The sequence below is a fragment of the Lygodium microphyllum genome, chromosome 13 (genome assembly GCF_053477565.2).
Source record: "Lygodium microphyllum isolate KBCC chromosome 13, Lygodium_microphyllum_v1.1.10, whole genome shotgun sequence".
Classification (NCBI taxonomy): Eukaryota; Viridiplantae; Streptophyta; class Polypodiopsida; order Schizaeales; family Lygodiaceae; genus Lygodium; species Lygodium microphyllum.
In genome coordinates this window covers 123,257,243-123,401,421 of record NC_141147.1, presented here as the reverse complement: position 1 = coordinate 123,401,421, position 144,179 = coordinate 123,257,243, and the positions used below count along the sequence as shown (strand labels likewise).

Sequence of the window (144,179 nt, the reverse complement as noted above, 5' to 3'; positions counted from 1 at the left end):
CTCTTTCTTGATACTTATGACTGAGTTGGATAAGTAGTCCTTCAAATTTTCACCTCCTGAAGTGCTTGTAGTAGGGTTTTGGGAAGCTTCTATAATTACTATATACACTAGTTGGGTTGATCCAAAGGGTCCTCTGTTCTAGTTCTAATTCAAAGCTCCTGTTGAGACTTGGGTTTATTGATTCCAGTTTGGTAGGGTTCCACTATTGTTGAGTCACCATTGGAGGAACTGTTTGAGGCCACTATTGTTGTTGTTGAACCATCATTTGAGGCACTGTCGTCTGCGGTGACCATTATGGATTAGGTGCACCGTACTACGACACTGTTTGCATCTGGGGATAGGGGTAGGAAACTATCCCTAGGACTGCATTTGATGGGTATACCATTCCTAGCATGGGAGGAGGTAAAACTCCTCTTCCCGGAGTCATTGACAGCCTTGCTTCAACTTTGTCATGCAATCTTGCACCTTCTACTATAGCAGCTCTTGCAGATTGACTAGTCTTCTCAATTCCACGAACTTGCGAACTTCCGGTTGTAGGCCTCTGAGGAACGCTCCTTTCTGGATACCTTCGTCCAAATGATGGTTAGTCCATCTCTTCAGGATGGATTCCATTCGTGAGACATAAGCTTCTACTCTTTCTCTAGAGGACTGACTTAGATTTATGAACTCCTCTCGCATCCGCTCTTCAAAACCTTCACGCCTGAATTTAGTAAGGAAGGCCAACTTCAGGTCATCCCATGTGCCAAAATTTCCTGTTGCTTCTCTTATACCATTGAAACGCCGCACCCTTGAAAGTGGCGGGAAATATTGCTAACTAATGCTCAGGGGTTCTGGCATTGTTAGCCACACATGCTACCATAAATTCTGCTACATGAAGATCGGGGTCTTCATTGTACTCTCCCTTAAAAATTGGCAATGGGACTACATTTGCTGGCATGTCATCAATATTTCCAGGAAAAATCTGACTAGGAAGGGGACCTTGAGTCGCCATGGGGACTTCTGTAAAGAGTGCTTTTAGGGCGTCAAAAGAGGCTTCTACTGCGAGCTCGTTCTCAGCCTTGATTCTTGCCTTCTCTCTTCTCACGTACCTCTGGACTCGTTCTAGTACTTGCCTCTTGATTGCGTCATTTATCAAGGGGTTGGCTCCAGGTCTGTACTCAACAGAATAGAATCAGAGAGGGGCTTCAATCTCTGGAGGATTCTTTGGCCAACATCTTCTCTACTTCCTTCTTTTCAACATCTCTGAATTTAGCTTTCAAACCACTATAGAGGGGGAGATATTCCGTTCTGAAAGTATTAAAACTCATTCTTCTTAGGATCGTTGTTGTGCCATCATCATAATAATGCCAGCTTCTGATGGTTTCAATAGTGTATGTTGTGAAAAACACTCTGTCTACCAACTTCCAATGGGTTGCTAATTGAACAAACAGGAGGTTGTCAGTGCACCAAGCATCCCATGTATCTTGTTGTTGAGCATCCATGAATAAATTCCAACTCTTTTCCTTCTTGTTTTTGTGAACCTCCATTGACCATGACTCCTGAAGCTTCTTCACAATCTCCCACTTGATGATGTCTGGAAAATTCTCAATGAATGCCAAATCTTCCATGGATGGTCATTCTCTCTGTTTCTACCCTTCAGTTTGTTCCCAAATAATTTGCCACCAAGATGCAAGTTTCTACTCCTTCAACAGGAAGAGGAAATAGTCCACTACATAGAGCTTGCATCATAATGGTAATATGTCTTCGCCATTGTGGGATGAACTTCTTATGGAAAGTGGCTTTGGCAATAAGAATCTCCAACTCTTCAATGGAAGAAGGAACTTTGCAAGCATCCATTGAATTCTCCTCTTGGCAATGCCATTTCCTTCATTTTCAGCCTCTTCTGATACTTATTGATGGCAAGTTTCCACAGCTGCGCACTAAAAACATGGAGCCCCAAGAGAGACACCAAGGAAAAGGAGATTCTACTACAAGAAAATATATATTGTAACATTAACAAGCTTTTATTTCATTCTTTTAAGAACCACAACAAGGAAAAGAACAAATCTTCACGCAGCATCATAGTAGATATCTCCCGCGGATTTGATAGAATCAACCATAATCTTTAACATCTTCAAAGAATCCATCAATAAAACAAGGAACACAAAAGAATACACCACTTTTGAATGGAAATAAATCACATAGTATTCATCTTCATTGTCTTCATTGTTATCTCTCTATCTCTCATAATAAATACATCACAAGCACTTGATACGCAAACCCATTTCCAGTTTTGTTTAATCTTTCAAAATTGAAAAAACTTTAAAAATACATGAAAACTTATAAAAACCAATAAAAATACAAAAATCCCAATTAAATGAAAAATTCTTTAAAATTTTTTTAAAAATTCAATACTTTTTGGAAATTTTCCAAATTTTTCTTAGTTGAAAATACCTGTATAAAATTTAAATTTTTTAAAAAAATATAGAAAAACCTCCTTAAACCATTAAAACTTCATGAAAAATCCTTTAAAAATCATCAAAATCAGGAAAAAAAATCCTAGAAATTACCCTAAATTTCAAAAGATTTCCTCCATCATTTGGCCAAATTGCCATATAATCCCATTTTGTATACACATTCAAAATAGTTGGCCAATTTCTCAAAATTATGGAATATAAAGTGGATTCCTTGTTCAATTTTTAGACACAATTTTGCTGATTAAAATGAATGAAAAATCCAACTTTAATATAAAAACATTGAACACGATAAATAACACCACAAATAAAAACACAACCAACCACATCAACTTTAAAACAATAATACTAAACCCTCAAAACCCTTTTATAAAATAAATAAAATACAAAAACAACAATGAACTATACACCTATTCACATATGTTAATTTTCTTTTTAAAAACAAAAAACAAAAAACCCAAATCTAAGCCAATACATTTCATACAACATAAATGAATAAGCAGACGAAAATTTCAACACTAGTATATTGAAATTTTTTCTATGGTGTTTTGTTCTTTTTCGCTTATGTCCTAAATTTTTCCAACTAGCTGGATTTCTTGTTGGCTTCCTTAGTGATTGTATCACGTCAATGGGACGAGTGCACATTCAGCTTTTAGTTGTATACACACCCCTCCCATGTATTTCTTTTCTTTTTTTAAAAAAAATTCCTACCCCAAAATCCACAATTATTTATTAAAAGGAATCATGATCACCACATTTTTCACTCATGTCCCTGCTGCACACATACACACACAAATTTTTTAAATTAAAATCAACCCGCCGTTCACTTAGCACACACTTTGTACACCACATACACGTTTAATTTTAATAAAAAATGAACCATTACCAAAAAGTACGTGCTGGTAAAAAAGTGCCTAACACACAATTGATTTTTAATAAATAAATTTGCATTTAGAGACCCTCAGTCAAGGTTTGAAGTCTAGGTTATGCTAAAAGCATCGTGTCAAACTTAATAATTTTTAAATAAATAATAATAAGGCACCACCATTTTCTTTTTAAGGTTTATTACCTAATAAAATTTCATCAATTATTAATAATTTATTAAAATAAATCATTCATTAAATTTCTTTTTTTCACACTACACATTTCCCTTTCTAATGAACGCGCTTCGTGGGGTTGGAAACAGTGGAGTCTTATCTACTCCCTCTTGTCGTGATGATGGTCAAATAGTTCGTGTGTCATGTCAGTATGATCAATTCTTATATGATTCTATCTTTTTGTTTTGCTCATGTGACGAGTCAGAGTACGATATATATTTCTCTTTTTCTTTTATTCCTCCTTCTTTGAAGCTTATAATCATAGATTTGCCTTAGGTCCATCAGTACCTTGTCTATCTCATTATCAACAGATGGCCCATAGGTATGATACTTATCTTTCCCTTTATCAATCTAACCCCCAAGTCATTTTACCCCTTCTCTTTCAACCCCAAGGTGCTCCTCAAATTCTTATCTTTACTCATTGTTCTTTTATTGAGGATTAAGTATTTTCCCCTCCTCCTTCTTGTCCTTCCACATCTACCATGTTTCTCTCCACTTTTCCTGCCTATCTATTAACACCTTTCTTAACATATTCTCCTAAATTTTCAGCTAGTCCCTTTTTAGCTCATTCTTCATTTTATGATTTTTCTTATCCATCTCTTCATCCTCTTTTACTAGTTCCTCTTCCATCTCCTACCACTTCTATTCCTCATCCCCCTCAGTTGGTTAGTAGATATGCAAGTTTTGATCAAAAGATTCCTAGAAGACAGGGGTGGAGTTCAGCAAATTCTCTTACTGGACCTCAGATTGATTGGCTATTGATTCTAGGGGAGTGGACAATTGCTAGTTAAACATCAGAATTATCTACATTTTTCTCAACAACATTCTCAATCTACAAATCCTTCAGTGAGATTGACAGCTCACTTTGCTTAGTACCTAGCGTATATGCACAAGCATTCACATAATGATATGAAGTCCATTCCAAAGTTGTGTATGAATGTGCATGTGAACATTGATTCCCAACAACTGAATCTATTGTACTTTAGCCTAGCAGATATCTTGTCTTGCTAGAGAGGATGTGTTGCCTTCAGTTTTTCCAAAATCCTCCAAAGACTTTTGTGGATAAATCCTTATCCATGGACCGTTTTCACAATCGCCAAGCTTTTAAGAGGGATCATCTTTATTGATACCTCTAGATGTATCTTTCATGATTCATAATGATATATCTCTCTTTTGGAGGTGCCATAAATATGGTTGTTTTGTGTTTAGTGTTTGTGTTGTGTGTTAATTTATATGTGATGGGTTCATGGTGGTTGTTAACCTCAGCACAAGAAGAAAGCGGAAAAAAGTGAAAAAGTGTAAGTCATGACCTAAAAGAGGTGGCCCAGGAGGAAATCAGACACAATAGAAGAGACAGGAGGAAGAACGACTAAAAGAACATGGGCGGCCTCAAAAATCAAGTCAAAGGCAAAATTGAATTTTTAAATGCAAGGCACCCCTAAAACTGTTGTAAAAGAGCGCTAGTCTCCCTCCTCCTATGCAAATTGTAAAGGTAGATGAGCGATAGAAAGGAAGCTAGGATGATAGGAGAACAATGGGAAAGAGGGCCTACCATGTAAAAAAGGGGATAAGGAGATGACCGCCCAAAAGGGATTTAGGGTTTTGTATATAAAGTTGAAAAGTGAATGAAGAGCTCATTCTTTGCTGTGTGGCAAAAGTGGACTCCTCTTCTTCTCTCCTTCTCTTCTCTTTGCTTGCTTGTGAGTGCTTGAGGGAGGGAGTGTGTGAGGTGAGGGATCTTGGAGGTGAAGCCCTCCATCATCTCCTCTCTTTTTCTTCTCTTCTCTTCCCTTCTCTCATCTCATGCGTGGCTATGGAGGATGGAGCTTGGAGGAGGAGGCTTGAGGATGCTTGAGCTTGCATCATGAATCGTGGGGCTACCAGAGTGCTTGAGGGAGGAGGCAACTCGTTTGGGAATCAAGGTAAGCTCACTACACCCCGGTAGAATCAAAGGCACATCGACTAAGTGAGAAATAGCCATAGGTGCTCGCTTGAAACGATTGAAACAATAAGCAATCCATGGGTCTTGGCGGTTGAGCATGAGCTCACATTACATTCTGGTTCCGTTGTTGGGACCAATGGATTCAAGCTTGAGCGCTTGTGCACCCTTAAATCAAGCATCGAAGTAAGGGTTTCATCCCCCAACCAGAGCTTGAGTTAGATAGGAGGTTTTGGGTTTTTAATCCATGCTACAAGTATTTTTGGTTTTTGATGATTAGTCGAGTGCGAGAAATCATTTCAACACTTTGCTTTTGATTTTTGTTGCACTTAGAGTAGGTTAGGATCGAGAAATCAGAGTGGAAAGCTTAGGGTTTATTGATGTAAAACATGCCCAAATAGGGCATAAACGTGGAAAAATAGAGCAAAATGAGTGCTTAGATATGTTGGAATCACAAGAGGAGTAATCGGGAAGATTGAGATTGTGCCCACCATCAAGGGTTTAAGACCCTGGGGGGCAAGGGAAAGCCTCATTTGCAATCTTAGCTTTATGTGTGTATGTGTGTGTATGTGAGAGAGAGAGAGAGAGAGAGTGAGCGAGAGAGAGAGAGAGCTTGCAGGCCACGAGCTTATGTGGGATCAATCAAAGCGTGCCGGAGTTTTTTGTGAGATTCAAGTATATGAGGCCCTTGCCCTACACCCACATTTAATTTCTTAAAAGTCTTGCCAGTGATCATAGCTTAAACTTGTAGATTTTGATCAAACCATAGTCGAATGTGCGTTTCGGCCAGTGGAATCGGATAGGCTTACTAGTGTCCAATTCCGCAAAATCGGACACTCGAACCAAAGGCCTTATCCGATTTGGAAAATTGGACTATTAAAGTTGGACCCTACCACATCACCACTCAGACCACCTCGTCATGTCTGATTTTGAGAATCGGAGAGGTGAGATGGTGAGAATCGGACTCACTGCCTAGCTGACCTGTTCGATCCCAAAAATTGGACATATCCAAATCGGACCAGCCACCCCTTTCGATTGGACACAACCTATCTAATTTTGACAATTGGACACACTTGAATCAGACCACTAGTAAATCAGACGTCTAATTTTCAGAATCAAACCCTGCACAATCGGACACACATTGACAGACAAATTTGGGAATCTGACACATCCCAGACGACGTAAAGTGCAACCCACACCAGGAGAATTCACCAAATGCCTTATAGGCAATCCTAGACCTAGAAATCATAGTCGAACGGCCGAGAACAGTGCTGATGTACTTAGCAATAAATTCGACATGCTTAGACCCGTAGGTTGACCAACAGAACCCGAATTGACCCCCAACGACACGGCGTAGATCCTAGCAATTAGCAAAAAGGGCCAGAAATCGAGCTTAGAGCCCTATCAAGCCACAAACACAATCAAGAGGGCAGAAGCTAAATAGTCATCTTGTCTTCGCACTTGTACTATTTTCCAGCACTTAAAGTGCACTTAAGAAAAGCTAAAAGCCTGATTGCGCATAGTGCATGGAAAAGAGTACACACACACACACACACAAACACACACACACACACACACAGTGATTGTAAATTTAAAATTGCTTCTAATTAACAAGGAACTCACTTAGATGTAATAACTTGAAGGAACCCACTAGTAGGAGAAGACCATGAGACATAGTTGGGTGATTGAAATCCCAAGTGTAGGACCAAGCTGAAAGCACAATAGAGAAGCCAGGCGCACAGCAAGGACAGACACCATCGAAGAAGTGGATCTACCCGACCTAATCAATCTCATTGACAACCTTTGGTAGAGCGCGAGACCACAATATGGGAGAGACTAGCTCAAATGGTAGATGCAACTACGAGCTTGATCTGAGAGGCTTCCCAAATAAGATCTAGCAAATGGTGAACAATTGTGATGCTCAAACTCGGCTAGATCACCATGGAAGACCTGTGGAGACTGTCATAGCGTATCTCGACGAAGAGAAAAGAAAGCTAGCATGTAAGGCTTTGTAGGGCATAGTGGCTTATAACCATGATTAACAGACTAGGAGCATACGCTAGAACATGGAAATGTGAGAGATCAAGCAAATGCTAGCCTAGCAAGCAGAAATCAGACAGGACCAAACGTAGAGAGAGAGAGAGCGCGCTAAAAGGAGACCTCACACTGAGCGAGCTTCTGACAAAGTGATTGCTAAATAACAGGACAGCAGAGTAGAGTGATGCAACACTAACAACATCACTACTTGCAAGACTAGGAGCTAATCAAGGCTCCAAAACCCAACCAAAAATCCCCATTGTCACGAAATAGCTAGATAAATACGAGTCGAATCTGTACAACTTCATGGAGCAGTTCTTCGAGTAGGTTTGCAAGGCTAACTGCCTCACCGACCCTACTCAACGCTCGCAAGCGTTTGGTCTATGCTTAGGCGATGAGGGAAGGACTTGGTACACAAGTCTAGATGTTACTGAGCAAGCCAACTTCAATAGCCTTAAAAATCTCTTCATTAAGAGATTCTCCGAGCCAAGGTACTCCGATAACCTGCTAGTGCAGCTAATGAATGTCAAGTAGAGGGACAAGGAAGATAATCCAAAATTACATGATCCACATGTGCGAAGTCTCTTCAAGAGAATGCCACTCCCTACTTCACGACCTCTACCTCCTCCTCACCTCTTTTTCTTGTGGCCTCCTTGTGATCCTCCTTGCGGGGCCCCTCGCCAGCCGCCTGTGCCACCCCCCACGTGGCTACCTTGCCTCCTTCTTCACCTGTCCATGCAGCCACCCCCTTGCCTTGGGTGCCTCCACCCCACACGCCATCCACGTCCACCTCCGTCCTCACATTCCAGCATCATCACCCCTCGTAGCTTCCTTGGCCCCTCAGGGGCTCTCGCAAGGAAAGCATGAAGTGCAATGTAATTCATTTTATAAGAGTGCCAGGTTTCCTCCTATGTGAATGGTAAATTCTTAACATACATAAGGCAAAAGGATCAAGCAGCTTGAAGGGAGTCCAAAAAAGCTACACCTAGAAGAGCAAGGGGAAGAACTTGTCCAATAGCATATTTAATTTCAAGGATCTAGGATCCGCCCACCCTCTATTTCCCAAGAAGGATCCGCCATCCAATACCATATTTAATTTCAAGGATGGATGCGTCCATCTAGGATCCGTCCACCTGCTATTTCCCAAGAAGAATCCATCCAACGCCATATTCAATTTCAAAGGACAGATCCACTCAAGGCCAATGTCAAAGAGGGACCCGCCCCAACTACATCTTCAATTTCAAGGGCCAGTCCATCCAACACCATCCCTCACAAGGGCTTGTATACAAAATCAAAAAAGCTATCTGGCTACACCCATCCCACCTTCCAATTACTACACATCAATGCCATGGGACTAGCACTAAGCTAGGAGGGGGGTAAAATGTTAACCTCAGCACAAGAAGAAAGTGGAAAAAAGTGGAAAAGCGCAAGTCGGGACCTAAAAGAGGTGGCCCAAGAGGAAATCGGACACAACGGAAGAGACAAGAGGGACGATTACTAAAAGTGCAAGGGTGGCCTCAAAAATCAAGTCAAAGGAAAAAGTGCATTTTTAAATGCAAGGTGTCCCTAAAATTGTTGTAAAAGGGCGCCAGTGTGCAAATTGTAAAGGTAGATGGCCTATAGAAAGGAAGCTAGGAAGATAGGAGGACAATGGGAAAGAGGGCCTAGGCCATGGCCAGCCATGTTAAAAAGGGAATAAGGGGATGACCACCCAAAAGAGATTTAGGGTTTTGTATATAAAGTTGAAAGTTGAACGAAGAACTCATTCTTTGGTGTGTGGCAAAAGTGGACTCATCTTCTTCTCTCCTTCTCTTATCTTTGAAAGGTGAGAAGGATCGAAGCTTGCTTGGAAGAGCTATGGCAGGAGAGCAAGAGCAAGAAAGAGAGAGAGAGACCAAATGGGAACTCCAACTGTCACAATGTGTGACCGTTCCTTTATTCAAACTATCACTAAAAGAATAAAGAATAAAGTGACGGTGACGAGCGCCCGCCACCTACAATGTGCAGTAGTGGGTACTATCAGTGTAGTAATACATGGGCGGCTAGGAGGAGGCACCTTTACCCCCAACAACCTCCCACTTAAAGGCAAATCTACCCCAATGAGGAGTGAAGATCTGTAGGATTTTTGCCAGTGAGGCTTTTCGTGAGCAAATCTACAGGATTTTTGTCAGTGGAGATCTTATCAAGGTCAGCAGACTTGTCCTCCATGACCCCACATATGAAGTGTTACCTCACCTCATGTGTTTCCTCTTCACATGGAAGACCGGATTCTTGGCTAACTGAATAACACTCATAGAATCCAAATGCAGCATAGGTATAGTATTAATCCCAAGGTCATGAACCAAATGGCTCAACCATATGGCCTCCTTGCAAGCCTCAGTGGTAGAGAGAGTCATACACTTCTAAACCCAGGACATCCAAGAGACAACACCTCCAGCATAGGTGAATACATAGCCAGAAGTGGACTTCCTACTATATGCATGTCCTGCATAATCAGAGTTTATGTATCCCACAACTTCTCTGTCCTGGCTGCCATAGCAAATATACATATCTACTATACCCTTCAGGTATCTCATGATACCCTTCACGGTATCCCAATGCTTCTTGCTAGGTGTAACCATATAGCATGCCACAACACTAACTACAAAGGCAATATCTAGACGAGTGGCTATCATGGCATACATTAAATTGCCCATGGCTGATGCATAAGGGATCTTGGCCATCTCAACCCTCTGCTCATCTGTTTGCGAACAATCGACCTGTGAGACCTTCACATAAGAAGGTAATGGACAGCCAATAGGCTTCACGTTTTGCATGCGAAAATGCTCAAGGACTTTATGAATGTACTCCCTCTATGAGAGATAGAGTAGTCCCAAATGCTTATCGCGCTTAATGCGCATACCAAGAATGTGAGAGGCATGTCCCAAATCCTTCATCTCAAAGCTCTTCTTTAGCTGATATTTAAGAGCATCCAGCTCATCATGAGCTTTCCCTGCTATCAGCATATCATCCACATAAAGTACCAAAATAAGCAATGAGCCATCATGGGCTTTCTTCGTGTAAAGACACGGATCCATAGCACTCATGCTATAGCCCTATGACTGCATAAAGGCATCAAACTTATGATACCACTCCCTAGGTGCCTACTTCAAGCCATGAGGCTTTTCTTCAACTTGCACACTAGGTGCTCCCTGCCAGGTTCTGCAAAGCCCTTAGGTTGCTCCATGTAAATCTCATCATGAAAATCCCCACGCAAGAATGCAGTCTTGAGATCCATCTGATACATGTCCAAGTCAAGTTGCGTGACTAAGGCCAAAACCAAGCATAGGGTGGTCATCTTGACCACATGAGAAAAGACTTCATCAAAGTCAACTCCATGCTCCTATTTAAAACCCTTAGCAACAAGTCTTGCCTTATAAGCTGGCTTCGGTGTCCAGGGGTACTTTTCAGCTTGTACACCCATTTCCATAGCAAAGTCTTATTGCCAACATGCAAGGAACCAAATCCCAAGTCATATTCTTATGCAAGGAGTCTATCTCAGACTGTATACCCCTATCCCAAGAGTGGCTGTCACCCTTGGGCATAGCCTCATCATAGGTGTGAGAGGCTCTCCTACATCTGTAACCAAGACATAATGCATCAAGGGCTCAAATCTATCAGGTGGACGTCTATCTCTAGTAGACCGTCTTACAGCAGGCTCTGTTGCCTGTCCAACAACCACGTGGCTCCTCCTAGAATATAACCCTGTGTATCTCAACCATCTTCTCAGGCTGCCTATGCATATTGTCTTCATGGAAAACTACATCATGGCTATGGATGACTTTTCGCACCTGCAGATCCCATAGGTGGTAACCGATTTCACCTGCATCTCCATAGCCAAAAGGAAAATCCATTTGACACTCTTAGGATCCAGCTTACTACGCTTGTCCTTGGGCACATGACAGAATGCCTCACATCTAAAGACACGTAGATGCTCATAAGACGGAGGTTTCCCAGTCCATATCTCCTCTGCAACCTGGAAATCCAAACAACTAGAAGGTGATCTATTTATGATATGCACAACTGTATGCTCCTGGATGGTTCTATTCATATGCTCAGTCAAACCATTCTAGGGTGAGGTATAAGGGGCAGTCAACTGATGCTTAATACCCCTCTCATCACATAGCTGCTCAAAGGTACGTGACACATATTCTCCCCCATTATTAGTCCTAAGGCATTTTAGCCTATGCCTAGTCTGGTTCTCAGCCACACTAATGCAAGCCATCTCTGAAACACAACCAAGACATCTGACTTAAGCTTAATGGGGTAAGCCCAGACTTTACACAAAAAATCGTCAATGAATGTCACAAAATACTTTGCACCACCCATAGACTGATAGAGCATGGGCCCATAGACCTCCGAATATACCAATGCCAGGGGCTCGCCCATGCGTATCTGACCAAACTTCTTATGCATATTCCTAGTTTGTCTGCCATAAAGGCAATGCTTACATGAATCAAAACATGGATGGTCAAGGGGTGGTAAGTACTGCAAACTAGAAAGCATTTTCATTCCCTTCAAAGACATATGGCCCAAACGGACCTACCAAAGAGATACATGTGGGATGGAACCCATTGGCAAAACATGGTCGACAGAGGACCCATCAACGTCAAGAGGACCCATCAACGTCAAGAGGACCCATCAACTACAAGAGGATGCTTGTTGTTTTATGCTGTAAAGAGCCAAAATATCACCAAAACCAAGGCAAAATGACCACGAATAGATAGCTAATGATGTTGCCCACCAAGTACCATCAAAAGTACATAAAATCAGAATGATTTAGCATGAAAATTCCACATCAATACATGCATAACTACTTGCTGTAAGAAATTATAGCCAAGTACAATGAGAGTAAACTGTAGGCAAAATGAATGCACCAAATCAACCACTAACTGTCAAAGCATAACCATCATTAAGCGGGCATAAATTAGCATGTGACAATCATATAGACATCGAACAAACACCCAAGCATGTCAAATGAATCCGTTAGTAAGTCGGCACATCCCCTGTGTAATAGGGCAAAGTGTACACGACATTGGCAAGACCTGACACAAAAAGGTGTATGCTCAAGGAGTGAAAATCCCAAATTAGCCCAAGACCACATATCAACCATGCAACATCCAAGTGAAGATCCCAATCTCAATTATCCGAATGCTCAAGTAGCATAAACCATGTGCTCAATGTCTGTCAAGCATATCAAGATGCTCCGACTGGCACAAAAACTGTAAATATTAAGCAAAGAAGCTCAACAAGGGCATATGATAGCAGGAGTGCCAAAAGATCCAAGATCAAGCATCAATAAAACCTCATGAGCATATAGGCCCTATAGCATCTGTAGATAGCATCCATAGACATCAAGTACATCCAAACTATAACTCTGGCAAGCCGAGAAATAGTCAAAGTAAGCTTTCGGCAATCAAATATCAAGCGAAAGCAAGGCTTAGTAGCATCCAACTCCAAACAATGTAACGGGCATGCAGTAGTGGCATAGGCCAAGCATGTCAAGACCGGTCAGACATAAGCAAAGTACATGCCATAAGTACATCAGAGATGAAGATCCCAATGCTATGCGAAGTGAGCTCAAGCTCAACCAATGATTCGAGAGCAAATCCAAGCTCTATGTCGATCACCGAGAGTCACTATATCAATGTATAGACATAGCCTGTGAATCCAACAGGCATATCCAAACATAAGCAAATAAGCTTCAGCCCTGAATATTCCAACATCAAATAAACATCCAAAACTAAGCAAACAGTGGCTCAATCCAAGCTCAAAACCATAGACAAACCATAGGCATACTTTCCCATATGTATAGGCACCAATCAGTGTCAGAGGGGTTTTTGTCGAAAGGTTAAATCCACTGGGGATCAAAGGTAGAAGGAAGTAGAGATAGGAGATGGAAGAGAAGATAAAGAATACACAAGAGGTAAACACAATAATGATGAAGCACAATGAATTAAATCAATATGTATTGACAGAACCTGAAATCCTTTGTCTGGCACTACTCAAAAGCACTCTCTAGGCATTAGATCTCCTGGAGCTCCCTTGTAGAACAAAAAGGTGGATCAGAAATAACAGCTCCTTCTCTGCTGCTCCGAACCCAAATCTGATGGCTCCATTGGCTTCGAAAGGGGGATAAAATGCAAGACACCTGCTCACAGATCTCCCAGATCGCTCCTTCTTCTTCTTCCTGTTCAAACTGCAGTTCTCAGCTTATCAACAGCGATTGCGACGTGCACGATTTCGTCAATTTGTCTTTTTTATGGAAAATCCAATAACTAGCTGAAAAAGAAACTTGTTTTTTGCATGCCATCCTAATCTAGAAGCTTTTTTAACTTTTTCATATTTTTACAATAAATAATATAAAAAATAAGCTAAAATTATCTAAAAATCTAGTATTTTTGGATAATCCATGCCACTCACACTAGTACTAATGACTCAGATCACATTGACTCTCTTGATCAATAAGAAAGTCGGATGATGATGCATTCCAAAATTTTTCACACTGTGCCCGCATAGTGCCACAACATCCACCCCCTCTAAATCTACACATCCTCCGGTATGTGCCAAAATCCCAGTTGTCACGAGATTCTGAGTCCTCATCCTCTGTAACCATATCCTTTGCTTCTTCATCTTCCATATCTTCCTGGCTAGCCCCTGTATAATGGCCACTATTTTCTTCCAATTCTAGCAACTCATAGGTATTAGATTCCCGCCTCTTGAATAATTTGATTCTTTTCCCTGCTACCGAAAGTTTTATGGGTGTCCCATCCAGTTCATTTAATGCATAAGTAGCATTATTAAGCACCTGTCTTACCACATAGGGTCCAAACCATCTTTTGGAAACTTTACGCATGGCACTATGCTGGTTGTCTAAACTGCTATCATAAACCAATACCCAATCCCCATCTTGTATGGTTCTTGGCCTCAATCTATGTCTTTTGTCAAACCGTTTCTTCTGACTCTCTTTCCAACTATCTAATGTGTAAGGCCAACAACTCCTCTCGATTCAATTCCTCTTCCCAAGGTAGCATACTTCATGTGAGTGTCATCTCTTCTATCGGTATGATAGGATTTTGACCATACATCAATTTAGTAGGCATATATCCTGTAACAGCACTATGAGTTGTTTTGTCGGCCCACAAGGCATAAGAGAGCAATCGTGGCCACTCTTTTACCTTCTCTCCACATGCTTTTGCCAATGCTTTCACAATAGGTGGATGACCTCTTTCACTTTTTCCATTTCCTTCAGGGTTATAGGGTGAAGTTAAAGCAAGCTTTATCCCCAACCTTGCAAAGAAATCATGAGCTTCATCTGCATCCAGCTCACCCCTATCTGCTATAATTTTTCCCACACAACCATACTGACAAAAGATCTCTTCTAAGAGAAAAGTACACGCAACATTTGTTATCTTAGTACATAGAGCTCTCCCTTCCATTTGATTAGTCAAGTCTTCACAAGCAAGGACAAGATATCTCATTTGCCAAAGACTTGTAGGTATGGTGACTAAATCCACCACCCACTTAAAATGAAGAGACAATTGGATATGTGGGCTGTAATCCATCCCGATGTCTCACAGATGAACATATTTGGCATGTCATACATGTTTCCACAAAGTGAGAAACATCCTTATACATACCCTGCCACCAATATCTTTCTCTGATCTTTGCAAAGTACCCCAACACCTCTACGGCCAGCCCACAAGCTTTCATGAAATTCTTGCATAACATTTACTTGTGAAGCTTTATCACCCAAAACTCACAATGGCATACCTTACTTCTTTTTTAGCATGTTTCCATAAGTATCCATCTTTTAAGAAAAACCCATAGGCTTTCCTCTTGATCTTCTTAAACTCCTCATCTAACCATTCATCTCTCTTTGTTAATGTACTAAGGTATTGACCAATTCTCAGCCACTCTCCTGCATATTCGTCTTCTAGAAATACTTCTACACAAGATGCAAAATATCTAAACTGTCTTCTCGTTGTTGTCCAAGTTTCTATTAATGCTGTAGCAACACCTTGCATTGCTAAATTCACTCTTGCAACATAATTTTCTGCGACAAGAAAGTCATCTTTTTTCTCCTCATCCATCATCCCATCTTCATTCTCATAGCATGCCTGAGATAACATGTCTTGCCACTGGGCTATCTCTTCCTGCAATATGCTGAAATTTAGGGTTTAAAGATTTGATGTATGCAATCCACTGGAGCATAGCAATGTCTAGAGTAGCACAACTAGTAATCATACCCAATACCACCAAACAATCAGTCTCAATGACTACATGAGCACCCATAAAATACTCCTTATCACATTTAAGAGCTATCACAATTCCCCATAATTCTCTTTTAACCTGTGGATACCTTCTCTATTGTTCAGTAATACTTTAGCACCAAAGCGTATTGCATATCTTTGTCCTTCCTCATCATCTTGCCCAATTGCCCATCCAATCCCGATTGGGCTTGTATCAACAGTAATGATAGACTTTACATGTGAATAGTCAGCCTTTTTCAATATAGGAGCATATATTTAAGAGTTGCTTCACTTTCTTCATTGCTTTCTAATGCTTCCTTTTCCAATGAAATCTCTGACCTTTCCTCAAAAGCTAATATAGAGCATCGACTGCATGTGCAAAGTGAGGAATCCATATCAAATAGAACACACATACTCCCAAGAATCTATGCACCTCTGATACATTCGTGCATGCATCTTGTATTCTATCAATCCCATCAATTTTTGTTGGTGATGGTCTTTGACCATAGGGCCCACACATATGCCCAGCAATCAAAACCTCTTCCACTCCAAAGACATTTGTTCGAAAAGAGTTAAATGCACCTCTTCTAGACGCGTCAAAATCCTCTCACAATTCACAATATGGTCTGAAATAAACTGTATGCATCCATGAGCATCCATCTCTTCATTATTTTCATCCACTGCACACCCTTTGATTGGAACATCATCCAAGAAGGGCATTGTCAATTGTGGTATAAAATCCTTGAGTACCCTATTCATAGCATTTGTCATGTGTGCCACAGAGTTTGTTGCACCCTGTGGAAGAGTACACATCCGTACTAACCCCAAGGGAGTCTTCATGGTTGTGATATCCCTACTTTCAATTGCAACCTGAAACTGATCATACCCCGAGTAAAGATCACCCAAAGAATAGATCGCTTTGCCTGCAAAAGCCTTTGCAAATTCATCAACCACTGGACCTACACCCACATTTCTTATGGTCACTTTATTGATCGGTTGCATGTCTTGAATAAATCTCAAAGCCCCATTCTTTTTGGGCACAGTAAACCAATGATTTGAGTATGGGGCTTAAGAGGGATCCAATATCTTCTTGCGAATCTTTTCATTTAGCAAATCCATCAGCTTTGGCAAGTAAGCTTTAGGCACTGGAATAGGCCTCAAGTTCCATGGTACATGTGGCACAATAAATATTACCATAGGAGAGACAACATTTAGATCCACACAACCTATTTCACTTGGCTGAAATGCAAATGCCTTTCCATGTCTAGCCAACATCTGCATAAAATAATTTCTTTCAGCACCAGGTAAAAGAAACCCTTTTGCACCAACTTTCAATTCATGTAATTTTCAGATGTAAACTGATGACCTATACCTTTAGGATCCCGTAAGCTTGGTTGCCTTGACTCTTTTTCATACAAACCCTCACTTTCTGGTGGAAGTGGCAAAGCAATTGGTTTCACCTTTTTGTCAACTGTCTTATACTTTGTCTCCACAAGTGCTTCAATCCATTGTAATCCTTCTTGCTGAGCAAACAATGCTATAACATCATACATGTCCAAAGAACATACTGACAACATTGTGTTTGTAGTCTCATTTTCTGCATGTACAGTTGCTGAAATTTCAGCCATAGTGTCATTAATATTCAGTTGATAAAAGATGCCTGAAATGCCTTCATTTTCAGCTAACAATCCCAATGGTTTCAGTTCCTTAGTAGCTCGTTTCATAGATATGTGTTCTGCCTTGCACATAGCTTCCATAGGCTTGAAACAACATGAACTGTTTGTTGTAAACTGAGAATAACCACTAGTAAATACATGCTTCATTCCATCAAGAGGCGAGTATATCCTTTGAATAGCACTACTGTAGCCCCACATTACAGCAGTGCTTAATTAAAATCCAGGTCTTTGAATTCCCTTGCATTTGGACCCAAAGGAGACTCTCGAAGCATATCCTGATTTCTAGGATGATTAAGAAAAACAGTAAGAAATTGGGCTGCTTTTCTCCCATCCTTACTTCTGACTCTTGCATAAGCAAAACCATTATCAAGCACCTTTGTTTCCATACACACTCTTGTAATATAGGGCTGTCCCAAAATCACTGCATATGAGGAATTATCTTGCACAAAGAAGTGTTGCTCTTCTTGTACATCACCAATTGTCACTTTTACATTAGGATATGCAGCATAAAGCTCTCTCGAAGAATTATTTGCTGCCCTCATACGCCAACCATGATCAGTATCCATAGGCCATGTACCATTTTCATACAATCCACGCTCAATGACATTTATCTCATACCCATGGTCAAGTAAAGTAACACAAGGAATTTCACGTTTCCCTATTTTCACTACTGTTTCAATGGTAACCCTAGCCCAATGATTTCTTGTGTAGTGACTTCAAGGAATAAATCCTAGATTCTCTTCCCCATATTGTTGCATCTACCTTACTCCACTATACATATTGCTACAAGACAATGCATTTTCAGCCACTTTCTTCTCTTTTCCACATGCTGTCCACACTTATTAGTAGCATCCTGCATAGATATTCCAGTACTTACTTCATGCTCATATTCAGCCCAAATACCCAACAAACCAGTTTCCTCTTCAAATTGCAGCAATGCACTAGTGATATCACCAAGAAACTAACGCTTCCTCTTAATTATGTCAATGATCTCATCATGAAATTCTCGCTTAGCGATGCCAAGCACCTCTCCCAAGGTGAATTCCACCCGATTGTTTAAGATCCATTCTTTAAGAACCTTCTTCAAATCTGTGGCTATCTCGATGTCAGACTGCAACTTATACCTTGGCTACTTACCCTTCTTTTCGCCCTCTTGTTTATTATCCTGTTTTTGCTCCTGACTGACCTCTTCCATATCATGATCAAGAGGTGGCTGATTTATAGCTTTAGGCTGATCCACACTTCTTCTTGTCATTCTTTTATATGTCCCTGCATTATCTTCATCTCTCTTTCTTTTCTCTTCCACAAGTACATCTGTGTTTTGTACCTTTGCTGAATAAAATATGCATACACTGAATATGCATCTACCAGTGATTCCCAACCAGTTATGCCACGAATGTCTTGCCCTACATGAGACATTTCACAATTAGTAACCTTTCTCTTTTCAGTTGCATGTAAAGCATGTGTCCATATTTCAGCCTTTGGACCAACCATCACTTGGCCATGCATTCTATCCAACTATAGACCAAAAGTAGAAGCATGTACTGTCGCATAAGCATTCGGATAGCCAAATCTTCCAATAACTTCTGCATACCTCCCTTTCCAAAATTCAAAGCAAGAGGCAATTCTTTTTCTTATGCATGGATCTTGCCATCTTTCCAAAAGATGAGTTGTCGTACCAAGGCCTCCTGATAGACAACACAATCATTTCTCTCATGCTGCAAACTATCATACCACATACATTTTTTTCTTAGCTTAGGGGCTACTGCCCGTCCCCTATTCTCTTGTCCTTTTTCATCCAATTTTTCAACCTTCAACTGAAGATCCTGCATGCCTTTGACCAATTCATCCAAGACATCTTCCCTAATAGAGGGAACAATAGCAGGTACAGCCATAGGGTTACCCATAGAAGTGGGTGGCTTACTGAATACATCAATTGTCTTGCCCGTAATAGTGGGCAAGCTAGAGACATGCAATCTTTCTCTTCGTTTATGCTTCTTCACAAGTAACAGTTTCTTTGACATGTCTCCACTCTGTTTTAAGACATGTCTCTGTAGTCTGATCCTCCAGTAAATCATCAAGCTTCTCTTGAAGCTCAGGATCAGCTACCTGTAGAAACAAGTTAATTTTCTACCTTGCAAGAGCTTGCTGTTCTACAAGATCCAACTGCTCAAATTGACTTTCAAATTCTCTAAACAATTCTGTAGCCACAAGACCCTTATTGGGTTGTAAAACCCACTCCTGAAAAGTCTTGTGCGTAATCAAACTGGTATCCTCAATGTAAATTCTTCCCTAAGTGTCTTCTTGAAAGCTATCCACTCAGCATCTTGCATGTATAATTTTGTAATTCGGGCTTTCAATTCATGTACAATAACACATACAAAATACCGACTCCATGCGAGTTGAGCCACTCCAAAGAATTTCATCTTTTGAGCATAGGTATGTACATATGCAGATACATTCCTACCATTGAATAACTTCACCTCACGCTCAACTACTTGCAAATCATTCATCACAACACTTTTTATTTATGCAAAAGCTTACATCATGTGTTGTTGTTGTTGTACATGCATAAGCATATTCATATTTTACACCAACTGTTGCAAAATATCACTGGAGATTGCATTCAAAGGTTCTTTCATCTCATATTTCCTTCTTTTGACAACCTTTTACATCGGGTTCACCAATCTCGGATGGGTTTTTGTCGAAAGGTCGAATCCATCGGGGATCAAAGGTAGAAGGAAGTAGAGATAGGAGATGGAAGAGAAGATAAAGAATACATAAGAGGTAAACACAATAATGACAAAGCACAATGAATCAAATCAATATGTATTGACAAAACCTGAAATCCTTTGTTTGGAACTACTCAGAAGCACTCTCCAGGCATTAGATCTCCTGGAGCTCCCTTATAGAACAAAAACATGGATTAGAAATAACAACTCCTTCTTTGCTTCTCGGAACCCAAATCTGATGGCTTCGTTGGCTTTGAAAGGGGGGTAAAACCCCAGAACACCTTATCATGGATCTCCCAGATCACTCCTTCTTCTTCTTCCACTTCAAACTGCATTTTTCAATCTGTCAACAGCGATCGTGACGCGCGCGATTTTTTCAATCTGTCTTTTTTATGAAAAATCCTGTAACTGGCTGAAAAAGCAACTTGCTTTTTGCATGCCATCCTAATCTAGAAGCTTTTTTAACTTTTTCATATTTTTACAATAAATAATATCAGAAAATAGACTAAAATTATCCAAAAATCTAGTATTTTTTGATAAATCATGCCACTCACACTAGTACAAATGACTCAGATCACATTGACTCTCTTGATTAATAAGAAAGTCAGATGATGATGCATTCTAGAATTGTTCACACTGTGCTTGCGTAGTGGCACGACACCGGGCATAATCAAATATCAAATGACTACATAGCATGAGCATAAAGTATAATGACAGGGGGCTGCCCTATTTTGGGCTACCTATGGACTGTGTAAAACAATCAATGACTAAGCAAGTTCAGCCCCAAAAGCATCTCATATCATAGGCATACATTCCCCTAGCATTCAAGGAGCATTCCGGACCACAACCGAGAAACCAATGTCAATGCCAACCAAGAATAAACATAAAGTGCTAATGTAACATTGTCGATGGCTACCTGTGGACTATGGAAAACAATCCTGGACTGAGTTAAATCAGTCCACAAATCAATGCCAATGATGATCACTAATGTCGAGCATCAAGGGGGTGTTCCCAAGTGCCAAATGAAGTGTTTTCAAGCTACCAATGAGTGCCAAGGGAGGGCTGAAGTAAAAAATAAATTTTTTATAGGTCTTCAAGCTGGCCCAAATTGATTTGGGGCATGTGGAAGGGCTGGGCAAGGTCAAGGCAAGGTTGGGAAAGTAGTCAAGGACCCCCAAGAGCTCCTTTTGAAGGGCAAAGTCACCGGTAGAGAGTAGGCATCACAAGAAGCAAGAGGACATGACTGCCCTGCTTCACAAAACCTATGGACTAAAGTAAAATAACAAAAGAGAGCTCCAATACCTCTGAAGGAATGCCCTGAGGGTTCCCAAATGGATTGGATAGGTACTTGAGAAGCCAGGGAGTGACGAGAGCTCGGGAGAGTCGGCTATGGCTGCCGAGAAGGAAACCCAATGAGTGTAGATAATCGATAGGAAGCTGAAGGAGTCACGAACCAAGTCAGAATGCTCAAGCAACCATGCTCTAATACCAGTTGAAAGGTGAGAAGGATCGAAGCTTGCTTGGAAGAGCTATGACAGGAGAGTAAGAGCAAGAAAGAGAGAGAGAGACCAAATGGAAACTCCAATAGTCACAATGTGTGACCGGGCCTTCCTTTATTCAAACTGTCACTAAAAGAATAAAGAATAAAGTGACGGTGACGGGTGCTCGTCACCTACAATGTGCAGTGGTGGGTACTGTCAGTGTAATAATACACGGGTGGCTAGGTGAATGCGCATTTACCCCCAACACTCTTTGCTTGCTTGTGAGTGCTTTGAGGGAGGGAGTGTGAGTGAGTGAGGGAGTGAGTGTGTGAAGGTGAGGGATCTTGGAGGCGAAGCCCTCCATCATCTCCTTCTTCTTCTCTTCTCCTCCCTTCTCTCGTCTTGCACGTAGCTATGGAGAATGGAGCTTGGAGGAGGAGGCTTGAGGATGCTTAAGCTTGCATCACGAATCGTGGCACTACTGGAGTGTTTGAGGGAGGAGGCAACTCGTTTGGCTATCAAGGTAAGCTCACTACACCCCGGTAGGATCAAAGGCACATTGACTAGGTGAGAGATAGCCATAGGTGCTCACTTGAAACACTTGAAATAATAAGCGATCCGTGGGTCTTGGAAGTTGAGCGTAAGCTCACATTACAATGGTTGGATATTCAATTTATTCGAGAGCTATATTTTTTGAGGTTTGTAACGATGATGGTGATGGTGGATGGATAGCTCAAGATGCAAAGATTCAGAACCTCTTATATCCTTTATGAGTTTATCATGATTTTCTGTTGTTCATAAGATATGTTAATGGATAAAGGATTTTCCTTTCGTTGTATTCTTTATAAGATGCAGGTTATAAGTTGGAGTCCTGATTGCATGGTGTTTCCTAAATATTTTTGTTGAAGATCAAGTTGAGCTATTTGATGAACTTGTATCTCTTTTTCCTAGGTCACAAAGACACTACCTTACTAAGTGTGGGGATATGTTGAATGCTGAAATGACTTGTTTTTTGGTTGATTTTTGTTGTTTTTGTGGGCTAAATGGTTGATTTTGCATGATAATTGATTGGTTTGAGAGTGTTATGGATAGGCTGGAATGGTTTTGATAAGCTCATGATGTTTTTCAGTAGAGATATGAGGTTTTGTGATGTTCTATTGATATCATGTGATGATAGTGTCTGATTGATTATGATAGCTTCTATTTTGTTCTATTTTTCTTTTGTATGGAAGAATGGAGTAATGATTGATGAAGTTTGAGGTTATTTGAAAGCTCATTGAATGGTTTTTGATGGTTTTGATTGGTTTTAGTTGAGAAGGATGCTTTCTATTGACCTTCTGTAACCCTCTATTAAGCTTCTATAGAGCTTCTGTAAATCCTCTCTGTATGCCTCTGTATGTGTTCTATTGGATGAGGGTGTAGTATGGGAAAGTTTTCTAGCCTTGGAAAGGGATAAATGCAAGTTCAAGAGCTCAAAGAAGTGGAAGAAGTATATGCTGAAGACTCAAGTGAAGACTGGAGTGAAGTGATAGTGATGAGCTATGAAAAGTCACTATAGCGGCTCTGGTGACCTTTCATATCAGACATACATCTTGGAAGGGGTATCCACGATCAAAGAAGGGTTATTTTGAGTTATTATTGAGTATTGTAGAGAGGATAAAATGTACTATTGAGAGAGTGTGAGAGATAGCTAGTTCTATGTAAAACAATGTATCTACATATGAGAGATTGTGAGAGAAAGCTATGGAATCTTTGAATATGAATAATATCTGATATCTTTCCATTCAAAGTGGTGTATTATCTTGTGTTTTTGTGATCTATCAAATAATTCTATGAAGAATATGAAGAGCATGATCGATTTTGTTAAAGGTAAAGCAGTGGGAGAATTGTTTCTGTGATGCTACGTGAAGATTTCTTCTTCGTGGTGTTCTTTTATTTGTTGAGAATATATCAAAAATAAAAAAGATGGTTGTTAATAGTACAAGATAGATTTTCTTACAATAGAAACCCCATTTTCTTGGTGTTCCTCTTGGGGCTCCACAACACCATGTCACTCCTTGTCATGCATTATAGGTAAGATACATTCTAGCAACAACCACACTTGTGAGCTCAAAAGAAGGAGTCTCAATACCATTAGTGTCTTAACATGATTACTTCTATAATTGGCTTCTCTAGGAGGTTGGATTCAAAGCTTGAAGCCAAGTTGGTAATTTGTTTTGGAATCTTTATGGCTCTCAATCTAAGTGTGCCATGTCTTGATGTGGTACTATGCAATTGTATCCCAATTTGAAATCAATCATGGTTGTCCTATTGCATGTTATCTACTATGCTAATCATGCTAGCTACTCTAGATTCATCATCTTCATCATCAACAACAACAATAGGGTCATCACAATTATCATCACAATCGTCATTATGATCTTCATCACCAACAACCTTGTCTTAAATATGCCATGCTATCTAGATTGCACCTAGATTATGCATGCAAGCTACATGTGATTTGTCATCACAATCATCTTCTTCTTCATCATTATAATCAATCCCTATTAATAACAATAGCAAAAAGATCGTAACAATCATAGTCACAATCACCATCATCATAAAAAAAGCAAGATTGCACTTGCTATCCTAAACATGCCATCGTATTGTCCACACAATCTGCATAAATTATTTATCACATCAAAATCATCAATAGTAATAGTAAGATCATCACCATCATCATCATAAACATCATCATCACCATCATCATCATCATAAACATCATCCTCATCATCTTCTTCTTCATCAAAGATAGTGCACCCTGTTGGTTGTTGCCCTGTTGTGGCTACCCTATCCATGCCATCACACTGCCCTACTCTATTTATTATGCCATCGATCAATACAACCATCATCATCTTCTCCTTTGCTTGCAGCAATCTTGATATGGGGCTGCAGCGACAAATAATCCTAACCAAAACCAGGTTCTAAAATAAATTAAGAAAATGTTATTTTTTAAGAAAAATAATCAAAGTCATTTTATTCTTGAAAGCATGAATTAGATTATTACTTTAAAGTAGAAAAGCTCAATAAATTAATTATTAAAATTGATTTTTAATGATAGCATTTTGGTGATCTTTTTCTTTATGGAATCATAATTCTTTTTTAGAAAGAAAGAATTAGCAATAATTATAGTTAAAGTTAGATTAGGTTCTAGTCATTGGAAATAATTAGAAAATTAGTTGTATATATACATGAGATAATAAAGTCAATTTAAAAAAAAGAATGATTGTTATGCTCTAGAAAAATCCTAACATAGAATGTTATACTAAAGAATAAACAAGTATGCTTGAAAATGTTCTAACTTAGAATGTTATGCTAACTATTATGCTCTAGAAAATTTTACATAAAAAGCCTTTGTCATAGTCTTCATCATCAATAAGATCTTTATTCTAAACATGTTCAAACAAATTGGAGAAATAGGTGGGATAGCAAAACAACACAAACATAAAAAATTGTGCAAACAATAGGAAACCTAGGACTTACAACCATGATGTAGGTGCATATGCGTGCGAAGTGGACTTGATCTCCTAACTTATGTAACCAATCTCAAGACCCTAGTCATAATTGTTTCCTTGGTATAGAAAATATACCTATCCCTAACCCAATCAACCACATAATTCATTTAGTCAATAGAGAGATTAGGGACCATGTCGAGCACAATGGAGAGAGCTAAAACATAGAATGGAACCTTGGATGACTTCCAAGCCATCATCAATAGGTTCTAATAGGTAAGTAACTTTGGAATTTCAGCCGTGACCCTTGAAGCTATGGGACAAAAACTTATGGAACTTCAAGGGCAAAGAACCAACATTCTCAACTAGTTGTTATATACCAACAATGATACTAAATAGTAGCTTGCCATCATGCAAGTGGGAAAAAGGGAAGGGCAAACCAATGGACCCATTGAGGGCCACACAAAGAGCAAGGAGATCAACTTGCTGAACCACGAAAAGCCCATAAATTGCTATATCTAGTTGAGGATCTCAATGCAAAAGACAAACAATGACTTGTTGATCTACTCAAGGAGTATTGTGATGTGTTTTCTTGGTATTACTCTAACCTCAAGTGTATATCACCTCAAGTACTAATGCATACTATTCTTGTGAAACTAGACACTAAGTCCACTAAACAATGACTCAATGCCATGAATCTACACTATGCACACCACATGTGACAAGAGCTAAAGAAACTGTCGAAAGTAAGATTTATTTATGGTATTGAGTATAGAGACTGGTTAACTAAATGCTACAATCGATCAAGACTATTATATCCACTGCAGTACACAAACCACATGATCAAATGCTTGGCAGGAAAGGAAGCATGCAACTTCTTTGATGGTTTTTCAAGTTATAATTAGGTCCAAGTGTACCCAAATGATTAGCCCAAGACCACCTTTGCCATCGAATGGGGGATGTGCACCTACATTGTCATGCTTTTGGCTTGATGAATACACCAACAACCACCTTCCAACAAAGACTTATGTGCACTATTTTCAAGGATATACCAAGACATTGGCCTAAAGTATTTGTGGATGACCTTTGTGTCCGGTGCAACTAGGATGAACACCTCAAAAAGCTTTGACTAGTCTTCAAGTATGTCAATAGTATCAACAACTATCTCTGAATCCCTTGAAGTGCCAATTATCAGTTAAATAGGGCATCATTTTGGGCCACATCATATCTAGGAATGGCATTACAATGGATACAACCAAGATTAAGGTGATAATGGATCTCCCACCTTCCATCAACCATAAAGGCATCCAATGTTTCCTCAGACATATTAGCTACTATCACCGCTTTTTGTATTGAATTATGCTTCCATAATAGGGCCTCTTTACAAGGTACTAATTGTTTGGAAATGGATAGAGAAATACCATGCTTCATACAAAGCTCTGAAAAATACTCTCATAATTGCACCCATCCTCAAATTGGATAATTACTTTTCACCAGAGAACATAATATGGAATTCGCTATGAGCTTTGCTAGTAGATAGCTCATCAAAGCCAAAATGAACTATTCCATGACAAAATGAGAAGGATTAGCAATGGTATATGTTGTCAAAAAGTTTCAATGCTACCACCTCAATACCCATTTGTTTCATACTCAACAGTAGTCTCAACTCTTCAAGGTAAACCTTACACCACCTTGGGTAGGTAACATCGTCCATATATTAGAAAATAGACTACTAGAGAGACCCATTGAAAAGGCACCTCTAACCCTGGTGCGCAGATCGGACGCTGTATGCTCGCGTGGTGAATGCCGGAAGGTCCCCAAGAACAATGAACTCTACTTTTTGCACAAATTACAAGGTAAAAAGCATGAACGACAAGAGCAAGAGACCAATTGGGTGCAATCTCCCCCCATGCCTTGTGTGAGCGCTCCACAAAGCATGTATTTTATGTATATTTCATCTTCATGCTCAAATAATAGCCCAAATTACAAAATAGCAAGCTTTTAGCTTTTGAGTTTGCTTTTACACAAAAATAGGAATAAAGCTAATGGACAGTGCCCAAAGAGTCTGGCACGCCCAATACAATGTCCAAATAGAAATAACATAACCGTGCGCCCATGCGCATACAAAATAATAATAAATAATCAATGCCTCAATAAATAGGCATGACAAAATATAGCCGTGGCGCCTATCAAAATATAATCCATAAATCGAATACTCGCTATCCTCCAATGCTTTCCTCCGCTACTGCTGCTATCTCTACACATCAACTGAAGCATTCACAATCGTTAGTAAAATAATACAATTAAACCGACAAAAGTGAATACCCAGCAGTCTTCAGCTACATAAATAAATCAACTGGTTAGAAAAAAATCCTAACCTTAATTTATTACGAGTGCGCACTCAAAATTCATAAACGTTTATTAATTTAATATGCATTTTGTGGAATCACCCGCTATGGAATCACCCATGTACACACTAAATTAATGAAACGCCCGAAAAGGACAAGCGTCCCCATCAACTTCTCGCATAAATAATCCACTTTGTGTATGAGCCCCGGTCATCAAAGTTTACGGAATCCACCGTAAAACCTCATGGAATCCACCGTGGCACGGAATCCACCGTGAAATATGCCTCCTGGCATCATACCCCCGGGGTGGGATAGCAATTGACCTCAATTGCTATTAGCTCAATGTGGAGCTAACAGAGTGGGAAAAGCATTTAAGTCTCTAGCGTGCATCCATTGTTGTGCTTCCTCTACAGGATGGTTCTTAAATTTAACTAGATATCTAGAATATCTTCGGCCAGTTCTAGTGGTCATAAAGTCAGTGTCTATGATAGCTTCGGGTTCAAGTATTTCAGTCTCTTCCTCTAATAAAGGTGGGTTTTTATAAACAGGGTGTACAGGTAATTGGCCTCTAAATGGTCTCAATAAACTAATGTGAAATGTGTTGTGAATTTTCCAATGAGGTGGTAATTCTAACTTGAATGCATTGTCATTAATTTTATGAATGATCTTAAATGGTCCATAGAATCTAGGGGCTAATTTGACAACTGGATGTCTATCTACACTTTGTAGTCTACGTTTTTCTATTCTCAACCAAACATAATCATCAACTTTGAAATTCATTGCTTGTCTTTTCTTGTTGGCTTGTTTAGTATATGATTGCTGGGCTTTAGCAATCATATCTTTAACCTCATCAAAAATAGTATTATGCATACTAGCAATATCATCAGCACTCTGAATTCTATTTGACAAAGATGCAACAGGTGTAGATAATCTATATCCATAAATCACTTCAAACGGTGCTTTCTTTGTAGATGTGTGTGGTGTATTGTTATATGCAAACTATAATAAATGCAAATGTGTATCCCATGTTTGTGGTTTAGAGATACTATATGCACGTAAAAGATCTAGAATTGTGCTATTAGTGGCTTCTGTTTGTCCATTAGTTTCTGGATGAAATGCAGATGAGAAATCAATCTTTGTGCCTAGGTTAGCAAACAGAGTAATCCAAAAGTTGTTACAAAATCTAGAATCACGATCTGAAATAATAACTTTTGGCAATCCATGGTTAGTAAAAACAGTTTTCAAACACAACTGTGCTGCTTGTGATGCTGTTAAAGTTTTCTTACATGGAATGAAATATGCTTGTTTACTAAATCTATCTACGACAAATCATATCATGGTTAGTTTTAGTATTAGGTAAACCAGTAATGAAATCCATAGAAATTTGTTCCCAAGGTTTAGATGGAATAGACAAAGACATAAGTAATCCATACTGTTTACCATGATGTCTCTTAACTCTTTGACAAATCAAACATTCAGAAACAAAGTTAGATACATCAGCATCCATATGCGGCCAATAAAAATCTTCAGTTAATGTACGTAAGGTAGATATGATACCTCTATGACCTTGATATGGGGGACAATTAATCTCATTCAAAACAAAAGATCGGAATGGAATTGTAATACACAATCTCTTTTCATAAAACATAAATCCATCATTATATGACAATGAATCAATAGGAATCAAATTATTTTGAAGTAATTTATTCCAATCAGCATGAAAAGTAATATCCTGATGATAAGTATCTTTCATAGCAATCAAAGAATCAAAAGATATAACAGAAATATTATGAATGGCAGGTCTTCTACTTAATGCATCAGCCACTACATTTTCTTTTCTAGGTTGGTATTGAATGATAGGATGAAAACTTTGAATAAAGGAGGCCCATTTGATATGTCGGTCAAAGATTTGGGGTTGGCTAAGTAAATGTCTAATACTTTGCTGATCGGTCTTAATCATAAATTCTGAACCCATTAAGTAGTGTTTCCACTGTCTTAATGCTTGTACAACTGCTAATAGTTCTTTCTCATATGTGGAATATTTCAGTTCAGAAGGTTTCAGCTTACAACTAGAATAGGCTATAGGATGATTGTCTTGCATAAGTACAGCTCCTATTCCTGATCCACTAGCATCGGTCACTACTAGAAAGAATGGTCTATTAAAGTCAGGCAATTGTAGGACAGGGGCATGGGTTAATGCATGTTTGAATAAGTCAAAGGATTTCTGTTGATTTTCGGACCAATGATAGACAATACCTTTCTTCAGAAGTTTGGTTAATGGTAATGCAAGTAATGAAAATTTACGTACAAACTTCCTATAGAAACTAGCAAGACCAAGGAATGAGCGTAACTCATGCACGTTTTTAGGTACAGGTCTATTCAATATTGCATCGATTTTCTTAGGATCAACTTTAATTCCATCAGATGATACAATATGACCTAAATACTCAATTTCTGTTTTAAAGAATTCACTCTTTTCAGGATTTGCATACAGTTGATTTTCTTTCAATAACTGAAAAACCAATGACAAATGCTCATAATGTTCTTTCTCATTTTGACTAAACACCAAAATATCATCAAAGAAGACAATTACACAATACTGATATTTTAGAAATATACGGTTCATCATTCTACTAAACGTAGCAGGTGCATTAGTCAATCCAAATGGCATCACTAAAAATTCGTAATGACCAAACTGTGTCCTAAATGCAGTCTTGAATATGTCTAACGTATCTAGTCTCACCTGATGATAACCAGACTTAAGGTCTATTTTACTAAATATAGCAGATCCTTGCAGTTTGTCCATAAGGTCATCAACTCTAGGAATAGGATACATATTCTTTACAGTGATCTTATTTAAAGCTCGATAGTCAATGCACATACGATAGGTATTATTCTTTTTCTTGACTAACAGAACAGGTGCACCGAATGGAGAACTGCTAGGTCGAATCAATCCTCTATTTAGTAATTCCTCAACTTGACTCTGAATTTCTTTTTGCTCTATCTGGTTATGCCTATATGGTGCTTTGCAAGGTGGTTGTGTGCCAGGGATCAAATCTATCTTATGGTCTTCTGGACGTGAAGGAGGTAAACCAGGTGGTAGGTCTTCTGCAAAACAGTCCTTAAAATTTGCAAGAAATTCTTTATGCCTAGGGTGCATATGACTTTCTTTTACTTGCAATTCATTCACCCAAATGAGATAAGATTTACTACTCTTGCGTAATGCATGACGCCAAGGCATACCTAAAATAATGTCACTTGACTGTAATGGAACAACTAAGAAATTTCTTCTTTCAGTGTATTGACCAATTTGAATCTCTAAGTCTTGCACTTCCTGTGTACCATTATACCTAGTGCCTAAGAATGCAGCTTTGATGCGATAATGGGTAGGTACAGTCTGTAACTTCAATTAATTTACCAATTTTGCTGAAATAAAATCATGAGTGCTACCGTCATCATGCAAAATAATCTTTTCCTTTCCGTGCACCAAACATTTCATAGTCAATAAAGAATGTGGAGTAGGCATACCTGGTAAAGTATCCGAAGGTGTAGTAGTGTCGTCCTCATCTTCTGTGAAATCAGGCATATCTTCATGTTCGTCTTCGTCCATTGCTCCAAGGTAGTTGATATGGGCAGGTGGCTTCTTTGAATGACAATTTGCTGCTAGATGTCTAGGCTGGTGGCATTTATAGCATACTATTGGCTTGGCTTTGGTTACATTGTTTGCAATGGCGGGAAGTCTAGGTACATTAGGATTTGGCTGTGGAATAGGCTTGGAATTTTGATGTACATTGGATGGTAATGCAGGTGGTTTTGCCCAATTCTTACGGAAAGATGATGAAGAGAAACGACCTGGATTAAATCTTCTAAAGTTGGAATTGAATTGCTTAGATCCATAATTACCATTGGCCTGGAATTGCTGTGGACGTTTGTCTCTACCTCGTAACTTATCTTCAGTGTCATGAGCTAGTGAAATGGCATCTTCAAGGGTAGCAGGCTTTAACATGTTAACTTCAGCGTAGTAATGCCCAAGGAGTCCAGACATATACTTGCGCTTGTGTGTCGCTTCAGGTACGTCTTCAAGCATGCGTAGCTAGAGTAGTGCATTCCAAAAATGCTCTGTATACTGAGGAATAGGCTCACGATCCCGTTGTTGGAGAAGATCCCATTGCTTAATAGCTTTCTCATGAAATTGTGGTGGAAGGAAATTCTGCATGAACTTCTTCTTGAAATCCTCCCAAGTAGCAGGACAATCTACACTCTTGCGTACTACAGTCCACCAAAGAGATGCTCTGTCTACTAAATGATTAGTGACACACTTGATTTTATCTTTTTCTGCATAGGTTTCCTCATGGAAATAGTCATCAAACTGACTAATGAATATGCTAGAACAGTTTTTCCTTCTCGTATACCATTGAAAGTACGAAATTTGAAACTTCTTTTACTTATCTTTGATTCCTTGCGGATGGTTTGAGCTTCAAGAGTTGCGTCAATGGTACGTCGAATAAGATCTTCAGCTTGAGGTTCTTCTTTGTCGGTAGACGCTCTTTGTAAATTTGCCAGTTGAGCTTGCAATGCTTGCCTAGCCCTTCGTTCTTCTTCCAATTGCATCATGATTAAATCCAGCTTTTGCTCCATCGTAGGCTCAAGTAGGTCGCCTTCAGCCATAAGATCGTCCATATGTGGTTTCGTCATCCTGCAAAACTAAAAAGACCTTTCTCACACAAAATCAATTTAGCGGGATGAGCGTAGCTCAAGTTCGGGAATACAAGGCTTATGTGTTTTTGGGTATAGCTTTCACAATCTTCGAAAAATCTGCGTTTTATCCTTCTTCGTATGCTGAAAATGCTTCAGCAAACTTGCGTATGGGTAGAGTACCTTCCAATGAACAACTTTGCAGTTCGAAGTTTCTGCGCAGGAACAGTCCTTCTAGGAGTTTTGAGCACAAGTCAGTTCTGACTCCAGTTGACTAGTCTGACTTGCAGAGTTGCAGACTTATGTGACTTGCAGACTTGCAGAACTTAGTCGATTTAACTAACTTGCAGAATTTAGACTTGAGAGACTTGTTGAATCTGAACTTTGCAGACTTGCAGTACTTGCTGGATCTAAGAGACTTAAATGTCTTGCAACTTAGGTAACTAAGCTTTTAAGCTTAGCTTAAGGAAAAATCGTGAAATCGTGGGGGGCCGAGGGGGGGGGGGGGGGGGAGAGGGGGGCATTTTGCTGATGTCGCGGAAAAATCGGAGGTCTCTGAAGACCTCGCGATGACAAATCGAAACTCCTTCTTCTTTTTTTTAAAGCTTAGCAAGCTTTAATGCTAAGCTTACTAATAACAAAAGCTTTGAAGTTTATGAGCTATGGAGGATTTCTCACTGTTTATCCACGACTTGATGAAGGAGATGTAGGAGTGGTCCTCTGCCTCTGTAGCCCGGTCCTTCACGATCCAATGACGGAAATAGGGGTTCTTGATTGCCAGAAGTCGGCCTGTATCGACGGTTCGCGACGAGATTGACCGTAGAGCCTAATCATTCCAGGAGCTCTGCCTTCGCACGAGATGGATAGTGATTGGAAGCTCTTGATCTCAGCTCCGCTTTGATACCACTGGTGTGCAGATCGGATGCTGTATGCTCGCGTGGTGAATGTCAGAAGGTCCCCAGGAACAATGAACTCTACTTTTTGCACAAATTACAAGGTAAAAAGCATGAACGACAAGAGCAAGAGACCAATTAGGTGCAATCTCCCCCCATGCCTTGTGTGAGCGCTCCACAAAGCATGTATTTTATGTATATTTCATCTTCATGCTCAAATAATAGCCCAAATTACAAAATAGTAGCAAGCTTTTAGCTTTTGAGTTTGCTTTTACACAAAAATAGGAATAAAGCTAATGGACGGTGCCCAAAGAGTCTGGCACGCCCAATACAATGTCCAAATAGAAATAACATAACCGTGCGCCCATGCGCATACAAAATAATAATAAATAATCAATGCCTCAATAAATAGGCATGACAAAATATAGGCGTGGCGCCTATCAAAATATAATCCATAAATCGAATACTCGCTATCCTCCAATGCTTTCCTCCGCCACTGCTGCTATCTCTACACATCAATTGAAGCATTCACAATCGTTAGTAAAATAATACAATTAAACCGACAAAAGTGAATACCTAGCAGTCTTCAACTACATAAATAAATCAACTGGTTAGAAATAAATCCTAATCTTAATTTATTATGAGTGCGCACTCAAAACTCATAAACGTTCATTAATTTAATATGCATTTTGCGGAATCACCCATGTACACACTAAATTAATGAAACGCCCGAAAAGGACAGGCGTCCCCATCAACTTCTCGCACAAAGAATCCACTTTGTGTATGAGCCCCGGTCATCAAAGTTTACGGAATCCACCATAAAACCTCACGGAATCCACCGTGAAATATGCCTCCTGGCATCAAACCCATCTATTGATCAAGACTTGACCCTATCAAACGATTGCTAGTCAACTCTATCGACTATGGTAGGATGATCTTCTTTCCATATGCATTTGTGAGCATGAAATCAAGTGTCTGCTCCAATAAGCACATGGAGGACTTGTAGGAGGACACTCTAACACACATTCCATAGCAAGAAAAGTTATTCCACTCTCTTTTCAGATGCAATAGGTTTTGTCAAACACTATGATGAATGTCGAAGAACCAAGCTTCCAATCAAAAAGGACAAAATGTAGCTCTCCCTTGTAAAGGCCCGCCAAACCTTTGAAGAGTGGGGGATAGAGTTTATGAAGCCTATCAACCTTATAAAATAGCAATAGACAAAACACCCTTCAAGCTTTCTTATGGAATTGACGTACTTATTCCAATCAAATTCCTTACTCCAAGTCTCTGTATTACATGTGAGAAATGCAAGGAATGTACAAAACTTGGACTGAATGCCTTAGCAAGCTTGAACAACTGAGTAAAACATGCTTACTTAGACAAAACACCCTTCAAACTTGCTTATGGAGTTGATGTACTTATTCCAATCAAGTTCCTTACTCCAAGTCTCTGTATTAGATGTGAGAAATGCAAGGAATGTCCAAAAGCTTGGATTGAATGCCTTACCAAGCTTGAACAACTCAGTGAAACATGCTTACTTGTGGCTCACGCCTTGCTTTGCCAAGAAAGCCCAACGAAAGTCCTGGTTTAATAAACACATTAAGCAATGCTCCTTTGTGAAGGGTTACCTCATACTACTTTGCTCAATTGAGGGCCATAAGTAGAAACTTAGGTTTTGAGGCCTCAAACCCTATCATGTCCATGTCCTTGGCAAGATAGACAATGTAGGGTTAGAAATCTTGGGCATGCAAAGAATTGGTCACTTTAATGGAAGTCGTATTAAATGCTACTACCCTCCAAGGCACTACTTGAATGAGTAACACTAAAGGAACCCAATGTCCCCATGCAATCCATCATGGTGACCAAGCAAACATGGTATGCACAAATGGAGCAATGCATGCAACTCACCCATCAACCCTTAATTATTCTTCTTTCTAGGAACTTCAATATTTGAGGAGTCACTACTATCAATAATCTAGGAATGAAGGATGAAATTATAATCTCACCCACTTATCTCTTAATCTAGTTGATTGCCACCAAAGTATCATTGTCGATGTGCTTATTAAGGAATGTGTTGATTACAACACCCTTCCATGTTGTTATTGGCTAGAATTAGCCCAACCAACACTATAGCCCATTGACACAAAAGTACAACCCTATAGAGGCCAACTTTATTCACTGTTGGGCAAGTGCAAAGTGCAATTGACAATGGAAACATAAACAATTCTAGACTCCTTCTATGTTCTAATGAGAAAAGAAGGGGCCATTGAAATCTTGTTGGGGTGGTCATTTAAATTCATCACAGACTGCCATGCCAACTATGTTGACAAGTGCATTTGCTTTATATTTCCCAGACAAGGGTCATCTCACCCTTTAGCCTTGGGGAACTTACTTTTCAGCCCACCCCAAATAGGACTTCTACAACATCACCTTAGCAAAATACCCCTAAAACTAAAAAAGGCCCTCCTATCGAGGTTGTTAACCACACAAGTTCAAAATCAATGGCCTATGAGTACTAATGCTCAATTGCTTCAAATCCACCAAAAGCCTCAATCCACTTCTCATGCAAGATCCTGAGCTTCCTTTGCCCACTCCTCATTCTAAATGAACATGCAAGGAGTGTCGTTTTAATTGTTGCATACCATAATAACACCCCACTTCCCAAGGCCTCCCTTCACACTCAATGTTATTATCAAGGCTACATATACCTCTAGCTTCCTAAGCAAATCATGCTTATGTGATGGTATCATCAAGAGCCACCACCTCACCCTAAGCCGACAACCCCCCCCCCCCCCCCACACACACACACACACTTGGGAACCACAATAGCAATAGCTTTACACCCATGCTACAACTTAGGAAAAGTTACAAGTTGACCCTAGAAATCCCACCTCATCATCAAAGCCACAGAGCCCATTGCACCAAACCACGCCTAAACTAATCACTACTATTGATACCAAAAGGATACTAGGCCCAACATGGCTTATCAATCCAAGCAAACCATAGAGACCCCCTCAATCCACCTTGAGACATTCGTGGCACAAGAAACCCTATGCCTAGCTAACAACCAAACACCTAAGGAGGAACCTCCCACTAAGTAGCAACTAGCTACTCTATCCTCCATGCATGAACTCAATGCACCTCCCTTTAGTGATGACGAGGATCACAAGCCAATTTACCCTAGCCATCTAAAGAAGAACCGATTCTACTACTCCACAAATGAAATGGTAGAAGAATTTGTCCAAAAGATCAAGTGTAACTTGACCAAATGTTTCTTACAGCTAGACTCTACCTTTGGTACCTTCGCAAAGCTTTTAGCTCTAGATCTAGGTCTAGCTAAGGCTAATATGACTGTCCTTGCATCCTAGTGGCACCCCACATGAGAAAAGAATGAGCACCTATTTTTTATGAGCATTCCAATACAACTGGTCTCTTGTGAACTACTCGAATATCAAGTACAAAAATGCCCCATTCTTCTTGCCCATGTACCTGCTACCAGACTTCAAGACCCCTTCAAGGTAGAAGAACTTGAACAATGCTATGCACCTCATCCAATCACTTCACACACAATTGATACCAACAATGCCTTGAAATCTACTAAAGATAGTGTTGGGACCTAAAATGGGCCCGACACTAGCTCTCTAGCAGTAGTCGGACCTCTAAGACACATAAGACGCCCCGCACAGCCTCACGGCCAAGAGCGTCTAAGGTTCACACTACACTAAACTCTAATATCAATTTTTTGTTTGTAATAGGACACAATCCAACATTTACCTTTCCTTCCTCCTCAGAGGGAGATCCCATAACATATAGGTATAACACCTTGTATCACAAACATAGGGAAGCACCTCTCGGCTGACTACCATGGCTCCACTGCAACAAACCTACATCAAGGGGATTAGCCCCAAGATGTGTTGCCTCAATGTAGAAAACACACGATACATAGTCCACTCTTTGATTTATCGAACGATCCAGGAGTTTATATTTCCTCACTAAACTTATCCCAAGGAACCGCTCATCTAACCTACATCAAAGGACTTCTTCACACTCTCAGTGTTGGTCAATGTTCAAGATACAAGTGCTATGCATCCAGGAGATTATACCATGTGGCATGCAAAATGCAAAAGTGTATGCTATTGCACACAAACCTTTTATTTTAAACCAAATCAGCAAAGTGGAGTGTAAAATCAACCCTTCAATGATTTTCAATTTACTCGTTGTTGTTGCATTGCTGAAGACTAGCACCGAGTTACCTCATGCTACTAGCCTCTTAAAACTTAAATGATTAATCGCCCTATATGACGTGCACAACGAAAAGATCACACTTTACTTCATTCTCAGCACTTAAACACTTCCACAACCCTTCTTTTCCCCCTACCGTTTATGTGTTGCATCGTTGCATAGGTGTAGGGTTTTTTTTTGTCATTTTTTATGTATCAAGCAATAGAAACGCACTAAAAAATTTAAAAAAGGATGATCTGAAGCTCAATAATCATGCCTCAACCTTATCAAACATGCATAGACATTCATCATATTTTTTCCTATTTTTCAGAGCACACAAACTCATTTTTTCTATTTTTTGCTATTTTCCACTATTTATTTATAAAAAATAGAGTATTTACTAGTTTTTTTGTTTTTTTTTATTTTGAAATCTGAGAATTACTTATTCCCCACATTTCATCCCATATGCATCTTTTGTATCAAACCTGAAATGACAAAAATCCCACTTTCTTTGTAAAATGTGTGTTTTTTAGGTCTTAGAAAATTATTTTCAGTATTATCACACTATATATTCTAATTTTTCTAACATAGAATCATCAAACATACAACAAACAACATTCCTACCAGTTTTCATCCGATATGAACACCCTTTGACCAATAAAGTCTCAAAAAAGAGCAAGTTTTCTTCATAAAAGAGAGTTATCGAGTTTTTTTCCTTTTGTTGCAGGTTTTTAAAATTTGATTCGGGATAGTAAAACAGTCCACCATTAATTCTCACCCCTTCTCCAATCATCCATCTTCAGCCCCACTCGATTTGGAAGCAATCCGGTACGCCGCCGGACAAGCATTCATCAAACGGACTTCTTCCACATGAATTGCCTCTTAGGGGAGAGAGAGGGAGGAGAGAGAAAGACTAAAATAGGATCTTTCAATCCGGGCAGCCATTGGAGGAGGGAAGGGCGGCAATGGAGTGCGAAGAGAAGCAGTAGATGGCAGGTAGAATCACTTCATAGGGTTGTGTTGAGGCCCCATATCCCCCTCCCTCTCCAAAACATCGTTGTTTGCAAAAAAAGGCGCCTTCTTTTTTTTTCCACAAAAAAAAAGCCCCCCCCCCCCCCCCCCCCCCCCCGGTCGCATGAGAATTTGGGGGGTTGGGAGACCCCAAGGGTCACCCCCCTTGGCTTTTAAGCCTATTTACATTACTCTGCTTTTGTCCCTCCACCTCAGGCACTCCCATTCTCCCGTCCGTCATCCGATTTGGTCTGTAAATTTCTGGCACTCCGTCTTGGAATCCTGCACTGCCTGGCACCTCCTAGGATCCAATCTGCCAGTCAAAAATTTATGAAAAATCTGCAACCGTCAGTTGGTGTATCTTGAAGTGCTTCCAAAAACCCATCTCTGACTTGCCGCTTAAAATCGAACTGACTGCAGCTACCGCCTTTAGCGAGATCCAATTTTTTCCTAAAATTTGAGTTTTTTGGCAATTTTTTGACACATCTCGAGCCTCGAAACTCAGCTCTCATTGGCGACCACAGGATATGGCAACTCAACCCGTCGAATCCCACAAATAGATGTACACATACACAACCAAAAGGAGCATCAAGCTGATACAAAAAATACTTAACAAAACACATCACAACTCTCACCCTACCCCCTATCAAAACCAAGGCACGAAATCCATAAGGAGAAGGTCTAGCATAATCTGACAAAAAGCCTAAAGCTAGTCACTAACCAACTGGTCCAACCTGGCCAAGCTAAAAAGGACTATCAAAGAGGTCACCCTAAGTGGTGGTCTGAACTACTATCCTAACTAAGGACAACTCAACCAGGAGCTCCTCCTAGGCGAGGACTCCTATAGCCTAATCAAGAAATATTATCTTTTAGCACGTTTTTCCTTTTAGGCCTTGATGTGTCCATACTCGGGCGTGTAAAAAGGAGGGAGTTGAGCGTAGTGACCTAAGGAGAACAAGGCATCGGCCTTAGGTCCTGTCTCAGTACCCAAGAACCTACCAAGCCCTCACAAGGCGACACTTAATCCTTTTCTAACGCTCACTTTTATTTTCGCTCTAACCATCTCTTATTCTTATTCTTATTTTTATAGCTAGCTACCATCCCCAGGAAGACAAGGCATCGGCCCCCCGGGTCTTGCTCATCCCTAAGAACCTGCCAAGTCTTTGCAAGGCAATGAACAACTGCTCAAGGATTTTTCTTTCTTTCCTTTTCTAATTTTTGAGAGGGGTTAGAACCCTTTTTTATAACCTATACCTGGGACTTCATGCCTCGATTGTCGGTCCCAAACAAATGAAAAGAAAGTAACCCCTTACACACACATATATCATTATTGGGGGAAAAGACTCGGAAAGGGGACGAAACCACCTGGAATGGCCACAAGAAGCTCCTTCGCAGCAAAGGCTACCTCCAGTGTCTTCGTCATCCTGTATGATGCAATCACTAAAACAAAAAACCATTAAACGTACCTGCACCAAACAAACATATGGCCCTCTTGGCCTAAAGAAACAACATATTTTACTACAAACTAACTAGCCCTCTTGGCCAAAAGAAATAGATCATGTCACTGCAAAATTGACTAGCCCTCTTGGCCTAATGAAATCAAACATTAGAACTTGACAAAAATGGCCCTCTTGGCCTAAAGAAATATATCATGTCACTGTAAAACTAACTGGCCCTCTTGGCCTAATGAAATCAAGCAAAACAACACCTACTCATCCCTCTTGGAATAAGGCAGATATATGAAAATACGTGCCATTCCAAGGGGAAAAATAGGGCTCTCAGCCTTAAACTAAATGCATCAAGTTGTGACCCATCTCTCCTGCATATATAGCAAGAGGCATATGCATAACATGTCATCGAACCAACCTATGGGTCCAAGATAATAGTGGTAGATGGGTTCGGCCACTCTTTGAACTACCCATACCAACCATCGCCTACCATATAATGTGTGGTCTGATAAAATTCCCCACAAACAACCAAGTTATGCCTCACTATCAATAGCAGCATCCAGACTAGGACCACAGTTGAAGAAGAGGTCCTCTTCATAAGCAAAAATTGCTAAGGAATCCGCAAACTAATTCCAAGAATGTGGAATCAGTTGAAGAGATATTCTCACAAATTCATCAAGTAGGGTCATAGCAGTTCGATGATACATGCAAAGGATGGGATTCCGAACCGTATATGTCCCATTTAGTTAATTTAAGATCAAATGGGAGTCCCCTTTTACTAACAACCGCTGAATACCACCTTTCTTGGCAATATTCAGCCCCATAATCAAGGCTTTATACTCTATAATTACATAAACCAAATGCCATCACATGGTACGCAAAGGTACCGAAGACAGCAATAAACATCATTTTCAGCTTACCTTGCTCAGCAATCACCATTTGGTTATACCCTGCAAAGCAATCCATGAACAAATATATTTTCCTATCTGCTAGTTAATCCAAATTTTGGTCAATAAATGGCAATGGGTAGTAGTCATTATAACAATATGCTTATTCAGCTCTCTAAAGTCTACAGAAATCCAGATTTGATTATTTTTCTTCTTCTCGATCACAACTGGTGAATACCATTCAGTATGTTGAACAGGGAAGATCAAACCCACTTTCCGCAACTTCTATAGCTCCTCAAATAGCTCGTCCCTTAGTTCAAAAGGCATGCGCCTTACTTTTTGACGTACATGCCAACTTCCTTCCTTTAGAGGAATGGTATGCACAGCCAGGTTGGGAGGAATGCCTCTAAGTTCATCATAGCTCCAAGCAAAGATGTTGTGGAACTCTTGAATTAAAGACACATAGTCCTCTCTCTCTTTCGAACTGAGCATGGAACCTAATTTAATTGGCCGCGAATCGTTTGGTGTACCAAGGTCCAACTCGATAACGTCTGCGTCTCTTATTCAAACTTGAGGCTCTATCGGCTTATTCAATGTTATCTGATAGATGTCTTCTGTAGTGGATCCTTCGTTAGATCCAGCTCTTCTTGAGCTAAGGTACATGCCGTACATGTTGAACTGTGAAGACAAAGTCCTGCTGAAACTGCAATTGAACACTGTCAATACCTACAATGTCACATGCATAGTTGTCCCCAAGATGGACAACACCATGTCGATCCCTTGTATAGGTAGAGAGCCACTCACGATGAGGGGTGACATGAAAGGAAGCACATGAATCGAGAATCCCAATATGCATGTCATCATTTGTATCTGCAAGTAAAGCATGTGCACCAAAGTGTGAAGAGAGAAAGAGTACGTCACTCCCACTGTCCTCACTGTCATGAGTGACTACATTCACCTCTTCAAGACAATTTTGAAAGGTCCGAAAACCAATGATAAGACATATATTGGAGTAGCCTATAGGAAGTTAAGAAGAGTTTTAAGGGGTTAATCTAAAAGAGGCCTAGATGGGGATGTGAAACACTAACATGGATGGCCTTAGCAATCAAAGCCCCTGAAAGGTAGTCAAAGCTCTCCAATGCAATCAACCAATGGTGCAAATGGAGAGCCTGCTTTTATTATGACTATATGAGCCAACCTACATCGAAGGTGGGGAGGAATGAGGAGAAGATGGAACTCGATTACCTATCAACATGATAAGTAAAGGAGTTAACATGGAATATGTGGAAAAGGAGATAAGGGTAGATATTGAAGCTTTCTTGAAGAAGAGGAAGGCTCGAATGCAAGCAAAAGAAGGTTCTCAAGGCAACACTTGCCCTCTCTCTACAAAAACTTTAGTAATACACTTAGTGTTTGCCACAAGTAGGTTGTTATTCTTCTTCATGGGGCAAATTCCCTCAAAATATGAGTTTGCAAGGTGGTTCTTGTTAGCATACTTAGTCAGGGGCTATGATGCTATAGTTTTAATCCATCAATCAAGGATTCTTCTTTGCATTGGTTGGCTCAAGATAGGAGAGATATTGAATTATCAAGTAGGAAGTTGGTTTTAGGAGCAACTATGTTCATGTGCTACCTTGGTCCCCTTGATTGTCACCAATAGATACATTGACACATAAGTGCCCTGTCTAGGTGTCCTTTCTTGAACTACCAAACTAGTTGGATAGTGAGATCAAAGTTTTGGAAGAATCAGTGGATGAGGAACTATACATTCCCTCTACTTCTCATGGCATTCTTTGGGCTAAGAATAGAGATTTATCAATGACTTTAGACATGCCCATAAGTTTTCTTTCTAAGTTAAGAAAATGTAGTTGCTAGGCCTAATCCCTTGATGTGTCTTTGGACTATCACCTTGATTTACTCCCAAGTTTGAGAGGTTATGGTGACTACCTTATTGGAGCACCATTGCTCCACTAAAGATGAGGCTCTCCGATAAGACAGAGTCATGCAGTCATAGTTTGGTTGGTTATGCTTGACAAGGGGAAAAGTAATCTCCATTTATGCAATCCAAGTCTTAGTATTGACTTTTATTCTAGGTCCCTCACCATTGAATTCAGGAGGCTTTACTTGCTTAAGTAGAAATTTATTTTTGTGTTGATTGGTTACATCAACTCGAGGTGGGGATATCTAAAAGAAATTATAGAATTTACATGTGAATATCCACACTATGGAAAGCTCAAGTTTTATTGCATAAAATATTTACATTGCTCAAAATTTGAGAATTTTTTTATAAACAATGATTGGGAAATAAATCATGGAAAAAAAGTGGCCAGATGGAAATTCCTTTATACACTAAATGCTTCTCGTGGACTTTGAGAATATGGTATTGACTAGGTTGCTTTGGGAATCCCTTTATGATATAATTTATTCCACTTGAGCCTACCTAAAGGTGCTATCCTATTAGAAGGTAGGAGTCAATTACTCAATCATAGATGCATTGGCCCTAATAGGTATTTTCATCATTTAGATTTATTTATGGAGTCCACCCTAGGTTCTTCAAATAGGAATATTTTGACAAGTTTTAGCTCTTCGATCCACTTTACATTTGTCTCAAGATAAGCCAGTCTCTCAACATCAATGAAGCAGTAGATGCTATAATGAGGCTAGTGTCTATGTACTTAGTATCATGGGGGATATTAGAGGCTCTCCAAAATCTTCATGAAGTCTCCTCATCAAGAATAGTCCCATGAATGAAGGGAAAATCGGTACATGGTCTTGAAGTCAAGGAAGTCATGCCATGGTTTGTTTTATGACAAGGTAAATAACATAAACCCAATTTTGGATAATATTGCAAAGAGAGGAAAAAATCCAATGGTATTATTTCGCTTATTTATATACAATCACTTTACTCAAGAGCTATACATCTCATGCAACATTAGCAATGAGAGTGCTCTAGTAAATAAAGTAATACTTAGATCACTCGTTCTTGATATCTAAGTCTAAATACTCCTCAGGAAGATCTAGAGACTCTTCTCCTTGATAGTTAGAAGCTCATGATCTATGGGCAAATACAACACAATTGGATCAAATGACCTTAGAGATCCACTGAGCCTATGCCATAGCCTCACCCTCATGGTACTCAATAGGGATTGAGTGCCATGGATAAAAGATAAAAACATGGACAAAGTCGAGCCTCTCAACCCACAAAAGTCTCCACAAGTCATACTCTAGGCTGCCAACTCGATCAACATAGATATAGTAATTGGGAGATGTCATATACCATCTGATATATTGGGTCCATTGGCATCTCTTGTAGAACTAATGGCACACAAAGATCCACTCCATAAATAGGAAGAGATGCTCTCGCAATGGAAAAGTTGCATTGGGGTCCTATGTGGTATACGAAGGGTAGCATCTCACAGAATATCTCCTAGATAGTTTTTGAAAGAGACTGAGAGAGTGCTCGTGTCTTAAAGCCTTTTTTATTTATCTTATTTTACCTCTATGAATTATTTTTATATATCATTTTCTATATTCTATAGTAATCATAAATATCCCTATTTCTTATATTTATATTTATTAATCTATTTCCCTTATTTCATATCGTTTTGGTTATAAGATTTCTAGTTGACCTAAAATAGTACTTAGTGGAGTAGGGTAATAGATTCATTAGGCTCAACAGCATGTTTATGGGGAACACTCCTTTTTGCATCCAAAGGCATAATGGGGCTAATCAAATCGATTAGATATTTGTGTATGAAAGACTATGACATCTCACTACCAGATGGATCATCTACTGTTTCTAGTTCAGTAGAGTATAAAGGAGCTCTCTCACTCTAAGGAGACTCAGGGTAAGCATCCACTATTACACGATTGGCACCTCTACCTAGAATCACTCGACCAGCGGGTATATCGACTTGACAGTCTGTTCGTAAAATCCATGGCCTGCCTAGCAAAACTCGATAGCTAGGACGTCCTACAAACCTTATCACCCTAAAGTCCATATAGCATTCCACTCTTGCAATGGTAACGTGAACTTTAGTGATGCAACCTTCTGGTTGCCTTAGACTATCATTAGCCATCCTAAGAAGTGTAGAGCCGTCTTTTTGGATTTCTAGACCTAGCCTCTCCATCAAGTCTGAACTCATGATATTGACGGAGAATCCAGTGTCCACAATAGCATGCTTCACTAATATTCCATCCACGTATGCTGGAACCCTGGGACAATGCTTTTCAGCATGATCAAACCAATCTTCTCCCACTCATGCTATGCCCAAAGGTTCTACAATATACCCAATTTAGCAATCTTTTTGAATTCCTTATGTACTCCTAGAGATAGTTTAATCAATTGCAGAAGATTCACGTCTGGTTTAACTTCTCAAAGAGAACTTGCTAAATCAAAGTCGTGGTAGTTAGCCAAAGTTCTCTTTTCTAGCCAAACCAATCTCTCCTTGGCATCTTTGGTGTCTCTTTTTTAACTTTTGCCTTCTTTATTGGCAATTCTTTATCCTTCTTGGGATCAACTTTACTATCAACAGGTCTTAGAGGTCCACCTTCCATATCTAGATTCAAGACTTGCTTTCCCCTAGCATCTTGCTTAGGGTTTCCCTCGATAGGTTTTACATTTTCTTTGTCACCCTCTCTAGTCTTTTGACCTCTTGTTACGACTCGTAGATTAGAAGTTTCAGTGTCATTGACACGTACATCCTCAATAAGACAGACTCCACTGCCATGAGGTAACTCCTCTACAATAGCCTTTCCTCTTTGCAGTATTTGTCTTGGTCCACCATCTGGCTAGAGATTATTCCCTTATGCGCGATGATTAACTGGACTTGGTTGTTTACTTCCTTATTGGAGAGAACTAATCTTACTCTAACAAGTAGTAACTAAGTGGCCAGACTTTCTGCAAATATCGCATTTGTCATTTGGACAATTCCTGGGGAAATGTTGGCCACCACACCACTTACAGTTGAATCTTAAGGGGGCACCCTCTTCAGGGCATCGACTCCCTATCAGATTTTGCTGCTTCTTAAGGAAATTGGCATCCACAGCTATTCGTCTATACTGCTCGGTAATCATGTTAGTGTAGTGCTTCATCATGTCCTTAACTTCACCAAGGACATTTGAGGCACTCGACTCATAGCCGCGATCGTCTATCTATTGTCCCATCGGCCTAATCACTTGATTAGGAATCGGTCGTCGCTGACTTATTGGGACAACATTCAGGTTTGTTGTTTGGCCTCCACCATTCAGTGGGGCCATCTAACTAGCCATAGGCATAGTCACACTGAGAGGAGCTGGTAACATAGGCAAATTTGGCATGATACTCCCTCTTCCATTCACATTTGACATGGGGTCCCCTTGACTCCCATTGGTCAGTGCCAAATTATTGCCATTCCAATTTACCCTTGTTGCATAAGCTGCTTGCAAGCGCGACTCTACTCCTTCTACTTGGGTAATAGTAGTGTCAATATCGGCCAAAGCAACACTACTAAGTTGCACCTAGATGTTGAAGTCTAATCCATGTATGAAATATTGCAATTGTGTAGCTGGTGGAATGGGAATATAAGTATCAAGTTTGCGAAGAACTTGCTTTAGTTTCTTGGCATAGGCATGGACATTCTCATTTGGCTCCTGGCATGTTACATTTAAGACACACAACCAATACTGTCCACCCCTCTCAGGGGAAAACTCTCTATGAAGGGCCGTGAAGAATTGGTTAATGCTAGTTATGGTTTCGGTCTCTAGACCATGATACCATATTGGTACCCTTTCTTTTATTGTCATGTTGAAGAACATCATTAAGTGTCCTTCGTCTTGGATTCGATATTTGAAGCTCATTAATATGGAGTTCTCCATCTTCTTCTGCTAACCCATGGAAGATGGGCAAAGGTGCTCCTAATGCCGGTAAATCTGGTGTCCCTGCTAGAATTGCAATGGGTTGTGCCATGGCTACAACCGCATTGACAATAGGAGTTTGTGTAGCTAAAACTACACCCCCACTTAAAGTGGGTTGATTGATTGGAAGAGGGAAAGTATTAGGACTTCCTCTTGCACTCAAAGGGTTGCTTGTGACACTTGTGTTATTAAAACCACTACCACTTATGCGTATCGAGCTGCTCCTATAACACCATCTAATTGTTCAAAAGTACATAAGTAGAGTGATCTTCTTGAAACCAATGTAGTAAATCCAAGGACAATGTTCTTGCTCATTCATGAGCAAATATGCATGGACAATATTTTGCGACTTTGATAGTATATGCAGCTCAATATACATCAAAGTCTCTACTCCAGTAAAGTAGTTGTTGCATATAATAACAACCAATAACAAACTCCAAAAATGTGAAATCTATAAACTATTACTTGTGTCAAACAACCTATAACCTAAAATTACTTGTTTGTAGTAGTAGTTTATCTCACTAGTTATTAATACTTGGTAACCTATATATGACATCTATACAGTGATTACTATAAGTTGTGACTTATTTTGTAGGTTATGAATAACATTTATAGAATTGTAGAAAAAGATGAAATAACATGTGTAGCACTTATAGGCAAAAAATAAAGCTTAAAACAACCTTTTGATAGAAAAACAAAGCAGACTAAGCCCTAATTGGTCTTCTATAAGAAATTTCAACATTTTCATGCACACAAATCTTGTCCAAAATGGAGACCATGAACATTTATGAGGTGGTACTATTTGAAGAATCCCACCCTCTCTGATACATGTTGATGGAACTGCAAAGAGAATGAGGATTGCACATAGAGATGCAACTATGTTTGTAGTGCCTTTGATAGCTCTTTTGTGAGTAGCACCTTATTGCCTTAACACTTAACACATAAATAATGAGTGTGTACATGTATATTTATGGTTAGTTAGTGAGATGGGTGATTGGCCACATTGGCCTTTGCCTCAATACATCTTGAGTCTAGGGAGTCATTAGATATAAATGACACAACTGTCTACTTGGATGGGATAAGGAGAATTTTAGGGCCTTTGTAGCTACAATGGAGATTTTTAAAAGAGTTTTAGGAGCTCTTGAGCTCTTATCAATTGGCAAAAGTCTTATGAATTATGGGTTTGTAAGGCCAAGTAAATTAGTTAATCACAAAAATTTCATTTGGTCAAGTGGAGATGTAAGTCCTATGAGGGCTAGACTTTTAGGTGAGGAGCGTGGAAGAAGTTGCTATCATGGAGATTATAGATGATTTTACTTGCTAATGGAGGACCATGGCAACCAAGAGTCCATTGAATTGTCACAAAGAAGTTGAGGCAATTGCTTATGACAGAGTGATTGGACTATTGGAGAGAGGACTTGGGTATCTTGGGGAGGTTCTCTTTGCACATGACTTCTATGATGGGGGAGTGGTTCGCCTTTCTAAAGCTACTAGCTTATGCATATAGATAGAGACATCGAGGGGACATAAACATGACAAAGAGCATCAAGGAGGTGGTACCCCTATAGTGGAGGACTAACACAGATGCGTCTTAGACATGATTGAACTCTTGATTAAAGGAAACATCCTACTTACAAGGTCACTACCAACGGAGATAGTGCTTACTTTCTCAATATAAGAGGATAGAAATCTCAGGAGAGAGAATCTAGATCAATTGGAGTTCACAATATACTCTCAGCAAAGGATTAGGGTTGTGACTCGTTGTAACATGACTTAGTACCTAGAACTAGACCCTAAGACATGCATGATAGATGGCTAGAGATATTGGGAATACAAGAGAAGGGCTCTTGAAAGACTACCATGAGACCCTAGGGAGTGGGTAGGAAGGGATCAATTTGTAGAGACACTTAAACATGTGGGTTTTTCTGGGAACACCACTAGATTGGCGATGAGGACATTGATGTGCAATGTATATCACCATCTTTTTTGGTTGACTTCTAAAGGAGATTAGAGAACACCTTTAAACAAGAAAGATCTCACTCTACCTATGGTTACTAGCCCATAAGAGTTTAATAGTTTATGTACATAGCTTGGCTATGACAAAGACCATATTCCTTGTGTTAGATAACGGGGAGCCAGAGAAGATGCATAGACACTGCATTTGGAATTATACAAGGGCTCATGAAGTTTAGAGGAGAGCCCTTAGGATGGTGTTTCATGCCATTTTGCAAACTCTATGATTGGCCCATGATTGGTACATGGGTGATGGTTGCTTGGGTCATGACAGAGGTCCAACCTCTAAATATGAGGACATATAGGGCTATAATAGTTACATGTCTCGAGATAGCTTGTGAGTAAGATTGCCATGTTAAATTTCTCATAGATAGTGTGGACTCATGGACATTGTCATAAATAGGAGCTTGTAGCCAGCATGATTACTTGGTATATATGGACTGCCAACTATAGTCCATACTATAGGTCTATTGGACATATCCATTGCAAAGACTCTCTCGAGGATTTGGACAAAGATTGTCAATTCTCTCCACAAGAATTGGGAGAGGATACATGGCATCTTGCACGATGTGAGGTTTGAACACTCTCTCTTGCAAACTATATGCAGTGTGGCACTAAAAAGCTCTGCATTGGGATTGTATTGAGGGGATTTTTTCTCTCTTCTGTGAAAAAAGACATGCGCAGTGCTCATGCCATATAGGACCAGGGACACATCAACGTGTGAGATACGCGTGGCACGTTTGGAAAGTCGAGGTTGAAGAAAAGTGCATGCCGCGAGTGTCTTGACAGAAGCCTCGCTCTCCCTTCCGGCGACCACATGCAAAATTGTTGTAGTTGAACAGCACACGCTCTCACCTCCACCTGTGATGGACCTGTCTCTGCAATCTCTGCACTTAGTGCCATGGCAGCTTCGAGAGAATGCCGGAGGAATGGGGTGTGCACGGCATCCTGCTGGAATCGGTCATCATTATGAACAGATGTCGATGTTCTGTGTACAATGCAGCCATGGATCAGAAACAGGTGAACAGGAGAAGCAGAAGGAAAAGGAAAAGGAGAAGGAGAAGGAGAAGGAAAAGAAGGAGTCGTCGTCGTCGTCGTTGTCATCATCATCATCATCATCATTACAGGAAAAGCCCAAGGCAGCCAGTCTTCCTGATGCCTCGTGGTTGCAGAGCGATGCAGAAAAGAACGACTATGCTGGATGGACCTCGTTGGAGTCTCATCGCTCTGAGAGAAACATACTTCAAGGTAATCTTCGTCTAGAGCCTTGCAGACGGTAAGCCTGCGACCACCTGTCCCAACAACACACGCGCCAGCACACACACCGAGGCACTCACACTCATAACCAAGGAAGAGAGAGTATCTGCTTGATTAAGTGTCTGATTTTGTAGGTGCTGTCAAAGCTGGTGGTGTTCTGTTGCTAGCACTTGGCTTCGCCTTGGGTGCCCGCTCTCTCTATACGAAGAAAGGTGCAACAGCAAAAAATGTTGTCAGTCACTTCAAATTGATTCAATTGAAGTGCTTACTGGAATGACTAGTATAATTAACTTTGCCAGGATTTGCCCTGCTTCTACGCGGCAGATGAATGTAATGTTTCTGCATTATAACATGTGAAATCAAACAAGTCTTTTGGAAAGAATTACAATTTACTGTTCAAATGTGATTTATTTTGCATGATAGACCAAATGGAATGCAACATTTATTTGCACATTTAAGGAATATCTTTTAACTATCAAAGAATCTTAGAGTGATTGGGATCTCATAATTATCAAAGAACAGTAGTGTTCTAAGAGCAATGATGTATGGATGCAATGATGGCATGAAAGGAAGTGAACACAAATCCTGAGAATTCTATTCGGAACTTCCATAGAAAGGGCACCGACAAGTTAAGATGGTACATGATGACAACACATAGGGATTGTGAAAGATTGAACAATTTACCACCATGAAATTTGAGAGAGAGAGAGAGAGAGAGAGAGAGAGAGAGAGAGAGAGAGAGAGAAAGAGAGCACCATGTTGAGAGGGAGAGGAGAATTGGCCTCTTCCCATTTACAGGAATTTATTGAAACAAACCACATGCACCAAGCATAGTTACTAGAAATGTTTCATCCTGTTTCGTGTCTCAAGGTTTTGAGGTTTTGTTTTGCATTTCATTTGTGAGCTACCTTGAGGTTTTGAAAAATATTATTATAGCAATTAGAATTATTATATATTAGTAATATTAGAGGAAGAAAAATATATCCATATATAGTAATATTCGAGAAAGAAAACATATGCATAAAATGAAAATGTTCATTCCATCTAGATCCTAGAGTCAAAAGTCAAAAGCTTAAACTAAAACATCCATTTCACATACTGATTTAGAAACTAGCATTCATGACTCATAAATCAAAATGTATAGGCTACAACATACATATAAACGTAATGTAAAGTGAAGGTAGAAATTGATTTTCATGAGTGAAAACCTTGTGAGGAGGCATTGTCGCTTGAGATGAGGGGCCCAAGGTAGGGGAAAGGTGGAGTGTGGAAGAGGTGGAGGATGAAGATGAGGAAGAGATGCGGTGGAGATGGAGGTGTATGAGGGTGGAGTAGGAAGAGATGGAGGAGGAGGAGATGCACAAGGAGGAGGAGGAGGTGAGAGGGTGTGCAAGGAGTACATAGAAAAAATGTGGGTTGTAATAGAGAAACGGCACATGTTCTTTTAATTAAAAAGCTCTATTTTTTTTTTTCCGTTTTGTGACCTTGTTTCACGAAATGAAACAAAGTATGAAAATATGGAGAAGGTGGTTGGGCATGCATGGAGGGTGGAAAAATGCTAATTGTAAGAGAGGTGTTGGATCAATGTCATAGATGGGCGGCACACAAGGTAAAATCAGCAAATGTAGATGATGATGATGTGGCAACAAAACACAGCACAACAGAGATTGGGTGGCAGTTGATGATCAAAATGCAGCCTCTTATGTAGCTGCTGCCAGCAGTAGATGACAGCTCTTGGCTAGTCCGCGCAGGCTGGAAAGCAACAAACATCAGTAAACACAGCCTTTTGGGCTGATTGAATGCAGGCACAATAGGTAGAGAGTGGACAGCAGCAGCTCCTGGCTGGACAGCAGCTGAACTATGGCTGGAAACTGAAGAAATAGAAGGAGAAGGCTGGACAATAGGCGCTTGATGATGACATGCAATGGTAGACAGCTTCGGCTGAGATATCCTCTACGTATGGGGTGTGGACAACAAAGCTCTGGAACATGCAAGCTACAAAAACGAGATTGTGGTTGAGGGGAGGGTAGTATACCTATTTATAGAAAGTTTGGGTTCCCCCCAATGAGGATAGGTGCTTATGGGACACAAACACTCTCTACAAACACTTTTCTTTTTAATAAAAGATTTAATTAATCAATCAATTGAGTTTTGGGGTTGTTTTAATAAAGCTAATGCATTTTAGCTCAACAACTCTTCTCTGGCCTAAGATTGGAATAAAAAAGGGACTGTATTATGAGAGTGTGCAAGGGAAGAGGAACACGAACACGGCGAGAAAAGGGGAAGAGAGCAAGAGTGAAAGAGAAGTCTGCACTGAATTTGTAAAGAATGTTGAATACAATAATGGATTAATTAGTGCTTGCACGTAGCCCAAAGCATTAGTGAGGGCACTAGATTAGGCTGGAAAATGATGAAGCATCAGATATGGTGATGGTGATAGAGACGGAGCATGTAGCTAGCAGGCCTTGCAAGAGATGGAGATGAAGGTTATAGTTTGAGTGTGCACTTGCAATAGGAAGAAAAGAATGATTAGCCCCGAGTGGAGGGTTGGATATATATAGCCAAAAGACCCTAAAATTGGTCGGTGTGCCAAAAAAACCTCCAAATAAATAGTCGGCTAGTATAAAAACAGTCCGGCCACAGTATATTGCCCACAAAAATGATGATATGGCATTGGAAAATAATTGACAGGGGGTGGGAAGGTAGATAGCAGTATATAGGGGGTTTACAAGTTGTCTAGCACATGGTAGTACAAGGAAATACACACTAAAATGTGATTGACAAAAAAAATGCATGTTCTAAATAGAGCTGCCTTCTCCGCCAAAACACATGATAGACATGTTAGAGCTCGTAATGTCTCCATTTGACTCAAACTGAGGCACCTCCAAAATGCTGTCACTTGATTAGCAATGTTGTTGTGAGCCCCTAGAAGGTGTCTCCCTACTATCCCCTCCTTGCTGAGATCTCCTGATAGCTGTCTTTTGCAGCAAATTGTTGTTCTCTGATAAAAAATTGGACTAGTAGCTTCCTCTCTCACTCTCTCCCAAGCTGTAAACTAACCGAATGGTTGAGATGCAGCCCCCCAAAAACGTTTTTTCAGTTTGCATGGGCATTTTTGCTGAGTGGTAGTCTTCTAAACTCATTTTTTAGCATTATCCAACCATTTAATTAAATTTTTAGAATTAAATAATCCTAAAAATTAATTTCAGCCCTTCTGACCCTGCCCAAAATTAAATCTGCCCATCCATAATTAAATTGGTTAAGCCATTTGCAACCTAGAGTGGTCTCCAACCTGTGTTGACCTTAGATTGACATTAATTAATTAATTAATTAATTAATTAATTAACGCTAGTCCCTAATGTCACCATGGACATTTATTGGCCAAATAACTATCCTAGGGTCGAAATTGATACCAATTGACCCCCAAAGCCCAACTGACATAACTTATAACAACTTTTTCTTTTGACACCCACTGCATCCTCAGGGTCGTTGGCTTGCATGAAATAACTGCCACGTGCATCCCGTGTGCTAAGTAACCTTGTGCATTTGACTAATAACTTAATTAAATGTTATCGGTAAGATTAAAGCATTTTAAAATTTCATGTCCTTGTGACAGACCTCCCCTTTGAAATCCTTGCAATCGTCCTCGATTGCAATACATTGTGCAAAAAGAAAAGCATACTGCATTGGAATTTCCATAAGGCATCACAGTCGCAACATTGCCCATTATTGTCTAACCATGCTATATGCCCCAAAGCTTACTGAAAATTTCTAGGCTACATAAACATTAAATAATACTGAGAAATAGTCAAGAACTATTGCTAGAAACCCATTGGATGCATCCATAACTCGTATTTCTCAATTGTTTTAACTTCAAAATCATAATAAAGCATATTCTAGCATACCATGGTTGAAAATGTCAATGGCATTTACTAACATGCTACTGTCTATGAAACCAGCTGTAAACCATTGAAAATTGAGTATAATCTGATCACAAACTGATCATTTGCTAATTTGAGAATTGATTACAAACTGATTGCAAAAACTGAGCAGTAACTAATGTAAAAATTGGCCCCAAAAGTAACCATAAACAGTTCTCAAATTGATAAAACCTTGAGCCAAGATGATCAAAATTTGATCTCAAAACTAAGGCAAAAGCTCACCAATTGATCATGAATTGATCCCAAACTGATGTAAAAGTATAGTCTCAGAGCCGCGGTAACAACCATACTCATCTGCATACATCTCATAGTGACTAGTACATTGCGTAGTGACCCCATGGCAGACATTATGTTAGCATAGTACCTTGGATGTGTCAGAGTGCAACGATGCAGAAGCGTAGGACAAAGACTGAGAGAGTGAACACAGAGTGAAGAGAGAGAAAATGAGTGTGTAAATACAGAAAATTTGCAGTGTAGTATGCTGTATAAGAGTGCAGAAATATACACGGGGGCAGAGGAAATATCTGCGTGTGTCTCCGACTTTGTGACCTCAGTCTCCGTCAGCCCGAGCACAGTCTGTCTCAGCCAATAGATATCAAGATCAGAATCTGAATAATGAATGACTGAGTGTACCACCAGCTGACTATTAATAGCCAGAAAATAGAAAATGCCTGCACCAGGTCGGCTGCAGTAAATGCAGCCGACTGAATAAAATAATGATAAAACAGTCCGATTGTAGCTACTGACATGGCACTTGTTGACGTGGCACCCTGCTGACATGGCACTGTACTGCCTGCCGTGCTGACGCGTCCTCTGCTTGGCATGCTGTACCAAACCCTACTGTGCAAAAACTCTTAACACAGCCTGTCCAGGGGATGACTCAACCTCTAACACCCCCTCTCAGATCCTGGACGAGGCACCAGACTGAGGGATTTGGAATGCTAACGAAGTAAAGCCTGGGGAAGCGCCTTCGTGAACAAATTTGCAAGATTATCCTCCTTCTTACAGTACCCCATATCAATGGTTCCATCCAGAAGCTTCTCTTGAATGAAGTGATCCTGGATCTCAATGTGCTTCGTCCGGGCATGGAATACAGGATTCCGCACCAAGGCAATGCAACTCTCGTTGTCGCATCGCAGAAGAGTAGGATGAGTCTGGGGGCAACCAAGCTCCTCCAACAATCACCGAAGCCATACAACCTCACATGTGGTGGAAGACGCAGCCTGATACTCCGCCTCAATAGAAGAAAGGGCTACCGTGGGCTACTTCTTGCTACTCCAAGCGATAACACCTGTACCTAAGGTAAAACGGTAGCCTGTAGTAGACCATCAGTGGTCCACATCGCTAGCCCAATCCGAGTCACTCCAACCAGCAAAAACAAGATCGGAAGCATCTATACCTGCTGGATAAGAAATCCCTAAGTCAGAGGTCCCCCTCAAATACCGAAGAATCCTCAGGGCAGCCTGCCAATGCACCTGTTTGGGTTTAGTCATGAACCCCGCCAAAAGACCCATAGCAAAACAAAGGTCAATACAAGTGTTGAGAAGCCAAACTAAGGACCCAATCAACTGACGATAGCGGGAAGCATCCGTCACGGAAGAATCTGAGTGTGAAGTGGCCTTCCAGTTTGGATCCATAGGAGTAGTAATGGGCCGACAAGTCTCCATCTCAAAAGTCACCAAGAGCTCCTGAATGTACCTTTGTCGAGAGATGAAAATCCCCCTCTGAGATTGATAAATCTCGTGACCTAAGAAGAAATGAAGAAGCCCCAAATCCGTCATCTCAAATGTCTGATGTAAAGCTGTCTTGGTCTCGCGAACCTTCTGGCCATGATCCCCTATCAGAATCAAATCATCAACATACAACACAAACAACACATGACCAACCTCGGAAGTGTGCACATAAAGTTGCGGATCGGCCTTGGAGCGCCGATATTCCAACTTCGATTGAAGAAACGAGTCAATCTTCTCGTTCCATGCACGCGGAGCCTGCTTGAGGCCATACAAGGCCTTCTTTAACCTATAAACTTTCCCATGTGAGGATCCAAAGCCAGGAGGCTACTCAACATAGATCTCCTCCTACAAGTCACTATTTAGAAAGGCCAACTTCACATCCAACTGATAGACAGGCCATCTCCTATAGCCAGCCAAGGCAAGAACAACTCGAATAGTTGCCATACGAGCAGTGGGGGCAAAAGTATCATGGAAATCAATGCGTGGGCGTTGAGCAAAACCTTTAGCAACAAGGCGAGCCTTGTGCTTGTCCAAAGAACCATCGCTAAGGTACTTGGTCTTGAAGACCCACTTGACACCAATCACCGTCTTGTGAGAGGGACGAGGCACAAGAGACCAAGTGCCATTCCTCTCAATAGCCTCCAACTCGGCTTCCATAGCCTTTCGCCAATGATCAGATTGCAAACAATTAGTCAATTTGCTTCTAGAGGAGGAGCAAACATGGAGGAATAGTGGTGTGGATGCTATAGCCACCGAGCAGGCTTTTATGGCAAGACAAAAGGGCAAAGGCAGCCAAGTGAAGAATGCTCCGCAGAGTTCTGGGACTTCTCGCACATCACAGGCAAAGAAAAAACAAGGGGGCACGCAAGCCAAAAAGGGTAAATGCCATTACTGCAAGAAGCCAGGCCACTACATTACTGAGTGTAGAAAGTGCATTGCCAAAGAGAAGAAAAAGGAATCAGGAATGTCTGTTTCTGACACTCCTTCCACTGCTACTGAGTCCGCGTCCTTTGTTGTAGACAGGGACTATTGTTTTTACACATGCAGTTATGACACCTGTTGGGCAGATCGAGCATTCAGCTCTACTGAGGATGCAGGCACTTGGTTTTTTGACAGTGGTACTTCTAGGCATATTACATCTCGCAGAGATTTATTTGCATCTGTTTATGCAGCTCCAGTTGGCAAGTCTGTACAGTGTGCCAACAATGCATCATATCCTATTAGAGGTATTGGGGAGATTGTGCTCACAGCCATTGATCGCTCTCTTCTCCGCCTACAAGATGCTTTGTTTGTGCCAGGCATAAAGAAGAATTTGCTTTCTATCTCTTCTTTGGCACGTTGTGGATTGCAGGTCACATTTGATGATGACTAATGCATGGTGAGAGACAAAGAACACATGACTTTGGTCTTCACAGGCACTTTATCTCATGGGTTATACGAGTAGGATGCTCTTTCAATTGATCAGTCAGCGTATTTGACATCCACTCTTACTCCTACTATGATATAGGCAGAGTTATGGCATGCTAGGATGGGGCATGTGAACTTTGGCAGCTTGATGCTCTTACAGCGTATGCAAATGCTAGATGGATTACCTCTACTGGAGAGACCTCCTGATCACTTGTGCGAAGGATGTATTTTGGGAAAAATGCATCGCTTTTCGTTTCCCCGTGATGTTGCTTTTAGAGCAACAGCCAAGTTGCAGTTAGTGCATTCAGATGTATGTGGGCCTATCCAGACGAAGTCATTGGGAGGATGTTACTATTTTGTGACTTTTATTGATGACTTTACTCGATTTTGTTGGGTCTACTCTTTGGTCAAAAAGTCAGAAGTGTATGATGCATTCTTGGCTTTTATTGCACTTGTTGAAAACTAGACTGGTTGTAAAATTAAGACTCTCCGTTCGGACCGAGGGGAGGAATACATGTCCTCTATGCTGAATTCTTTTTTGAAGCAGAAGGGCATTGTCCATCAGTACATTACTGCTTATACTCCACAGCTGAATGGGGTTGCAGAGAGAGAGAATCGGTCACTCATGGAGATGGCCAGATGTATGCTGAAGGCAAAGAGCTTGCCTCACAATTTTTGGATGGAAGCCGTCATGTGTGCTTGCCATGTTTTGAACAAATGCCCCACCAAAGCTTTGAAGAAAATTACACCTTTTGAGGCTTGGAATAGCTGGAAACCTTCTGTTGGACACTTTCGTACCTTTGGGTGCCTTGCATATGCACGTATTCCAAAGGTACTCAGGAAAAAGTTGGATAACAAGGCTGTCAAATGCAGTTTTATGGGATATAGCAGTGAGAGCAAAGGCTACAGACTCTATGATCCTGTTTCTAAAAAGGTGTTTGTCAGTAGGGATGTACTATTTGATGAAAAATCAGAATTGTCCCTGGCTGGTTTAGATACATATCAGGCTGCCCGTGATGTATTTGAAGGGCTGCTACCCATTACATTTGGTGATCCAGCTGGAGTTTCAGCAAGTGAACTCAATGTTCAGCCAGCTACTCCTTTTGAAAATGCAGAAAATCAGCCATTGGCTGATCTGAATATTCAGCAAAGTGCTGAAACTGAAATTCAGTAAGGGCTTATGCACAGTCAGGAGGCAAGACAAATGCCTAGATGGTATTTACAGACTACGAAAGATAGTCATCTGGATGCACCCTTGGCTGGTCGTACTAGAAGGCAAGCTCGTATGCATGATACTGCACATACCATGGAGTTTGTTATGGCAGCAAGCACCCTTGATGATGAGGAGCCTGAGTGATACCTTCTTCAGCACGACCGGCAGCACTTCCTTCGTCATCAAACATTTCGGAGTCCGTGATCCATGAGTTTTTGGATTCCCTATCTACTTCAGAGGGGGATTCAGAGGGGGATGTTATTTCTTTGCCCTCAAAGGGGGCATCTACTTCTTCGACTTTAGGAGGGGCCCCTCCACCTCCCACCTCAGAGGGGGAACCTACTCCCCATGAAGTTCTTCACCCATCCTCTACTTTCTTGGGGTGACTAACTTCGACCAATCATCTCTTCTACTGATACCCAGGATCTTCAGGTACCACCTAGATCAGGACCTCGGAGGTTCAGCCGCGACTTGGTGATGAGGCCTTCGTATTCCTTCCAGCATGGATGCACGGAGCTAGTGGCTTCTCTCCCGAGGTTGAGTTTCGGGTTCTCCAGTTCACTCCGTCTACTGTTCTTTACCGTAAGTTCCCTTTCCGATGGAAATCTTGGATGTTAGGGATTCTCTACATCTTCTTCCTCCTCTTCTCTTCTTGCCTTGGTCACTTGGTTAGCATGAAGCCACCTCCCGAGATCGAGTACAGGCATATCCTTATGGTTCTCGGCACCACACAAAGTCCAACATTCCTCCTATGCATTGCATGTTTTCATCATCTTTGTCCTAGGGCGCTTGGGCAAGTGAACAATTTCCCCACGAGGGACACTGTCCAAGTGGGCCTCCTTCACTGAAGTGGGCTCACGATCCTGCATAACACGGGTCAGCAAACAATAGTTGGAGCAAACAAGCTCTATAGAATGTGCCTGGTTCCTCCGTGACCTCCGCGGTCCATCCTGCGGTTCCCACTCCTTAGGGACTCCCTCGATCCCTGATTCTCGGAGTGTCACACGGGCCCAACAAGGAGTAGGCCGGGACCTCTCCTCGTTGCTCTCCATCTGCTGAAGACTCGGGAACATCCAGCGGTGGAAGCTCCACAGGGGTGGCCGGTGGAAGTGAAGACTCTGAATCAGAAGAAGAATCTCTATCAAAAGACTTTGGCTCCAAAGTAATTGTCTCGGGAGCCCAACTCTCCCCTGGATCTCCAAGAACGGGGTGCTCCTCACCCCCCTCTGTGGCCGGAACTTCCACGAACCGCACATCTCGGCTCTTGTAGATATCACGCTTGATAGGATCAAACAGACGATAACCTTGGGACTGGGAGTTTAGCCAATAAAAACTTGTCGTCGGAAAGCCGCCTCAAACTTGTCATGTGTCTTCAGGATATGCACATAAGCGTCACACCCAAAGATCCTGAAATAAGAGACATCAAGCTTAGTCCCAAAGTAAGCCTGAAAAGGTGTCATCCTGTCAACGGCCGAAGTGGGAGATCGATTGAGGATGTGAATTGCGGTAGCCACTGCCTCGGCCCACAGAAACTGAGGTGTCTGTCGGTGATCCATCATGGTGCGTGCCATCTCGATCACACTTTGGTTCTTCTGCTCCAAAATGCCATTCTCTTGGGGAGTGGTGGTGTTAGCAAACTCCTGTTGAATGCCCCTATCTGCACAAAAATGAGCAAACTCATTAAACATAAATTCACCTCCCTTGTCTGAACGCAAGGTCTTCAGTCGCCGGCCAGAACGGTTCTTCTCAAAGAGAAACCAATCCTTGAAGTGAGAGAAAGCCTCCGACTTCAAAGTCAAGAAATAGGCCCAAGTCATCCTGCCGTAGTCATCTACGATCAACATGAAGTACAAGCTCCCCTTCAGGGACTCGGTCCTCATCGGGCCACAAAGATCCGTAGATACAAGCTCCATGGGTGAAGTAGACCGCCTCGAAGCTTTGTTGGGAATTGCATCCCGATGCAATTTCCCACGAATGCAGGAGACACATGGCTAATGGCTCACCACTATATTTGGCAAACCTCGGACAAACGATCCTCTCGACGCCTTCTGAAGGTACTCATAGTTCAAGTGGCCAAAGTGAGCATGCCAAAGCTCGGACTATGTCTAAGAGGTAAGAAGAAGAGAGGTAAGAGCTGTGGAAGACTTCAACTTGTAGATGCCATCCTCGTCATACCTTGCAGAGAGAACCTTCCTCGATCCACGATCAAGGACTCGAAGAGTATCACTATCAAACTCCACCAAGAGGCCAAGAGCACAAATCTTATGGACCAAAAGCAAATGATACCCCAAGCCTAGCACATGCAACACCTCGGAAGTGTGGGTACCACTACATCCATTTGGAATAAGCTGCATCTCACCCCGCGTAGCAATAGACACAGAAGAGCTGTCTCCAATGAGAATCTGCCTATGCGAAGGTCGCAAATGGGCAACACCATTGGAAGGAGGAGTCATGTGCCATGAGACACCACTGCCCACAATCCACTCTCAAGCCTGGGGAGTTATCATTGCAGCATCAGAAGTCTTCGATGTAGAGTCCTCAATGACTGCTAAGTGTAGAAAAGCAGCTGATGAGGGTGCAACCACCGCTCCAGAATCCTTGATGTCCTTCTTCTTGGTGTTCGTCTTGTCTTTGTTGGGGCAATCCTTCTTCCAATGACCGGTCTTACCACAAATAGGGCAAGTCGATTCCTTATCCTTGTCCTTCTTGGATTTGTTGTCCTCCTTCTTCTTCTTTTGGTCCTTCCCCTTCTTCTGAGAGGCTTGACCAACCAATGCCTCCGATTTGGAAGCATTCTGTCCCTTCAGCTGTTCCTGAAGCAATAAGGGATAAAAAGTACCGAATCGTGGTGGCAACTAGGATAGTAAAGCGATCGCTATGTCTTCGGAGGAAATAGGCTTCCTCGCATTTTGAACCTGCATCTGAAGCTGCTGAAGCTTGTTGATGTGTTCCTGAAGCGACAAGGTCCGTATCTGCACCTCCAAAGAAACCCTCTTCATCAGGGTCATTCGATTGTACATTTGGTCGAGCCCCAGCCATATCTCTCGAGCCACCGACAAGTGCTCGATGTGAGCTATCACGCCTGTAGTGCAAGACAGAAAAAGAAAAGAACGAATCCTGGCATTCAGTTTGTCCTAATGAGATTGGGCCTTGGTCAACTCCGCATGAGCACTGGAAGAGAGTTTGGACTCATCTAGCACCAAGGGCCGGTTGATCTCCTCCAACACAAGCTCCTCCAAATCATAAGACTCCAGAATGGCCAACATCATTACCCGCCAGATGCGGTAATTGTTACCATCAAGCTTCTGAGCCGATGGAAGAGCCGATAGGACATGCACCTTCCTGTCCATGATCGCTTGGAACTCCGAATCAGCCTCTGTAGACATGTTCACCTGCAACGCTTGCACAAACGCAAAAGCAGCCCCCTTTGACTGTGTAAACGCAGCCTGGTAGGGCTGTTTCCGTCTCTGCCCGTACCTTCTTCACCCGCTGAAGGCGATGAAAAGGTAAAATCTGCAATGGAAGGCCTGAAAACGCAGCCTTCCTCCCCTTCAAACAGCAAAAACCTGCAACAAGTTTACCGATTGGACTCCTTTCCCGCACGCCCACGCTCGCTTCAGCCTTGATCCAATGCGCAGCCCTCCCGCTCGCCCTCGAATCCTAGAAACGCAGCCTTGTGTCGTGCTGAAATCTCCTGTTCAGATAGGTTCAGCCCTCAGTCAGTCCATCTTCACTGCTTTGATACCATGTCAGAGTGCAGCGATGCAGAAGCGTAGGACAAAGACTGAGAGAGAGTGAACACAGAGAGAAGAGAGAGAGAAAAGGAGTGTAAACGTAGAAAATCTGCAGTGTAGTATGCTATATAAGAGTGCAGAAATATACACGGGGGCAGAGGAAATATCTGTGTGTGTCTTCGACTTGATGACCCCGATCTCTGTCAGCTCGAGCATAGTCTGTCTCAGCCAACAGATCTCAAGATTAGAATCTGAATAATGAATGACTGAGTGTGCCACCAACTGGCTATTTATAGCCAGATTAAAAAAAAAAGACTGCACCAGGTTGGCTGCAGTAAATGCAGCCGACTGAATAAAATAATGATAAAACAGTCCGACTACAGCTGCTGACATGGCACCTGCTGATGTGGCTGTCAAAAGATGACGTACCAGCGAGACAGTAGGGTTGGCGGGGAGGAACACGGAGTGAACTCGGCAAACATGGAGAAGAGAAGAGAAGAGAGAAGACACTTTGATGAATGGAATGATGAAGTTCTGAATCATGGAGTGAATGTGATACAAGGGAACAAGGGTGCTGTAGCACAAGAAAGATGATGAAGACAACCACGAACCACGAACCACGAACCACAATGTCCTCCTGAAGGGGTGTGAGGGTAGTGGAGAGGCTAGAGAGGAGGTGACGGACTGAATGAATCAGCCGTGAGGAATGAATGAGAGAGTGGCCTATAAATAGGCACAGTAAGTCTAGGATGGCACCCCTTTTTGGGGCTGCAAAAACGCAGAAATGCAAAAACGCAAACTGCGGGTGAATGGTGAAGGGTTTCTCAACACCCCCTCTCAGGCCCAAAAAGGGGAACAAGAGGAGTGAGGTGGAGATGCAATGCTTATGCAGTAGGGAGAAAGAGATGCGAGTCTCATTCTTACCTGCAAACATCTGCTCCAAAGTTAGCCAAGCTTCTCGTGAAGAAGCTGCTGAACGAATGTGGGGGATGATTGACCGCTGAACTGCCAATGCAATCAATGACAAAGCCTGTGCATCCCATGTATCCCATGCTTTTTGAGCTGCTGTTCTTTGGGGAAGTGGCTGAAGTGGAGCAGGCTGAGGTGCCCGTGGTGCACGTCCTCCTGGAGGAGGAGTAGTTGGAGCCACAACTCTAGGTCGAGCTTTTTCTCCACTAACATAATCCCAAGGATTTTTGGCCACAAGTACATTCTTCATCATGAAGGACCAAAGTGAATAGTTATTTCCATCCAATCTATCCTCCTTGGATACATAGGTGAAAACATCTCATCCTTGATTTGCCATGATGTTCAATTACCAAAAAAATGCAAAAGAGCAATGTCGAAGCAGGACTACACTGGAAATCTGAAAATTTCCACAAATTGCAGGAAATAACTTTCTGTAATTAGTGTACAGAGGTGCACTCTGTCAAAACTATCTGTTATGCGCGCGGTCCAACGTGCAATCAGTGTTCAGCAACACTGTACCAGCAAAATCCCCAAAATTTCTTGCCTCAAATGTGTTCAAAAGTTCAAAACAGTCTTTCTGTGACTGTAGCGGCAGTTCATATGCCAATGTTCTCAAAAAACATAAAAGCCCTAAAATGTCTGATAAATTTGGCCAGAAATTTGCATTCAATGTGTCCTAGACACGTTTCTGAATACTGTGCATGCTGCGTAGGAATCCCCTCTTCCAAAAATTTATCTGAATGCTGTGCCTGCTGCGTAGGAATCCCCTCTTCCAGAAATTTATTTGGAATGAAAGGATAAAGAAAAATTTTAAAAAATACCTGACGTACTGACGGGCTGTCGTTGACCACTGGCGTGTGTCAGGTCAGACGGGTGGTCATCGTGGTGTTGACAGGTGACAGGCGGTGCAGCAGTAGATGTGGCACAGGGGCGGACAGGAGGCGTTTGATGCGTGAAGTTGACGTGGCAGGAGCCGGAGTCGCTGACGATGCCTGAACAGAGGCATCACAGGCAGGTGGTGTAGCACAGGGGGCGTGCACTACTCCAGGCAGGCATTGGTCTCAGGGCAGGAAGCTGCAAGGGCGAGGAGCTCCCTGGCAGACTGGCGAGTTGCAGTTTGGTGGCGCAGGGCAATGGTGCTAGGCGAGGAGCTGCTGGAGACTAGCAGCACTGGTGCTGGTGAGCAGGGAAAGGGCATGAGCTGCTGGAGACTAAATAGAGCCAAGGCAGAGTTGGATTGAGCAAGAAGCTCCTGGAGGCTGAGCGGAGCTGGGCAGGACCTGAGCTGAGCAGAGCAGAGCCAATGCTCTGATACCAAATGTGAGAGAGGACAGCAGGATCGAAGCTCAGCACAAAAAATAGTAGACAGTGTGAGAGTGAAGTACGACACTCAATGCTATAGATTGAAAGAGTGTAAACTGAAAGTACAAGGTACAACCCTTAAACCTTAGGATTATAGGGGGTGTTCACACCCGAACACGGTAAGTGCCTGTAAGTGTGTGACATAAGCACATACAAAATAATACCATAAGTCTGGGGAAAAAAACCTCTTCTACCGAGAGTAAAAAGTGCCCCAGTGTCCTATTGATACCGACACTCCGATGTGATCGTAGGCGTAAGTGAGGCATGAGTGAAATACTCAACAACGGTGCTCTACCTTGCATCAAAAGAGTGGACCACCACTGCAATGCATTCCCCTTCAAAAAAGTGGTTGCCTTTGGCATCTTTGAGGACTCGATGAAGTTCCCACTAAATAGGTTGCATCAAATTGTTGAATGAAAGTCAAAGCTTTCAGCCTATCTTGTGCAGAAACTTACTTTCTTTTGCTATTAAATAACAATAGCACATGCAATCCCAAGGAGTCCAACTTAGTCACAAATCCAAGCTATTGCATCACTCATGATTAAGGTTTTTTCTTGGTCTTCAGCACAAACCCTAATTTGCACAAGTGAGTGGTTCAACTAATGTCAGCATGTCCCTTATGGTTGCATAACAATGAATCCACAATGCATTTTAGACTTTCCCCTTTAGCATCTTAATTATACTCGCGACTTATCCAACTCCAACCCAAAAATCACATGCTAAGTTCAGCTTGGACACAAATTCTTGAGGCCATGAAGGACCAAGCTATGCCACACAGTGCAAGTATGCATGGCCCATTGAGCAACTCCAGCAAAACAATTAATGTTTTTTTGGTTCCCTATAGCAATCTATCCATAAAGCTAAAAAAACAAGCTGTGCAAGGTTTGCTTGTTTAAAGATCACCCACTTGTGAAGAAAATACACTAACAAAGAAACACAAATAACACTTTACAACAAAGCACAAACTAATAGAACACCACAATTAGGGTTAGGGTAACTCAGAGACAATGAAGACAAAGAATGAATGAAATGATATGACTATTGAATATACAATGCTCATGCAACAAACATAGTATGTAGTGAATGAATACTATACCTTGAACTCTTGTATCTCAAGGATCAGGATAGGGGTAATGAGCTGGAGAGCATGTCATACTCCTAATGGATCCTGAATTGCAGCAAGGCAGCCTCCAGATGTTGAACACTAGCTAGCAAACATAGTGAAGGAAGGTTGGATTTAATGCAGACGACAGTGCAAGAGAGAGAAAGACTAAAAACACAAGCAAGGAGAGAGAAAACAATGAGTGCAGGCTGTAGGAGAGAGAAAACAGCAAACGCAAGCTGCAGGAGAGAAAATAGTGGCGATGACAGGCTGAGGAGATAATGGTGACAGCTGGAGGAGAGAGAAAATCTGCAAGGTGGCAGTTGGGGCCTGCAAATGCAGCAGTATGCTGGCGTGGCAGGCTGTATGAGAGCTAGATAACAGACAGCAACAGTCGCCTGGCTAGAAATAGCAGCAAATTGATGATGAAGGATTGGAAATAGGCGCTAAATAAGTGAAGACTGCAATGGACAGCTTGGACTGCGATGTCCTTTGCGAACGGGGTGTAGGCAGAAAGGTGAAAACACATGAAACTTGCAAAAACGAGATTAGGGCTGAATGGAGGGCAGTATACCTATTTATAGAAAGTTTGGGCCCTCCCAAGTGGCTGTGTTTATGGATACAAATATTCTCTAGGAACACATTTCTTTTTAAATAAACAAGATTTCTGCCTTAAGCATGTTTTGAGGCTGTTTAAGTGAAGCTAATGCATTTTTAGCTCAACACCCTCTCTCAGGCCCAACAATGGTGCCACGAGAAGTAGGCTAGCCAAGCCTCCCTTTTTTTAAAGTATTTTATTCCGAGGCTTCCCTCCCCAAAGCAGCTAGAGCATTGGACAAAGGGTGCACGTTGACTGCTCAGTCGCCTACTAAGACTACAAAGGCGATGGTTATCTTGCCAAGGGAGCCCAAGTGATCACCCTAGAGAGACCAAGGCATTGGACAAAGGATGCATGGCGGCTGCCGAGTGGCCTACCAAGTCCTGGAAAGGCGGATGGTAGCAACTATGAACTTTTTTTTTTTGATGGCTTTGTAGCTTTGATAGATTTAATATTAAGTGAGGTTTTCAAATTAGTTTTTGTTCTATCGAGTATCCGTGTCTTAAACAGGAGAGTAATAAGGGATAGTCAGACCCAAGACCTTCACAAAATAGGCATACTACCATTATTGGGTATTAGTGAAGAAGGAAAATGGCTAAGGTGTGGGTGACACAAATATAGCAAAGATGTGAAGCAAGCAAGCAAGCAAGGGAGAATTGCCTTGGAGACCGCCATGTATAATGCCACGAATATGGTGAATCCAAAGTCAACCACTCCTAAAGACTGAAAATGGATAAATGTGCACAGATTCATGTTTACATAGATAGAATGCCAATGCATGGGGTAATGCAAGATGTCATGCTCACACAAAGTGCAATAATGGTGCCACTTGTGCCCTCGCAAGGAAATTGTTCGCTTGCCCAAGTGTCCTTTTACAATCATGTCATCTTGATAGTGCGGATGAAGTTACAAATGTCCACAAGTACAATATAAAAGAAAGAAATAATGAATGAATGTCTAAAAATTGTAAGCATCATCATTGTCATTGTCAAGAGAAGTAGCTGTGCCCTCTCAAACTGGAAGGAAAAGCAAGAGAGAAGCACTCTCTCCCCGTTAATCTGAAGAAGTAGGGCAGGGTGTACCCAAGCGGATCTTGGGTAGAAGGTACTGAAGAATCGGGCGGTTGACCGCTTTGGTCAAAATATTTACAAAGTCATTTGATGAAGGCACAAACTCTAGGCAGATAATGCTTAGCTCAACTTGCTCTCTGGAAAAGTGAAAGTGGACTCCCACATGCCGCATCCATGGTGTGATGAGCAGATTGTCCGTAAGGCCAATGGCACTCTGGTTGTCGTAGACAATGGTGGGAGAGTCACAAGGGAAATGAAGTGTTGTCAGTAAGCTCCTCAGGTAGATGGTCTCGGTGGTGCCATCGAAGAGAGCCCCATACTCAGCCTCGGCCAAGGGAAGCTGCTACCATCTCTTGCTTGCGACTGGACTAAGGAATGGGAGCCGTAGCGAAGGTGAAGAGGTAGCCACCATGGGAACGTTGGGTGTTAGGATCTTCTGCCCAATCAGAATCAGTGTACCCCTGCAAACACATATCGGAATTATTAGTGAGACCATAAGAATAAGTACACGTAAATAATGCAACACACGAAGACATGCAATCCAATGTGACATCCTAGGTGTTGTGAAATATTGATTGAGTAAGCTAAGTCTGGCATAGTATGAATTAACCAAAGAAGTTTCCCTACAATAGACCTAAAGACGCTGAAGTGGGATATGATTGGCCGAGAGCCAAAGAATGCCTCGTACAGGGTCTTTTGAGGAAGAGCCACAGTCGGGCGCGGTTAAGGATGTATGTATATCGTAGTGTTAGTAGCCTCAATCCAAAGGTGTTGAGGGAGCTTTGTTGCGAACAACATAGAGCGTGCCATTTTCATGATTGACGAGTTCTTACGGTCTACGACTCCATTTTGAGAGCTCTGCTGCGAATAGCATAGAGCGTGCCATTTTCATGACTGTCTGGTTCTTACGCTCTACGACTCCATTTTGAGAAGGGGAGTCAGTAGAGGGCGAGAAATGCCATGTTGCTATAGAAACTCAGAAAACTCGTGGGAGATGAACTCACCATCGCTATCACTCATGCAACCAACACGACGACCCATTTGGTTATAAACTAGTAGCACCCAAGCAGAGAAATATGTGAAAGTATCAGATTTATGCTTGAGAAAGTACACCCACATGTATCTCGAATGATCATCCACTATAAAAAAGTACAATGCGTTGTTCAATGCGGCAGTGGATGTAGGATCACAAATCAACATGAATCAATCTAAGAGGCACCTCAACTCTATGTGTAGACTACTGAGGGAATGGGATACGGTGCTGCTTCTCAAGCTGACATGCTTTGTAAACATCTCGAGCTAGCTTCAAGCGAGAAAGACCCGCAACCGTCTCACGGCGAGACAACTCATAAAGAGAGTCATAGCCAAGATGACCTAGGTGGAAATGCCAAAGACACTCATTGTTGGTAGGCTTTCGAGATGTGGCTAATACCTAGAAGCTATGAAACATGGAGCCCTAGACTGTCGGCTTAGTAAGAAATGGGCCATGTTGTATAGGCCATTAGGCTTTGCCTCACCGCGAGCAATCATTAAACCAGTCTTAGGGTCAAGGACCTTGATCGTGGTTGCTGTAAAGAAAAGTGCTTGCCCCAACCGACAAAGTTGCTGAACAGATACTAATTTCACCCCAAGCTGAGGGACATGATATACATTGTCCAACGAAGCCAGATCTAGATCCTTGTTAGTGGCAAAACTGACGCAACCTTGAGCCTAGATCTTGATTGAGGAGTTGTTTCCTACTCAGACCCGCCCAGTTGCAGGGACTTGGGTACGGAAGATATCCTCTATAGGAGTCATGTGATGTGTAGCTTCCTTGTCCACAATCCAAATAGGTATTGATGTGCGCGGCTATGATGAGTGAGCCTCTGCGGTAACCTCTTTGGGAGGCAACTCACAGATGTAGACGAGACTTGCATCAGATGTCTCTACGGAGATGATGTGGGCCTTTGTAGACTAGTCAGACAAGCCCTTTAGAGTTGAGAATGTTGTTGACTGAGATGGCTGATTGGTGGCGGTGTGAGTCTGATCTGTCCACTGCCCCTTGCCATCACCCTATCTCCGTCGACAGCAGTCGCCCGATTGAGGGGCGGGGGTTCGTGACTTGGGTTTTGGTGTTGTGCCTCTTGCGTTTGATCGACACTCATCGTCAAAATGGCTAGCCTTTCGACAATGCTGACAATACCTATTCTTTTTAAGTACATTCTACCACCCGAGTTTGAGTTGAGACTGTGAGTTTCCTTGTGATTCCCCCGCTTATTTTTTATTTTGATTTGAAGTTTTGATTTTGTTTACCCTTTTCTTGCTACCCCTTTTTAGAATGAGCAACAAGAGTTCCCTCTGAGAAAATTTTCATATGAAACTCATTGGACAATCGTACATAACGTAATAACTGTCACTCAAATTCATAGAATGTGGATAAATTGGGCAGAGAAACCACTTGTTGCACAAAATTGAAGTATTTACGTGGCAGCTTGTTAATAAACAATGTGATCTAATCGTCAGAGGACTTGGGAGTCCCTGTAGAGGAGAATTCAGCAAGGAGACACCGATACTTAGTCAACTTGACTTTCAAGTCATCTCAGTTAGAGATTTTGAAGTTTTGAAGCCCATGGTCAAGATTTATTTGATGGGTCCTATCCTGAGCCGCATAATGGTTAGTCAAGTATGCCCATCACTCTAGTGCTAAGTCGAAATGTTGAAGTTGAGAATGAAATTCAGGCAATAAGCCTTGCATTAGCTCGACAATAGCGGAGGCATTCCTGGCCTTTCATGAGCGGATGACCTCGTATGGAACAAGTGCGGGATCGGGTTGGGGTTCCAACCCCTGCACAAGATCCCATAGGTTCTGTGCGTCAAGGACATGGCTCATCAAGTTTGACCAAGTTGTAAAGTTTGATCCGTTAAAACGAGTCTTGTCATTGAATGCATGCTTGGCGGAAGAATGATCCTGAAAGTGTGAGCAAAATGTGGAATATCACCCGACTGAGGAAGAGATGAGGTCCTAACAACTGTGCCTAAGTCTGAAGAACTCCTTGGTGTGGTGAATGAAAACATATGTGATCCTACATGAGATGCAACATGTGGTGCACTTAATGGAGATTGAAAGGAGGTGGTAGCGGAATAAGAGGGTGGGATGGGAGAGAGATTCGATGGATTTGTGATAGGTGTAGATGTGTGAAATAATGTAGGTTCCTTTTGTCCGTTAAATGCATTAAATTGAAATGATGATGAAGAAGATGCACCTACTTCATTTTGACCTTTGAAAACAAAATTGTTTGAAGGAAAAGAAGGGGAAGGAGTACTCACAGTTTCTTGTTTCAACTGCTTACCTAGTCTTGAGTTCATAAGGAAATATCTATCTTCCTCATTACTCATAAACCAGAAATTGTTTTGCATATGTTCTTATCATGAAAATCATTCATACCAATAGGAGAAGGGGAATCATCATTAATAGAATCTGAAATCGTAGACATACCTGGCATTGGAGAGAATAAGTATGAAGACAATGGAGTGTACTCTATGCTAGTTTTCACTTGCGGATGGCCAGTCCTAAGTGGAGATTCCGCCCTTCCTGCATGGTCAGTAGATTGGTGCACCGAATATAAAGGGTGAAATTTAGACTTACCTTCTATTTGTTGTTGGACTCCATGCATCAAAATGAGATCGTACTTAGTTGTTGTAGTAATCTCGTAAGGTCTTGGAACTCCATGGTAGTCCAATGTCTATCCGACCATATTGGGAGCTTGTGAAGCAAGTTGTGAGGCCCACTCTGAGTCGTTCCTTGATGGATTTAGCTCGGATGTGAGAAGTGGTACGGAAGTAGTGTTCGAAGTCATCTGCCCTTGTGTTGTTCTTGCTTCTTATGTAGAGCTTTTAGATCAAGGCCTAGGTTTCTCTCAGAGAACTCGGCTTTGATACCATGTGAAGAAAATACCCTAACACAGAAACACATAACATCGTATGACAAAGTATAGACTGATAGAACACAGTTAGGGTTAGGGTAACTCAGAGACAATGAGCATAGAGGATGGATGAAATGATATAACTATTGAATATACAATGCTCATGCAACAAACTATGCAGTGAATAAATACTGTACCTCGAACTCTTGTATCTCAAGGATCAGGGTAGGGGCAATGAGTTGGAAAGTGTGTCGTACTCCAAACGGATCACTAATCGCAGCAAGGCAGCCTTTGGATGTTGAACAACAGAAAATGCTGTTGGAGCCTGATGGATCTGGACTGAGTGAGTTGAGGGTGAGCACATCAGATATTGCACAAAGAGTAGAGAGCAGTAGAGAGAAGAGTGAGCACGACACACTTGATATTTGGTGCAAAGATGAGTGTACCACTTTTTAGGTTTTGATAATATATAAAGTACAAGAGTGTAAGGGTGCATTCACACTCGAACCTTGTAAAAGGCACAGTGAGCCTTTATTCCCAACAACCTCCCACTTAAAGGCAATGTGCTTGAAGGTAGAGAAAAGAATCAGCTAAGTCTAAGTATGTACAAAGCTGAAAGACACATATACTATCCAATCCCCATCATCTGGTGGCAATGAGCAAACTGCTTGGTTAGAAGACCCTTCGTGAGAAGGTTTGCAGGGTTATCATCTGTATGTATCTTGACAAGCTCAATGCCCTTGCTGTCAAGTACATCCCTGATAAAGTGATACTTCACCTGTATGTGCTTTGTCTTTGCGTGAAAGACAGGATTCTGTGCTAGCATGATAACACTCTGACTGTCACAGCGGAGGATAGGAACCTATGTAATACCAAGCTCTCTTACCAGATGTGAAAGCCATAAAGCCTCTTTGCATGCCTTAGTGGCAGCCACCTTTGTAGTAGACAATGCGACACACTTTTGCAGCCTAGATATCCAAGAGACTGCTCCTCCTATGAACATGAACACATATCCTGAAGTAGACTTCCTGCAGTCAAGATGGCCAATATAGTCTGCATCCATGAACCCAACAACAAATGATTTCTGCTTACCAAAATAGATATGCAAATCCTTGTGCCCTTAAGGTATCTCATGATACCCTTCACTGTTTCCCAATGCTTTTTGCCAGGATATGCCATGTATCTGCTAACCACTCCCACCGCAAATGCAATGTCGGGACGTATAGCAATCATAGCATACATCAAGCTACCGACAGCTGAAGCATAGGGTATCTTGGCCATTTCAGCCTTTCCATCATTTGATGTAGGGTTGTCATCTGCACTAAGTTTCACATATGGAGGCAATGGTACACTAATGGCTTTCCCCCCCTCCATATTGAAACACTGTAGAACTTTCGTGATATACTCCTGTTGTGATAGATAAAGAAGACCCTTTAATTTGTCTCTGAGTATACACATGCCAAGAATGTGATTGGCCTCACCAACATCTTTCATATCGAAGCTATTGTGTAAACTCTGCTTCAAGGAGTCCTCATTCAAGGCATGAACATCCTTGCTTGCAATCAGCATGTCATCCACATACAAAACCAAGAGAATAAGGCTGCCATTTGTTGCCTTCTTGGTGTATAAGCAGTGATCAACTTGAGAACGATGAAATCCTTGAGATTGCATGAATGTATCAAATTTGTGATACCATTCTCATGGTGCCTGCTTCAACCCATATAAATGTTGGAGCTTAGCTGTCAATGTGCAGAAGTTCGAGAAGTGAGCGTGAGAGTTTGACGGCTGGTGAGAGAGAGAGAAGAGTGAAAGTACGATTCGATATGAGTGTACCAACAATGTATTGGTACACAAAGAACAAAATGTATTTATACTTAGGGCATGTAAGGGTGCATTCACATGTACAACTAAATAATGTGTGTGTGTGTACTATACACACAGGTTAAACGGGCCTTTATCCCAACAACCTCCCACTTAAAGGTCCGAAGTGAACATCTAACCAACTCCCACTAGTCGTATGCAATGCTCATACTGAGCTTTGCTTAGACTTTTAATGAGAACATCTACAGGGTTGTCATATGTTTTGATCTTGGTCAATGTGATTAGACCATCTTCTAGAATCTGTTTGATGAACTGATATTACACATCTATATGCTTTGTGTGTGAATGATACATGGCATTCTTGGCTAGATACACAACACTGTGGCTATCACATCCCAAAAACATGCTGAGATCCTCTGCAAGCCTACTCAACCATATAGCTTCCTTAGAAGCTTCAGTAGCTGATATGTATTCAGCTTGAGTGGTACTCAGTGCGACGATGTTCTGCAACCTGGAACACCAAGAAACAGCCCCACCAGCAACTGAAAAGACATACCCGTTGGTGGATCTATGAGTGTCCAAGTCACCTGCCATGTTTGTATCACAATAACCCTGCAAACTAAGTGCACCCTACCCATAGCAAATACACTTTGTTTGTGTACCCTTGAGGTATTGAAGAATACACTTGACAGCCTCCCGATGTGTTTTGCTAGGATTTGACATAAACGTGCTAACAACTCCCACTACATGAGCAATGTCTGGACGAGTAGCAACCATAGCATACATAAGAGAGCCAGAAGCTGATGCATAAGGGACTCCCGTCATAGCATTTGCTTCCACGTCATCTTTTGGGCTGTTGGCTTTACTAAGCTTAAGATAAGGAGATAAGGGTACTCCAAAAGGCTTAGCTTCAACTATGTTAAATCTGTCCCGTACCTTTTCAATGTGTACTTTTCTTGAGTTAAAAACAACAATTTCTGCATTCTATCTCTGCGAATTCTTATACCCAAAATATGCTCTGCATTCCCCAAATCTTTCATGGAGAAAGCTGATTTCAGCTGATTTTTGAGAGCATCCAAGCTAGTCTTTCTTTTCCCAGCTAGCAACATATCATCCACATACAAAACAAGGATTATGGGGCTGCCATCTGTATCCTGTTTCATGTACAAGCAATGATTTGCATGGTTGTGTGTAAACCCATGAGATAGCATAAAAGTGTCAAAGTTTTTGTACCATTGCCATGGTGCTTTCTTTAGCCCATATAGGTTTCGTTTTAGCTTACACACCATCTGTTCTTTTCCAGGAACTACAAAGCCCTCGGGTTGTTTCATGTAGATTTCCTCATCAATGTCACCATGCAGAAAAGCTGTTTTCACATCCATCTGGTACAGCTCTAAGTCTAATACAACAGTGAGAAAAAAGCACACGTAGAGCGGTCATTTTCACAACAGGTGAGAAGACCTCTTGGAAGTCAATCCCTTCCTTCTGTGCATACCCTTTGGCAACTAGTCTTGCCTTGTACTTGGGTTTCCCATCGACTGTATTTACTTTGTAAACCCATTTGTTTGGAAGAGGCTCCCTTCCTTTGGGCAACGACACAAGATCCCAAGTATCATTAGTATACAAAGATTTAATCTCTTATTGCATAGCTAGCTCCCACTTACTGCTGAATTTGCATGACTTGGCCTCTTTATATGGAGGGGTCATACCTATGTGGTTGCCTTCTTACGCGTGTAGACCTACGTATCCAATGATCTACATTTTTAGGAACTCGGTCTACATTTGGAGGTATGTCATTTTCAACATTTATTGGCTGTTGTAAGCCATTTTAAGCATGCTGTTCATGCTGTACAGCACCTTCACCCCCATTATCAGTTCTCAAGCATTTCAGCTTTCTACTTGTCTGAGTGGTCACAAATGCTAGAAAAGTTTTTAAAACAGCAAACACTTCACTTTCTTTTTCAATAGGTATATTTAAATCTTTTTGGAACAATCATCAATAAAGGAGACAAAATATGCAGCACCACCCAATGATTTCACAGGCATACTATCTACATCGAAATGCACTAAGTCCAATACATTGGACTTACGAGAGACATCAGAGTAAAATGAAATTTTTATTTGCTTTCCAAACTAACACTCATTACGAAAGTCAAGCTTAGAGCCTTTTCCATCAACCCTCTTCAGAGAGGTAAGGACATCAAGTCCTTTCTGGCTTATATGGCCTAATCTCTTATGCCATGACTCCAAGTGACTGCAAATTTCATCAACTGCAAGAAATTTGCCATTCAAGGCTTTACAGTGCAAACAATACGAAGTGCCCTTCTTGGTTCCTTTTGCAATCAGCATGGAACCCTTTTTCACTTTCCACAAACCACCACCAAACAGTGTGGTGTAGCCATGCAAGTGAAGCTGACCAATAGATAGTAAACTCTTTTTAATGCCAGACACATATCTGACATCTTTCAACACAAGCTAAGTGTATAGTGTCAATCCCATCAATGCTGTAAGCATGGTTATTTCCAAGATACATCTTTCCATAACTGCTTGCATTGAGCATAGCAAAACACTCCAAGCAAGGAGTTACATGGAAAGAGGCACTAGAGTCTACAATTCAAGTCTGAGTGACACCATCATCAATTGACAAAAGTGCATCAATCACATCAGCCTTGATAATCTGCATATCTTGCATGAGACATACAAGGGCATCATAATCAATTGCACGTAATACATCAACCTCGGTATTCGAAAGCTCCTCTACGACTACACTAGAGGCCACATTTACCTTTTCCTTGCCTTTGGCTGCCTCAAATGCATGTCTTATCCTCCTCCTTTTTCTTATCTCCTGCATTCTTCTTTCTCTCTTGTTCCTTTTTGTAATATATGCAATCAGGTTTCTTGTGGCCCTTCCGATCACAGTGATAGCAAGTAATGTCACTCTTTTCATTTCCTTTGCTCTTGCTCCTGTTTCTCTGTTCTGCATTTACATTTTTCATTTAAGCCCTGCCTCTTACATTATAAGCTGAGTTGTTGCATTCTCCACTAGACATACATCTAATTTCTTCATTTAAGATTGAACCCCTCACTCCATCATATAAGAGATTGGGGTTATTGCGGAGAGAAAGCACCAAGGTCTCCCAAGAATTAGGCAGTGTCATGATAAAAAAGATCGTCCTCAACTTATCATCAAAGTCCAAATTTGCATCCTTGAGCTGATTTAAAATGCCTGTAAATGCACTCAAGTGCTCATTTGTAGGCTTTGACTCATCCAGTCACATATTCACCAACTTGTGCATTAAATGCACATGATTAACAGGTGTGGTGATCTCATAGGTAGTTTTCAGCTTCTCCCATATTGCGTAACCTGAATCTAAACCCTTAATGTTTGTCAAGATGTCATCAGTGACACCCATCTTAATGTAAGCCACAACCTTTTTGTTGACTCTGGCCCAATCTGCATCAGACATTAGTGCGGGTTTATCTTCTTGCAAAGCATCCTCACAATCCTTTAGGAACAATATGCCTTGCATACGGTTTTTCCAAAGGTCAAAGCCATGACCATCAAACCGTTTGATTTCCATCAAACTTTGATGTCTGAACTAGAAGAAGTTGTAGCCATTTTATCTCGAATACAAGAGTAAATGCCCTTGAAATGCAAAAGCATAAGCTGAACCAGCAAACACACTTCTGTTCTTCCTCAACCAGAAATAAATCTCTGCTGTTTGTACATGAACCGGCCACCATACGGGCAAAAAATGCAGGAATTTACCAAATTCTGCACAAACCCCCAAATTTTCAGGTCCAAAATTGCATAAATGTCAGCCAAATTGACCTAGCTGAGCAAAATTTTATCAATACATGAAAAGCCCCAATTTTATAGGATCCAATGTTAAGAAATTTTACTCAAAAGAGTAAAATTCTGACAAATTTGGTAAAATCCCCAATTTGATTGAGGTTAGCACACGCAAAGTCTACAAATTTTGACTTGAGTGTCATTGCCAGGCATGGACAAGATCAAATCCGAGAAAAGCCCCAAATTTTCGGGCTTGAATTTGCTTAAATCTGAGATTTGTGCCTCCAATGCGTGAACCTCGGTTAGATGAAGGAATTTCAAAAAAGGATTAAAAAAATAGTTTTTGATGAAAAGAAAAAGGGAATGATGCGTCCGTTGACCCATCAGGATTGATGGCGCTTATTTAGCCGTGTGGCTCTCGTCGGCTGTCGTGCCTATCAATTGCGCATTGTGCCGTATGGCCCGTGTCGCATGGCACTCATTAGCTGCCCGCTTCATTTGCTTGCACCCGATTGATTGGTCACGTCGCACTGCCCCGTCGCTGCACGCCTAGTCCCCTATCGTCACGTTCAACAACCGGATTGTCCTGGTCACCATGCAGCAAGTCGCTTGTGAGCTGCCCACTACTCGTCTCCTTTTGGTGGTCTCGGGAAGCGCATGAAGCCATATGCTTTGATACCAGTTGTTGGAGTGTAGCTGTCAATGTGCAGAAGTTTGAGAAGTGAGTGTGAGAGTGTGATGGTTGGTGAGAGAGAGAGAAGAGTGAAAGTACGATTCGATCTGAGTGTACCAACAATGTATTGGTACGCAAAGAATAAAATGTATTTATGCTTAGGGCACGTAAGGGTGCATACAAACTCTTGTTGAGTTTACATACCATGTGCTCTTTTCCCTTTGCAACAAAACCTTCAGGCTGCTGCATATAAATCTCCTCATGCAGAGCACCATGTAAGAAGGCGGTTTTTACATCCATTTGTATGAGTTCCATGTCTTTAGATACAACCAAGCCCAAGATGGTCGACTCCAAGAGAAAAGATTTCATCAAAATCAATTCCATGTTCTTGCTTGTACCCTTTAGCAACCAAGTGTGCCTTGTACTTTGGCAAAGAACCAGAAGTGACTTTCATTTTGTAAACCCATTTGTAGGGTATCACTTTTTGTCCTTTTGGCAAATGCACCAAATCCCAAGTGCCATTCTTCATGAGGGATTCCATCTCTGATAGCATTGCTTTATGCCATTTTTTACTATCCTGTGTGTCCATTGCTTCCTAGAAGCATGACAGTTCACCACAATCTGTTAACATGACATAATCAGCCACATAGTTTACATCAGGAACGAACCTATTTGGCTATTTTTGCACTTTGGTTGACGTACGGATCCAATGGTCAAGATTTGTTGGTTGTTTAGCCTGCAAATTTGCATTAACAGCTTGCTATTCTGCAGGTTCAGAATCGCCGGTTCACAGTCCGTGCTTGGTTGCGCGTCGTCAATTGCTTGATCCCTTGTCGACTTGTTGCGTGCCGTATGACACTTGCACTCCTGCGACAGCACTGACATGCACTGCGACACCTGCAACTTCTGCGACAACACTACTACGCATTGCGACACCTGTAACTCTTGCTCGCTTGCGACACCTGCAGGCCACAACTTCTGCTCGCTTGTCCCGTACCTTGACGCCCCGTCACTGGCTATGATACCAGTTTGTTGGAGCCTGACGGATCTGGACTGAGTGAGTTGAGGGTGAGCGCGTCAGATATTGCATAGAGAGTAGAGAGCAATAGAGAGGAGTGAGCATGACACACATGATGTTCGGTACAAAGATGAGTGTACCACTTTTTAGGTTTTGATAATATATGAAGTATAAGAGTGTAAGGGTGCGTCATAGTTGTCAGATACGAAAGGTACAATACGGTACGGTATGATAAAATACGATACTAATTGGTATCTTATGATTTTATAAGATACGGTACGATATTAGTATGAAAAAAAATTAAGATGATTTTTTAAATAACAAAAATCACAAATCATTAAATGATATATCATAGAATATATGTTTAAAGTGGAAATAGCCATTTCATTACAGAATAAGATGAATACATGAGGGTGACCATCGCGGTCGCATGGGCTACGCAAAACATGCGATATAACTACAATCTAGTATATTTGATATAAAAAAAAAGAGAGACCCATGTTATATGAATCTATGATGAGGCATCACTATCATCATCATCATCATCATCATCATCATTAGAACCATTGGAGTGCTCATCAAGAGAGTCTGAATATGACTCCTCGGCATTTGATGATGAGACATACTCATACTCATTCTCACTGATGAGGTTACCATCATCATCAAATGATGGCTCCTTAGGTGGCGGCTGTGTAGGCAAGGAGGGTATGTCATCATGAGCCACAAGATGTGAGCTACTAGAGCCCCGCCTTACATATGTCTGCAAGCCACTCGAACCACCCCTCCTCGATGACGGAGGGCGTCGAATGACCATGCCCCTGCTACCAGCTACTCGAACTCCTCGCCCACGAGCACGCTGACTGTGAGCGTAATGAGTATTTGTTGCTATAAGCTCTCTATAGAGCTCTGCAAAAATCATTTTCTCCTCCTCGTCCACCTCCTTATGTATACTCAGAAGAGTGTCGCCCATCAACTTGAATGTATCAACATTCACCTACACAATGCAGTGATGCACGTAAGATTGATCGTTGTAAATGCTAAAGTCTAAATCGTAAAGTATAAAGTTTAAACTTCAAAGTTCAAAGTTTAAAAGTTAAAACTACAAATTTTAAATGTTATGGTTAAGTGTTTAAACTTTAACTACTTCGGACTACCCATGCTCATCATAGCCCTCATCATATGTAAGTTAGTGCGGCAATAGACTAGCCGCTCTAACTGTCGTGTGCTAAGCTGATTACGAATCTTTGTGTGAATGAGAGAATAGGCACTCCAGTTTCTCTCACATGCACACGAAGAGCAATCCTGGGCAAGGATCTTCATGGCTAAGGTTTGAAGGGTCTCTAGTGCGTATCCAAAGTTTTGCCACCAAAATAAAGGCTTCACAAGTGACTCTCTCCTCCAATAAGTGGGAGAAGCAAAAGCCACATGCCCTCTCTAATTTGCATAGCATCCTAGCTCCTCTAGCACTGCATTGTGGTCATCCATAGGGACCACACGAGTCAAATAAGCAAGTTGGTCTGAACGGAACTCTCTATCATCCATGACCGCCGGTGACTTGTAGGCCGGATGTACCAATGTGGCAAAACCATGGATGGGCTTATGCATCCACGCCCATATCCTCTTTGCTATCTCTAAAACATATGCATGCCGTGTCTCTGTGATCATTGTACAAGCACAAGCCTCTGCCAATGCCGCTCTAAAGAAGTGAACGAGAAGGCCCATGGTGGACCCCTTGCAATCACTCATACGTAACAGCCTATAAAAGGGAGTCATGACAATGACAATGGCACGGACTTTTTCCCAAAACTGCTCATTAAGGCATAAGCGTTGCATGGCTTTGGTCTCCTTTGTCTCATGCTCATCTCACTCATTCCATAGAGTGGACACCACTGTTTGGTGCAAGGCGGACTGCACCTCATAAAGGCGCTCCAACAATAACCACATGTAAGCAAAGCGAGTTGAAGAAGGCTTCTTCAACTCCAGTGTGCTATGCTCACGATACATCGCAAGCACCTTTACCTTTACCGTGAAGAATGCGACAATTGATATAGCTTTGCGGACCAGCCTCTTTACCCACTTGAGCTTCCCAATGTCTTCCATAAGCAAGTCCAAACAATGACTTGCACATGGAGTCCACACAATCGTAGGGAACTCGGCCTCAGGCAAACAGCCCATGCACCGACAATCCGATGCACTGTCGGTAACAACTTGCACCACATTTTAGGGGCCCACCTACAACCACAATTTGCAAGTTACAAGTTAATAGTTATGTATAAATCAAATTTCAATTATGAATCATGATATTTATTATTATCATAATGAAAGAAAGTGAAACAAATTTAAAACGAAAATTGCAACGTATACCTCAATGATAGCTTGTCAAATGTGGCGGTAGATGAATGTGCCCGTCGTTTTTCTCCCCCTCTTGCTGGTATCTACGGCCCGTAAAAAGTAAGTGCCGAGTGGACATGAGACGAGTATGTTGATGATGCCCCGTTTCTTGTGATCACTCCATCCGTCGGTGAGAATGGAGCAACCATATTTTATCCATACAGCCCGAATAGGATCAAGGGATCTATCAATCCTCTCTTTCTCTTCATCAATCTTTCTCGTCCTCATGTCGTTGTATGTGACACCAGTCCATCCTTCACATGGACCCACATTGGCAATGGCTTTTACCATCTTCTTCCATTGCTCTTGCTTTAGAACATTGAATGCAAGATTGCACTCAATCACTGTGCGTGCAATTTCAATGTCCGCAAGTCTTTGCCTTTCTCTAAGAAAGACAACCGATCCACGCAGATGACCTAGAGCTTGAGAGAGAGACAATTGTCTCTCCGACACCGCATGAGCCTCCACTCTTTGTCTTTTATTGGAGCTAGATGCGGATGTGGAGCCCCCACCACCAATGGTAGAGGCCTCTCCTGCATCGGTTGAAGATACGCCTACATTGGATGCTTCCTCGTTAGTAGGTATAGGAGTTGGTGCCGATAAGCTACTTCCTCCTCTTATGGATCCCCCTCTCATCTTGGCGAGAATCTCCTCCGCAATGTTTTGAGGGATCTCCTTGCATGGAGCAACTTGCCCCGCCATCTTGGAAAGATGTTGGAGAAGCTGAGTTGCACCACTTATATATTGCTTCCCGCAATACTTGCATGTCCAATGGTGGGAGTTGGACTTCTTTGTGTCCCTCTCCATATGGATCGCATGCAAATTGAAGGCCTCGTGCTTCTCATGAGTCATCATGCCGATGATGGATAAAGAGGCCTGAGAGAGAGAGAGAGAGAGAGAGAGAGAGAGAGAGAGAGAGAGATGCTTGAGTCTGGACTCTTGAAAGTTGAGGGCCGGAGGGTTGGGGTAAAGTTGAAAGAGCAAGAGTGAGAGAGAGGGGATGGGAAATGAGAATGGCAAATGCTTTGACAGGGTGCGGGATAGAGGGGATGGGAGATGAGATTTGAGAATGGCAAATGCTTCGATAGGGTGCCCCGGTGCGGGAAAGAGGGGATGGGAGGTGAGATTCGAGAATGACAAATCACAAGTCCATTTAAGAATCAAGATCCAAGAGAGAAAGATGAGAATGGTAAGTCACAAGTGCTTGCTGAATTGGTATGGAAGCATGGAGGAGAGGAGCACCTTTTGTAGATGAGAGAAGGGTCAAAGTTCAAATAGTCAAAGAGGAGTCAACGGTCAAAGAGAGGGCTGCCAGCTAGAAGGAACCCAAAGAGGGTTGGGGAGGGGAGTGTATGGCTGGAAAAGGGGGTGGGGTGAGGTATCCAAGGCTTCCCACCCCCCAAAAAGTGCCACGCAGGCAGGTGGAGTAAAAGCGAGGGTGCAAGAAACACGTGATGCGGGGCGTAAGACGTACAGGCGATGTGGCTGAAACAGGCCCAAAATAACGTATGAATTCGTACGGATATATACTGCACGGTTCGTATCGTACGAACCTGTCCGTACGAAATATGAAGGCAACTATGGGGTGCGTTCACACCCGAACATTGTAAAAGGCACGGTGAGCCTTTATTCCCAACAAATGCAGCCAAGGAAGGTTGGATTTGATGTAGACGGTAGTGGAGGAGAGAGAAAGACTAAAGCGCAGGTGAGGAGAGAGAAAAAAGCAAACACAGGCTGCAAGAGAGAGAAAATAGAAAATGCAGGCTGCAGGAGAGAGAAAACAACAGCGATGACAGGCTGAGGAGATGATGGCAACAGTTGGAGGAGAGAGAAAATCTGGAGGGTGGCAGCTAGGGCTTGCAAACGCAACAATATGCTAATGTGGTAGGCTGTACGACAGCTGGATGATGGAAGTAGTCACTTGGTTGGAAATAGCAGCAGACTGATGACGGAGGGTTGGAAACAAGCGCCAGATGAGTGAAGACTACAATGGACAGCTTGGACTTGAGTGCTGACCAGAATGCGAGCTCGTAGTTGGACACCCTGTTTGTGGAGGACATCACCCTGTTTGTGTGTCCAACACTTGAGTGTCCAACACTTGAAATTTGCAGAAACGAGATTAGTGTTGCACTTGAGTGCTGACCAGAATGCGAGCTCGTAGTGAGCAGAGAGCTCAGAGAATCGTGTTAGAGTATCAATTTGTTGCATGGTACACAAATAATAAAAATAAGGGTGTGTTCACACCCGTAAGTTTATACACGCAGGAGTTTACACCCGAAGGGGCTTTACACCTTTACACCCAACAACCTCCCACTTAAAGGCCCAAAGTGGTGCCTGTAAACTATCCAACTCCCACTAGTCGAATGCAATGCTCATGCTGAGCCTTTGCAAGACTTTTAGTGAGAACATCTGCAAGGTTATCTTGGGTTTTGACCTTAGTCACTGTGACAATAACCTGTCGAATAAAATGATACCGAACATCTATGTGTTTGGTACGAGCATGAAACATGGAATTTTTAGCCAGACATACTACACTCTGACTATCACAACCAAGCATTGGAGTGCGGGAAGAAAGACCAAAATCCTTGACCAAACGGCCAAGAGAAATAACTTCCTTGGAAGCTTCTGTGGCTGAAATATATTCAGCCTCTGTAGTACTTAGTGCTATAATTTTCTGCAACCTTGAACACCAAGAAATAGCTCCACGAGCCAAAGTAAATACATACCCATTGGTAGACTTTCTAGTGTCAAGATCTCTTGCCATGTCCGAATCACAAAACCCCTGCAGCTCTAGTGTACCCTTTCCATAGCATAAACATTTGTTTTGTGTACCTTTTAAGTATCTAAAGATACATTTCACTGCTTCCCAATGTGGTTTGCTAGGGTTAGACATGAATCTATTAACAACTCCCATTGCATGGGCAATGTCTAGATGAGTTGCAACCATGTCATACATCAAAGAACCACAAGCTGATGCATAAGGTATGCCTTTCATCGTAGTAGCAGTTGCATCATCTTTTGGGCAATCAGCTTTGCTAAGCTTTGTATATGGTGGTAAAGGTACACCAAGAGACTTAGCATCAGCTATATTAAATCTGTCAAGTACTTTACTGATGTACTTGTCTTGTGAGAGAAACAACAAGTGCTGTCCTCTATCTCTTTTAATGTGCATGCCCAAAATGTGTTCAGCTGGTCCCAAATCTTTCATTGAGAAGGCTGGACTCAGCTGCCTTTTAAGTGTATGTAAAGTACTCTTATGCTGTCCAGCAATCAGCATGTCATCCACATATAAAACCAGCACAACAAGGCTTCCATCATCAACCCTTTTAGTGTATAAGCAGTGATCTGCATGACTGCGTTTGAATCCATGGTTGAGCATAAAGATATCAAAGTTTTTATACCACTGTCTAGGATCCTTTTTCAGCCTATATAAGCTGCATTTCAGCTTACAGACTATAATAACAAAACCTTCGCGCTGTTTCATGTACAGCTCTTCATCCAGGTCACTATGAAGAAAAGCAGTCTTCACATCCATCTTATCCAACTCTAAATCCAAGGATGCAATGAGAGCAGACAAAACATAGAGCGTAGTCATCTTCACCACCGGTGAGAAAACCTCTTGGAAGTCTATGCCTTCCTTCTGTGTATAGCCCTTAGCAACCAAATGTGCCTTGTATTTGGGCTTCCCATCAATACATTGCACCTTATAAACCCATTTGTTAGGAATAGCTTCTCTATCCTTGGGCAAAGGTACAAGCTCCCATGTGTTATTCACATATAGAGATTTCATCTCTCCCTGCATAGCAAGCTCCTACTTTTTCTTGTTTTCACATGACTGTGTCTCTTTAAATGTCAAAGGCTCACCTTCATCAATCAATAAAATGCAATCCAAAGATGGCTGAAACCTCTATGGCTGCCTTCTGACCCGTGTAGACATTCTTACCCAATGATCTGTGTTGATAGGCAATGGGCCTACTTCCTCAGGTATGTGCACACCATCAACTGGTGGCTTTTCAGCATTTTCTTGCTGCTGTAACCTGTTTTCAGCATATTCTTCTTGCTGTCCTAATCCATCATGTGCATCAATTTGCTGTCCATTGTCTTCTGGCTATAGCACGATAGGTTGCTGCTCATTTTCAGCATCAAAAGGGACAATATCTTCAGCTAATGGTTGCTGAATGGTTGGCTGTTCATGCTGAAACTTGACCTTCTTTTTGTCAAGGTCACCATCTGTAGTATTTTTCATCAACTTTGCCTCATTGAATACTATGTCTCGGCTGCGTACTATCTTCCTATCCTGAGGAAGCCAAACTTTATATCCCATCTCTCCCTCATCTCCATATCCCATAAAGATGTCCTTGATGGATTTCATGTCTAGTTTAATTCTATGATTTACAGGAATATGCACAAAAGCATCACACACAAAGACACACAAATGGTTATATGAAGCAGGTTTGCCAGACCAAACCTCTTCAGGAATGCCATTTTTCAACGCACGATTGGGAGAGCGATTGCACACATGAACTGCAGTTTTAAGAGCCTCTCCCCAAAACTGCTGTGGGAGATTAGTTGTGGACCAGATGCATCTGACTCTCTCACAAAGTGTGCGATTATATCTTTTAGCCACGCCATTTGATGCAGGGTTGTAAGGGGCTGTCAACTCTCTCTTAATGCCATGCGTCTCACAAAATCTTTTAAACTCATGAGAGATATACTCCCCTCCATTATCCGTTCTTATAGCTTTTAACTTAAGCCCTTTTTGTATGGTAACAAAGGCATGAAACCTTTTAAAAGCATCAAACACTTCCTTTTTGCTCTTTAGTACATACACCCATGACTTTCTACTGAAATTATCAATAAAAGTGACAAAGTATCATGCACTTTCATATGAATTAACATGCATAGTGCACACATCTAAATATACTAAGTCAAGAGCATTGGACTTCTTAACAACACCAGAGTAATAAGGAGACTTTATATGTTTTCCTTATATGCAATCATTACAAAAGTCAAGTCTAGAGCCTTTTACATCAAATCTCCTTGAAGAGGAGAGAACTTAAAGGCCTTTCTGGCTCATATGACCAAGTCTTTTGTGCCGAAGTTCCATCTGTGAATGAACTTCAGCCATAGCCAAAAACTTGCTTGGTAATGCTTTACATTGCAAATTGTACAAAGTCTCCTTTTTGCTACCTTTAACAATCGGTATAGAGCCCCTATGGACCTTCCAAGATCCACCACCAAAGGTGGTAAAATACCCTCTTGCATCAAGCTGCCCAACTGATAGTAGACTTTTCTTTATGCCAGGTACATATCTGACATCATGCAAAATCAACTCTTGACCATTTTCAAGGGCCAAGTGAATGGTACCCCACACCCTCTATTTCACATGTATAATTGTTGCCTAAGTAAACTTTGCCTAGACAACCTGAAGAGTATTCAGAAAATGACTCCAAAGAGGGAGTGACATGAAAGGAGGCATCGCTGTCCACTATCCATGACTGAGACAACCCATCATGGGTTGAAAGTAAGGCATTAATCACCTCCTTTTTAGTGATGTGTATATCACCTGCTGGTGCCATAATATCTGCATCATTACATGAGGTTGCAACAAGTATCTCTCCATTGTCAGAGAGTTCTTCAATAACCACACTAGATGCAACATTTGCTTTTGCAACTTCTTTTGAGGGAGAGCTGTCATCATCTTTCTTGTCATCCTTCTTTTTCTTTCCTTGTTGTTTCTTTCTTTCTTGCTCTTTCTTGTAGTAGGGACAATCGGGCTTTTTATGCCCTTTACGTCCACATTGATAGCAAGTGACATCCTACTGTTTGTCCTTGCTTTTACTCTTGCTTTTTCCTTTATTTCTTGCATTACCCCTCTTTTCGGACCTGCCTCTCAGATGATAAGCTGAACCACTACTTTCTCCACTGGACTTTCTTCTAATCTCCTCATTGAGAATAGAGCCCCTAACACCATCGAAGGTTAAAGCAGGATTGTTGCTCAATGAAACAACCAAAGACTCCCAACTATCAGGCAGAGTCATCAACAAGAAAATGGCCTTCAATTTATCATTGAAGGGCTGCAAACTAGAGTCCTATAATTGGCTCAAAATCCCTTTGAAAGCACTCAGATGCTCCGATGCAGGCTTAGACTCATCCAACTCCATGTTTACAAGCTTGCACATAAGGTGAACTTGATTTACTGGAGTTGTATTTTCAGAAGTGTTCATCAACTTTTTCCATATTGCATAAGCTGTATCAAGATGCTTAATGTCTGCAAGTACACCATCAGATACAACCATTTTAATGTATGTAATGGCCTTCTTGTTGAGTCTAGTCCAATCCTCATCTGTCATAGCTGCAGGCTTGACTTCCAAAAGAGCATCATCACAATCTTTTAGAAACAAAATGCCTTGCATTTTGTCCTTCCACAAGTCAAAACCAGTGCCATCAAATTAGAGGGATTTTGTGTCACTGCTGCTTGAAGCATTTGCAACCATTGTTCAGCAATGTACCAAAAAAAAAAAAGTACAGCAGTAGGATTGATGACTTTCAGCAGTATAACTGAAATTTCAGCACATACTCAAAGCATACATCACTGCCAGGTGACTCCCACTTTAGCAGTATCACCAAAAGTACATCTACAATAATCCTAGATCTGCAAATGATTAGTAAGACTGTTGCAAAATGACTGTTCAGCAATACATCAACTCAATGGAAGCTGCCCAACATATGTACTGCATACATATGTAACCAAGTACTTCTGATACACAAAAGAAAGTAAGATTCTCTGCAATTTCTTCAATATTTCATAAGTGGAAATGAATCTCATTGCTTACAGCGCCAAGATTGCATCAGCAATGTTTCCAATGTACATTTCAGACATCATTTTTGCCAAAATTCTCAAATTTCAGCAAAACCCCCAAAATTTTACTGGCAAATTTGAACCGATTGCATCATTACATAAACCCGAGACCATAAAATTGGCAAAATTGTCAAAGTTTGTCAAAATTTTGCAAAAGCCCCAAATTTCGGGGTCGAGGAGTGCACAAATTTCCAAGAAATTGACTTAGTCAAGCAAAAAATTTCACTTGCATTTGAAAATTCCCAAAATCTCTGAGATCCCTGCATTCAATGTTTGCAATTTGTAGATCAGGAATCACTGAAATATGTGAGGCACCAAATCTGGGAAAAGCCCCAAATTTTAAGGAGTAAATTGGCACAGATTTGTGCTCTGTGCTTGCTTGCATGAACACCCACATGAGGGGAAATAAATCAGATTGAAAAATTTCTCATTTAAAAAAAAAAAACTGGGCTGTTGACCTGCCCGTCGTCCATGCAGCCACGTCGTGTGACGGCCGGTCAACACACGCAGCACCCTGTCGCCCGTCACGCAGCAGGCCTGTTGCCTGGCCAGTTACGCCTGGTGCCCGTCACGCTGGTCCCCATTGATTGCTTGCCTCACATCACGAGCAGTCCCCGCCACGTGCAGCCTCAGTCTCATGTCACGGACCCCGTCGACTTGCCTGCTTCTCGCGTGTCTGCTCGCCTGTTTCTCTCCTGCTTGTCACCTGGATCTGACAACTGTTGCTGTCCCGTTGAGCTTGCAACTGGTGACTACTGCTTGTGGCCTACGTGAACCATTCAGCTCTGATACCAGTTTGTTGCACTTGAGTGCTGACCAGAATGTGAGCTCGGAGTGAGCAGAGATACAGAGCAGAGAGCTCAGAGAATTGTGTTAGAGTGTGCCAATGTGTTGCACAGTACACAAAGAATAAAAATGTATTTATATGTTAGGGTACAAGTAAAGGGTGTGTTCACACCCGTAAGTTTATACACGCAGGAGTTTACAACCGAAGGGGCTTTACACCTTTACATCGAACAAATAGGGCTGAATGGAGGGCAGCATACCTATTCATAGAAAGTTTGGGTCTTCCCAAGTGGGTTTGTGCTTATGGGATACATACACTCTCTAGGAATGCATTTCTTCTCAAATAAACAAGGTTTCTTCCTTAATTAAGCATGTTTTGGGGCTGTTTAAGTGAAGCTAATGCATTTTTAGCTCAACACCACCCATAACATCTCCATGAATGAGTTGCTAACGAATCGCCTACTCAATCCTGCCCAAAATACTCCATTTGTAACTCAACCAGAACCTGAACATTTTGGTCTAGAAAAGAACAGCCTTAGTCTGAGGATCCCAGAAAGGAAGTTGCTTTTTGAAATTGGCATCATCAAGGATCTGCCTTTGCCAAAAGCTGTGCAGCATAAAAAATGAAAATTTAAACTTCAAATCTTAATTAAAATCTGGCATGCAAAAGCGAATGCCAATAATCATTAAGAAACTGAAAACCTGGAGTGCAAAGTTGAAATGCAGATTGCAGGGATCTGTGTCTCTGTGATTCATAAATGGCCATATGGCTGGTAGAAAATGTGTTATACTTTTAATGGTCATTTTGATAATTCTTTTATAATTTACACTGCATATAAATGTGTCTGCGTGCCTCAACAGGTGTTACAGTTAATCCTCCTGCAAAAGAGCAAATTATTTCTTCTGCTGCATCACCAACAAATGAAAAAAGTACTGATTTATCGGGTGTGTTGGAGAGTGAAAAAACAACAAACATGAAGCAAGATGGACCATTATCAGATGACAGTCTTCTTGATACAGGTAATAAGGATGACACTAGTCCTGTGATTCAGGATGTCCATGGGCACAGTAGCAACATGCAGGACCATATAGATGCTTCTGCTTCAGCCACAGAGTCTGCTTTTAATACTCCTGATGAAAATGAAAGTGATGGTAATAATCTAGACCAGGCTAATGCAGAGACAGACACAAATGGTGAATTAGAAAAATTGGCAACAGTTCATATAGTCGCAGATTGCGATGATAGTGATGCAGTTCCTGAGGCCTTATCTTCTCCTTCTGACTCTTTAGTCTTGCCAACTGATACACATAATGCGAACTTGGAGAAGCACCAGATGTCAAATCTCTTCTTAGAAAGTGAGGCATCAGCAAACACAACAGATCTGTTCGATGCTACTTCTGGTGCAGAACCAGTCAGCCAACAGAACCTGGCTAATGATGACAAACAAATAATGAATACTGATGAGGAAAGCTCACAAGGTGTGCTTACTGGTATTGATGATTGTCCAAACAAGGACTCTGTTGATATTTGGGAAACAGCGGGCAATTATGTTGGTCAGTTTGCTGCCTCAAACTCTGGGGGGAAAACTGTCTATACTGCTTTAATTGCTCCTTCCACTCCGTCAGCTGTTCTACCAAAAGACTTGGGAAGACTACTTGTGCCTGCTCAAAATGACCACATGCAATCACAAGTCCTGGCAGCACTGCAGATGTTGAAGGTAAGTGTCTGCACACAGATTGTCTGAGTGTATGTTTGGGATGTTCTCTTTATGCATGTACACATTCTGCCTCTCTGAATCATTTGAACTTGTGCTGATTTAATGTCAGTGAACAAGAAGGGGGTAATTTCTAACCTGTGTACTGCATTTTAGGGCATACTTGTGAACATCTCAGTGCTGGGTAGACTGTAACTGGACCAGTGTGGCTAGAGGAAGTAGAAAGAGGAGGGTGTGGAGAAGACAGGACAGACACTACACTCACCCATCAATGATTTTAAAATCAAAGGGAATATCAGAGCACCATAATTATCATAAATGCGTGAACACCATAGACTACTGCAGTAGTCATTTCCAGATGTGGTGTGTTACCTCTTCAATACGTTTTGTCCACGTAGGACTAAGCAGAACATAGATAGTGTCATTGCTTCGGTCAATTTGTGTAAATGTGTGACACCAAATACCTATTTGGCTGAAACCACCAGGTCTTCCTTTCAGACTCCCTTTTTATGTTCTTTTTTTTTGGTGGTCGTTTGCTGTTAGTTGTCATAAGCAGAGCCTTTGGACAATGTAGCATGTCTTTCAAATGCACCACTCTTGGTTGTGGAGCTGAGATTCGTAATTTTGTGGTGAATTTTGAACTGGATGCATGGTATCAAGGGAGAAAATGCTAGTGTTGGTCATGGATTCACATGCATTCAATAAAGCTATGGCTTGTATTCACAACCTATTTTAACTGCTGCTGTTCTCCTACATATGGATATAGTTTTCATTGGTTTGATCTCAACAGGTAGTTGAAGCAGGTGTTGAACCAGGGGGGATATGCACGAGAAGAGAGTATGCTCGTTGGTTGATTGCAGCTAGTGCCATTCTCTCCAGGTACTCAGGCACGTCAAGCCTTAATTTTGCTCTTGATTTCAAGCTTTGTGAAAAGCCATAGTGGTAGATCTTGTGGCAACAATTGTCTTCATTGAAACTACTGGAAAGCACAGGAATCCAGCTCAGAAAGTCTATCCAGCTATGTACATTGAGAATGCTTCCAAGCTTGCATTTGATGATGTGCAGCCTGAAGATCCAGACTTTCCTTTCATCCAAGGTTTATTCTGTGTACCTCAACTCAAGCAAATGTGTATTAGTCTCACAATTGAATAAGTTTCTAACAGACAATTTAAAGTCCCATCTTTACAGGCTTAGCTGAAGCAGGGATGATCTCTAGCAGGCTTTTAATAGATGACCAGGATGCTGGAAAAGCAGTAGGCCTGGCTACACATGAGAACTATGCTTCCTATTTTTCTCCAGACAGGTAACTTGAGCGAGCTCTTTATGAAGTGTCAGAAAGTACTTGTAGTTATCAGGAAAAGTCCAAGAATGGGAGTATTAATTGAAACTATGGCCATCTTCTAGTCATTCTAGGCCTATCATAGGCTTAAAGGAGTGTGTACAGAAAAAGTAAGTAGTGGTTTCAAATACGTAAGTTTACATTGCAGTCCAGTGACGCGCCAGGATCTAATAACGTGGAGAATTGCTCTTGAGAGGAAATCTTCACCTCAAGCAGGGATCACGGCCAGGCTTGGAAAGCAGGTGAAGCCTCTGGCTATCACAATGTTATCCATCTTGTTTTCTGACTGAGCTATGTACATAAATGGCAGTTTGCAATGTTGTTTCCAGGCCTTGCAAGAGTTATCTGGATTTGTGGACATTGACAAAATACATCATGATGCATGGCCTGCTCTTGTAGCTGATCTTTTGTCTGGAGACAAAAGCATAACATCTCTGGCATTTGGTAGGGGCTTTTCTGGGACTGCTGTCCAACTTTTTCAAGGTTGTCCTGAAGTATGATAAATTGCAGTGATAGATTTTTGCGTCTTTAAGTTTAGGTTTTACAAGGAGATTCCAGCCTGAAAAACCTGTCACAAAAGCTCAGGCAGCCATTGCACTTGCAAGTGGTGATGCTTGGGAGCTTGTAGCAGAAGAGTTAGCAAGGCTTGAAGCTGAATCCGTTGCAGATGCTGCGATTGCAGCTGAGTTGGACTTGGAGTTGAGAACCAAGCAGGAGGTGGCAGGGGCATTTAATGAGCTTTTGCAGGGAGAGAAGGAGAAAAAGGAGGCTTTAGCAAGCTTGGCAGAAACAACTCTGGCTGAGCTGGAGAAACTGAAGACAGAACGGGAAGCTGAAAAATACTTATTGTGGAAAGAGCGAGCTAGACTTGATTCGGAAAGGGACTTCCTTGCAAAGCTAAGGCAAGAGCTGGAGGAGCAAGTTCTTGCTCTTTCTAGTGCAAAGCTTGAGGTATCATTTACAAGGGAACAGGTGGAGAAACTACACAGAGAAGCAAAAGAAGAGAGAGAGATTGCAAGTGAAGTTCGTTCTGAACTAGAAATAGAAAAAAAAGCCCTTCTAATGGCAAGGTATGTGGCTTGCAAAACTTAGTTTATCCAGCCGTTTTCTTTCTATGTCAAAGCATGGTGTTTCTTTTGAATGATTGAATTAGAGTAATTCCTATCACTGAACCCAAGTGTATTCTTTTCTCACATTTGAAGAGATTGGGCCAAAGAAGAAGCCAGAAAAGATCCTGCACGCTCTGAGTATTATGAACAGGCAAGAACAAGAGATGAAAGTCCAGGATTAATAACAAATATTAAAAAAGAGTGTGAGGGCTCAAACATTCCAGATCTAGAGAATTCTAAAATGCAGACTGTGCCTGATACAACTTCAAAGGATGCTGAAAGTTGGACCAAAGGCTTACCATCTATGGATAACTTCATTTTGAAAGGCAGGGAGCTTTTCAAGGTTATTATTGGGGCACTAGCCAAGTTCTTCCATTATCTTCTCACAGTTTGGTATTATTTCAAGCAACGTGCTACTGATCTTTTAGGAGGCTTGAATGAGAACTTACGTGAAGCTAGGACAAGATGTGCCAGCCTCACCTCCAAAAGTATGGAAGATATCCAGCAAAAGGTTCCTTCTTATGCATCAGGTATAAGAGAAGGTACACTGAAAGCAGTTGGTGAATGGAAAGGTGGAGCTGAGAGGTTTGCAGGGAAGTTTAAGTCTTCCTGAAAAAAAGATCTTAAAGCCTTGAAATGGATTGAGAACCTAAGAGGCTCTTTGAACGGCTTTTAAATACTCAATAGTGATAGATTCCACGTCCCTTTGCATTAAAACAGGGATGCAGTCAAGGGAATGCAGCTATTGCAAAGCTTCCATAGCTGTTTAGGGTGGGGGAGTTGAAATTCTAAGTACTCTTTTCAAAAGGTTATAATTTATTAAGAGATCTGGCAGGAGGTCCTGCTTTGGGCTCATTTGATACTCCCACATTGCTTTATAATCCTATGCCAGATCATATTATACTTCAAATGTTATCTGGCAGACATTTCCAGAAAGACCAGCCGTTTTAGAGTTGAAAACCTTCATTGGAGATGGATCTTTCCCTTGAGCTGTGGCAACTTTTCAGGGCATACTGCTTGTTATGGCTTGTTATCAGATATGTGAGAAATGTGTTTGATGATCAAAGCAATGTACTTCTTTCTTACAAGTTAGATGGAAGTTTCCTGTACAAATGCATCCTAGACTCAGTTGCAGGTAGATTGTAATGCTTATTCCAGGTATATGGCTGGTTTTGAAATGTGCTTGATGATCAAGGCAATGTACATCCATGATTGGACATTTTAATACCCGTGTGTAGATCTTTTCTTTTTCTTTTGGTCAACTTACAAGGCTACTTTTCTGTTTCTCTATGGGACAATCTTGTGTAAATTAATTATGGTATTTTAATGAACATCTTAATTGGTAACAAAGAATATTGCCACTAGCAAATCAAATTCCAAACATATCTGTTTTGTGGAGATGTTGGGTACGCACCTTGGGGAATACTTGGCAAAAACATTACATCTTATCAAAGATGCTCCGACAATTGAGAGTTAAAGCACATTGTATAGGCATGTCCAGCTGTAAAGTTGTTTTTGAACAGGTTATCTGGTTATCTTGAAGATTTGTTAGAGTTCATAATATGATATGCTTATGTTTAGTTGAGAAATTCTTCCTAAACGCTGTCCAGTTTTTTGAAATTTAAATTTCAAGTGGAAAATGTGGCAAGAAATTTTGACTTATATTTTATTGTCACATGTAGCTTGGGTAATACTCCAGATGTACGCATGCTGTCTTGCCATGACTCGTTTGATAATGAGACATTTGAATGAAACATTGCTGCACAGAAGTAAGAGCACATGCAGGTCTGTAAACTATAACTATGGTTGATTCCATCTTTAGTTGTGTAGAATAGGACATTGTATCCATTGAGATCCTTAGTAATCAAGGCCAAGATTTGGGTAATTTTGTCGACAAAATTTGCAGTGCAATAGGTAATTGAGAAAGTTCCATCCCTGATTTTTGCCCTCCTTTACCTTGGCTCACAGTTCATTTGGTAAAATTCAATCAATTTTAAGAATGGAGACGTGGGGAAAACAAGGGCACACGTGCATTGTGACATTGCACTATGTTGGTTGTTCTCTCTCTCTTTTGTGTGTTTGAAAAAGGAAGGGACGAGGGGAAGGGGCTTTTTCTTTTCAAGTATAGCCTAGCTCCCTTGAATCCAAAAGAAAATATTCAGCCCATTAGCATTGCATGTCAAGTAGGGATAGTTTTTCTTTTCAAGTATAGCCTATCTCCCTTACCATCACCTAAGCATGCCCTAACAAGCAATTATATCAAAGGAAAGGTAAATGTTAATTGGAGGTTGGATGGTATGCAAGTGAATCTAGCTAGCAAAGTCCTCTTGCACCATAATGTTTAAGGTTTTCTTCTTTGGTACCAATGGTGTATCTTCTCTCCTCATCATGTGATACATTGTTCTCTAGCACAGTATCATAGACAAGTGTGTTAGTAATCTTGATGGAGAACATTGGTTAGAGGTTCATGCATCAAATGAGTTTGTTTTAATACACCCTTTCGAAAAGGCAACAAAACCATTGTAAGCGCGCTATGGTTTGAAAGTTTAATCTAACATAAGATGATAATGTCTTGAGGTATTGCTATGTATCATGTAGATGGGAACATTGTATTGCAACAATGTTATAGGTTGGTTTGTAATTTGTTTCTCTAGCAGCTCAACAACAATGGTTATGAGAATCAACTGTCTTGTATTTTATATAGGAAAATATTTATGAATGTTTAGACAATGTTCTAAAGATTTGATAATCAACCAAAAAGCCATTATCAATACCATGCAATGTTGAATGTTTTTATAAGTGAAGCATGTTGCATCCCTAGATATGGGTTAAACATATAAATATAAGGAAGTCTCTCTTTATGTTGCAAATGCATTGCATATCTTTTGTGACACGGACTTGAAAGGTTGGCCTAATTATCATGATTAAAAACTTGATAAATAAAAGCCTATGTGACTAGGTGTCCCCTTTTGAATGGGTAGTTTATTTGAAGGGAAGAGCATTTACTCCCACGCTTAAGCTTGAATTAAGTCTTTGTTATGAGGCAATGACCTTTCTAGGCATTTGCCAACCACCTTGAGTTGACATGATTAGATCTTTAGATGAAGAATCCTCATTAAATCTTTTATAAAACTATTGCACATCCTCATGGAACCTACAAATGTTCTCCCCTTTCATGTCACGTAACTTTTCAATTGGATTCAGCTTTGTGGCACATTTGGGGTTCCCCAAATTCTAATGTCTAAGTTACATGTAGTCCAACCATAAGCTTCACTAAAAGTTGGAGCCTATGGAATATTGGCATTACATAAGTATCAAAATAATCCTAGAAAGAAACAAGACAACGTGAAAACAAACTCTTAAAGATCTAGATTCATTACAATTATAGTTCACACACTTCCTTTTTGTAGTGAGAACATGCAAGAAAGTGCAAATCTAAAGATTTAATAGATGAAACATCTTATGCTTGTTCTTGAGTGAGTGAAGCTCAATCACAAGAACAATATAGGTGGCTTCTCAAGGAAAAGTGAGTAAAGTCCAATCATGAGAACAATGATGGATGGTTTACATGACTACATGATGAGAAACCCCTAGAATTGAAGCATTTAATGTAAAAAGTTACATGGGTATAGGAATTAGATTCTAAGCAGAAATGATGTGAATGACTCAATGATTGGAGATCAATCACAATAACTATGAGATGTCATATTAAAACATGGAAAATGATTTTTTATAGAGTCTACATGACTACATGTTAAGTAACTTGTAAAATTTAGGAGTATTAAATGTAAACTACAAATAGTTATTCTTTAAGGACTCTTTGCAAGAATTATCTAATTTGCTATTTGCCATATTAGGGCTCATAAGCATAACAATTTGATAGGTTTGGGATTTAGATTGATCTTTAAGATGAAGGGATGTGAAAGATTCACAATGGTTGGAGATCAATCAATTGTTTAGGAATCCCCCTATAAATTTGCACATCCTTCGGTATGTGCCAAAATCCTAGTTGTCATCGGGTTCTGAGTCCTCATCCTCTGCAACCATATCCTTCGCTTCTTCATCTACCATATCTTCTTGGCTAGCCTCTTATCATGGCCACTATTTTCTTCCAATTCTGGTAATTCATAGGGATTAGATTCCTGCCTCTTGAATAATTTGATTCTTTTCCCTGCTACCGGAAGTTTTATGGCTATCCCATCCAGCTCATTTAATGCATAAGTAGCATTATCAAACACCTGTCTTACCACATAGGGTCCAAACCATCTTTTGGAAACTTTACGTGTGGCACTATGTTGGTTGTCTAAACAGCTATCATAAACCAATACCCAATCCCCATCTTGTATGGTTATTGGCCTCAATCTATGTCTTTTGTCAAACTGTTTCTTGTTTTGTATCCTTGCTGCCCTTAACTTTTCAATTGCTGTCTCTATGTCTTCTGACTTTCTTTCCAACTGTCTAATGCATAAGGCTAACAACACCTCTCGATTCAACTCCTCCTCCCAAGGTAGCACACTCCATGTGACTATCATCTCTTCTATCGGCATGATAGGTTTTTGACCATATATCAATTCTGTAGGCATATATCCTATAATAACACTATGAGTTGTTCTGTCAGGCCACAAGGCATAAGAGAGCAAGCGTGGCCACTCTTTTACCTTCTCTTCACATGCTTTTGCCAATGCCTTCACATTAGGTGGATGACCTCTTTCACTTTTGCCATTTCCTTCAAGGTTATAGGCTGAAGTTAAAGCAAGCTTTATCCCCAACCATGCAAAGAAATTATGAGCTTCATCTGCATCCAGCTCACCTCTATCTGCTATAATTTTTCCCACACAACCATACCGACAAATATCTCTTCTAAGAGAAAAGTACACACAACATTTGTTGTCTTAGTACATAGAGCTCTCCCTTCCACTTGATTAATCAAGTCTTCATGGGCAAGCACAAGATATCTCATTTGCCAAAGACTTGTAGGCATTGTGACTAAATCCACCACCCATTTAAAATGAAGAGACAATGGATATGTGGGTTACAATCCATCCCGATGTCTCACAGATGAATACATTTGACATGTTGTACATGTTTTCACAAAGTGAGCAACATCCTTATACATACCCTACCACCAATATCTTTTGTTGATCTTTGCAAAAGTACCCCAAACACCTCTATGGCCAGCCAACGAGCTTTCATGAAATTCTTGCATAACATTTACTGTGAAGCTCTATCACCCAAAACTCGCAATGGCATACCTTGTTTCTTCTAAGCACGTTTCCATAAGTACCCATCTTTTAAGAAAAATCCATAGCCTTTCCTCTTGATCTTCTTAAACTCCTCATCTGACCATTCATCTCTCTTTGTTAATGTACTGAGGTATTGACCAATTCTCAACCACTCTCCTGCATATTTGTCTTCTAGAAACACTTCTACAAAAGATGCAAAACATCTAAAGTGTCTTCTCTTTATTGTCCAAGCTTCTTTTAATGCTGTAGCAACACTTGAATTGCTAAATTCACTCTTACAATATCATTTTCAGCCACAAAGAAGTCATCTTCTTCCTCCTCATCCATCATCCCATCTTCATTCCCATAGCGTGCTCAAGATAACATGTTTGCTACCACTGGGTTATCTCTTCCTACAATATGCTGAAATTTAAGGTTCAAAGATTTGATGTATGCAATCCACCGAAGCATAGCAATGTCCAGGGTAGCACAACTAGTATTCATACCCAATACTAGCGGCAATGGTCTCAATGACTATACGAGTACCCATGAAATAATCCTTATCACATTTAAGGGTTGTCACAATTCACAATAATTTTCATTTAACCTGTGGATACCTTCTCTGTTGTTCAATCAATACTTTAGCACCAAAGCATATTGCAAATCTTTGTCCTTCCTCATCATCTTACCCAATTGCCCATCCAATCCTGATTGGGCTTGTATCAAGAGTAATAATGATAGGCTTTCTATGTGAATAGTCAGCCTTTTTCAATGTAGGAGTAGATTTTAAGAGCTGCTTCAATTTCTTCATTGCTTTCTGATGCTTCCTTTCCCAATGAAATCTTTGACCTTTCCTCAGAAGCTAATATAGAACATGAGCTACATGTGCAAAGTGAGGAATCCATATCAAATAGAACACACATTCACCCAAGAATCTATGCACCTCTAATACATTCGTACATACAACTTGCATTCTATCAATCCCATGTATTTTTGCTAGTGATGGTCCACACCCATAGGGCCCACACATATGCCCAACAATCAAATGCAAGATGCCACTTGTTAAAGGCATTTTGCGTCAACGCTTGCATTATATACATTTTGATTGTTTGTTTTGTGCCAATAAATAAACAATCTTAAAGCAAGTGCTCTCATTGCCTTATAGTAAACTAGATGTTCTCATTATCAAAATAATGTATCCATTGATGTAATGAAATGGTATTTCATCTCCAAGTCACGATTAAACCTACCTTTTTGTATAAACACATCCTTATAATATTCTACTCGCATTTGGATGCAAATGCATAGTGCACAATCAATTAGGATCTTTCAACATTATGAAAATTGGGTAAATCTCTTCAATAAAATTTTTAATTTAGTACTTTATTATGTGGCTAGATATCGACACATCATTATTATATGGATAAATTAAGGGATTTGGACCTTCTACATGGATTACAAGTATGGTGGTAAACAACTTGTGGCTCACACATTCCTTATGATTCTTTTATGCCTAAAATGACCTTCATGATGTTAGAGATTCATGGATACCTCTGCCTTCTTACAATGAAATTTAGACAATCTAATAATGCATTTAGACTTGTGTATCACGAGACACTTAGGGTTCTTGAAGTTTTCCACTCTAGTTCAACACCATGGTGAATGTGCAATTTCACTTACCATTCTAAACTATATTGAAGGGCTTATTAATCATGTCAAATATTTTTGAAAACACATTCTAGTGACAAGGATCTCCTATTCCTCAAGTCTAAAATGATTTCTTTACATATGGGTCTCGACATTAGATGTACATTGCACACTATCATGAGCTAGAAAGGAGGTTAATTGAATGAACTTTATTGTGAAATATATGTTTTGCTCCTAGGGATTGTATAAACTTTCATGCCCTTATTATTCAACTTTAGTAACTTAGGATTAAAAAAGAGTTTCTATTGTGTTAAAAGATTTGATAAAGGTTAATTCCATGTGAATGAGAAGCTTACAAGGGATCAAAATTCTTATAGAGATGTTGGCAACTCAAGAGCTAGAAAAGGGGTATAATTTCTCTAAATTGAGCATTAAATATGTTGATGGTATAGTTTATGGTGCTAGAAAAGTGTTCAATGAGAACATGTGCTTGGTATGGATGGTACAACTTATGATGCATGATAAGTGCATTATCATATCCTAATCGATTGTTTTGTCAACTCAGTAGAATGGGGAAAACTCGGCCATGAATTATAATCATGTTCTGGAAATTTCTTTGTTATGTTTGGCTCACATTTAATGGATTATTTTACACCCCAAGTGGCATGTGAATGTCTTTGGAACATAAGCTTATAAAATGGTAGAATATATCTTCTATCGAAATTTAAAAGAGCAAACTACCTCTTGACCAAAAGATTTTGCTTTAGGACTATTTAATTGAAATGCTTCCAATTGGAATGTGTTGGCCAATTGCAACATTGCATATTCCTACTGCTTTTGATACCTCATCTATTGTGGCATTGCCTAGCAATTTGAGGGCTGTTGAGCACTTTTAGATATATTTTCCAGGCAACCATATGTTAGATTGTCCACAAAGAGGTTTGGGATGACATTTCATTGTTGTTCTTTGAGATTACCAAAATTCTCAAGCTCTTCACTTTGGTTTTGTTTTAGATAGTGAAGAAAGATGTTATGCTATCTTTGTAGCCTAGTCTTTTAAAGTATGTAATTGCTTGAATTCCTTACATTGATGCTAATGACAATTGCCATGTTTGTGACATTTACAAATAGATCTTTATACTTCAATTGTGACACATTTCGTGAAGTTATTCTTGTGAGAAGATTGTTTGTTTTAAATAGGAATGAATTAAAATAATCAAATAGATGTTTATACTTCAATTGTGACAGATTTTGTGATAGTTATTCTCGCGAGGACTATTCATCTTGAAGAGGAATGAATTAAAACAATCAAGTAGAAAAAATGAGTATAAGACGTCCATATTGGTGCATGCATGCCCTATTATGGTCTCTTTTTGAACTTTGAGCTTATATGCTAAACAAAGGAGAGCTATATAGATGGAGCAGAATGCGGTGAATATGAGAAATACTAGGCAATTGTAGGTTTAGGAGGCAACTAGCATTGTACATGAAGTTAGATGCATTATCCAAACCCCTATTTTGCAATAGGATAGGATGATAATGGCATAGGCACTTTTGGTGTTAATTAGTAATGAAAATTATGTCAGCTAAATTTATGATATATATAAAAAGGGATTACAAATAAATCAAGATTGGTAAGAAAAGAAATAGGTTTGCAAGCACATTGTTATCATGATCTTATTGGTAAGAAGTTCTTGCTTGAGGCTATTTAATAAATCATGTTGTCCTCAAGGGCTATTGTATAAATTATGTATTGATGCATGCTTCTTGTGGGGCTTCTGTCATCATGGGGTATGGTTCATAATATATTTTGTATATAACGTCATATAAGCATGCCACTATTATTATATATGTAGATTGAATGGCTTGATAACTAACATTGCTTCTATTGATGCTTCTATTGCATTAGATTGTCGAGGTTCATGTGGCATCAACTTAATCATGGTTGGCCAATTCTTTCACTTGTGTAGACTTTGATGATTTACCTTAGTACATGATGTCACCTATGAGGATAGTAGATGAAGCCATTACACATAGTTACAACAAATTGTGGTAGGGCAATATACATTATCATTTTGGTTTCAATGCATTCGACATATGGAACAACTTGTCCATATCATCCCATAATTTTCTTTTATATACTAGAAACCTTATTTGGAGCATTGGAACAATCTCAATGTTGATGCATTCGATCCTTCTACTTGCTTATGTGGATGCATTAGTCATTACAACCATGTTGTCAATGATTATTCCCAATTGGATGGATTTTGTGATAATGGGATTTGATCTTTGGCTTCCTAAGAAAATATTGTGCCTAGTCGATGACATATTTTGATTTGTAGTAGATAAATATCCAATTGACCTTACACTAGTGCCTTCATTGGTGAATGCGGTACCTTTTATGGTCTAGACTTTAGTAGACTATCAAAACTAGAATAATATTTAAGACACAAGGGTACATTAGAGGAAAGCTTTTGACTCCAATTTGCTCCTTAGGAGTCAATAAGTTGGGTTCCTTTTTCGCAAAATAGTCCACAAGTTGAGTTCTATTTTGAAAATGATCCCATAAGTTGAGCTCTATTTTGAAAGAGAGTTTTTGTAGTGTGCAGGTGTGTTGCTTGACTAGAAGAGTTACTTTGACATTGATGGGATATGAGTTTACATTACTAAAAACTTTGGCACTTGATTTAATTTCAAATCGAACCATTTTAGATGGTTCTACTTGATTCTTACAAAGTTGGACTTTGGGATGGATACTAGGAATTTATGATGCATTTTTCTTGGTCTATACTTTCATGGACTTTCTAGTTATTTGGTACATATGTTGTACAATTGGTTGAATTTATAACGCAATTTTCATGGACTGTACTTTCATAGATTCTCTAGTTATTTTGGTAGATATGATGTATGATTGGTTGAATTTTCAATCTTCTTGCATGGATGAGATATTAGAGTTTATGGTTGATTTATACTTAACAATACTTTTGCAACTTCTCACATTGACAAATATTTTAAGTTTCACATACCATTGATGTAATCCTTACATTCATCACACATGCAAGCAATAAACATAAATTTTAAAAGGATAAAAGTAAAATTATTCTGTTTTATGACAAACATGATGGTCAAATAGTGTTCAACATGTAGCTCAATTTACTTGATATACTTCTAGAAACCTTCACGACTAAAATTGTGTTATATGCTTACTTTTAAATATAATAAGTAGACTAGAAATATTTAAATTTGTTTCACAATGGCATTTTATTTGCTATCTCAAGAGGGTGTCTTGCATTGATGAACCCCTTTTTATTATAGGTCACAATAGTACAAAGTCAACAGATTTTACAGAAAGGTGTATTTACTAGTTTTGAATTATATGTGTGTGTGTTGGTGCATGTCCTCCTAACTACACAAGTTAAGGGTCAAAAGCATAGAAAAACATAGCACATGCAACTTCTTAAGGGTGCACATTATGTTACTGATATGTGTATGTGTGCATGTCCGAACTACACAATTTCAAGGTCAAAACATAGGACAGGCATGTTGTTAAGGGTTCACATTAAGTTACTTAGGTAGTCCAAAACTAGCTTCTCAATCTCTCAAAGCCTCTTGTTAAGATTGGATCAACTTGGTCATAAAGGAAACTCATGTATCAAGCACTACAAATAAAAATCAAAACTAAGAATCCAATTAAAGATGTCATGTCCACGGCTACCACACACATCTTTATGTTTCCGCCCAGGCACACCCAAATTGACTTTTGAGTGCATATGTTGCAATTGTTCCCATGTAATCCATAAAATTTTATTTATCTATTATAACCTTGAAGTACATACAATTATGATTTATAAGTTCAATGAAATGAAATTTGACTATTAATTGCAAGTTGAAACATTTCATTCTCCTAGAATTCTATTGTTACTGCTCTTTGTTAGCTATGCATATGTATTTCTTACATCCATGCATCTTATTCTCATAATTCATGCTTTGTATTTTTCATCTAATGCAAAGCTCTAATATTAGTGGAGGCTAATACTAGATCCTAATAGTCCTAAATAGTACTACCAATGCTAACATCTAATATTTAGTGAAGGTTAATACTAGATGCTAACAATCCTAAATAGTACTAAATGGTAGATGTTGTTGGATATTTGGCATGCCTGCTATATCTTTAAGCTTTGGAATGAGGCTTGTTCCTTGCTACAATGAATGTGAACCAAAGTTATTTCCCTATTGCTCACACAAAGCAAAACCCTGACCGTGTACCCTGTTGGCAGCCATAGCCAAAAGCTTGAAAGCTTGACTTTCTTGTATTTTCATCATTAACATTGTTTTTAATCACTAATACACTTAATCTAGATCCCATTCCATGTTTGAAGTTCATAGACTAAGCTTCATTGATGAGGTCGAGTGCATCGAGGTTGACTATTCCGGTTATGGTCAAGCATTACACTAAGCTTGCAAAACTAGTGTTTGTTAACACTGACAATAAAGTATTTTGTTATATATTTTTGCTAATATTCTCTGGTCCGATTCTCTAAATCAACAAGCATAAATCAGTAAATCACTTCCTATTAAGCTTCTTCCATTTTTTGTAATATTTGTGTGCACTTATAAGCAAACAAATACTTGCTCACTTTGTCTAACACATCTTGTATTAAATTTGCATGCATTGAGCTATTCCTGGCCTATTATAAAGGATTAGACACTACTACTTGCATTTAGCCAAGAGTAAGACCTTCCTATGGCCTCAACCTATGCTGACATTCGTCCACAATCTGGAAATTTAACGGAAGTGACTTCCATACATGGCAAGTGCTTGTCAAATACAAGATGATGGGAAGGGTTTATTGGCCTCTCATCATGGGGACTAGACGTGTTAATCCTTCCAACCCAAATGATGTGAAAGATGATCAACGAGCTCAGGCTATCATCATGCTCCACCTTGATGAATCTTTAATACACCATGTAGATCAACACTCTATTGCCAAGGCTAAATGGGATGAGTTGGAAAAACTCTATGGTGTGCATGGAAAAATGCCACAAACTTTTCTTAAAATTGAAAATTTTAGCCTATAATAGAATGAAGGGGAGGATCTTGGAAAGTTTATCTCCCATATGAAGGGGCTTATGGCCAATTGGCTTCCATACAAGCACTAGTGTGGTAGAACTTGATGCTATTTCTATCCTTTTGAAGGCCATCAAGAAGGTTATTTCTACTCTTGTAACAACATTAACAACATCCCAAATCCCACCTTGGAAGGTACAATCTAGTCACGCCTAGATGAAGAGAAGAGGAACCATAAGGAGGGCACTTCAGCATCTACTTCCCGTGAGCAAGTGTTAGTTCATACAGTTTTCACAAAGTGTTCTTTCTCTCATAAAAAAGGGCATATTGTAAAATTAATTTCTAGAAGAAGTACCCATAAAAAAAGAAATGTAATAAATGCAAAAAGATTACTAGTAAGTGTCCCAGTGTTCCAAAACCACCTAAGGAATTGGAAGCTAACTTTGCCTCCCAATCAACTGAAGATTGACTCTTTTGAGTCTTGTAAACTCTCTACCTATAACCATCTTTGTAGCCTAATTTATAAAGGCATCTCATTGTGGATTGAGGGGAGGCATCTTGTCATGATTTGTAATACAATGCCACTTGGCATTGAGGGGGGATGTAAGCATGCGAATCATCCTTATGCTAGAGGGGATACGAGTAGTTGAGTGTGAATGGTCCTAAGAGGAAGGGGAAACCCTAACCCTAGCCATCTGGGGTTATATAAATAGCCCATGGGTCTATGTTAACCCTCAAACAAACGAAGGTGGAAAATCCGAAAAAGCTAAAGCAGAAGACAAAGGCCAAGGCAAAGGAAAACAGAAGACAAAGACGCACAAGGAGAAAAGTCCTAAATAAGGGAGAAAGGTGCACAAGGAAAAGTGCAAGTCAATACTTTTGTAAAAGAGCACAAGAGCATCATGGTTTAATTCAAAGAGCGCCGGGCTCTCACCCGTGCAATTTGTAAATGTAGACAGGCGATGGAAAGGAAGCTAGGAAGATAGAAGGACAATGGAAAAAAGGGCCTAGGCCGTGGCGGGCCATGTAAAAAAGGGGATAAGGGGATGACCGCCCAAAAGGGATTTAGGGTTTTGTATATAAAGTTGAAAAGTGAATGAGAAGCTCATTCTTGTGTGTGGCCAAAAGTGGCTCTCCTCTTCTTCTTCTTCTTCTTCTTCTTGCTAGCTTGAGCTTGTGCTTGAGAGAGGAAGTGTGAGAGTGTGAGGGAGTGAGTGTGTGAGGGTGAGGGACCGGGGAGGAGAAGCTCTCCATCTTCTCCTCTCTTCTTCTCTTCTCTTCTCTTCTCTTGTCTTGCTCGTGGCAATGGAGCTTGGAGCGTGGAGCTTGAGGATGGAGCTTGCTTGAAGCTTGCACTTGGATCGTGGAGCTACCGGAGTGCGCGAGAGAGGAGGTAACTCGATCAGCATGGGGGTAAGCTCACTACACCCGTAGATATGGATGGCGCATCGGCTATGTGAGAGGTAGCCATTAGTGCTCGGCTTGGAACGCTTGAAACAATAAGCGGTCCGGGGGTCTTGGCGGTTGAGCGAAAGCTCCCACAGTCTACATCAACTAATGAGTGAGAGTGACCCAAGTTGTACTTTTATGAGAAACTTAAGAAGCAAGACTTGTTCTTGTACTTTTGAGATATTCTCTCCCTCTTGTGCACAGCTCAATGCTGCTTCACTCTGATTTTCCACATAATCTACCCATCCTAATATGACTAAATAGATACGGTTAGTAGCCCATTTAGACTTGATACTAAACAACCTTATTTGGAATCCTAAGAAAATCATGGACTTTATTGTTCTAATGATACTTGTGTCTACTTGGGAAGGGAAGGGTTAGCTTATTTCTATAAGGATTGACACGAGGTTCCTAATTTGACAGTTCTAAGGCCTTCTAAACCTTCTAGCATCTCATGTGAATAGCCAAGCTTGAAGCAGATAAGTACTACACTTAGTTCAATGAGAGTGAGAAATATGGGGTAGTAGAAATTTTGATCATTTTCCAACATTTTGCCACTCACAACAATCCGAAGGGTATACTTATGTACATAGAATACAATTAGTCATGTAGATGTCATTAAATTGCTCATTGTCAATGTGTTGCAAAGACTTATTGTTTGCAATGTTTTGTTGAACAATTACAACAAATGGGACATGTATTTGTTTGTATATGAATCCATGTTGTACCAAAACCTCTGTTACAAGGTGAGAATCAAACTTCCTTTGTCTAAGAGCTAAAATTTTATCCTTCTAGTGCTTTGATATATCTCCAATTGTAGATGCTTTCACCTTGAAAGTTTCCTTCATACTTGGATTCATATGCACCCAAGATGAGCAATGACACATGTTAGTGATTTGATTCTCTTCTTCATCTTTCCTGTTACATACTTCTATTGAGAGAATTCTCATTATTCTTTTACATATTATAACCTAGGAAATAGTAATAAAGAAGTATGTGTTAAACCCCAAACAATAAGCATTTTAAATCTGACCAATAATCACGAAAATGATCAACTATGGCACTAAGAGATATTCACACTTTTGTAGCTAGATACAAACATCAATATTGAAACATATGTAGGCATGTACATTGACACAAAGTGCATATTCAATTTCAAAGCATCTCATTGATCATAGCATTTACATGAAAGAGAATGGAAATAACAATAAAAGAATACTCATAGAATTTCACAAAAAGAAACTTCATTATAATGAGCAAAGTCAAAGCTCACTCAATTCATTGTATGAGCATGTGGATATTACAAAGTAGTTATTACAAGGATGGTGGTCACATGGCATGCAAATCCGAATTGGTACTTTGGATTGACACCTGATATATTTTATTACTTAGTACATTTTGTGTTATATGAATAATTTGATATGGGAGTTACATGGATCACAATCAAATGGCATGGAGATCCAAATGGACATACAGGATCGATAGTTCATTGAATCTCTAAACCTTGGCTTCCGACATGGAGATCCAAATGGACATATAGGATTGATAGTTCATAGGATCTCTAAACCTTGACTTCCAGAAACTCGATGTCATCCAATATAAAGGAATTACTCACATAGCAAATTAGTGGATCAAGAGTTATGTGCATCACCTAAACCTTGCACAATACTTGTGTGTTATAGCAATATAACACTTCAATAAAAACCAAAATAACTAATCATTCATATGAATTCTCACAACACAAAAGAGAAAAAATTTACCTAAAATAGAATATCTACACTACTCGCTGTTGATTGTCGTAACAACAATTGATTCTAAAGTTATAATAATCAAAACCTATTAAAAATGATGGATATGAGAACACAATGATTGAATCATTTGAATCATGAATTTCTCTTAACCAAAAATAACTCAGTCACATGAATATAAGAAAAAAAATGAGGGACATTTTACTTATAAGCTAATTTTCCAAATATGAGATGGAATCTCAGCTCTACCCTATGTTGATTAATCCAAGAACACTAGATTGCGAAATCATGATTATCAAAACCTGTTGAAAATGATAGAAACGAGAAAACATCAAGCCTAGTTAACAAAAAAAAACCTAATCAAATGTGTAATTTTAGCATCACAAAATAGGATAAATTTAGCTATAAATTGAGTTGCAAAATAAAAGATGCAATCTCTACTCCACCTAATGTTGATTGTTGCAACAACAATCAATCCTAAAGTTAGAACCGATATAAAACCCTATTGTAAAGATAGCAAAAAAGGGAAAACATAGAGAGACATGTGAGTGAGTAAGTAAAAGCAATCCGTGCTTATGCAACCTTGCCCAAATTGATCTCTACAAAAAGATAATAACAAGAGTTAGAATTGACATGAAGGTGTACAGAAAAAATAGTAGAAACAAGAAAATAGAAAAAGAGAGAGAGAGGAGAGAGAAAGGTGAAGAGAGACACATCCATGCAATAATGCCCAAAATGATCTTTGCAATAATACAACAACAAGAGTTAAAACCAACATAAAGCTATATTGAAAAAATAGTAGAAAAAAGAAACCACAAAGAGAGAGAGAGAGAGAGAGAGAGAGAGAGAGAGAGAGAGAGAGAGAGAGAGAGAGAGAGAGAGAGAGAGAGGAATGTGTGACCTCTTGGCCATAACAATATTTGCAAAGAGAGAGAGAGAGAGAGAGAGAGAGAGAGAGAGAGAGAGAGAGAGAGAGAGAGAGAGAGAGAGAGAGAGAGAGAGAGAGAGAGAGAGAGAGAGAGAGAGAGAGATGGACATCGGTGACCTCTTGCCCAAAACAATCTCTACAAACAAAACAATAGTAAGAGCTAGAAACAACATCAAACCCTACTAGAAAAATAACAGATAAGAGAAAATGTAAAGAGAGATGAACATCTATGTTTTGCCCAAATTCTAGAGCTGCAAGGAGAAGAAAATTTAGAGGTGAGAGGAATGATCAAGACCTTGATTACTTTCACAAGAGAGCTTCAAATGGAGATGAAAATTCACTAGAACATAGAAGAGAGGGAAAATGGTCAATTGCTCAATTTTTGGATCAAATTGATTTTGTAAGGGGGGAAAAAGTAAAATTAAAAATCTCCCAAAAATTTGGTGGGAGGGGAGGAGACTATGAGGATACAGATACTCAATTTTCATGCACTATTCATTCCTCCTTTTTAAAAATCCCCATTACTCCACTTGCTAGCATTTCAAGCTAATGAATTGGGAACCAACTCCCTTTTGGTCTATATGGCTAATTAGCAGAGAGTACATGCCCATCTCTTAAAATATAATACTTTTAAGGACCCACTTTTGAGTTCATTTTTTCCTACTATGAAATGCTTGACAAGAAATAATTCTTTTCCTATATCCTCATTAGGTAGTACATATAGAAGAGAATCAACAAATGTTCAATTTCAAAGGCTTCACTTTCCTAACAATGAATATGACTTTTCACTAAATAGATCGCTGACAATATAATTTAGCATAAGCTCGATTCTTCTCATTTGTATCTAGATGTATATGAGAATGTTTTGATGAATTCCTTTATCAGTGAGAGCATTCAAGAGGTACACTCTTTCTTTGCACAATTAACCTAACTTTGAGGCAAACAGATGATATCATGGTCTCATATCTAGACTACTCTTACATCTCTTTTTCTTTTTGTGTTTGGCAACATTAAGGGTAGATATTTGATTTTGTCTATGGACTCTAAGCCTCAATCTATAATGAGGTGATATATAGGTACTAATACTACGAAATTTCTTGCATTAGGAAAAAAATGAACTCACAAATGGACCCTTAAAAATAATATAGTTTAATATGTGGGCCTTTTGGATTGTCCAATAGGAAGGCTAGATGTTGACATCCATGGAGGGTGAATCTTGGGTTTTTTATTTAAAAAAAAGGGAAAGTGGGGGATTAAGAAAAAGGGAGAATGAATAGTACACAAAATTTGTGTTTCTCTCATTTCGTATTTCCCCTCCTTTTTTGGGAGAATTTTCAAGTTTGGTTTTCTTACATCTCACGAAATCAGTTTGACCCAAAAGTTGAGCAAACAAACCACTTTCCCTCTCTTCTCTATACTTCTAAATTTTCGACTCCATTGAAGCTCCTTGGAGAGAATACATTAGGGCCAAAAACGCTTCAAAAATGGCACTTGTAAGGAAGTGATTAAGTTGCTAATTAGTTGAGGTTTAGGAAGAATAAAACCTCTAAATTTGGTTGTCCAGATGTGATTAATGAGAGAATATTTCGTTCATTGAAGAGGTCGGCCATTAATTGCCCTCATCTTTTAATCCAAGTCAGGGGTCACCTTTTCGGCCGTTTATTGTCTTGGAACTCGAGAGATTTTGAATTTTCGAGATTTTCGTACAAACTTCGCATTTGTTTGCTCCCGCGTTTTCTTTCTACACACTATTCTCTTTTACCATTCCTTTTGTTGCACTTGCTTCCTATCACTGTGAGATTCTTGCTCGGTTCATTTGCTAGAATGTCTAGCAATACTACTTCAAATAACACAGGTGCAAGCATACGTAAATACAAGCTATCTATTCAGCTAGATCCGACTTACACATCTTGGAGAAGTATACATCATCGAGTATTGACAGATGAGATTGAAGCCAATAGGTTGCGAACACAAGGAATGAAGCATATAGATTTGTGGGTGGATGGAAATATCTATCCCAGGGATCCTTCTATAGGTAAACCACCTCCTTTTTTGAATGTCCATGACTATATAAGATATGCTGGAGAAGGTTACAATGGAATGCTTGGCTACTGTATGAGGTTATACTCTGCATCTTACACATATATAGCTCAAGTGCACAAAATGAAAAAAGCACTAGAAACTACACAAACAAATATTTTAGAGTTGACAAGTCAGATTGATATTTTGAAAAATGTTAACAATTCATTGCAGGATAAGCTAACACGCTTGAGAGAAACTCTAGTAGGATTTAGAGAGAGGAAGAGACCATTAAAAAATATAACCAGCTTGTGTGAGAGAGCAAAGAAAATGAGACTAAATCTTACAAAGAAATATGTCTCTAACATACTAGGCATAAATATCCGAGAGAATGAGGAAAGAATCAAACTTTTGAAGGAAACCATGAATAAGAAATATATTTTGAGGATTCTTAAGTCACCAGAAAATGTGGATTTGAGAGGTCCAACTCTGAGAGAGTTAGTGAAGGATTTAAAAGGCACAGTGAAAGCAAATGAAATCGTAGAGACATGTGATACTGTGGGTATAAGTCGAAAAGGTTATCGTGCTATCTCTGGATTATGGTTTAAAAATCTTAAATGCAATAGGGTAACTATATTTGGATTGCCCCGAGCCCTTGCAGTTTCGACTGTAAGAATTTCCATGAATCGCAAGATTCCACATGTTTTTGGAGATTACATTCACATCGAAAGGTCTATGTCCTATGAAAAACAAAAAAAACAGGTAATTTTTTATTGCAATGAGTTTAACAATATATGGGTTGATCTAAAAAAGGTGCAAATTGCAATGGTTCACATGTATAAAATCACAGTAGAAGAAAGTTATGGTGTTCTAAAGTTTGCCTTGAAGTTGGATGAAGCACAGATTCAAAAGGGACAGAAGATGGAAAGAATTAGCATTTGCCTCATGAACATGGCATTGGACCATGGCAATGGTGAGGGCAAAGCTCCATTGCATAAGATCCAATCCGAGATGGAGATTTGGTGGATTGGTGCAGCCCAGGTACCAATTGAAAATCATCAAACGTTGAAATGGTTGTTCAACCATATAGGTATTCCAAATATCATTAAGTCTCAAAGTGAAGGCGAAATGTTGGTAGTTGATGGGGTTGGTAAATTTAATGTGGAATGGCATATGAGTGCTGATTTGAAAACTATCAAATGTATGCTTGGAATATGTAATGGTGCAAATGCAAAATATCCTTGCATTTATTGCATGGAAAGTATTGGATCCAAAGATTGGAGTAGTTTGCGACCAGTAAGAAGAGCCCCAAATAGAGACTCTATAGATATGAGTAAATTTAAAAACATAGAAGACATCTGGGATCCCATTCTTTCCATCTCTCTTAAGAATGTTCATATTTGTACTTTGCATGCAGAGATTAGAATAATCGATAAGATTCTCAGGTTGCATCTTGAGTACGCATATTCCATTAAGCCATTATCTTTATCAGATGAGTGTATTGATAAATGCGAGGCATTGCTATCGAAAATGGGATTTCATGGGGGCCAAGTTCACTTGAGAAAGGATCCAATACTTTCAGAAAAAACAAGAGATATCTTGGCCGATGTCTCTATGGGAGGCTCAAAAGCTAGACGATTCTTAGGAAACCATTCAGGAAGGCAGGTGAATGCGGCTTGGGAGTGTTGGAGAGAGCTATGTGAGTTCATGAACGATGCTTACATTGCTGCCGCCCATGCTCATAGGATCACCCTTATGAATAAAGATTTCAGCATCATCAGTAGAGTCAGGTATAGGTTTGACAAAGTGCTGAGGCCCTTGCCTTCCAACGATCAAAAAGCCCTTGAAATCCTTAACATTCCCCCAAAATTGTCCAGGAAAGAGAAAAAGCTAAATGTTGAGGATGTTACTCACCTTTACTCTACAAGGGGTGCCACACAGCAGGAGGCTTTCTTGAGTGAAAAAAATCAAGAGGTGTTTGAAATTGAAGACGATGTTTACAAGAGGAAAGCCGCATCACTTGCTCCCGTCAACAGCGAGAGGATGGAAAAAGTGTATGGGCAGATTCTTGTGAATGTTTCTGCGGAACCTGAGGAGGAATATCTTAGTATATCTCCCGAGGACAAGCCCATGTTGGAAAAAAGGGATGTCCAACTATCTGACTCCGTGGTTTTTTGTTGCATAAGGTAAGGTTTTTTTTTTTTTTTTTTGCGTAAGTTAAGTCTTATAGGTTCAAGTATATTTTGGATGAAATTTGTATTGAATAGCTTTTGCTATTGACTGCAGGGCATTGGTCTCCTTTCTCACTCTCGATATCCGAAGAACCATATACATTGTTGATCCACTTCTCTCTGTGGAACTATTTGCAAAATCTGGTTCTAATATTTCACCGTTTTTTCGTAGCTTCGATAGTGTGACAAATTACCACATCTTTTTCCCTTATGTAGAAAGGTATTTTTCTTTTTCTGTAGAGGAAAATTTATACTCATTTGCTTTCACCCTTCTACTCACCTCTTTTATGAATTTGCAGAGGGCATTGGAGTCTCATCTACATTAATTGTCTTTCAAGGGAAATTATCTTTATGAATTCTCTCAGCGGTGTTCATGGTCAAGCACGAATGTATGTTGAAAGAAAATTACTTACTTTGATTTTATTTATAAAGAATATTTTGAGCTTACAAAGCTTCCTTTTGCAGTGCTGGTAGGCTCGTTTCTACATTTTTGGATACAACATACGAGGATCTTGCTGATCCTCAAAGGCCCTATACTTTTCTTCTACAAGAAGTTCCATTGCAAAGCGATGCACATTCTTGTGGATGGAGAGTTATCTCAAACATTTGCAGAACAGTGGATTCAAAGTTGTTACAAATAGAAGGAGTGAATGTAAGTTAATTTCATTTGATGTTTGTGTAACCCTTATCATGATTTCTTTTCACTAACTTATAACATTTATTCTTACAGTGTAGAGACTATCCTGAATCATATGTTTGGTGGATAAGGGAGAGATGCATCGAGCTGATTCTGGACAAGGCAATCACACCATATGATCCTGACTCCCCTCTTCCTCCCAAAACTTCAATGGCCAAGGGCACAAGCAAGGGAAAGGGCAAGGGAAAGGGTAAGGACAATGGCAATGGTAAAGGCAAGGGCAAGGGCAAAGGCAATGGGACCACTGCTGCAGAGTCTAAGAAAAAAGGAATGCCAATGCTCTCTCCTCTTAAATTTGATCCATCCCCTCTTAAGCCCCAAGAAAAGAGACTACCTGTAAAGGTGAAATTTTTTCAACAATCAAAGAAAGGCCCTGTGAGAAAAAATATCTTTGAAGAAATCGATAAAGAATGAAAATAGCAAACATAAGCATACACGAGCCTTATTATTTTGGCTTTGTACATTTTTATGCAATTTTTGTACCTCATTGTGTAATGAAAATTTTCACTTGTAAATCGAATGTAATGTACATTTTATTTATACACATTTGAAAGGCAACTTGCTTCATGATAGCTTATGAGTTCCCATTAAAAAATATCTTAAGGACAGTCTATTAAGATAAATTCCTGCAAAGTTTTCATTCTCAAGGCTCAAAACTCACAATTGTGGGAGACAAACAACTCGTACAAAAGAAAGAGCGCTCGGCTCTTTTACCAATTGTTACACCATTCACTTTGAACTTATATCTAGGGGATGTATTGTCTAGCAATTCCAAGGTATCCCTCACATCTTTCAGACTCCAATTGGAAGTAACATTCACCTTCTTTACTTCTTCATGCGGTAAAACGTGCACCGCAAGTTTATATGGTGTGTAATCTGTATCGGAATCCAAGGGAACCCAAATACCTAATCTTAGTTTGTATCTCCTGTAATCAAAGCCCAAAGCAAGAGTTTGGCGAGGGATACTGTAAGCCAAAAAGGGCATGCACTGCACCTCAAGATATCACCCTTATGGTCGCACTCTCTAGATTTCCAATGCGTCCCTATAGTGTTGTCCAAATCCTCTTCCGAAAAGTTTCTACTTAGCCAGGATACCTTCGTTCTTTGTAAATTTGCTGTTTTGAAGCAAGCCACGAAGATATGGAGGGGTACAAACCATGATAAACGTATTCTTCTTGAGATCCTTCCAGCTGTCATGGACTTTTTAATATCCTGAGATATTTTGAATTTGAAACTCTGCACCGTTACCTTGTCAGGAATCTCCCAGTTTAGAGATGAAAGACTTGGCAATGGGAAATCTTCGATATTCCCATACCTATCCGCTTTAGAGGGAACCACATACTGTGCATAATATATAAAAACCTTGCATTCACTATAAAAAGACACAGTTTGATCGGCATAAATAATGTCTGCCAATACCTTATGAATGGCATGGAAAGTCCCACTTAGGCTTTCCATAGGTTGCCATTCAATACTTGTTGACGGAAAGATATCTACAATGACGAACCGTTTGTTAGAACTTGCATAAATGGAAAAGAATTATATACGTTATTCAACTTATAACTTACAATGTGTTTGTTGGGGAACACGTTTGTTTGGAGGCAAGTACATACCCTTGGCCATGTAAACATGTTGCACCTTGACAAACCAGCCTTCGGGCATAATTTTGAAGGCAATGATATGCCCCTTCCAGTGATGTTTTATATTATCTCGTTTTCTTCTTTTCACCTTATGAGAGCCCTTGCAAGATGGCAGCATGGTAACCCAATCGTTTACAGCAAAGGTTTTGGGCTCAAAATTTCTATCTACTCCCTGGCTATAGACTGTGCAAGAGTGTATTAAACGAGAAGGGCGCCTGGAGGAAGCCATGAAAAGAATGAAAGCGCAGAGAAAGAAGCTCAAAGAGGGGTGAATGAACTAAAAAGTAGCGCCAAGAACCCAAATGAGTATGTATTGGGCGCCAAAAACAATATTGAAAGATCTCCCGACTTTCAAAAATCTCATTATTAATTTCATCACATCTCTGTCACGTATTTTGTCAGATTTGTAAGTAAATAACATCTTTGGGACTCCAAAACATGTCAGACTTTAGGGGTTTTGGCTAAAAAAGAAGAGAGAATGACGAAATGGACTCCACTATCTCTAAAAAAGAGGAGACAAGAATACCATATTCTTGCACACGTGGCGAACTCTCTTTGGCCCTTTCTTAATCCCGTGATTAACAAAAGTGCATTTTTTGAAGTGTTTTTGGCCCTAATGGTTAGGGTTTTGAGCATTTTGCTTACCTCTACACTTTCTTTTCCATGCAGCTCCAAATTTTGAGCAAAACACAGGTGCCCATCTCTCTTTGCATTTTCTCTTGTTTGCTATTTTTTCAATAGGGTTTGATGTTGTTTCTTACTGTTATCCCTCTCTTCTCTATACTTGTGAATTTTTGTCTCCATTGAAGCTCCTTGGAGAGAGTAATTAGGGTTTTGAGCATTTTGCTTACCTCTACACTTTCTTTTCCATGCAGCTCCAGATTTTGGGCAAAACACAGATACCCATCTCTCTTTGCATTTTCTCTTGTTTGCTATTTTTTTAATAGGGTTTGATGTTGTTTCTTATTGTTATTGTTGTTTTATTGTAGAGGTTGTTTTGGGTAGGAGACATAGGTGCTCTCCTCTCTCTCTCTCTCTCTCTCTCTCTCTCTCTCTCTCTCTCTCTCTCTCTCTCTCTCTCTCTCTCTCTCTCTCTCTCTCTCTCTCTCTCTCTCTCTCTCTCTCTCTCTCTCTCTCTCTCTCTCTCTCTCTCTTTGTGTTGTTTCTCTTGTATGTTGTGTTTTTAAATAGAATTTGATGTTGGTTCTAATTGTTGTTTTCTTGCAGAGTTTATTTGGAGCAAGAGGCAAAGGTGTTAATCTCTCTCTCTATTTAGTTTTTTTTTTGCTGCTATCTTTTCAATACAGCATGATGTTAGTTCTAACCCTTGTTGTTGTTTTATTGCAAAGATCATTTTGGGTAATATTGCATAAGTGCTCATCTCTCTCTCCCTCTCTCTTTCTCTCTCCCGCGTACTCACACGCACTCTCTTTTTTCCTCTTTGCATTTTTCCTTTTCTACTATCTTTACAATAGCGGTTGATGCTAGTTCTAACTTAAGGATCAATTGTTGTTGAAGCACTTAACACAAGGTAGAGCAGAGATTCTGTAGCTCAATTTACGGGTAAATTTGCCATACTTTGTGGTGCCAAAATTTATTCATTTAATTAGTGACTTTTATGTTTGATGGGATTGATGTTTTCTTTTGTCCATCATTTGCAATGGGTTTTGATCAGCAAGGATTCAATCTTATCTTTCGCAGATTAGCTTTTAGGTAAATTGGCCCTATTTTGTGTTGCTTCTATTCATACAGTTATCTGGATATTTTTTATTAAAAGAGATTCATGCAAGTATTTTTGTTAAAAGAGATTCATATATGTATTTTTGTGTACATGCAGGTATTGTACAAGGTTTAGGTGAAGCACATAATTCTCGATCGACTATTTTGATGTGGTGAGAGATTCCTTTGTGCTGGATGATATGGATCTGATGGAAGTCAATGGTTCAAAAATCTTATGCTTTAGTGGTCATGTGTGTCCTTTCAGATCTCCATGCTAATTGGCAATGATCCATGAAACTCTTGTATCATATCATCCATATAACGCACAATGTGTTTAGTCATAAAATATATTAGGTGTCAATCCAATGTGCCTATTAAGATTTGCATGCTATATGGTTGCCATCCTTGTAACAACTACTCTATAATAGCCACGTTTCATACAATGTATTGAGTCAAATCAGACTCATGTTCATTATAATGAAATTTATTTTGTCAAAATTCTCTGAGTATTCTTGTGCTATTCTTTCCATTATATTTCATGTAAATGATATGATTAAAGTGATGCCTTGAAATTGAATCTATAGTTTGTGTTGATGTACATATTCACATGTGTTTCGATATCGATATTTGTGTCTATTTACAAAAATGTAAACATCTCTTAATGCCATGTTAATTTGTATGGCATATTGGTGATTACTAGATAGCCTTAAAATGCTTATTATTTAGGGGTTAATATATACTTCTTTACATCTAATGCCTAGGTTAGAATGCCTGATAAAAGAACAAGCATTCTCTCGATAGAAGTACGTTACAGAAAATATGCAGAAGGGAATTGGATCATTGATACGTATCATTGCTCGTCTTGGGTACGTATGCGTCTAAGCATGAAGAGAGCTTTTAGGGTGAAAGCATCTACAATTGCAGATGTATCAAAGCATTGAAAGGGTAAAATTTTAGCTCTTAGACAAAGGAATGTTTATTCTCACACTATAATAGAGGCGTTTGTACAACATGTATTCATGCAAAAACAAATACATATTGCGCCCATTGTGTCCTTTCAACAAAACATTGCAAATAGTAAGTATTTGTAACTTACTGAGAATGAGAAATTTCATGATATCTATGTAACTACTTGTCTTGTATTTACAGAAGTATAGCCTTCGGATTGTTGTGAGTGGCAAAATGTTGAGTTTCATAGGTTCTTTTTAAGTGTTACCACCTCGAAATCGGTAGACTCTTCTTTAAGGGGCATACAACTAAGCAGCTCTTGTAGAGGACCTTGTTTTTTTCTATGATTCCAAGTACATATTGCCCAAGGGGGGTCGAGAATATGGAACCCTTGAGTCTATACACATACCGAATCTCCATAGCATAGAATGGTCATCGTGTAGTAGTGATATTTTGCACATGTGTAGCACAAAAATTTGAGTAGACATTGAACTCTATGAAGCCAAGCACCGGCTCAAAGAATGTACATCTAAGCTAGTTCATACCAATTGCAATTTTTGCACATATGTTCAAGGAATGTAAGGGTTTGAGATGTACCAAAAGCACGTATGCCATAAAAAGTGCATCGGAGGATTATATAACAAGGATTCTAGGAAAAACTTGGACATTAAAAATGACTCATAGTCCTGACACAGTGGAGTGTCGAGTCACAACAATGGACATGGATTTTAGGTAAAATTTTTATATCTTAGACTTTGACTATTATTTTACTTTGGGATGGATCGGCTAACTTTCCTTTCCAATTATAGGTACTTTGTCACACGACATACTTTATGCCTAGTGTTTAAGTATTGTAGATGGAGGATGCTCAAGGGTAAATGGTTGTGCCTTGATCAAGATACCCATGAATGCAGTTGTGGATGCTACTGTCATTTGTGAGGGCCACGAGCCCCAAATGTTGCAAATGGAGGATGATTGGCCCTTGAGTATAATGTGCGAGGAAATTAAAATGTTAATGCAGAATCCACCTGTTAGCTTCTATTTTAAACTAGATGGTAGGAAAATTCGAAGCCGCAAGCGGAGGATACTGTTACCAGTGGAATGTGTGTGGCTCCACATATTTTAGAAATTGCAGAGTCTTCCTAAAAATCCCAACACCACAAGTTGTAATATCCAACACTTGTAAAATTTTGGATTTTTCTCATCAATAGAATATTGTTGCTTGAAAACTTGCAATGTTTAAAAATTATGGTATTTATACAAAATCATACACTTGCTATAAACTTTTCACATCAACACGTTTACATATACATGTAAACTTTACAAAGACGTAAGTAAAGCCATAACTAAATATCATATGCGAACAGTCCTTCATGGTTTAAAACTTAAGGTTTTAAAGGTAGAACTAGGTTAGTTCTTGTTTCATTGTTTCATTTCACACTTTTTGTCTTTATCTCTTTATATCCACCACATCCCTCCTACCTGCTACAATAGATGCTCGTGCACAGTTTGACGAGTGGATCCACGAGACTATCTTTGCCAGTCAGGGTGAAGAGATATTTTAGGTTTTCTCTAAGAACTTTAACCTTGAAAGTGTGCTCTCATCACTCAATCCCTCCGTTCAGGTTTTGGAAGACTTTGTGAGCACTATTACTACTTGCACATACTCCATCGAGGGATTTGACATGACTTGGGTGGCTCTGGAACATCTCATGGTATTTCGGGTAGGGAAGAATTACCAAAAAGTGGTGAATAGATGTCTGGCCCACGTGGATCCTTCACACAGAGTATGCATTGTTCCCATGGGTAGTGCACTAGGTACAACACCTTTGGATCTCGTGGAGTGTGATTGCGCATTGGCAATTTACCTCATTGCATTGGATACATCCCTAGAGGAGGAGAGCGATGAAGATACAACTCCATAGATTGTTGCTATCACATACACGGGAGAAGAGCCGATTGAAGAGCTCATAAATGTTGAAGAGGAACATCGGGTGGTGGCAGAGTAAGGGTTGGCTCTCATGGTGCCATCTTCTTCAGAAGAGCCACAAATCAACAAACCCAACCTTGCCTCCTTGATGCCCATTGAAGTAGATGGTGTACAATACTTGCTTCTGTCAGATCTTGCTTCTCTCAGATGTGCTACAATACTTGGAAATGAAGGAAGAAGAGTTGTTTTCCATCCTAATTAGGGACTCAATGGAAGACCTGATCGATTATGATTACGTGGATGTGCATCCGACGATGGTAGAGATTGGAAGATATGATGGCACAAGCTTATATACAGTGAGTGCCATCATAGCAGTACTCGAGCATATTATCTCGATTGAAGAAGATTATCTTGTGCCAGATACTGAATTTGAAGTAGTACGACATGATCTGTTTGGACCAAGGCCCCAGCTTTCTACTAAGGAGTTTGTAGATCCCTCTGCTACCCAAAGAGGTGCCTTACTAACACATGAGGACTTGAAGATACAAGATGATCTGGAGAAGGTGAGATTTCTAAATGCGACGAAACTTGATACTAGGGTGCATCGGGTCCCCGGAGTCCACCGGTGAGATCTTGGCAAAAAATGATGCCTGCAAACTGTCCTATTCGAAGTCTGGTATCTAGGGCGTAGAGCTACCCTGGGCATCTAGGGCTTGGCAACTGCAAGCATCATTTTTTGCCAAGATCTCACCGATGGTGGACTCCGAGGGACCCGATGCACCCTACCACCAAGTTTCATCACTTTCTAATAACTCTAGGTTAGTTGCTAAATATATTGTTTGATTTGACTTTGTCATTTAGGACATACTGTATATAGATAAGTTTGCATCAAGGCAAGAAGGAGCTCGACATGCATATCAACAAAAGGATTCAGCTCTAAAGGAGTACATTGGCAACCTCATTGCAAACTTGGTGGTCTTCCATAAGCACTCGAGCCTAAAATCTTCCCATCCCTTTCAGCTCCAAGTCCTGCATGACTTCCCGAACAACCTTATGAAAAGATCTTTTCAGGATGAGAAGCTCGTATCCGTGCTAGATTCTTCTTATCTCCTGAAGGGCGACAGTGTCTGGTTTTCATCTCCTCTTCTTCTGTGGTGGTCATTGTCCTCTATGGGGAGCACCTACTGCAGTGCTAGAGGAGGCTCCACATTGTGCTCCAGGTGGAGGGCCTTGGCATGAGGCCTTTTTGTGGCCAAAACAGTGACGTGCTTGCTTGGTGCATGCCATGCAAGCTTGAGGAGGGCAAGATGGAGAAGAGACAGAGGTTGGGGGTGTGAGAATAGAGGAAGGAAGGAAAGCAAGATGTGAAAATGAGAAGAAGAATGAACTTTTAACCCATTTAAACCCAAAAACCGGGTTAATGCAGCTTCATACACACTATCCATCGTGTGATCGTAAATCCATAACCTTTAATCGAAATGTGACGAAACTTCTCACGTGCGCTCGTTAGGTGGCTAAGAGCCCAAATTAAATTTTTTTGAAAAAAATACATGCAAACCCTTGGTTTGAAGTCTAGCGTCTACTTTCCGCTCATTAGGCGGCTAAGAGCCCAAATTATTATTTTTTGGGACAAAAAAATGCATGTAGACCCTTGGTCCAAAGTTTCATCACATTCTGATACAGTTTAGTATTTTAAAAATTATCCCACACCAAAATTATGGATGGATTGATAATCAAGAAATCAACATCGCAACTACTGGTCCTTAGAAACTTTGCACCACATAGACTATACAAAGTCATCATGAGTAAAGTCTACAACAAGGAATCATAAATTTTTGTATATTTTTCCTATTGAAATTGACGGTGCTAGCAAAAATTGTAAGATTGAGTTGAAAATACAACTAAAAATACAACGAAGATGCACAGTCAAAGTTGAGAGTGATGAACAAGAGCAAAAATTTAATTCATATTTTAAGGGCACGTACAACAGTTTGGAACTGGGACATAGTCATATGTCCAATGCACGAGGAGAACACTATGTCAAAAAAGATAATATTACAAACTATGATCATTCCATTGGAACAAATTCATCCTTCACTGCTTGAAGATTTCTTAAAAGTTGGAAGTCCTTGGGAGTTACAGTGATACGCTTCGCATGTATTGCACAATGCTGAGTATCAGTTATCATGTCAACTAAAAAGGCCTCTGTAGCACATACTGTAGAGCATGAAGACATTCTTTTGTGAAGCAATCAGGTCTATCTTGACCTTGTGCCAAAAACCACCTCTTGCTTTTTGTGCCGTAGAGGTCTTGCACAATCTTGCGAACAAGTCTCGAGAAGCTCGCCTTCGGAATGATGAGATCAAAAGAGCATTGATACGATGAGATCAAAAGAGCATTGATACCTCTGGATTTCTCTCAGGGCCACTATACTTGACTTCCACTTGCGTTTCTTGTGGGGATGCTAAGGAGGACCCTTGTGAGGGTGGCTTAAGGAAGTTGGGTTAAGTTGAGAAGGGGGTGCATCTGAGCTAGTAGATACTCCAAGGGGGCTGAACACAATATGGGGCTCTGAGCGGAACCTTATTTGCAACTATCTTAGGCTTAGCTATCTTTCCTGCACAAGAGATATGGGAACTCAATAAATAAGATAGAAAGTGAAACACTCTTTTATATAACCCTAAACTATAAGACTCATTCACATAGATGCACACTCTCTCTTTCTCTCTTAAACTATGAATTGCATTGACACTAAACACATTATTCATCTTACTATCTTAGCTCTCTTCAAACCCATTTGCTACCTTGTCGAAGCCTTGTTTCTAGCCACTTATCATGGCTTTCTTTGGCACTCGAGGCTTCATGATGCACTCTTTTAGTGACATGACGTGATTCCATCATGTCTGCAGCCGATTCATCAACACTTTCATTTGCTCTCTTTTTGCAAGGGTTTAGTTTCATCCGATACTATAATCCTATACCACCAAGATAGCAATTGGATCATTGGATTGCTACCATTCACCCCTCCACCATGATCGGTTTTTCTTTGGTATGCACCATGCGCTATCCAATGTGAATTTTCCATCCCTTGTGTGGTCCAAACTCCAATGCTTCCCTTTTCTACAAAGTATGGCCCATGTGCCTCAAGGATATGCTACAAAGACACATATCACACATGAGTAAAACTATGCTCAATAATTTATACAATTCATACAATTTTAAAATATTAACTTAGTATGCACCATGTAATGTATGATAGAGCTTTTGCCCCACGCTTCGATCATATTTTCATAGAAGTTATGCACAACATCCATAAATTCTTGCTTATCTTCATTGTTAAACACCATCTTGCGAAGTAAGGGAGCCAATTTGTTAAGACTTATCCAAACATTAGCTTTGGCAAACCTTGTTTTTCCTCCATTACTTTGATCAGGAACTAGAGAATGTAAAGTTTTCCACCCATCGTAGTCTTGCGGCCTACGAAGCATGACATTCGCTTCCTCATTGGTGGGTACTGAGAGAAACTTCCTAGCCTTTGCTTCTCCAAAGCAAGGCTTTTTTGGCAAGTTACCAGATTTTCATGGTCTCTTCTCATCTTTTTCAATCGTCACTTGATGCTTGTGTAGCCCAATTTCTGATAGCACTCACTTCACATTCCTACATGTTGCAATGGCTTCTTTTTCTGGTTGCATCTTATAAGCAAAGAAAATGTACTCATATACAAGTTTCTCCATGATTCTGACAAAAGCATGTAATGAACAAATGTGAATACGATCCAATGGAATGTTGAAGATGGTCTTCCAAGTGGGATCTTTTCTATTGTGCGTTGGTGCAACACTTGTCACCCTTTGCCAGTTCTTCTTTATGTCCTTTCCTTCCACCCTCTTTGTTAAGCAATATAGGTATGGATTCTTTATATTTGCACCATTGGAGATTCCACAAATGCATTTTAAAGTTTTCAAGTCTCTTGCAAGATGCCATAACCAAGCATTGACCATACCCTTCAACCGAGAGCATCTCACCATGTTCTTGATGATCGATGATGCTTGGAATGCTTGTGTGTGTAAAGAACAGCTGTAGTACCTCAAATGTTTCCTTAGGAACTTCAAATGCAACGAGCCACTACACATGGTGCTTGGATTGAACACTAAAGTTCCCTCAGTTGTTCTTGTTGAATTGTAAAGCTCTATTCATCAAAGTTACACTAACTCTTTCAAGTTTTACTCCTTTGACGATGTCACTTTCATCCAATTTTATAACAAACTGCAATTTACCATTACATTCCTCAATAGACATATTGTAGTATATTACCATTGCTAACTGCACCTTGTACAAAACTAAATAGTAATTGTTGAGTTCGATGAACTTCATCTCATATGTATTTTTGGTCCCAACCCTTTAGTGTTTCCACGCATTGAGCATGCTATTAGCTCCAAAACCTTTGTATTAAGTTGTCGTTGGGCCTCTATTAACTTTGAAGGTTGAGAAAGAGGCATAATTCTATTTCTCTTCAGCACACAACCAAACCTAGCATTCACACCTTTGAATATATTTGAGTAAGTTGCTGTGCTAATACCGGCCCTATCATAAATGGATTGTGCATCCACAGCTGAGAACTCATTTGACACATATTTTAAGGTGCACTCAATCAACTTTTCCTTCGCAACCTGAAACTTAGGATTGCTCAAAGCATTTTTCAATGTATTTGCATTCAGTAATCTACTAATACATGATCCAACCTCACCCTCACCTAGGTTCTCATTTTGAGCTACCTTACATGCTTTGATACGTCACTTCCACTAGGTGCTATTCACAATTAACTCATTGATTGGTTTGTTCTTTCATTTGCACTCCTGTGTTAGCTTGCTGCTGATCCTTCTCAGGTCATCCAATTGTGTGTTTGCCTCGTATGAGATACCAATGTCATGGATAGTGTCATGCATTGAAATAATTTGATTGTTTTGTTGAACTATAGTGTCATTCAGCTGTATTACTTATTCTATGATGTGCAACGATCACATCATGACAATTTTTTATGTTTGCTTGGCAAGTTGTAAATACTTTGAATGCCTGATCATTGAGCCGCCTAGTGTAACCAAGAAACCCATTTTCACCCTTGCACACATACTTTAGCAAATTTGTGATTCCTAAGGAAGTTGGAGGCTTATTGTATAAGGGGCAATTGGGTAGATTCCCCCATCAACCCACAAGTCCACATATTTCAATCCCATTTGCGTGTAACTCTACAGAACCTGACGGTTGACATTGTTACGCTAGGTTCTTTTGAATAATGGGGCATATTCAATCTCTACATCAATATGCAGCTCCTTCTTTCCTGTATTCATTTTACTATTAATAGAAACAGGGAGCCTACTTGGTTGTCCTAGGAGATAGAGTAGAGATACACACAAAGGTGCCAAGGGAAAGGAGGGTGTAAGTAATTCACTCTATTAATGAAGCTTGCATAAACACAGAGAAGAGGTCACAATAGAGCCATGAGAGAGTATAGATATGGGGGGAAATGGCTCAAAGAGTAGGGATGTCCAAGACTTTTCGTATTTTAGACATTTCTATTTTACCTCCAAAAACATTTCCAAAAAACACAAAATTTGACCACTTGGTTTGTTTTTTGACCAAAAGCTAGAATATAAAAAATCCCTATAATATCTTAAAAGGAACTTTTGAAATTTCATTTTCCTTGTTCTCGATTAGAAAATCGATAATCTCGTATCTACTAATCATTTTGCATTGAAAATGAAGCACCATACTCCCATAACTAACTCCTTTTGAACATAAAATTTGGTTGAAAAAGACTTCTTGAATGAGGAGAGAGAAGGAATCTGAGTATATCTTTGTAGATAATATAAAAAAGGAAAAATGAGATTGAAAAAGTGGAGAGAGGTGAGGATTATTTTACTATTCTTCTCTCCTCTTTTCCTTGTTTTAAGGAGAAGAGGGGGGGCTAAAAGGCCCATTTGTGAGTTAATTTTTTTCCTAATGCATTCAACTCAGCATTGACCCACCTAAACTCATCTTCATCATTGAATGGTAGGCTTAGAATAGCCAATACATGTATCCCATATTTAGAGTCCTCCAAAAAGAGAATATAATTATTCAAGGGGATAAATCTAGCTACCTATTATTGTGTCCTAACAACATCTTTGATGTAGGGTCAAGGTCCACAAGGCAAGTCTTCCAAGTTTTCATTTTTATAGAAATCGATTATGACATATTGCCAAAGAATCTAGAATATTGCATGAGTATTCTATGAATCATGTATTTTATATCCATAGCCATTTGAGCAATAGGTAATAATCCATCCCATTCCCCCTCCCCCCCAACCCTTACTCAACCATAGAGATAACTAAACATTGTATTCATACAATCTCCACTAGGAAGTTCTTGAGAACTCCTATTGATTTAACATGTGAGCCATTGGCTACAATCAAATTGAAGTTCACATTCTCTATGGGTAGATTGTCCCAATCTTGAAGCACCATTGATTTTACAATGCTCTATTATTTCTTTTTCTGGTAGTATCTCTTAAGCCAAGCTCTAGTAGAATAGTGCCCATTGTAAAGTACTTGCTTCTAAAACTCCAAGTGTCTAGCTAAATATTAGATTAGGCATGGGTTTGTTAGTTTGATCATCTTGTTAATGAATGTCTATGTGGCTACTCCTTCCAATCTATATATTTGTCAAGATTTTAAAGCTTCCCATAATGCCTTGTTCCCTTTAAGCGATGCTCCTAAAGGTGCTAGTACATATGTAGAGGCCAATGTCTCCATCATTCTTGAATCTACATCATTGAGTTTTGTTGATTTTGCTCTCCAATTCACATAGCTCTACCCTTGATAGGACGTTGCTAGTATCTCTCTTTCAACTAGTGGGCTTAGACATGGATCTCCGAATGGTTCTTGATTCTATTGGGATCAATAAAGGTGTTGAGCAATAGGATCAGTAAAGGTGTTGTGCTTGACATTACTAGAGCATAATAATCTTTTCTTTAGTCAATTAGCCTTAATCAATGTTTGGGATTAAGATACTTCCTCACTTTTACATTCCTAGGCTTATTGGTTTTGGGGGGATACTCACTCACTTTTGCTAATGTAGCACTCTCCACATAGTGAAAAAGGTTTACCTAAGGGAAATGTGGTTGCACTTTCTTTCTTTTGACTTTCTTTGTAGCATTCCTCTTTCGAACTTGAGACACATCCACCATCGATGGTCTAGGGAGATCTATTCTAGCATTCTTGCTTTGAGCTCTTGTCACCATGACATGTAAGGGGTTTGGACACGAATCCTCATTGAAACACCCAACTCCAAATACACTCAAGGGCATTGATGGTACAATGCTTTTTGGTTATAGTGATTGTGAATAAATACATAAGGCTATAGTATGGGCACGTCTATTCTACTTTGTTCTCTCTATTTTGGTCTTGAATTTTAGGACATATTTTTGAAGCTGATGCCATGTAATCGCAATGCCAATAGAAAATTTCCTCTTTATGTTACATTATTCCTCCATCATGTCCTCTTCTTAAGACTATCATTGGGATGGGTAAGTAGTCTTTTAAAAGTGTGTTACTCTTTTTGTTATAAGTGATGTAATGGTTCAGATAATTTTCTTCTTTGAGAGGTTCCTCCACAATGTATGAGAACCACCCTTGGAGGATGGCTATGATCAAACAGACATCCTCGATAATCCTAATGGGTTGACATCAACTATAGATGTTGTAGAACTTTGATTGGGAGAAGTAGGTAGTACTATTGGGGCTCATCATCATAAGGAAGCTCTCTATTCATTGAGTGTGGATGATTGGAATAAGGATTGGAATGGGGTAAGCTTGTAGGTGCTCAACAAATGGTTGTGTCATGGCCATTCCATTTGTAATTGTTATAAACTCTAGTTCTAAGCTTTAAACATTCTAACAATAGGTCATTGCCACCACAATGGATTCATTAGACATTGATTTATAGGTCTACCTAGGTTTAGAATTCTCTTTTATTCTCTTCATTTCTCATTTAAGACCATTCAAGCCTTGTGATATGCTTGATTCTTTCTCCTTTCCCTTTTTAGTCTAGAGATCACTTAAGCCAAATGTATGAGCTTTGCTCTTGCTTACTTCTTTAGGCAAATCATCTATGTGAATTGCTTCCTTAAACATTATATTCATGTTGGACTTATCCAAGGTTGAGTTTCTTGCTATAGCCATGTATAGCTTCTCCTCTTTGATCCCATTGATAAAGACTATAGCTACACCCTTTTGAGTGGGTCACTCTACTTGAGATATTCTTTTATAAAGAGCTTGAATAGTTGTCACATGATCTATAATGGTTTCATTCTCTTTCTATACCTTTTCTTCATGTGTGCCTATCAAGTTGTCCACATAGCATAGTACTTTAAATAACCCTTTGATGAACATATTTTTGAAAGTAGAGAAACTAGTCTTCTCAACAACTACTTCAAGTCTTGTAAAGCAAGTCCTCCCTTTCTCACCTAGGCACAACTTGAGAGTTTATGCCTTCCTAGATTCAAGTTGTTAGTAGCACATTCCACATATGTATTGGATGAGGATTTATGATTAGCCAAAATACCAAGATATACATCTATCCTAGGATGTCTTGTTAGGAATACCTATTTACTTATCTCAAACCTCCCTTTGCAAGACATGTACATATATGTATTGCATGCACGCATACATGCACATACACATACCTTTGTGTATATATGCTATCAAGCAAATTTAGTTAAGCAAAAAATTCTTAATATAAAGAAAACAAGTTATGTCTAAATATGTCTCAGATTAATAAGGAGAATCAAGGATCATGCCTAGGCATTCATTGCCAAATCATGGGAAAATTATATAGGTTAGATTGAACCATGATAAAATTGATGAATGTGCTTGAAATGATACATAGGAGTCATGCAATAACTTGAACATTGGTTTATAAGAAAACCTATTGAACACATGATGAAGAGGTAGTTATGTTACCTACAAGCCAACTGATAACATAAAGAGATAAAATATAACAAGCATTAATGGATTGCATGTGTCAAGGGAGAACCTCAACTGTTATGTATGTATGCATGCATGCAAAGGTGTGTACATGTGTGCACGTGTGTGTGTGCATAGTAACTTAGATGCCCACATACTCAACAAGAGCAAATTCCAAATAAGTCTTGGGCGGGAATCTCATAAGTAACTAAAATACCAAGTTATAAAACTCTCCTAACATGTCGTACTCAAAATATGTATCTTACTTCTTTATTTGGTTAGGTTTGGGGCACATGCCAACTAACTTCAAACTTCAAAAGATGTTTATTTTCTTGCCATGTTCTTCAACTTGAATGTGTTAGCAAAGAGAAAAATTATGCACCAAAATTCTTCTTAAAAACTATCATTGAACATTATAAATCTTTTCAAGTTTCTCAAACTCCCTAGAGATAGTGAAAATATCTAAATTTCTATTTCGTTAAGAATCTACTAAGGTTGAATAATATTAAGACACAAAAATAGCATAAAATGAAGGCATTTTAAAAGTAATCTCCCTTTAATCTTAAAGGAATTCCCCACTATGAAGAAAAGTAAGGTAGGATTTGCACCAACTTTATTTTGTGTGTTCAATTGGTTTATCATAAGATGAGTGAAAGCTTGAACTAGGCATTACCTCCAAAAATACACTAAGAGCTGGTTCATAGGGTGAGCAAGGCAAAAGGTTGAAAAAGCATGCCCCACTCACACTAAGGTCGCACAACAACTCAAATAAAGAAAGGAAAGTGAATGAAGGGAACAGTAGCGGTGATGATGATTAGTATTCAAAGTGGAGATTTGAAAAATAAATATATTGATTGGGTATGTTGGTTTCGCTAACAAAAAGATGCTTGATGAGAACCAACTGATAAGCAACAATAAGCTTCACCTTGCTAGCGCCGCAAGAGAACCTCGTTTTTCAAAGATGCTAATAGGGTGAGAGTGGGGGTGAAGGTATCCCCACTCTGTATGTGGCTCCAATGTGTGACCCAGGGCTAGTATGGGGAGTGGGGTTGCACTTCCCTTGCTAGCCCTCGATGTGACATAGCCCTAAAGAATGGTTTTATGTGAACACTATAGGAACACCACTTAATGACCAAATACTCACTTCCTGACACACCTCATCTAGATTCTATAGTTGGGCATTTCCTCTTTAGCAGTAATTTGAAATAACATGTGTGTGTGTGTGTGTGTGTGTGTGTGTGTGTGTCTACATTGTCAAACTTGATGAGACTTTACCAATGTTATTGGATGATGGAGGTGTGAAGCACACATTTGAATTTTGAACCAATTTTCTAGTGGAAAGTTGCTGTGGCCGACGAGTACAGTACATGTTTTTAAAAACTAATGTTGGTGGTAGAACTAACAACATGATGATTGATAAATGATCATGACAACAGTAGTAAAATGGTCATCCATGAACACTTCATGGGAATGCCAGCAGCCTCCAAATGGAGGCATGTGGATGAGCCGTCCTCTCTCTCTCTCTCTCTCTCTCTCTCGGGTCCCCCATAGACAACAAACAAAGACCGCTTCTTCTTCTACCGAGAAATTCTTGAGTCATGTCAAGGAGACACACACACTGACAGAAAGCGGCCGGCTACGCTGAGAATGTATCCATGAGAGAGAACGAGAGAGAGAGAGATTTTAAAAGGCTATCAAAGCTCACACGCTGCATTTTCCAGCTAGATCAGATGACTTGCAACACACTGGCCTCCACTACGGGTTGCTGCTACTTGTCGACCTAAAGTTTTGAGTACGCTCCAAGTCTTGCTTCTATATAGTCTGCAGCTTCAATCACCATAGCCTCATTGCAATCCGGCATGATCTGCATATAATCTCTCTCTACTGCATCTACACTTGACGCAACCACACAGAAGCTTCGACCAGATGCATGTGCATGCCTTGAATAGACAGATTTGAAGGAAATCAGAATTCCGCAGTACATAATTCAGCACTAGATCTCTATTTCTTGGAAGGTGCTTGTAGGAAGGATTGAACTATCATGGATGCTCAGGATTTCAATGGGGGCATGATCTTAGGGCCCCTACCAGCTCCGAGTAAGAGGCCGGTCCTGTATGAGGGTGATGTGTCGGTAGACCTTCGAGGGCGTCCTGTGGACCTCAGCAAAACCGGTGGATACAGAGCCGCTTCATGGATCCTAAGTGAGTCTACCCTCACATTCCATCTTGAAACCCATGATTCCTTATATACCTCCACACAACATGATGAGAAGACATTGTTGTGTCTCCATGAACAAACAAGGATTATATGGCATTATGCATAAATTTACCCTAATCTCGGAATGGGTTGGCTACTAAACCCATCACCTTAATGATTCAATGGAAGCATTTAACTTACCACCCACCACATCAAACCTTTGGATGGGTTTTTTTCCTTTTTTGGACAGTGCTACTTATCTAGTATGATGAAGAGGATTAAACCTAACGTAAGGCACAAACGCATTATATATTATGGCATGGCTTCTTCAAGCCAAGCTGTCAAGGGTTAAGTTCCAAGCTCAAACTAAGGCCTCGTTAACACGCTAACAAATATTCATCAATACTTTTACAACTAAGCATGTAATTCTCAAATTATAACGAACAAAATATTCTGCAATCTTGAGCCCATGCTTTGTGAATGCGTTCATACATTCGAACGCTTGAAACATGCACTATCAACTCAAGATAAACTTTAGTCAATGAACATAAACATGTATAGTTGTTTGGAAACTGACTTGGGTTCTTGGGGAGATCAATCATAAATATATGTATGTATCACATGAGTTCAACATAAGGGATTTTTAAAATACCATCTTTACACATTTTTTACATATAGAAGGGTCCCATATAAAGGGGTTACTTATAGATTGAATAGAAAAGGGTTATGTTTTATTAAGAAAAAATTTAACAGATAAGGATATTTATAAATAGGCCTGGAGCACACATGATATAGAGGGTATACATATAGTGAATTACCCAGGCTTGGGTTAGAATAATCTGCTTAAAATATACTGACAAGTGAGCATGATTTGCATGTGTAGTGAATGAGGTTGCCGAAAGAATTGCATTTTTTGCCATTGGAGCAAATATGGGTTCCTATCTGGTGTTCAACTTTCACATATTCCCAGCAGATGCAGCAACATTGATCACCAACTGGGTTGGGGCTTCATATGTGCTTTGCTTGGTTGGAGGATTCATCGCAGATGCTTATTGGGGCCGCTTTTCTACCACTGTAGTCTTCTCTTTAATCTACGCAGTGGTGAGTAGAGACTTATATCTCACCACTCTTCATGCCCTAAGAATGGCTATTCCAAATGCAAATTCCCCTAGATAGCCACCCCTAAAGCCATGTTCTTTCTTAGTGCTAATTTTTTTCTCAGGCTGTGATTATTTTCCTCGAAGAGTGCTCAGATAGTAGTAAATTGAAACTGTTACCCCATCATGGACCCATTTTAGGCATTTTCTTAAAAATCTAAGAAAGCAATCAAAATGCAAGCAGTTGATGAAAAATGCAATTTTTGAACTAACGTTCTTATCAAACATTGTGTGCAATTGTACCTTAATTGCAAATTTTCCTTTTACCACCACCAGGGCATGATACTATTGACAGTGGGAGCTATAGTGAGCTCATTAAGGCCACCACAATGTGACATCATATTCCACCCTCAAACATGCTTACCAGCCACCAGACACATGATAAACTTTCTCTATGCTGGCCTATACCTTATTGCATTAGGCACAGGGGGGATTAAAGCCAATGTGTCATCCTTTGGAGCTGATCAATTTGATGACAACAATGAGGAAGAGAAGATAAAGAAGGCCTCTTACTTCAACTGGTTCTATTTTGCAATCAATTTGGGGGCCCTCTTTGCTGTTACAGTTCTTGTATATATTCAAAACAACATTGGTTTTGGATGGGGCTTTGGTATCCCAACTGGCATAGTTATTCTCTCTGTTGTATTTCTTCTCATTGGGTTGCCTGTCTACCGCCACAAGCTGGTTTCTGGTAGCCCGTATACCCGATTCCTCCAAGTTTTGGTCGTGGCTTTTCGACAAAGGAAAGTGGATGTACCAACTGAACACATGCTGTACGAGGTTGATGAGCGCAAGGTGTCTGCAATCAAGGGAGTGAGAAAGCTCAGGCATACAGAATATCTTAGGTGAGTGCTTGAATTTTCACATGTATACTACATGATTCTTTAATTTCTTTAACGAAAGTCTATCACATATTAACTCGAAGTACATTAATTTCATGCAATTATTCATGTCAATCACCAGATTTTATTTGTAATCTATAGTATTCATGTTTGCATTTTGTCGGCTTCTCCTAAGCAAGCCCTAATAGTCACGGATTTGTATTTGAAATGGGCCCTGATCCTAAGAAAGCCCTAACACTTCATCAAAAGGTTTGCATGTAATCTCTCCTTGACATTGTGATCAAGCCTAAAGACCTTCAGTGATCAGTTACTCGTTCGATTTGTTGCAATTTGATGATTGACATGAAAGTTACAAGTAACTCGTCTTATTGATGAGATGTCAGCAGATTTGTTGCAATTTGATGACTGACATGAAAGTTACAAGTTCGTCTTATTGATGAGATGTCAGCACCCTCCCCCCCTCTCTTGCTCAGTCTGTTTTGGATTCAGTGTTGCAGTTACTGGACTGGTATTTGTCCTAACATTAGGACAAATCAGCTGTCAAGAGGTTGAACTTATAATGCTTGGCAAGTTGGTTCCTTGAGTGATTGGCATTCAGAGGGAGAGATTGAATCAATGGTGGTAGAGTGATATCTATCTTGACAGTAGGACAGATTCGTTGAACTGATGCTTGTGGCGAGTGGATGATACCTTGAGTGATTAGAGAGAAATCAGCCTGATTGAATTGAGTGACTAGTTTATGATTGCTGAGGGATTGAATCAGTAACAATGGCTTGTTGGCAGACTGATGTGTAATACGGTTGATGATATGATATTGGAATGGGGGCAGGTTTCTGGACAAGGCAGCGGTAGACAAGCAGAAGTACGTGTTGAGGGGGGAGGAGCCGGTGAGCGCATGGAAGCTGTGCACGGTGACGCAGGTGGAGGAGCTGAAGGGGGTGCTGCGGATACTGCCGGTGTGGTTCTTCACCATCTTCCTGTCCACCACCTTCTTCCAGATAGCATCCTTCTTCGTGCAGCAGGGCATCACCATGGACAGGCGGCTGGGCCGGCACTTCCAGATCCCCGCGGCGTCCCTACCCATCTTCGGGACGCTCAACTCGCTGGCGCTGCTGCCGCTCTACGACTACTGGCTGGTGCCGGCCCTCCGCCGCCTCACGGGCCACCCGCGCGGCCTCACCTCCCTGCAGCGCATCGGCACGGGCCTCTTCATCTCCATCTTCGGCATGCTGGCCGCCGCCCTCGTCGAGCGGAGGCGCCTCCAGGTGGCCGCCACCCACGGCCTGCTCGACCTGCCGCAGGTACACACACACACACACACTCTCTCTCTCTCTCTCTCTCTCTCTCTCTCTCTCTCTCTCTCAATGTGCATTTTCTAGTCCTTTTCCAATTTATCCTAAACATATAAGCCATCTAGACCTCAAAAACAAATATATTATCTCAAGTACAACCTTATAATGATCACTTCACAATTCAAATGCTCTAACAAACATCTCCAAGGATAGGGTACACTGCCAATAGAGTATTGTGTTTGACTTACATAACCTTATATATAGTATGAAAATATTTGCATCATAACTTTAAGTGGCCAAAAATGCTCCATTGGTTTTCCAACATTGTAGTTAAATTGGGTTGGGGTCGCTTCTGCTTTTGGGTTGGTTTTCTTACATGTTATGAAAATTTAATCGAATGGGCCCTTTTGCTTAAGAAACTTATTGGTGTTTTTTTTCAAATTGACAATTTTTCGAGGCTCAATCATTATAATCCACATAATAACAATGATCCCTAATTATTCAACATATTTTGTTAAACATTTTCAATTTTCATATAGGTTCATCTTTAAGATTTCAAAATTGATAATACACTGACTTCCAACATATTTTGACATTTTATGATCATAATCCGCAAAATTGTAATGATTACTTACAATAGTTCAACAATGTTTAGTAAAAACTATTAGTGCCATATTTTGTCCCTACAAAATCATAATGATCACTCAAGATTCAACACTCGATGTTTTAAATTTTCAATTTGATTTCCATTTGTTTTAAAGAATAAGATCGGTACATATGGAGAAACCTTAAAAAAAACTAATAATGATTACCCAAGTTTCAAAATGTTGGCAAAAATGTAAGGTTTGGATGGTGTGAAATTGCATATTTTTGAGGTGAAAAACATATGTATCTATAGAAAACATATGGAGATCCCAATGGTTGCCTAACATTCAAAATGACAAAAACTTTGGGTTTTCATTGCATGAGATTGTTATCTTTTACACAAGAAAAATGTAGACATCTCCAAAACATGCCAAAATATTTGATAAGTTACTTGAGCTCTCAAGTTGATGCCTCTATCACCAAATACACAATGATTTTTTCTAACATACGTATTTTGAAAAAAAATTGGCCCCAGGCGACAATCCCCATTAGCATTTTCTGGCTAGTGCCACAATATTTCATTGGGGGCACATCTGAGGTGATGGCATACGTGGGTCAACTAGAGTTCTTCTATGATGAGGTGTCAGATGGCATGCGTAGCATTAGCACCTCCCTCTTCCTCCTGAGCATTGGCATTGGCAATTGGATCAGTGTTCTTATCGTCACCATCATCAAAGATGCCACTGGTGAAACTACTGGTTGGATCACACACAACCTCAACCGTAGTCACCTCGACTACTTCTATTGGATCCTTGCTGCCATTAGTGTCCTCAACTTCCTTGGCTTCCTCACTGTTGCTTCCTTCTACCATTACAAAAAGTCTAATCGTAGTGTCTTTGATGAGTCCGAACGAAACACACCTATCCACCATGTTGAGTTTTGATTGTTCACACGATTCATGTATTGTAAGGTACTTCAACAACAAGTTACTCCAAGTTACTCAATTCTAACATCTAACATTGTTGTATTGCAAATCACTCCACTAGGTTAAAAAGTGACTTCACCAAGATACAATGTAACCTATCTTTACAAATTGTTGGATCTATTCTTTTTATTCAATCAATGGCTCTTGAAATGTTCCTTTACAAGCATAGATCGCTAGACAAACATGAATTGAATTATTTAATACTTTCAAATGTCTAGCTCTTTGGCTCAATCTACTTCTCAGCATGGTCATCAACATATACCTTATATTCTTTTTTTGGTAAGGTGGCTCCCAAACCTCCACAACTTTGCCAAGCCAATGTGACAAGTGGAGGACATGGCTAGGCCTTAAATTTAAAAATCTCAAAATTTAATTTACTAAATAATTTATGAAAAAAGAAGTTACTAATTAATAAGTGGAAGATTTTGACAAGTTGAATCACCTCTTAAATAAAATGTTTTAGTCAAGGCTTTTCAAAAAGTCAATAAGCAAGGTTTACTTTTTGAACAAGTAGTGGATTGTTCAAATAGATATGAATATCTTGTAACTAGACTTTTGCATCACAGTAATTTTGGTTTTTTGATGCATTGCAAGTGTCTTCCAAGGGAGATAGTCTACTTGTAAGCCATGGTAACTATTCCAAAAAATTTTAATTGCAACTAAGTAGGGCTCATGTGAAAAATATAATAAACAAGTGCATATAGCTTGCTTGTCTCTTTCGATTGATTATTTATATAGTCGGCATTATGACTTCTCAACTTCAAACATTATCGTTTTTTGTTCAAGGAGAGTGCCTGATGAGGAAGAAGTGATTTGTTGGCACTTACCATGCTCATGGTAGCTTGTGATATCACAAGTTGATTACGAAGGGATTCTTGTAAGATTTGGTTGGCTCTATGGTAAAGAAAAAATTGGAATCTTTCTTGCTTTGTTGGTTACAGAAGGGAATTTTATGCATGCCATTTCATGGGCAATACAGTATTTACCAAGTGAAGTTGTGCAATGTGGGTGTCCTACTTGGGTTCCTTTTCCTAATTTGGATCCCATCATAGAAGCCAATGATAGATCATTGGCAAGCACATTAGGGGAAATTTCATATGTTCCTCCTCTGTCTCAAACTCTAGAAGTTGATAGGAGAGCTTGTGTACTTTGGGACAAAACACAGTATTGCGATTGTTTGCAAGGTTTTACAAGCTCCCTTTTTGGATGCTCGCTATCTATGTCAAGACTTTGGTCCATTTACTAGATAGTACCCAAATAATCTTGACAAAAATGTCTCCAAGTAGAAGATCAAAGCGCAAGCTAAGGAATTAGAAGTTTTTGAGCATACAAAGGCAATCAATGTTTCTAGTATGGGGCACAAGAATGGTGAGCTGAAACGAAAGGATCTAGCTTCTCAAGGCTATGGAAGAGGGAAGCAAGATCAACATCCTCTTTCTAATGTGGGCACAAATATGCCTAAACCTATTTCTAACTCAAGCAAATAAAATGTTGATCCTAGAAGTTCAAATATTCAGAGTATTAGATATAAAGACAAAATCTAAAACTTCTCTTAAGAAGCTAGCAAGAAGAAAGAAAATTTTCTCTATTTCTTGTATGTCTTACTTAATGATCTCGATGTTAATGCATTAAAACATATCATGTAAGGGAAAGAGAGTGAGTAGTCCAAGAGTTAGTACTTGATGCAAGGATGTGCAAACAAAAGAGATGAAAGTTACGAGATTGTGCTATTAGACAAGCCTTCAACCATTAGAAATCCAAGAATTGCATCTAAATTGGAAGAAAGCAGATGTTGCATGTCATATAGCTTTTAATGTCATCAAAAATTCTATTTTTATATAATGCTTAGCACTAGAACAAGGGATTTATTTTACCAGATTATAATAAAATGTCCATTGAATACTTGATCAACTTTTAAAAAACTATGAAATTATCCTTAAAATGCATAATATTTGACTTCATTCAAGTTTTTAGTTTACTTTTAATGAATGGACTGAAAAACATATTAGCAATGTGGTGATTTTATGCCCACAAGGGTCTATTAATTTAGAGGCCATTGACACATCTTTGCAAGAGAAAACTATTACATATGTTTAAAGAATATTTGAGTATTCAATTGCTTGTGTCAGTTTTCCAAAAAATTCAAGATCAATAGTGACAATAGTGTTGTTCCAAAAATATTGGGCATTCAATGTTGGAGAAATATCCAAAGCTAACTCATGTTCCGCGTTTTGCATATACTTGAGACTTGTTGAAGAAGGGTATAGAAAAATCTCGATTTCTTGAATTACCATTACTGAATGCAAACTATATTGTTAAGTATATAAGAGAGAAACATTTTACATGTGCTTCATTTTGCTCAAGGTTCCAATGAGATCCAAATATATTTTGTGCATTATGCCTTGCTACAACTTTTTATGTGTCCTCTAGAAAATTTCATGAAATCTACCAAAAAAATTGTGCATGAGGTGAGAAATTTGCTACATTAACACTTAACAAGTGTTCCAAAAATTCTTGTGGCTCCACCAATAAATTCATGACCACAATGTTTACAACGTAGTTTATTCTTGGTAGTATTTATTACCATTTCAATGTAACTCCATGCAATATTCTTTCTTCCAACCATTATTCCTATTCATGAAAAAGTTAGCAAATGTGTTAGTGCAACCAAAATATTTTTCCTTGACCTATTTTTAGTTATTTGCACTTTTGTATAATTTAAATTTATAATATTATTAGTTTATTAATGTTATATTCAATGTTATATTCATACATAATAGGGAAACAAAAGGGTAGAAGAAGTGATAATGTTGCACTTAAGAAAAAATAAAAGTGATATAAAAGCAATTTCTAAAAAGGCCATAGTTAAATAATTAGTCATAATTCTATTAAGTCAAAAGTGTCCAAAAAAAAATTATTTGCAATTAATTCTAGCAATCAAATCATAGTAAATTTGTTGATAATGCTCTCAAGAAAATAGCATAACATATCTGATATCATTCCACGTGGCACTCTGCAAAAACAAAAGCATTTCATCAAAATCTTTGGGTCTAGTGAAGCCTAGATTATCCTTCAACAAAATTTCATGTGGATGCCAAAAACCGAATTCTAGTGTACAAAGTGTAGAAAAGTCCCTAATGGATCCCTACAACACACCTACTTACCCTTATATATATAGCCTTCCCACATGCTTCTTATCACTAAAACCATAGGCAACTTAGAGAAGGATCATAATAAAATATGAGCTACCTTAAGAAAGATTGGTCCTCTTTTGATAATAGATCCACTCTTTTTTTTAAATATGTTGTCCATACAAAACATAATATATACAAACATATTTACATATGCAAGATTCTATCTATAAAAGGATAACTATTCTAAATCAATAGTTTGATCTCACTTGTATGCATGGCTATGTTAAATCATTGGTTAATCTGAATTCATAGCTTATTCATAATCCATATACATGGCTATCAATTAGATCTAGATGAATTATTTTACTCATAACACATTTTCATGGTTATGATTTATGTAGCGATTAATACCTTTACATATCCTAAAACAATTGTGTATTCATAGCCATGTATATGGGTTGTTGTAAAACATTGATTAAAATATAGTTCAAAAATTTACTCATAGCCCGTATACATGGTTATGTTATAGATGTTACTCATAACCCATATACATATAATCCTAAATCAATAGTTTACACATAACACACATAAATAGCTACTAAAGTATTGATTAAAGTCTATTTTATCTTGAATCGATAGTTTACTCATAACACGTACATGGCTATGGTCAAATATTGATTAAAATATATTTTATCCTACTAGTTTGCTCTTAACCTATATGTATGGTTGTCATAAAGTATTGATTAAAAGATTATTGAAATCCCATCTAATTAAATCTTAACTTTACTTGTTTAAACTTAACTCTTTTCATTGGTATCATTCAATTAAATCAAATCATTTGACTTATCTTACCTTACCTTTTGTCATATCTAAGATCAAATAAATCTAAACTAAGCAACAAGAAGTTACCTTGCTTAAAAATGAATTTGAAAAAGAAGTTGGATTTTTAGACCTAGTCGAATTTATCTTTAGCTCATTTCTTCTTAAATATGAGTAAACAAGGTTATTAGCAAATATGAAATAATCTAATAAACCTATTAAAGCCACATATGTGTATGAACAAGTTTTCACATTTATTGTTCTCATATGAATATATTTGTATGAATAATTTTCATACAACTTGTATCAAATCGCATTGTTCAAGTAGTTTATGCTACATACTATGAAATTATTCAAGAAAAATCTTCCCCTTCTAGGAAAATACACAAACTATTCTTGGATTAAGGGAACCTTGAATTTCAAACAATATAACCTAGGCCACATGAAGGTAAAGGCTTTGCAGTCAATCTTCAAGTGCCACATGGTCCCAATTCATACTCTCCTCCACTAACATGTTGCCTAAACCATGTGACATGCCATTTTCGTGCATGTCATATCCTAATTGCCTACTACCAAAATATTTCTCCAAGATATTAGCCCCTCTTCTTTAGACCATATATCTGCACGTATGAAACTATTATATCAATGCTCAGTTGCACACAAACGCACACATTCACAGTAAATATTGAACAACAAGAGAGAAGAGAGTGTTGGAATGTCATATCCACTAATGTGTGAATAACATAATGAAAGTACAATCCCTAAGGTACTACAGTACCACTTAGAATTGCCTCTAGGGTAGATCATAGCCTAATTGCCTACTACCAAAATATTTCTCCAAGATATTAGCCCCTCTTCTTTAGACCATATATATGCACATGTGTGAAACTATTATATCAATGCTCAGTTGCACACAGATGCACACATTCACAGTAAATAGTGAACAACAAGAGAGAAGAGAGTGTTGGAATGTCATATCCATTAATGTGTGAATAACATAATGAAAGTAGAATCCCTAAGGTACTACAGTACCACTCAGAATTGCCTCTAGGGTAGAAGAGACCCAATGAGTATCTTTAAAGTAGCAAAATACATAGTTTACTAGTTGTCAATGCTTAGTGCCATGGTTGTGCATGAAGCATGCCAACTTAGAATCCCAAAGTGAATATCTTGTTATTTATTACACAAGTACAATATACATTTGAAAACTTGCTAATAGAGAGAGGCAACAAATGGATCTTATGCATCCTCAAGTGTAAACATATGGCCTATCGTCTTAACTGGAGTAGACATGATGTGCAATCATGCATTTGAAAACACTCAAGGGACTACCCAATGTAAGACTATCGCAATCTAAAAACACTCAAGGGGCTACCCAATCATGCATCTGAAAACGCTCAAGGGGCTACCCAATGTAAGACTATTGCAAAACAATGCCCCTTTCAACTTACCTCTTAAGGTGAAATTAATTGCAAAGAAACCAAGAGCAATCAAGTGAACATGCATTTTATCATACCATGTCCTAGGTGCCTTTTTCGAATCTTACAAGGCCTTATGCAATTGACACACTTTTCCCTTTAACCCTTTCTAAACAAAGTCAAGAGGTTGGTATTAACCTCCTCATGTAAATCACTAACAATAACACTGCCAAGTCATATGTGAAGTGCATGCAAACATCTCATCATAGTGAATCCTATGCTATTGAACATACCCTTTGGCAGCAAGGCGTGCCTTAAAGCGATCAAGGCACCATCAAATTTGTGTTGTATTTTGTAAATTCACTTTTGTGCCTATAGTACACTTGTTTGGAGGCAAATCGCATAACTCCCATATGTCATTTTTATATATAAGATCTAGCTCTGCATTATATCAACCAATGATCACTTTGAGAAGCATCATTAAAAGAAATGGACTTGTCATTGCATGTAATAGCGCCAAGAGCCTATGCAACAAGATGACATTATGTCTAGTGGCTACTTGATTTTTGCAAAGAAAAGGAATAGGTTATTTATTCTCATGTAAATTATCTAATAGCCATCTACGAACATGTTTAGCCTCTCAAATGCCAAACCTTTCATAATAAACAACATCATCAACAATCTCCTAAATCAATGGGTTGTCAAGTAGGTTGCTAGTTTGCAAGCAAAAATGGCTATTTTTGTTGTCGTAAACCCTTCAATAGGTGGATGTAACTAACCATTCCCATGTACACCTTGCTAAAATAGAGGCAATAAGTTGTCAAACATATCTATTAGATCAAGAACTCGCTAATTTTACAATCAAGAAAGGGTTGATCTACATTTTTAGCTAATGCCTCTACTTGCAAAAAAATTATTTGTAAAGGGTCGATACAAGTGATACCCTTTACTCTCTATGCTATAACCAATCAAAGTAAATGTGATAACTTCCAAAGCTTATGCCTTTTTGGTTTTTGTCCCAAGGAATATGCTAAACAAACAAAGATAGGCATAAGGTCCACTACTAGTTTACGACCATGCCAAGTCTCATAAGGCATATAATCACTCAATGCTTTCATGGGGCTTCAATTCAATACATATACCACACATCTAATAGTATCAGCCAAAATTTTGGGGAAAGATTATTGTGTGTAGGCATACAATGTGCCATCTCCATAAGAATTTGATTGTTTCTTTCAGTTGCACCATTTTATTGAGGCATGTAAAGCTTACTTGCACCATTTTATTGAGACATGTAAGGCTTACTACCCTAATGCCCCTTCAACCAAGAAGCATTAAATTCAAGTGACATGTATACCCTCTCTTCCCCTCCCCTGTGGCAAGTCCAAGAAGGTATAATGGTCAAAAATACAAATATCCCTCAATGGATTTTATGTGCATGGGGCCACAAACATCACTATGCACAAGCTGTAATTTTTTTATCAACATGCACATATCCAATTTTGGGACAAGACACTATACAGTTTTCCAAGTGTAGAGCTCTTACATACATTATAACATGTGCTTTCAATGGAGGGAGATTGAGCACCATATTTTTGCTTCTCAAGTGAAGAAAACTACCATAATTGAGATGACCAAACTCAGCATGCCATAACTTGGTGTCATCCATAATAGTGGTATCAAGTTGTAATGCTAATCTGATGCTTTCTTCTCAATCAAATCAAACTGATATAAGCTATTGTGTAATGTGCCTATGACAATCAAAGAATCCCCATCACTACAGTCATGCAAACTCCATTGATCTATATGGAATTTAATAATAAAACTAGCACACAAAATGGCTAAAAGTAAAAGAAAGTTAGTAGTTATATCTAGCATATACAAGAGTCTTTGAAGCATGATAACACCCGCATTTACTACAACAATGGGAATTTCCCAATGCCTTTGATTGCATATGAAGAAGCATTATCAATACATATGATGAATCTCCCCTTTTGTACATCTACATATAGTATACACACGTCATGAAAGGAAGGAATGTGCTTCAAAGCACTACTGTCAATATACCATATATTTTTATTTTTAGATGACCAGAAAGTAATACTTGTGATGCACAACAAAGGCATAAGACTACCAAGCTAGTTAAGTGTGCTTTTGCATCCTTCGAATTTGATAAATTTTCAAAAATGGTCATGCTTGATTGCTTTCTCTTCTCACTAGCGATCCTTTTCTACATGGCATGGTCTTTTCTCTTGCAATAATCCCATCTATTCTTTTCTATACACTCATCCTTAGTGCTTTGAGAGTCTAAAGAAGAGGTTGATTTTCCTTTGCCCTTAAAGTGAGTTTGTTGCCATGATTTCCCTTGTTTTTATGGCTAGTTGCAAATGTTTGATTATCCATTGTCATATTGGAGTGATTGAGCTGTGACTACTCTGCTTGCAATAGTAGTACCAACTCATCAAATGGATATGCATTGGCATACCCTTTGGCAAGTAAGTGGATTGTAGTAGTAAAACTCAAGTATAACTTAGGTAAACCAACCAAGATAGCTAAGTAGAAATAAGTGTTGCAACTAGGATAATCTCATCAATGTTAGCAAGCTGCTCTCCAAGGTCCTTCACATAAGTGATGTGTGTATTAATTAAATCAACATTGTATAATATGTTTTATCTTGAATTAAGTGCATAAATAGGAAACAATCCCGATACAAAGAGGCAAGTGTATCCCAAGCATCCTTGTCCATCGTGCATAGGTAAATTTAAAGAATGACCTATCTCTTGCACAATAGTGCAATCAATGCATATGTTTGGGCATCTCAACTATCCCATCATAGTTGATTAGCTATGGGAGGACAAGGAGTAGGTATTGATTATCCATTGGCCACTATAGATGAGTTAGATGAGCCTACATCATTCTTTGTCCATGGCTTGTACGCCTTCTCTCTATACTAGATATATAAGCCCAAAGCTGTTTTGTAAAAAAAAAAGATCGATCTTTTTGAAATGTCGAAAAATCCACATACCTAATTTACAAATAAACCAAAATCAACCTATTTTTCAAATACCAACACTTAATGACGCTTCTCATTTTCAAAGAA

General features: G+C 39.8%; 2 protein-coding genes and 1 pseudogene across 3 annotated transcripts; 2 read left to right on the top strand and 1 right to left on the bottom strand.

The window, feature by feature from the left end:
* The first annotated feature begins 49,255 nt into the window (after window positions 1–49,255).
* LOC148027167 (uncharacterized) lies at window positions 49,256–93,690 on the top strand. 2 transcript variants are annotated; one of them, XM_087691710.1, is made up of 10 exons: window positions 49,256–49,859; window positions 50,003–50,080; window positions 89,105–89,961; window positions 90,749–90,837; window positions 90,951–91,054; window positions 91,147–91,261; window positions 91,446–91,539; window positions 91,627–91,741; window positions 91,836–92,367; window positions 92,500–93,690. In XM_087691710.1, exons 1-10 carry the CDS (start codon window positions 49,478–49,480, stop codon window positions 93,017–93,019), a joined length of 2,886 nt encoding a protein of 961 aa, XP_087547836.1. In that variant the 5' UTR covers window positions 49,256–49,477; the 3' UTR covers window positions 93,020–93,690. The 2 variants fall into 2 exon arrangements, with proteins under 2 accessions (XP_087547836.1, XP_087547837.1); XM_087691711.1 differs by lacking the exon at window positions 49,256–49,859 and having other exon boundaries at window positions 50,065–50,198.
* LOC148027168 (uncharacterized) lies at window positions 80,425–81,447 on the bottom strand (annotated as a pseudogene).
* A 38,061-nt stretch (window positions 93,691–131,751) lies between the features above and the next one.
* On the top strand, window positions 131,752–135,798 carry LOC148027166 (protein NRT1/ PTR FAMILY 8.1-like). The gene is made up of 4 exons (XM_087690589.1): window positions 131,752–131,948; window positions 132,281–132,849; window positions 133,676–134,147; window positions 135,259–135,798. The coding sequence occupies exons 1-4, from the start codon at window positions 131,778–131,780 to the stop codon at window positions 135,664–135,666; spliced, it is 1,620 nt and encodes a 539-aa protein (XP_087546715.1). The 5' UTR covers window positions 131,752–131,777; the 3' UTR covers window positions 135,667–135,798.
* Window positions 135,799–144,179: the final 8,381 nt, after the last annotated feature.

Bases quoted from the DNA above. Each gene is read 5' to 3' on its own strand.
- LOC148027167 (XM_087691710.1), top strand. From the start codon at position 49,478: ATGGACCTGTCTCTGCAATCTCTGCACTTAGTGCCATGGCAGCTTCGA. The intron at 50,081-89,104 runs GTGCAACAGCAA...GTGCCTCAACAG, and splicing joins CTCTCTCTATACGAAGAAAG to GTGTTACAGTTAATCCTCCT. The intron at 91,262-91,445 runs GTAACTTGAGCG...TTTACATTGCAG, and splicing joins TCCTATTTTTCTCCAGACAG to TCCAGTGACGCGCCAGGATC.
- LOC148027166 (XM_087690589.1), top strand. From the start codon at position 131,778: ATGGGTTCCTATCTGGTGTTCAACTTTCACATATTCCCAGCAGATGCA. The intron at 131,949-132,280 runs GTGAGTAGAGAC...TACCACCACCAG, and splicing joins TCTCTTTAATCTACGCAGTG to GGCATGATACTATTGACAGT. The intron at 134,148-135,258 runs GTACACACACAC...AATTGGCCCCAG, and splicing joins GCCTGCTCGACCTGCCGCAG to GCGACAATCCCCATTAGCAT.